General features: G+C 54.6%; 4 protein-coding genes and 1 pseudogene across 15 annotated transcripts; 4 read left to right on the plus strand and 1 right to left on the minus strand.

Moving 5' to 3' along the window:
* Positions 1–26,963: 26,963 nt before the first annotated feature.
* On the minus strand, positions 26,964–27,477 carry LOC113896263 (annotated as a pseudogene).
* A 38,136-nt stretch (positions 27,478–65,613) lies between these two features.
* TCF3 (transcription factor 3) lies at positions 65,614–98,917 on the plus strand. 11 transcript variants are annotated; one of them, XR_003511828.1, is made up of 20 exons: positions 65,614–66,140; positions 67,979–68,102; positions 71,238–71,310; positions 83,614–83,687; positions 83,903–83,981; positions 86,318–86,385; positions 87,489–87,618; positions 87,871–87,920; positions 89,132–89,234; positions 89,314–89,477; positions 89,559–89,688; positions 90,021–90,079; positions 90,180–90,258; positions 90,972–91,045; positions 91,400–91,561; positions 91,654–91,756; positions 93,939–94,068; positions 94,224–94,459; positions 96,281–96,507; positions 96,695–98,917. XR_003511828.1 is itself a non-coding variant. In XM_027546552.1 (19 exons), exons 2-19 carry the CDS (start codon positions 68,031–68,033, stop codon positions 96,704–96,706), a joined length of 1,791 nt encoding a protein of 596 aa, XP_027402353.1. In that variant the 5' UTR covers positions 65,614–66,140; positions 67,979–68,030; the 3' UTR covers positions 96,707–98,917. The 11 variants fall into 11 exon arrangements, 8 of the variants coding, with proteins under 8 accessions (XP_027402353.1, XP_027402348.1, XP_027402354.1 ...); XR_003511829.1 differs by having other exon boundaries at positions 96,284–96,507; XR_003511827.1 differs by having other exon boundaries at positions 94,224–94,452; positions 96,284–96,507.
* A 2,687-nt stretch (positions 98,918–101,604) lies between these two features.
* LOC113895397 (cytochrome b-c1 complex subunit 10) lies at positions 101,605–104,576 on the plus strand. Its single transcript, XM_027546556.1, has 3 exons — positions 101,605–101,715; positions 103,953–104,096; positions 104,423–104,576. The coding sequence occupies exons 1-2, from the start codon at positions 101,666–101,668 to the stop codon at positions 104,071–104,073; spliced, it is 171 nt and encodes a 56-aa protein (XP_027402357.1). The 5' UTR covers positions 101,605–101,665; the 3' UTR covers positions 104,074–104,096; positions 104,423–104,576.
* Positions 104,577–111,941: 7,365 nt separating this feature from the next.
* MBD3 (methyl-CpG binding domain protein 3) lies at positions 111,942–120,686 on the plus strand. Of its 2 annotated transcripts, none has more exons than XM_027546558.1 (7): positions 111,942–112,147; positions 116,365–116,524; positions 117,043–117,180; positions 118,019–118,109; positions 118,378–118,555; positions 119,188–119,385; positions 119,469–120,686. In XM_027546558.1, the coding sequence occupies exons 1-6, from the start codon at positions 112,134–112,136 to the stop codon at positions 119,378–119,380; spliced, it is 774 nt and encodes a 257-aa protein (XP_027402359.1). In that variant the 5' UTR covers positions 111,942–112,133; the 3' UTR covers positions 119,381–119,385; positions 119,469–120,686. The 2 variants fall into 2 exon arrangements, with proteins under 2 accessions (XP_027402359.1, XP_027402358.1); XM_027546557.1 differs by having other exon boundaries at positions 112,037–112,243.
* Positions 120,687–125,522: 4,836 nt separating this feature from the next.
* On the plus strand, positions 125,523–133,989 carry MEX3D (mex-3 RNA binding family member D). The gene is made up of 2 exons (XM_027546559.1): positions 125,523–126,144; positions 131,750–133,989. Exons 1-2 carry the CDS (start codon positions 125,538–125,540, stop codon positions 133,117–133,119), a joined length of 1,977 nt encoding a protein of 658 aa, XP_027402360.1. The 5' UTR covers positions 125,523–125,537; the 3' UTR covers positions 133,120–133,989.
* Positions 133,990–139,745: the final 5,756 nt, after the last annotated feature.

The following is a 139,745-nucleotide window of genomic DNA, read 5'->3' on the forward strand; positions in this document are numbered from 1 at the left end:
GATAGCAACTCATGTTCATCTAGTGCTTTCTGCTTGCTTGACCCTCCACTTAAAATCTCCCAACATCCTGGCTAAGGGAGCCAGTTGGTGCCCAGCTTCACCCCGGAGGTGCACTCAAGGGCCAGATTCTCCGAGGTAACATCGTGTCCCCACTACCCATAGCATCGTGTCTCCACTACCCTGAGTGGCCCGGGGGCAGATGGGCCACAGCCTCAGGGTCCCCACCTGTACCAAGGGGTGAAGTAGAACCTGCCTGGTCTGGCTCTGTGAGGTGTCCCACAAAGCTCTTTGTTTCGCAGCTGATATCAGCTGTGTTTTGTTCTCAGATGGGGACCCCAAGGCCCAGAAAGGGAAGGTCATTGGTAGCTGCTATAGAATCACGGCTGTCCCATTCCTCCTCCTTGCTTGTCCCTGCCTCAGTCATCTTTTTCACAGTATTTATTGAGTATTGACAGCCAGCTAGGCTGTGCTAAGTGCTCTGTACGTATAAGCACATTGGTTCTTCAAAATCCTGTGCGTTGTGTAACACATCCCTGTTTTACAGATGAGGAAGCAGGAAATAGGCCAGCATGTCTGGAGGAGAAAGGCCCTTCTCCCCTTTTGAGATCAAGGTGTCACAGAGCCGTGCTCACTCTTTTAGGAGGGTCCTTACAGGCCATTCCAGCTGCTGGTTGTTGTTTAGTGGCTCAGTTGTGTCCAACTCTTTGCGACCCCATGAACTGCACCACACCAGGCTTCCCTGTCCTTCATTATCTCCCAGAGTTTGCTCAAATTTATGTCCATTGAGTTGGCGATGCTATCTAACCATCTCATCGTCTGCTGCCACCTTCTCTTTTTGCCTTCAATCTTTCCCAGCATCAGGGTCTTTTCCAATGAGTCTGCTCTTCGCATTAGGTGACCAAACTATTGGAGTTTCAGCCTCAGCATTAGTCCTTTCAATGAATATTCAGGGTTGGTTTCTTTTAGGATTGACTAATTTGATCTCCTTGCAGTCCAAGGGACTCTGTTGTTGGCAATCTTGGCATCCTTTGGCTTGTAGTCACCCCACACACCCTGGCCAGGCTCTGCCTCTGTCTTCACAAGGCTGTCTTCTCTCTATGTCTCTGTGTGTCTCTCCTTTTTTTCATAAGGACCCCAGTGGATTTAAGGGCCACCCTAATTCAGGATAACCTCATCTTAACTAATTACATCTGCGAATATTGTATTTCCAAATAAGTCCACACTCTAAGGTTCCGGGTGGACATGACTATGGATGGACCTTATTTGATTCACTAGATGGGCATAGAGGCAAGTGGATATGAGGCGGTGACCTTCTCCATGGTCTCAAGACTTTGCTCCATGCAACTGGCTCTGGACTTGAACCCAGGGAAATGCTGACAGAGGCCCAGGGTTTTACCAAAATGGGCTCATGTGACCTCCAGCTGTCACATGGTCAGTGTCTTTCATTTCATCACTTGGCCATCTTCCCATGTCATTAAAATTTCTCCTCATAGAAAAACATGATCTGAAAGGATACATGCACCCCAATGTTCATTGCAGCACTGTTTAAAATAGCAAAGACATGGAAGCAACAGAGGACTGGGTAAAGAAAATGTGGTACATATATACAGTGGAATATTACTCAGCCATTAAAAAGCATGAAATAATGCCATTTGCAGCAACATGGATGGACCTAGAGAGTGTCATATTGGGTGAAATAAGTCAGACAAAGAAGGAGAAATATCATATGACATCTCTTTTATGTAGAATCTAAAAAGAAATGATAAAAGTAAACTTACTTACAAAACAGAGACTCACAGACTTAGAGAACAAACTTATGGTTGCTAGGGGAATGGGATAGTTAGGGAGTTTACGAAAGTCATGTACAGACTGCTATATTCAATATGGATAACCAACAAGACCTGTTGTGTAGCACATGAAACTCTACTCAATGTTATGTGCCAGCCCGAATGGGATGGGGGTTAGGGGGTGAATGAATACATTTATATGAACGGCTGAGTCCCTTTGCTGTTGGCACGAAGCCACCACAACATTATTAATCAGCTATACCCCAATACAAAATAAAAAGTTTGAAAAAAATTCCTCCTTCTCCATCACCTTTAGTATCCACCCAGCATTCCACCCAAGGAGGTGGCATCTCTTTATCAATACCCTTTCCTTGGGCAGCAAGTCTAGTCCCAGCATGTGTTCTTCTGGCAACATAGCACAGGGCAAGTGGAACAGGTTGAAATGAGTCTGGGATCAGAACATGGCTAATAGAGATTTCCCAGGCGCGCCAGTGGGTGAGACTCTGTGCTCTCAATGCAGGGGGCCCAGGTTCGATCCCTGGTGGGGAACTAGATCCCACATGCTGCAACCAAGAGTTCACATGCCACAACTAAAGATCCTGCATGCCACAACAAAGATGGAAGATATTACTTGAGACCCTGCACAGCCAAATAAACAAATATTTTTCAAAAAGGACAATAGGGACCCCACACAGACACACACTGCCACATGTCTAAAACTGAATAAAAAACATTTAAAGTTTGTTACTCCACCTCATGGGAGGGAGTCAATGTCATTAAAAGAGACAGATGCTCAGAGGTGGGCGTGGGCAGCCCTCACCATATATTTTTCTTTTCCGTTGAGGTGAAATTCTTATAACCTGAAATTAACCATATTGAAGTGTCTAACTCAGTGGTATTTAATTTGTACATACTGTTGTATAGTCATTACAATTTTGTTGCTCCAAAACATTTTCATCACCCCTAACTAAAACCCCATCCCCATTAGCCGCCACCCCTCCCTCTCCCGCTAGCCCTCCACCCCTCCACAGCCCCTGATCACCACTCATTTACTTTCTGTGTCTGTGAACTTGCCTACTGTAGATGTTCCATAGAAATGGAATCACACACTACGCGGCCCTTTGTGTCTGGCTTCTTTCTCTGAGCATCACAGTTTCAAGGTTCATCCATGTTGGAGTGTGTGTCAGCGCTTGGTTCCTTCTTCTAAGAAAAATTTTTAATTGTGGGTAAAATATACATAACAAAATTGACCAATTTAAGTACACAGTTCAGTGGCATTAAGTACATTCACACTGGTGTTCAACCATCCCCACCATCCAGCTCCAGAAATCTTTTCATCTTGTAAAACTGAAGCTCTGCCCACATGAAACACTGACTCCCCGTCTCCTCCCCCAGCCCCTGGCCCCACCATCTACTTCCTGTCTCTGTGGATCTGACTCCTCTAGGGACCTCCTGTGGGTGGAATCAGACAGTAGTTGTCTTCTGTGTCTGCTTCTCTCACCGAGCATCACGTCCGCAAGGTTCATCCATGTTGTAGTGCGTGTCAGTGTTTCATTTCTATTATGGCTGAGTAGCATTAATACACAGTAATTCTGCTGGATGGATGGGCCACGCTTGGTTTATCCATCATCCGTTGATGGACACTTGGGATGTTTCCACTTTTTGGCTGCTGTGAATCATGGTACTGTGAACATGGGTGCGCCTTGGTGACTTTGACCTCATCAGTCCCCACACGGCAGGTCCTGGGACAGTGAACAGACCCCATATGGAGTCAGGCCAACCCCACATGGGCCTGAGCCTCAGACTCCAGTTGAAGGGAAGATATCCTGTCTTGGACAGAGCACCAGGTGTGGCATAGGACCCACCTGAGTCTGAATCCCAAGCAGTGTGACTCTGGGCAAGACACATCCCTGGGACTTCCCTGGCGGTCCAGTGGTTTTAAGACTTCCCCTTCCAAAGCAGGGTGTGTGGGTTTGAGCCCTGGTTGGGGGGCTAAGATCCACATGCCTCATAACCTAAAAACCAGAACATAAACCACAGAGACAATACTGTAACAAATTCAATAAAGACTTTAAAATAGTCCACACCCCCCAAAAAGATCTTTTGAAAGATACACCCCTGTTTGGGTCTCCATTTCCTTGTCTGTAAAATGGGGTCAAGGAGCTTCTTTCCTTCACAAGCACACTGCCTCTGGATGCAGAGTTAGTTTTCCATGAATGGTTCTTGTTGATGCTGTTATGATGGTTTTGAGATGACTGTTGAGTATTCTCAGGGCTACTAGATCCTCAGAAGTCCACATCCCATCTCTCAGCTTTTCCTCCCCACCTCTTCCACCCCAGGGTGTCCCCAGCCCTCCAGTAGAATGTGAATGCTGGGCTTATTTCTGATTTATTCTGGGCCCCTGAAGAAATACATTTTCTTCAATTATTAATCATCGAGGTGTGAGAGATACACAGGAATGAAATTAGCTGCCTGACCTTTGGGGAGAAGGATGCAGGGGTGGGGAGAGGTCATATGGGGGTCCTGGGGGTGCTGAGACTTGGGGCAGATGAGGGGGGACCTCATGGAAGAGACCAGAAAACAGGGAGGCATATGGTGAAGGAGTGAGGGAAGGGAGCCACTTCACTTTTCTCTCCTCTATTTTTTTTTTTTTTCTCTTTTCTCTCTCCTTCTTGGGAACCAGTGGCATGCGCTCACCCTGTGGGTGGGCTGGGGACTAGGTTCAAAGGCAAGAGGAAGCTGAATGGGCAGGACGCCTAGGTGGGACTCAGTTTCCTTGGCTGTTGGAGGAAGATTCTGGCTTCATGTCCCCAAAGTCCCCAACCCAGTCTCTGCTACAAATGTCCCCAGCAACCCCCCACAATCATGGCCATGGGACACAGAACCAGACAGTCCAAAGGAGGCCCCAGGGTTGGCAGGGGGGATCTGCCTGGGAGAGCTGGGGTGAGGTCTTGGAGGGTAAGGAAAGGTTTAGCCGGTGCACTGGGTGGGGACACACCTCCAGGCAGGAGGACAAAGTCCAGGAGGGATGAGAGGGCATAAGTGACCCTAGCAATGCAGGCTGGCTGGCATGGGGCTAGACGAGGAGTGGGACAGGTCACAGACTGCCCTTTGGGATTATGTGAGTGCTGATGGGGAGGGGGGGGTTCGGAACTGAGCTTGAAAGGTCCCCAGGGAACCAGTGGGGGGGTCAAGAGAGGCAGTGGTGACCAATGGGCCCTGGGGGCGGGGCAGGGGAGGCCATGTCAGAACCGAGGCATAGCTTTGAGGGGGAAGATGCTGAACCATTCAGGCTACACCACATCCTCCAAGATTAAAGACCAAAGCTTCCACAAACACCCGTCACCCATCGTTCTTCCAGAGACAGGTCCCGGTCGCCTGTCCTTGCGTTCTCTGAATGCCCCACATGGCCTCCGGCCTCCAAGCCTTTGCACTCACTGTTTCCTCTCCCCTGAGCTCAGAAGGAATGGAGACGCACTACAAAGATGGGAAGAGATGCAGAACCCATAGATAGACGCGAGGAAGCCAGGAATTCCCGTCGGAGTAAGTGTGGCAAAACCCACTTTACGGAGACTGTATAACTGAGGCCCAGGGAGGCTGGTCAGAAAGGCAGGAGGGTCCCACAGCCCGGCAGTGGACCAGCCAGGTTTTCTGTCTTAATTCCGTGTCACCCACAACAGCCGGGGAAAGACTTGGCGGTGTGCATGTGCTCTGGGGGGCTGTTCTCCCCAGGCTGGGGGCAAGTGGGGGCGGTGTGCGGGGCTCTGAGCTGGGAGGCGGTGCGCGCCTTGCCCCTGTTCCCAGCCCACTGCAGCGGCCGCGCCGATCAGCCGAGAGAGATCGATGGCGTATTGAGCACTTTTCAAGCTTCGGTGATTTTCGTGGATTCAGTGTAAACCGTAGCCCGGGCCCCCCACTCCCATCGACCTCGGGCAGACGCGCCCCTCCCCACGATCCGGTGCCCACAGTTAGCTCCCGCTGCCACAGCTGTGCACCCCAACACCCCGCGCAGGACCGCCCCCTTTCTTGCCGCCATCCGCCTGGAGAAGATGAGGGCTGGAGGGGCACAAACAGGGCAAGGGAAAGTGCCCTGTGCAGAGTCGAGGAGGACCCCGGAAGGTGGGGGGCGGGGACTGCCAGCTGGTTGTCAGGGGGTCCCTCGGGTAGGAGGACTAGGCTGACCGGGCTGGAAGAGCAGAGGCTGGGTCTCAGGCTCCCCACCCCTCTGAGCATCCCTCCTTGTCTGGAGTCCTGCCTGCACTTCCCCTCCCAGGCCTGGCCTGCCGCCAGCTCCAAGTGCAGTGGCTACTTCTGCTGCTTGTTACTCTTCCCTGTAGGTCTCCCCAGCCCCGCAACCCCTGTGCCATCCTCTGCTGAGAACCGCTGGTTTCTCCTGAGCCCTCAAGGAGTTTCCTCCCACAGCACCTGTGCAGGTACAAGAAATACTCAGAAAGGAAGTAACCTGTGCAGAATAATCCCACCTAAGCATGTGGGTTCATCCACCCATGTGCCCACCCGTGTGTTCATCCATCCACCTGCCCATCGATTTACTCAAATCACCCACCCATCCATCTTTTTTACCAAGACAGTCATCCAACATCCATCCACTCAGACAGTCAAAAAGCCATATGTTCACCAACATATCCATTCATCCAGTGACTCTTCCATCTTTCTATCCATCCATCAGTCCGTCCACCCACATGGTCGTTGATTCACCCGCCCATCCTTGTACCCATCCATCCCTCCATTTATCTATTTTCTAGCCATCCATCCATCCATCCATCCACCTATTTGTCTATCCATTCTCCCACACATTACACCCCATTTGCTCTTCTACCCATCCATTCACCCACCTATCCATTCATCCATCCACACATTGACCAAACTTTTCACTCATCTTGCATGCATTCACCAACTCATCCAACCATAAATGCATCCATTTATTTGTCTCTTTATCCATCCACCCATATAGTCAATAATCCATACATTCACCAATATACCCAATGTCCCATCCATCCACCCATCCATTCATCCATCTATCCAACTATCTACTATTGATTCACCCATCTATCCCACCCATTCATCTACCCATCCATTCACCTACCCATTCATCCATCCACTGATCCATCAATCCCTCCACCCACCCACCTAGCAATTCACCCATGTATTCCCTCCATTCATCCAACCACTTACCTATCTTTCTGTCCATCCACCCATTTCTCTGTCCATTCTCCCACACATTACATGCATATTTATTCATCTGCCCATCCACTCACCCACCTAGCCAACCATCCATCCATCCATTCATCCACCAAACCATTCACCTGCCTACCCATGCATTTATCTATTCATCCATCTATTCATGCCACCATTTATCTATCCTTTGAGCTATCTACTCATCCTTCCTCCCATCCGTCCAACTTCCACCCAATTTACACATCCATCTACCCACCATCCATTTACACTCATTCATTCCTCAACCCTCCTACTCATCCCCCATCCACTCCTTCCTATTTATCCATTGATTCATCCACCCTTCCACTCACCTGTCCATCCACTCACCCACCCTTCTATTTATAAATTCACCCCTCTGTTCGTCTACCATGGGCATTTTCTGTGGTCACTTCTGGGCTATCTTGATGCTGCCTCTCAGGAATAAAGGTGAGCCTGACCTGGCCTCTGTCCCATGAGTTCCCAGACCCAGGATATCTTGCCCTGGTGTAACAATGGTTCAGCCCAGACAAAGGACTGATGCTTACTGCCCTCATCCGAACAGCCCTCTCTTTTCAGGCTCCACCTGCACTATCACTGAGCAAACCTCCATTGAAACAGGGCAGGGGCAAACCTGGTGATGTCCCTCACCAAGCTTACGTTCTAGTAGGGGAGACAAGGAGAACAAACAGCAAAGAAGCCAAGGAATAGAATAATTTGCTGCAAGGCTAATTCTCAAGCACTTGGTTTCTGGCTGGACCCGCAGGTGGGGTCAGGTGTTTGCCTTCCTCCTCTTTTCCCAGGACTAGGGGATGCAGTCAGGGGACCAGAGACCCCCAGGCCCAGAGCAGCCTTGAGGGGGAGGGGCAGCCACCGGAAGTGGGGATGGGGGGCCGCCATGTCACAGTCAGAGAAGGAGAAAGCGGCTCTGAAATCCCCCTTCATAATTAATAAATGAAGAATATGGTTGTTAATCGATGCAGCTGTGAAGAGGGTATTGATTCCAACCTCTCGCTATTTTGTGTGTGTGTGTGTGTGTGCCGCTTAGATTTTTACACCTCATTTAGAACAAGGCTTCCCTGGGGAACTCTTAAAACCAAAAGATATTTGCAAGGCGGTGGAGGGGGCACAAAGTTGGGGCTGAGCTGGAAAAGTGGGGGTCGAGGGGGTGGGAGTGGGTAGGAGACAAGTAGCAGTCGGCAGGATGGGAGAGCGGCCAAGGAAAAATTCTTTATCATCAAAGTTGCCGAATCACTGTGTCTTCCCTCCAAGCACCTATTTGAATATCTGATTGAGAATCAATTACTGCGGGTATTGGGAAAGGTCATTGGGAAAATTCACAGGAGACCATGGGGGAAGTTCGTGGGTAGAAAAATAAATCCCATTATTATTTTTTATTACACAAACACTGCAAGTCTGTGGTGGTGAAAATGTAGTCAAATAAAGATCATCCACCACCACTACCAAAAATATCCATCTCCCCATTCCAGAGAGAAACCTTTCCAGATTTCTCCCATACAGATGCATACATTCCTGGAAACTAATGATACATAAATATTAAAGAATTTTGTAAGAATGGCTTCGTACACTATGACCGGCACTAAAGATTAGGACCTCTTTCTGATTGAAAAATAATAATATGTTGCCAGGGTGGGAAATAATTAGAAAATATTGAAAAGAACAGAGAAAAGCTAATTATTGGTAATTTCATTCCTTAGAACTGAAACAACTGTTCTCTCCCTTTAAAAAATTTTCCCAGGTTTAAGCAAACACAAAGAATGAGATTTTGTATTGTAGGATCATTTTAGACATATAGAAAAGTTTGTTATAAATGAGAAATTAATGCTGATTTATACCTTATAGACTTGGTTTGGATTTCCCCAGTTTTCTTGTAATATCCTTTTTCTGTTTCAGAACCCTTTGCAGGAGTCCACATCAGGTGTAGACCTCTCTTATCCTGATCCATAATATAGTTCAGGGTTTTTCCATGCAGATATCCTTGTGGATATGAAGTACTCATTTTGTAACCAGGGAATCAAAATGCTGTTTTTTTTGTTCCCCTCCCCCACTTAATGGTAATATTGAGAATATTTTCAGGCCAGTAGATACCCATCTTTTCTATAAGTTTTGATAACTGTATTGTGCCTGCCAACATAACTGAATTTCTTATCCTTGTTTTAAAGATTGAGGTAAAATTCACATATCATAAAATTAAACGTTTTGAAGTGTGCAATCCAGTGGTTTCTAGCATATTCAGGAGCTGTGCAATTAAGTTCACTATCAAATTTCAGGAGAAACCCCTTTTCCATGAGTAGTCATTGCCCCAGCCCCTGACAGCCATGATCCCCAATCTCTGTCTGCGGATCGGCCTGTTCTGGACGTTTCCCATCAATGGAATCACATCCTGTGTATCCTTCTGTGTCTGTTTCTCTCACTGAGGATCGTGTTCTCAGGGTCCATCTTTGTTGTAGCGAATGTCAGTGCTTCTCTCTTTTTCATGGTCAAGTAATATTTGGGTATGTGGAGGGACAATATTGTTTATCTATCATCCATTGATGGGCACTTGTACTACTCCTACTTAAAAAAAAATTATGTTTGGCTGTGCTGGGTCTTTGTTGCTGCACACAGGCTTTCTTTAGTTGTGGCAAGTAGGGACTACTCTCTAATTGCTGTGCGTGGGCTTTTCATTGTGGTGATTCTCTTGTTGTGGAGCACAGGCTCTAGGGCATGTGGGCTTAAATACTTGCAACACACAGCCTCAGTGGATGGGGCTTAAGGGCTCAGTAGTTACAGCATACTAGCTTGGTTGTTCTGTGGCATGTGGAATCTTCCCAGACCAGGGATCAAACCCATGTGGCCTGCATTGCAAGGTGCATTCTTAACCACTGGACTAACAGGGAAGCCCTATTTCTGTTTTATAAATAAGTTCCTTTGTACCATGACTGAACAACAGCAACCATTTTTTAGATTCCACATTTAAGCAACATCACATGATATGTGTCATATTTTAGATTTACATGTAAGTGATAAATCATGTTTGTCTTTCTCTTTCTGCCTTTCATCACTTAGGGTGAACATCTCTAGGTCCATCCATGTTGTGGCAAGTGACATAATTCCATTCTTTCTTATAATTAAGTAATATTCCACTGTATAGATATACCACATTCTTTATCCATTCATGAAACATCACTCTTTATTAAGAATATTCCAGTTTCTCAGTCTGCCTGCTCCAGGCCTCTCCTGCAGAGAAGCTAATTAGTGAGGCTGTATCAGTCATCAAATGCTATGATGCTGCATAACAAACACTCACAATACCTCACTGGGATATAGCAGCAAGGATAATAGCAGTTGTTGCTATTGTTAGGTTGCTAAATTATGTCCAACTCTTTGCAACTCCATGGACTGCAGCATGCCAGGCTTCCCTGTCCTTCACTGTCTCCCAGAGTTTGCTCAAATTCATGTCCATTGAGTCAGTGATACTATCTAACCATCTTATCCTCTGCCACCCACTTTTCCTTTTGCCTTCAATCTTTCCCAGCATCAGGGTCTTTCCTAATGAGTCGGCTCTTCACATCAGGTGGCCAAACTATTGGAGCTTCAGCTTCAGCATCAGTCCTTCCAATGAATATCCAGGGTTGATTTCCTTTTGGACTGACTTGTTTGATCTTCTTCAGTCCAAGGGACTCTCAAGAGTCTTTTCTAGTACCACAATTCAAAAGCATCAATTCTTCAGTGCTCAGCCTTCTTTATGGTCCAACTCTTACATCTGTAGGTGACTACTAGGAAAACCATAGCTTTCACTATAAGGACTTTTGTTGGCAAAGTGATGTGTAGTATACTACAATATGCAACAGTGTATTCTGTGTGTGATTGGGGAGGTCACTTGCTGATCTTGTCTGGAGTTGGCTAGCTATCAGCGGATACAGGTGGGATAGTCTGAACAACTGGAGTGACTCATCCCCTCGCTCATCACACTTCCGGGACCAGAGTGTCACCTGGTGTTGCCAGTACACCTTAGGTCAGTCCCCAAGCGAGTCACACCCTGGGACAGTCCCCTCCCCTGAATGTGGGTTTGATCCTTAGTCAGGTAAACTCAGCAGCTGCCTGCTGCGAGGTGCAGCCAAACAAATAAATAAATATTTTTAAAAATTTAAAAATGGGTGTTGTTTTAAGTCCCTAAGTTTTGGGTCTTTGGTCACCCAGCAAGGGGTGACTCACACATCTGAGCACAGGATAGACATTGTCAAGGTGATTTCAAGTCTCTCCTTGGGTTGAAGTTGCTAATGGCCACTTCAAGTCAAAGGATTGAGCCCTGTGATGGAGGGGTGTATGTACCCCTCCACCATCACTACAAAGTTCCCACCAAGGAAGGACTCCAGATTGATCCAGACATTATTTCCAATTATAAAAAACAAGTCAAAGAGTGCTACAGTTAATATCTTACAACTATTTCTAGAGCTGTGAGCCATTTTAGACACCATCCCCTCTAACCCAGGAATGTGCTTCCTTTGGTGTAAGGAGAGAAATAGAAAACCCATATCATTGGACCTCCCTGGTGGTCCAGTGGCTAACTTCTGTACTCCCAAAGCAGGGGGCCTGGGTTTCATCCCTGGCCGGGGAACTAGATCTAACACGACACAATTAAAGACCCCACATATTACAACTAAGACCTGGTGCAGCCAGATGAATAAATACAGATTTAAAAAGAAAACCCATATCATTCTATCTGTAACTGTAACAGCTCTGCAACAGCAGCCTCTGTGGCTGAAAATGAAAAGGCACCTCAATTATGCACACGTGGGAGCTCTGTCATGTCTGGCTCTTTGCGACCCTATGAACTAGCCCTCCAGGCTCCTCTGTAATGCTGAAATGGGTTGCCATGTCCTGCTCCAGGGGATCTTCCCGACCCAAGTATCCAGCCCACGTCTCCTGTGTCTCCTGAATTGTAGGTGGATCCTTTACCAGTGTGCCACCTGGGAAGCCCAGTATATACTTTGATCAGCTTTTAGGCCAGTGATAGCATGACTTTGTAAGTATTGTCGTTTCACAATGCATTTCAATTTCTTGCAAAAATATGTAGTCCCCCGTCCCCGACTACTGGGCTCTTAAAACCCTGGCAACTCCCAAGCCAGCAGTGTATTCTGCCAAAAGAACTTTTGAATAATTTTATTCAGTTCTCCTTCACCCTGGGGAAAAGAATCTGATTGGAATTTTCATCTGTATTGAAATACCATTGTATGGATGGATATGGAGGAAATTGACATTTTTTTTATACTCTTGGGTCTTTTCCTTCAGAATTGGAGCATCTCTTCATATATTCCATGTTAATTGTCCTTCGATAGGTTTGTGTGTGTATTTTTAAGTCCCACATATGTCTGAAGTGTCTGTGAGTTTCTTGAGTTTTTGTTTTCATTGCTGTCGTGAATAGGGCTTCTCAAGTGGCACTAGTGGTAAAAAAAAAAACCTGCCTGCCAATGCAGGAGATATAAGAGACGTGGGTTCCATCCCTGGGTGGGGAAGATCCCCTGGAGGAGAGCATGACAATACACTCCACTATTCTTGCCTGGAGAATCCCATGGACAGAGGAGCCTGGCCGGCTACAGTCCATGGGGCCGCAAAGAGTGGAACATGACTGAAATGTCTTAGCATGCACACTGTTGTGAATGGATTCTTTTTTCCAAATCTGTGTTCTCAAGGGTTGTCACCCATCCACAGAAAGCTACTGTTGCTTTTGCATATTTACATTGTAACTGTTGTGAACACCTTGGTAACACTTCATAAACTCTCTTGGGGTTTCCATGATACAGTGACAACCTCTGAAAACAGCAACATGTGAATTCCTTTCCCATTTCAGCTTAAGAAATCATACTGGTTTTACAGCCCCAGTTGATGCTGAAAGCTCAGCCTTTCTGTACACCTGCACCAAATCAAATCTCAAAGACAGAATTTTGGGTGAAGTAGAAAAGGATAGCCTTATTACTTTGCCAGGCAAAGGGGGCCACAGTGGGCTAATGCCCTCAAAATCATGTGTCCCCACTTGGGGAAGGTAGTGAGAAGTTTTATAGTCATTGTTCAAAGCGGGCATGTTCAGCTTGTGGCCATTCTTCTCATGAGCGCCTGGTGAGTTAAGTAGGAGTCAGCATCATCAACCTTCAGGTCCAGCTAGTCTGGGGTCTACATGTTTGTGGGCTGCATATCACTGTTAATTATTAGCTTCTCTGATGGCTTAAATGGTAAAAAAATGTGCCTGCAATGCAGGAGACCCTGTTTGATTCCTGGGTTGGGAGGATCCCCTGGCGTAGGAAATGGCAACCCACTCCAGTATTCTTGCCTTGAGAATCCCATGGACAGAGAAGCCTGGCAAGCTACAGTCCATAGGTTGCCAAGAGTCGGACAGGACTGAATGAATAACGCTTCTACCTGGAGGGGTTTCAGTATCTGCAAAATAGCTCAAAGGTACTGTTGTGTGTATCCACTATTGGGGAACCAGGACCTTGCCCCAAGGCTGTTCCTGACTTTGGTTTTCCCTGGTCTTGTGTCCCCTCCCTTCCCTAATTAGCAACTGCTTGAATCTGCCATTAGAACTCAAGGAATTTCACGGAGGCTGAGTGAAGGCTGTTTCCTATAATCAAAGAAAGGGGGAAATCAAAGGCCTTGTGCCCAGGAGCCCCCTGGGCCCTGTGTGGTATCAGAGTGGGCATTGATTCAAGTGCTACCTGTCCTACCATTATGAACTGTTTTGTTATCCTGCCTTATGGAGCTTGCCAGCACCTCCACAGTGTGGTCAACCTGCCCCGGTGATGTTGGTGAATTACTGTCCATAGAAGGGATTTACTAGAAGGCTTCATGGAAAAGAGAAGGGGGCATGAGCCTTCTGAAGGTCCTCACCATTCCATTCAGCCCTCTTGAGGTGCAGGCTTCAGGGATTTTGGGGAGATGTTCCGGAGTTTAGTATGGACCTCTTGCCCATCTCCCTGTACCTCTGTGAACCCCTGCCCCTGGTCAAGGCACATGTGGGTCCCCAGTGAAAAAGGTAGAAGATGCTACTGGTACACTGTTTCTTGGAGACTTCTGTGAAGGTTTCAAGTGTTTAACAATGGTACCAGAAGTCCTGTCCATTTATTCATTCACGTTAAAGATAGAATCACCTTAAAACTAAAAATAGAGTTACCATATGACCCAGCAATCCCACTCCTGAGCCTATATCCAGAGAAAGTGAATGAGTGAGTGAAAGTCACACAGTCGTGTCGTCTGACTCTTTGCGACCCTGTGGACCATACAGTCCACAGAATTCTCCAGGCCAGAATACTGGAGTGGGTGGCCTTTCCCTTCTCCAGGGGATCTTCCCAACTCAGGGATCAAACTATAATTCAAAAAGACACATGCACCCTTATGTTCATAGCAGCACTGTTTACAATAGCTAAGACATGGAAACAACCTAAATGCCCATCAGCAGGTGAATGGGTAAAGAAGATGTGGTGCATATATTATAGTGGACTATTACTTAGCCATAAAAGGAACAAAACTGGGTCACTTGTAGAGATATGTTGATTGTGTTATTTGATCTTCATCTCTGTTTCTGATTCAGCGTTCATAAAATGTTGAAATTTCCTAAGATGATCTAGAAACTGTCATACAGAGTGAAGTTATGTCAGAAAGAGAAAAACAAATATCATATACTAACCCATATATGTGGAATCTAGAAAAATGATATAGACGAACTTATTTGCAAGGCAGAAATAGAGACACAGACACGGAGAACAAGCATATGGACACCAAGGGGAAAAGGGGGCTTGGTTGGAAGGGGAGCTTGGAGTTGACACATACACACTATGACATTACGAGAACCTACTGTATAGCCCAAGGAACTCTACTCAGTGCTCTGTGGTGAACTAAATGGGAAGGAAATCCAAAAACAGGGGATATATGTATACATACAGCTGATTCACTTTGGTGTACAACAGAAATTAACACATTGTAAAGCAACTATACACCAATAAAAATTTTAAAGTAAAAGAAATACCTAACTTCCATTAAAGCAAAAAATAAAAAGAGTGTTATTTTCCTGTTTTACCTAGAATCTCTGGTGAATATTAGTGGTGTCACGCGAGTGTATGTTCCTCGGTTCTTTGTCTCGTCACAACAAAGATTTGGAGCGACGGACATTAAAGCCTTTGGCGCGTCACAGCTCTCGGGTCTTGGACAAACCGTGCTACAGCTCTTAGGCAAATCAGTGTTACAGCTCTATTTTATTTAGAAGATAGCAGGAGAGTGAGAGAGAGAGAGAGAAAGAAAAAAGCGCACGCATGCGGGAGAGAGAGTCCGTGAGAAAGCGCTTTGGCTCCTCCTTTTATATGTTTTTCCTTCATCTGGGTCTGCCCTATGCAAATTGGGCTTAGCCAGGAGTGCTGTTTGTTCTGCCTGAAGTCTTCACTCTGGTCCTCGGACCTTCCTTTGACCTTCCTTGTCTTTTAGCCACCGCCATTTTGGACTCCTTTTCCCTATTCTGCCTACCGAACAGTGGCATCTCCTGATGAGCCTTTGGTTCATCTGCTCCAATCTATTAGGACAACGAAGTCTATTTTTATCTGAATAGATTTTCCAACACTGACTAGCTTCTGCCATCCTGGAACCTGTCTTAATTGATGATGGTAGGATTGTTTTATTCCAGTATCTCTAGATTTACCTGGATAAGACTTGATTTTGTTCTTTTTGCTTTCATGGAGATGGGGGGCAGTCTGTGGATTCCTTTTTCATTTTATCTTTGGAGGCTTAATATTGGGGCCTGCTGGTTGTTATTGTTCAGTCACTTGGTCATGTCTGACTCTTTGCAACCCCATGGACTGCAGCATACAGTCTATGCATGCTGTCCTTCACTATCTCCCAGAGTTTGCTCAAACTCATGTCCATTGAGTCAGTGATGCCATCCAACCATCTCATCCTCTGTCATCCCCTTCTCTTCCTGTCTTCAGTCTTTCCCAGCATCAGGGTCTTTTCTTTTCCATCAGGGGCCATAGTATTGGAGTTTCAGTATCAGTCCTTCCAATGAATATTTAGGGTTGATTTCCTTTAGGATTGACTGGTTCCTGGCTGTCCAAGGGACTCTCAAGTGTCTTCCCCAGCACCACAGTTTGAAGGTATCAATTCTTTGGTATTCAGCCTTCTTTATGGTCCAGGTCTGACATCCATACATGACTATTGGAAAAACCATAGCTTTGACTATATGGATGTTTGGTTGCAAAGTGATGTCTCTGCTTTTTGATGCAGTGTCTAGGTTTCTCATAGCTTTTCTTTCAAGGAGCAAGCATCTTTTAATTTCATGGCTGCAGTCACCATCCACAGTGATTTTGGAGCCCAAGAAAATAAAGTCTGTCACTGTGCTTGAAGGTACTTATATTGTGAATAACTAAAGACCCCTTTATAGCTTCCCTGGTGGCTCAGACGGTAAAGCATCTGCCTGCAATGCAGGAGACCTAGGTCCGATTCCTGGGTCAGGAAGATCCCCTGGAGAAGGAAATGGCAATCCACTCCAGCACTCTTGCCTGGAAAATCCCATGGACAGAGCCTGATAGGCTACAGTCCATGGGGTCGCAAAGAGTAGGACACGACTGAGCGACTTCACTTTCACTTTCCTTTATATCTCTTGTCACTTAGGAAATTCCAGCATTTGATGAGCTCTGAGCCGGGAACTGAGACAAAGACCAAATACATGTTTATTATTACTAATTTCAGTATCACCATACCTCAGTCAAAAACTCTGTCCCCGTCAGTAGTCACCCCATGCCCTCCCCAGCCCCTGACAACCAGGAACCCACTCTCTGTGTTTGTGAATCAGCCTGTTTTGAATGTTTCCCATCAGTGGAATCACACCCCGCGTGTCCTTCTGTGTCTGCTTATCTCACTGAGCATCGTGTTCTCAGGGTCCGTCCACGTGGTAGCAAGTGTCAGGGCTTCTCCCCTTTTCAGGGCTAAGGGATGCTCCCTTGTGTGGAGGAACTATGTAGCGTTTATCCATCATCTGTGGATGGACACTTGGTGTGAACTGTGCTGCTATAAATATTCATGAATGAGTATTTGTTTGAACATATCCTTTTCAACTATTTTTGGTAGAGACCCATGGCATCACCTTGAGGCAAAACTCTCTCATGTCTTTCCTTAAATATTCTGCTGCTCTTGGGGTCAATTTATGTAATTTGTGCTTTTTCTAGAAAATTATCCATTTTATCCCAGTTTTCAAGTTCATTAGCATAGAATCCTCCACTGTTTTATCTTTGTGCATCCAAATAGCCTCAGTATTTATGGTTTCATAGCCTTTCTCTCATTCCTAATTCTCATTTGTGTTTCTTCTGACTGTCTTGATTCTACCAGCTGGTTTGTCTATTTTAGAGCATTTTCTTTTCTTTTTTATTTTCAGGGAAGCAGCTACGGGGTTTATTTATTAATTCTGCTGTGTTCCCCTTTTCTAACTTGTTAATTTCAGCTTTTATCTTTATTAATTTGTTCCTCTGTTTTCATTAGCTCTGTTTTAGGGTTGTTGCCTTCTTGAGATGCTGGCTTTATTTACATTCACTGTCTTTTCCTTTAGCTACGGAAGCACTTAAGGCATTAGATTTGTACCTGGCCACCACCCATAGATTTTTGGTGAGGATAGTTTTGTTAGCATTGTTTCTCAAGGACTCAAATTGTTTTGATCACAAAATTACTACTTTTTCATGCTTTGGTACTGGTGGCTCAGGCTGTAAAGAATCTGCCTGAACCAAGTTCAGTCCCTGGGTCAGGAAGATCCCCTGGAGAAGGGCATGGCAACCCACTCCAGTTTTCTTGCCTGGAGAATCCCACGGACAGAGGAGCCTGGCGGGCTACAGTTCATGGGGTCACAGAGTCGGACACAACTGAGTGGCTAACAGTAATTGTGGTTGACAAATATGGCAGCATTCTTTCCACTGTAAGGAATGGATCAGGATTTCTTCAGGGCTCACGAGGTGCCTGGCTTTTTAAAAAAAAATACATGGATATATTTAATATTTTATACACCTACATACACATATATAGGTATATGTGTATGTATTCTTGCTTTATAGAATTTCGGATGAGCCTTGCATTCCTTCTAATAAGTTCAAGTTTGTGAAAATTTAAACTTTATATTTGCTGTAGAAGGTTATCAGGTGATAATTTCATGTCAGCTTCTAAGAGTTTCAATAAAGTCAAAAATAAACACGTCTAGAATGTTATCTCTAAGTCTTCCTCTTCTTGACAAGATCTACAGCCTTAATATAGTTTTATAAATGTATTTCTTTATATTTATTTTTGGCTGCTCTGAGTCTTCGATGCTACATGGGCTTTTCTCTAGTTGCAGTGCGCAGGCTTCTCATTGCGATGGCTTCTCTTGTCAAGCATGGGCTTAATTGCCTTATGGCATATAGGATCTTCCCAGACCAGGGATAGAACCCATGTCCCCTGCATTGGCAAGCAGATTCCTAACCAATGGACCATCAGGGAAGCCCAACATCCTTAGTATTTCTTAAAATTAGTTTTTTTCAGAGTATAGTTGCTTCACAATGTGTTAGTTTCTACTGTGTGTATGTTAGTTGCTCGGTCGTGTCTGACTCTTTGCAACCCCATGGACTGTAACCTGCCAGGCTCCTCCGTCCATAGTATTTTCCAGGCAAGAGCACTGGAGTGGGTTGCTATTTCCTTCTCCAGGGATTCTTCCCAACCCAGGGATCAAACCCAGGTCTCTCACATTGTAGGGCAGACCCCTTACCATCTGAGTCACCAGGGAAGCCTAGTTTCTACTGTTCAGTTCAGTTCAGCCACTCAGTTGTGTCTGACTCTGCAACCTCATGGACTTTAGCACGCCAGGCCTCCCTGTCCATCACCAACTGCCGGAGTTTACTCAAACCCATGTCCATTGAATCAGTGATGCTATCCAACCATCTCATTTTCTGTTGTCCCCTTCTCCTCCTGCCTTCAATCTTTCCCAGCATCAGGGTCTTTTCAAATGAGTCAGTTCTTTGCATCAGGTGGCCAAAGTATTCAACATCAGTCCTTCCAATGAACACCCAGGACTGATCTCCTTTAGGATGGACTGGTTGGATCTCCTTGCAGTCCAAGGGACTCTCAAGAGTCTTCTCCAACACCACAGTTCAAAAGCATCAATTCTTTGCACTCAGCTTTCTTTATAGTCCAACTCTCACATTCATACATGACTACTGGAAAAACCATAGCCTTGACTAGACGTACCTTTGTTGGCAAAGTAATGTCTCTGCTTTTTAACATGCTGTCTAGGTTGGTCATAACTTTCCTTCCAAAGAATAAGTGTCTTTTAATTTCATGGCTGCAGTCACCGTCTGCAGTGATTTTGGAATCCCCAAAAATAAAATCTGTCACTGTTTCCACTGTTTCCCCATCTATTTGCCATGAAGTGGTGGGACCGGATGCCATGATCCTAGTTTTCTGAATGTTGAGCTTGAAGTCAACTTTTTCACTCTCCTCTTTCACTGTACAGCAAAGTAAAGTCAGCTATATATAGACATATATCCCCTCTTTTTCGGATTTCCTTCCCATTTTTGGTCACTGCAGAGCATTGAGTAGAGCTTCCTGTGCTATGTAGTAGGTTCTCATTAGTTATCTATTGTATACATAGTATCAACAGTGTATACCTGTCAATCCCAACCTCCCAGTCCACCCCACCCTCCAGTAGGTGGCTGGCTTTTGATCCAGGGCCTTTAAAAGAATTCTGTTCTCTGTCCCAGGAGAGTCTGATATGTCTATTAGCTTGATCTCATCATTTAAACCATACTGATCCTTCCCTGCCTTATTTTTCTGTGTATCCTTTTCAACAAGTACTAGGAGAAATGGGTTAAAGCCTGTTATGAGGCATCTACCCATTATTTCCTTGTCTTTCTAACACTATTTCCTTTATGTGACAGCTTGGTGTCTTTAATATCCTTGGCACTTTTAAGTGCCTGACAGTTATCTTTCTGTGTGTTCCCTTTAAGCCTCTACATGCACATATATCCCCTGGAGAATTGTTGGGCTTGATTGTTTTACTTTAATTTTGCCTCAAAAATGGAAGCCCTTTTTGGGGGCTGTAGATTCAGACCTCTCTTCACCCGAGGAAAGTTTTCTTCTGTTACATTGTGGAATATGGTTCTGTTTGGGAACATCAGCCCTCTGTCTTATCTGTTTTTCCCCTCTGCCTTCTGGCATGATTGAGCAAACTAGTGGCCACTTTGAATCGCCGTAATGTTGATTCTGATCTGTACCACATATGATGATAGTTTTGCTGTCATTAATTGACAGGCTTTGCTCTGCCAGCCTTCTTTTGATCTGAGTCTCTCATCTTACTTAGCATTTCATCTTTCATCTTTTTTCTATAAAATCGTTGACTTCTTTCTTTTCTTTGAGATTATACAGAACGTTTGTCTTCTGTTTCCTGGAGTAGATCTCTGGGCCACATATGTCCCTGTCTTCTGTTCATGCCAACAACTTAAACAGTCCCTTAAGGGCTTCCCTGGTGGCTCAGTGGTTAAAAATCCACCTGCCAATGCAGGAGACATGGGTTTAGTCCCTGGTCCGGGAAGACCCCACATGCTTCGGAGCAACTAAGTCCATATGTCACAACTATTGAGCCTGTGCTCTAGAGCCTGTGTTCCACAGCAAGAGAAGCCACTCCAGTGAGAAGTCTGTGCACCACAGCTGAGCAGCACCCGCTCTCCACAACTAGAGAAAGCCTGCTCACAACAACAAAGACCCAGAACAACCGAAAGTAAATAAGTAAAATTATATATATTAGAAAAAACAAAACAGCCCCTTCAGGTATGGCTGTATCCAGCTTCTGACCAGAGCTCGGGCACTGCTTTGGGACACCTCCCTGTGGTCTACAGAATAATGGCCCCAAAGATGTTCCTGTCTGGTCCCAGGATCTGTGGATGTGTCACCTCACACAGAAGAGGGGACTTGGCAGGAAGGATTAAGTTAAGGCCTCTGAGATGGGGATGATCCTGGATTTTCTGGGGGCCCAGTGTCATCACAGGGTCCTTTTAAGAGGGAGGTGGGAGGGACAGAGGCAGAGAGAGATGGGAGATGCTGGGCTGCTGATTGTGATGGAGGGAGGGGCTGTGAGCCAAGGATGTGGACATCTCTAGAAGCTGGAAAAGGGGGTAGCTAGTGCTTCCCAGGAGCCTCTGGAGGGACCAGCCCTGCCCACACCTGGATTTAGTCCTGTAAGGCCTCTGACCTCCAGGGCTGTGTCGTGGGGAAAAAAAAAAAGTGAAAGTGAAGTCACTCAGTTGTGTCCGACTCTTTGCAATCCCGTGGACTGTAGCCTACCAGGCTCCTCCATCCATGAGATTTTCCAGGCAAGAATACTGGAGTGGGTTGCTATTTCTTTGTCCAGGAGATCTTCCCGACCCAGGGATTGAACCCAGGTCTCCTGCATTGTAGGCAGAGGCTTTAACCATCTGAGTGCATTGGAACAAGAAACTAAAGGCCTGGATTGCAGGAAGTGCCCCCATGCTTGGGGAAAGGTGAGTCTGGCTCTTGCCCTAAGCCGAGGCAGGGAGAAGCTTCCTTAGCTGCACATAGCTCCCTCACCCCCTGAATACGCCCTCTCATTGGGCGGTCCTCAGAGGCCAGGCCAGCTGAGGGGTCTCTCATCAGCCCTGGAAGTTGCCTCCAGCTCTGCACAATCATTGTTACAGGGCAACAGGCTCCCGGCTGTGCCCTCGCCCTATTCTGCAAATCCGGGTGTGTACTGGGCTGTGGGCTGGATGCTAGAGGCTGGTGTGGGGGTGGGGCAGCATTTGACCTTGCACACTGGACATTGAGGGACCGGCCAAGCGGCGGGGAGTGTGGGGAACCGGGGACCATGGGGGCCATGGGCCAGCCGGCAGCATCCATCTCCCAGGCCAATCAGCGCTCCCCGGCAGATCCATGTGGGTCGATGCAAAATTAATTAGAGTAATCAACTCTGCCGCAGCATGGAGAGCAGCCACACAGGTTTAGGCCACTAATTGGTGGGAGCTGACAGTGTGTCCCCTGTGTCGTCAAGGTATTAACACTCCTCCCCTCTCCATAGATTAATTACCTTTTTGCATCTTGTTCTTCATTCGTTGATCCTGAACCAGTCCTTCCTGGGGAGGAGGAATGGAGGTGGTGGGAGAGGGAGCAGCATAGTGGACTCTGGGCTCCCCCTGTCCCTTCCCCAAATGTGGGGAGAGACTGAGGCCCAGAGGGTAGCAGAAGGCTACATCCAAGACAGAAAGTGAAGCCCCTGAGAACCAACCAGGCCTGGAAGCGGTGGCCTGCAGCCCTATTGGATGTGGGACTCAATGGGGACAGTGTCCACATATCCATCTGTCCATCTGGTCATCCATCCATGCGTATGGTCATCCATCCATCCACCCCCAGCCCATCCATCCATCCACCATCCATCCATCCATCCATCCATCCACTATCTATCCATCCATCTACCATCTACCACCCATCCATCCATCATCCATCCATCCATCCATCCATCATCCATCCACCATCCACCCATCCACCATCCACCCATCCATTCACCCAGCCATCCACCCATCCATCCATCTATCATCCATTCATCCATCCACCCATCCGTCCATCTACCATCCATCCACCATCCATCCATCCATCCACCCATCCACCATCCATCCACCATCCATCCATCCATCTGTCCATCCATCCATCTATCATCCACCCATCCATCCATCTACCATCCATCCACCATCCATCCATCCACTGCTCATACATTAATCATCCCTCTATCCATTCTTTCATCCATCCACCCAACCATAGACTTATTCATTCCTTCATCCATCCACTCAATCACCTAGTTATCCATCCATCATTCATTCATTCATCCTCCCAAATATCCCTCATCCATCCACAGACGCACCCACCCATTCATTTATCTATCCATCCATTCATCCACCATTTATAATACGTTCTTGTATCCATCCATCCATCTACCCATCCATCCATTCATCTATTAATATATCATCCATCATCCATCCATAGGCCCATCCATTCTTCCATCTATCCATAGACTTATCCATCCATCCACTCATCCTTATATGCACCATCTATTATATGATTTTCTATCTATCCATCCATTCATCTACTAATATATCACTCATTATCCATCCATAGGCCTATCCATTCATTCATGCATCCATAGACTCATCAATCCATTCATTCATCTACCCAGCCAGCCAGTCAGGCTTACCTTCATCATCTATAATATGCTCTTATATCCATCCATCCATCCACCCATCTGTCCATTCATCCATTCATCTATTAATACATCACCAATCATCCATCCTTAGGCCCATAGATTTATCTGTCATCCATCATCCATCATCCCCCTATCTTTCCATCTGTCCAATCCTCCATCTACCCAACCATTTCTTGCCATATTGATGTCAGCACTTATTCACATAACCTAGTCTGCCTACCTCAGAGAAGGCAATGGCACTCCCCTCCAGTACTCTTGCCTGGAAAATCCCATGGACGGAGGAGCCTGGTGGGCTGCAGTCCATGGGATCGCTAAGAGTTGGACACGACTGAGTGACTTCACTTTCACTTTTCACTTTCATGCATTGGAGAAGGCAATGGCAACCCACTCCAGTGTTCTTGCCTGGAGAATCCCAGGGATGGGGGAGCCTGGTGGGCTGCCGTCTATGGGGTCGCACAGAGTCAGACACGACTGAAGCGACTTAGCAGCAGCAGCAGCATCAGTCTGCCTACATATTCACTTGCCGATCATGGCTTCATTCATTCCTTCATCCTCCTACCACCTAGACATTCATCCATTCCACTGTCTACCTGTGAACTCCCTTCCCCATCCCGTCACAAGGTCACATTTAATTGACTGCCTATGTGCCAGGCCCTGTTCTAAGACCTTCCCATGTTTTCTCTCATCTAGCCTTCACCACCCTTCTATGCTTTGAGCCGTCTATAGACGGCTGTCTATAGTCTACACTCACCTGTGTCCCCATCCATATGTCTGCCTCCCCATCTACCCATCAACTTTTAGCTGGCCCTTCAGTGCAGGGGTGACTCAGAGCTGGGAAGGGACCCTCAGTCCTCTGCCCAGGGAAGGATGAGACTCAAAGACCCGGAGATGGAATCTGAGTGGTGGATGTGAGGTAGGGGAGACGAGGTGGATGTTTCAACCAGAAAAGAGTCTTCAGATCTGGGCTCAGGAAGATGCTCTGGTCTTGGGGACAATGGCACACCAGCAGTACATTTTATTTCTTTTTTCTCCTTTTCTTTTTTTGTATGTGCCATGTGGCTTGTTGGACTTAGCTTCCCAACCAGGGATGGAACCCGTGCCTCTTGTGGTGAAAGCATGGATAACCACTGGACAGCCAGGGAAGTCCCAATACATTTTAAATTCTGAGCCTGTTTACTTTATTACATGTAGTGGCAAATGATATTTTCAGCCACGGCAGATAGAACAGAGCAAAAAGACCATCATCTCAGTCCCTTCCCAAGGGACATGCATTACTGGGGTCAGGGGTCTCTTTGCAGACACAGGCTGGGGTTGTGCAAGCGTGTGTCACCCACACATGTCTCGGCTGATGCTCTCTTACTGCACGATTTTCCCTGGACCCCTGGTTCACATGGGCACTTAGAGATGTGCAGTGTCTAGACTGAGAAGCCTCCTTTCTAAGGTTGTTCAGGTTTATTTTGGTTCTTGGCAGCATCCCACCCTGATGCAATGGGCAAAAACCACAGTGAGGAAATTCCCATAAGAGGAAATGCAAATAACCAATAACATGAAAAACCAGAATTCATGAATTAGAACCACAGCATTCCGATGTGGTAGGATTCTGTTCACATAACGAGCGGTCATTTGTTAAAATGCATCAAACTACAGACCAAGATCTGTGCATTTCACTGCAAATACATTTTACCTCGTTTTTTCCCCGTTAAAAATGTTTTTGTATTGTGGTAAAATCTACATGACATAAAACCCACCATCTCAACCATTTTTGAGCGCACAGCTCAGTGGCATTAAGCACATTCACATTGTCATGCAACCATCCCCACCATCATTGTCCCCCACCATCATCTTCCCAAACTGAAGCTCTGCTCCCATGAAACACTGACTCCTCCTATCCTCCCCCAGTCCCTGGCCCCACCATCTACTTCGGTCTCTGTGGATCTGACTCCTCCAGGGACCTCCTGTGAGTGGAATCAGCTTTCTATGTCTGCTTCTCTCACTGAGCATCACTTCATTGAGGTTCACCCAGGTTGTAGCAGGTGTCAGAATCTCTATCCTTTCTAAGGCTGAGTAATATTCCACTGCACAGTTGGACCACATTGTGTTTGTCCATTATCCATCAGCGGACACTTACATTGTTCCCACCTATGGCTCCTGTGAATCCTGCTGCTGTGAATATGTGTGTACTTGTTTCAGTTCCTGCTAAGTCACTTCAGTCGTGTCCGACTCTGTGCGACCCCAGAGACGGCAGCCCACCCGTCCCTGTGATTCTCCAGGCAAGAACACTGGAGTGGGTTGCCATTTCCTTCTCCAATGCATGAAAGTGAAAAGTGAAAGTGAAGTTGCTCAGTCATGTCCGACCCTCAGCGACCCCATGGACCGCAGCCCACCAGGCTCCTCCATCCATGGGATTTTCCAGGCAGGAGTACTGGAGTGGGGTGCCATTTCCCAGTAGCTCTTTCCAATTCTTTTGGGTGTATATCTAGAAGTGAAATTACTGATCAGTATACAAATAACTGAAAAGTATACCTCAACATTTCAAGGGTTAAAAAATAACAATTCCCATGGCTGGCATAGATGATGGCAAATGTACCTGCTGGGACACAACTAAAGGATGTGCACTTGGTAATGTTACTTTGGAGATGATTTGAGAAAATGAATCATCAGGGTCTTAATATTTGTCTCATGGTCTCTGACAAGTAACTCCTTTACACTGAGAGTGTCCTGAAGGAAAACTCCACAGTGTGTTCAAGTGTCTAAATTCAAGGATGCTCACAGCTGTCCTGTCTCCAACAGAAAAAAGATGGGAGCCATCTAAGTGTTCAAAACAAGACAATTTGCTCAACAAATGATGATAGGGCTGCCCTCGTGGTCCAGTGGTTAGGAATCCACCTGCCAATGCAGCGGACACAGGTTTGATCCCTGCTCCAGGGAGATTCCATATGCAGAGGCGCAATTAAGCCCATGCACCACAACAGGAGAAGCCACTGCGATGACAAGCCCAATCAGTGCAACCAGAGAGTAGCCCCAAGTTGCTGTAACTAGAGAAAACTCACCTGCAGCAACAAAGACCCAACACAGCCAAAAATAAATAAATCTTTAATGAATAAATATATGATGATATATCTGTGTCCCAGTATTTAAGATGACGACTGCTGAGTATTTACTTAGGAAAACATTCACATACTCTTGTAAACTGACAAGAGAGCAGTGTCTTGGATGAACTACACACAGGAAGAAAAGACTCCCATCAACATGAAAAAGGGTGAAAGGTCACACACAAATGTTTCAGGGCAGATGCTGTAACAGTAGGAAGAGGTGTGAGTGTTCTCCAGTCCATCCATGTAACAAAGTTGCACAAACTGAATGGCTTAAAGCAACAGTATTTATTCTCTCCGGGTTCTGGAGGTCTGACTCCAAGATCCTGGTGTCAGAGGGCTGATTCCTTTTGGAGGTTCTGCAGGAAAAACCCAGCCTCTTTCCCCAGCTCCTGGTGTTGCTGGCAGCCCTTGTCTTATGGCTGCATAACTCCAGTCTCTGCTCCTCCTCTTCACATCACCTTATTCCTTGTATGTTTCTCTGTCTTTTTCTGTCACACCCTAAATCCAGAATGATGTCATCTCAAGACTCTTTCTTTTTTTTTTTTAGCATCACAAATCTTTTCAATAACAAGGTAGAATCTGGGGTTAGTTTGTGTAGCCGAGACTGGCTCATCAGCCTCTGGTGTGCTCGAGCTTCTGGCCCTTGGAGTGTATAGAGGGTTTGGTGTGTCTATGCGGGGTTCCTAGGGCCTTGCTGAAATGCCTGTACACCTCTCAGCCCTGGGGAGGACCAGAGAGGAAGACGGGGCCACAGCCCATGGGGGAGTCCAGGGCCAGCTGGCCCAAGGTGAGGATCTTGCCCCGGCCTTGAGGATGCAACTCTGGGCACAGAGCACACACCTTCAGTTTGGGCACCTCCTAGACACACACATCATTGGCTGCAGCCCCCATGACCATAGCTATCTTGCCTGTCCAGCCTGAAAACTTCATCTTCTCTATCATCTGGAAAAGGGACCAAGGTGGACGGCTGGTGTAGCTCACAATCTCTTCAGTACAACTTGACTGAAAATGGAGGTGCTTGGTCTGGCCTGTTCAGCTTGACCAGCAGCCTTTGATAGGCGTCCTAGCTCTTGGGCTCCTTGCAACGAACCTTTTGGTCCTTGTTATGGTGGATGTCAACCCCCATTATGGCACTTCCTCAGTCAGGTCTGGAAAGCATCTCAATACCCTAACTCATTACATCCGCAAAGACCCTATTTCCAAAGAAGGTCCCATTCTGAGGTTGCGGTGAACATGAATTTGGGTGGGGGGCGACAATGCTATATTCAATTTGTGACAGATGGATGGGACAACTTTTCTTTCATTTTCTCTCCCTTTTATCATGATTGTCTTAAATGCCTAAGCGCCGAAAAATTGATGCTTTTGAACTGTGGTGCTAGAGAAGACTCTTGAGAGTCCCTTGGACTGCAAGGAGATCAAACCAGTCAATCCTAAAGGAAATCAATCCTGAATATTCACTGGAAGGACTGATGCTGAAGCTGAAGCTCCAATAATTCGGCCACCTGATGCAAAGAGCTGACTCACTGGAAAAGACCCTGATGCTGGGAAACTTTGAAGGCAGGAGGAGAACGGGACAACAGAGGATAAGCTGGTTGGATGGCATCACCGACTCAATGGACGTGAGTTTGAGCAAACTCCAGGAGATAGTGAAGGACAGAGAAGCCTGGCATGCTGCAGTCCCTGGGGTCACAAAGAGTTGAACAGGACTGAATGACTGAACAACAAATGAAAATAAAGCCTACATTATTTTAATAGTATGAAATGATATCTCAGGGAGTTCCCTAGTGGCCAGTGGTTAGGATTCAGAGCTTTCACTGCCAGGGCCCAGGTTCCATCCCCGGTCAGTGAACTGAAATCCTGCAAGCCATGCAGTGTGGCCAAAAAAAAAAAAGAAAAAAAAAACCTATATCACAGATTTGATGTTCTATTGAAACAGAGTTGAGGAATGGATTGTGACTTCTGGGCAAATGGGGGTCCAGATGAAGATTGGTTTTCTGGGGTGATGGCTGGTCTTTGTAGTACTTTTGATTTCTGCACTTAATAAGCCCCTAAGTATGGAACCTCACTGGAGAAGGCGATGGCACCCCACTCCAGTGTTCTTGCCTGGAGAATCCCAGGGACGGGGGAGCCTGGTGAGCTGCTGTCTATGGGGCCGCACAGAGTCGGACACGACAAGTGACTTAGCAGCAGCATGGAACCTCACTTCTGACTGTGGGTCTACACTGTTTGCCGCTTCCCTCACTGTCACTTCTCAGCACTTGCAGATACATCTCCCCTTGAACTCACAGCCTGGAAGCAGGAACTGAAATTTTGTCATAATTGTTGGTGACTAAGAGTCACTAGGACCTGAGTGAGTCTCTTTTGGACAAACATGCCTGTGTGTTCATGTTGGGATATTATGGGTACCGCATTTGTGTTCTGGAGACTGAGCAGGTCCTTCCCCATTTTGGGCTCCTGTCTCGTGTCCAACCTCCCTCTCGTACCATTTCAGGCCCAGCCACTGCTTCTGTTCCTCTCCCAGCTGAGCCAGAACTCAGAAGTTTGGCTGAGTCCCTTTTCCATTCCAAGCCTCAGCATTTATCTCTCTGAAATGGGGATGGACAGCAGGACCCACCTCTGACATGGCCACCTCGAGGAGTCGGCATCTGATCATAAGAGCAATAGGGAGTCAGTGAGGGTCTTAGCAGGAGAGTGGCACAAGCTCATTGGCATGTTAGTCCCTCCAGCTGCTGTGAGCAGAAGGGTGTAGGTAGAGGGAACTGCTGGGCAGAGTGCCCATGGTGGGGTCCATCCACCAGCTATGGGGACGTTGACCCCCCAGCTCCGCAGGCCAGCATGCCAGCCGGGGCCTCTGAGGGAAGGAGCAAGCTCTGCCCTTCAGGTCACCCCAGGAGCGAGTGCCCCAGGGGGCTTCTTCATTTAGTCCTGTTTCTGTGTAAGGATTTGTTATCCTGCGGGCCTGAGGGAGTCAAGTTGACAGAGAGAGAGACATGTGAACTGCCACTCTCTGGGTGTCTCTCAGCGCCTTTCTGTCCCCCACCCCTCCCCCTTCTCTCTGTTTCTGTCGCTGTCTCTGGATCCCCCTAGACCCTCCGGCCCTCCCACACTGGGAATTTATGAAATGGCTTTAGCGGGACGGTGGCCAAGTGTCTGCCCGGAGGACCCAGTGGTCTCATCCGCTCCTGTCCAGCTGGAAAGGGGAGGTGGACACCTGGAACCACCATCCTGGTATCTACGTGTGGGCAGCCAAGGCAGGAAGCCCTGGGAGAGCCCCCAACACAGGACACTCGACACCCTTGACTCTGGCTTCCTGAGGCCTCCTGCTGACCCTCACCACCCGTGGCTCTGGGCGACCTCTTCAACACGGGCAGGCCACCAGCACAGAAGACAAGGTCAGAGGGTCCACCGCACTCATGCAAGTGTTCACACGTGTCTACATAGACCACACCAACATCCACACCGGGACACAGGCTGGCTGGATGTCTACACAAGCTACTGGCCAGCAGACACACTGATGCTCCCACACAGATGTGGGCACACGTGCACCCTCAGCTGCGCACATGTAACGGGCACACACACACATGCGCACGCGCTCAGTCCATCCCCCATCCCACTCCACTGCCTCCCGCCCTCCCCGTCCCCTTCCCTGCCCGCTTCGATCAGGGCTACAGCTCCTGCAAACACCACACCATGAGGGAAGGCATCGATCTGTGCGATCGAGCTTTGGGAGGGATGCAGTGGCCAGGCCTGGCTGGGCTGGGGGCTTCCAGAAGCCCGGTCACACTATCCCCAAGGAACTGGTTACTTGGGTCTCCCCAAGTAACCTCTGAGGAGAGTGTCTAAGCCCCATATTAGGTGCTTAATAAATGCTCCAGAGATCAGCCAGGCCCTGCAGAGCCTGTCTCCCCAACTAGGGTCCCCAGATAAAATCAGGAGACCCAGTCACATGTGAGTTCTGCTGAACAGTGACTATTTAGTATAAGTGGGTCCTGGGTGCAGAGTGCTGATGACGACTGCAGGGATCCAGGCCCCCATCCTCAGATGCCCTGGGGGGGCCTCCCCGCACCCACCCCAGCGTGTGGGGAGCTAGAAGGCACAGCCCCTGTGGTCCCCTGCAGCCAGGACATGCCTGCAAGCAAGAGTATATTAAAACTTGCACGAAAAATGCATTTGTTGCTTCTCTGAAATTCAAATCTCACCAGAGATTTGTGTTTTTTTTCCCTCTCTAGCTGAGATGCTGGCTGACAGACTCCTGTTCCACTTCCCAGATCCTCCCCTGACCAAGATACTTCTCTGTGCTGTGCTGTGCTAAGTTGCTTCAGTTGTGTCCGACTCTTTGCGACCCTGTGGACTGTAGCCCATCAGGTCCTCTGTCCATGGGACTCTCCAGGCAAGAATACTGGAGTGGGTTGCTATACCCTCCTCCAGGGGATCTTCCCAACCCAGGGATCAAACCCATATCTCTTATGTCTCCTGCATTGGCAGGTGGGTTCTTTACCACTAGCACCACCTGAAAAGCCCCAAGATACTCCTACAGGAGGAGAAACTGAGGTTGGGCAGGGGCAGCAGAGGGAGGAAGGATTTATTAGAATGACATGTAGACAATATGGGCAGAGGGGCAGAGAGGCCATGAGACCCATGGCCTTAAGGGGCAAGGACAGAGCTGGACAAGCACAGCCCAGGGCCAGGCCAGAAGCAGGGTTTCAATCGGGAAATTCAGAGAGGGGCAGTCAAGGAAGGCTGCCTGGAGGAGGGAGCACTGGAGCTGGAGGTGGAAAGAAGTTGGAGTTGACCACTGGTGGGTTGGACCTGTGGGCTGGATTAACCCCAGCTGCATAAGCATCTGCTGCACCTTCCTCGACTCCCCCACCCTCTCCCAGAGGAAGGAGAAGTTCTATGCACCAGCGTTGGCTGCTCACATCCATATCATCCTTCTCCCTTTTCAGTGGCCCCTATTTCCATCCCCAGGGATTAAGGCTGGGTGGTCCTGTGACTTAAATGATTCAATCCAAGCCTTGAAATGCTTCAGGGACCATGAGGGATGTGCCTCCTTCCCTCTCCCTCTCTCTCCTTTCCTTTTTCTCTGTCTCTCTCCCACTGAGCTTGAAGGAGGGACGAGGCTTCTGGCCATCATCTTTGGGATTTTGGTAACCAAGCTGTACTGCTGGATCAAGCCTTACCTGCAACTGCCGTCTTTGACTTTCAGCTCGTAGATCCACTCTACAGTTCTATTATTGGTGCCCCTGGAATCCAGCTTCCTGTTCCTCACACCCACAAGCATCTGCCTGCTGAGGGAACCCTGCTCATCACAGGGAATGGGAGTCATTTTCTGAAATTCACTTCCACATTGCAGACAGAGCCCTGAGGTTCCAAAGGGTTGAGAACTCAGTCAGGGCCCCACTAAGAGGAAGACTCAAACATGCACAAGGCAGGGAAAGGACGGGGAGCTGATGGGTCTGCTCATTTGTAGCACAGACCCCCACCCTGTAAAAGACAAGGGTCCAAACAGATGGGGCATGATGTACCAGGCCCCATGATGATCTCCAGGAATGCAGATCACGGCCAGAATGGGATTTTCCCATGGAGATCTCATGGCTTTTACAGGAGGGGAACTTGTTCAAACTTGAACAAACCCTCTGCAGATGAAGGACATTCAACCAGGGCCAGAGTAGGGGGCCCAGGTCCATGAGGAGGTGAGCCCAACTCACCCCAACCTGGACTAGGGCTCCTGAGTGTGATTTCTGGGAGAGATTTCAGATTCTAGTTTAGATTCTGAGAGGGGGGAAAAAAGAGAGAGATACAAAGAAGGACAGAGATTGAGAGACAGAGAGGGACAAGGAGCGATAGACACTGAGAGAGACAGAGACTGATGGAGAAATGAAGATTAAAAGAGAGACGAGAAGGACCTCCCTGGTGGCAGGTGGCTAAGACTCTGCACTTTCAATTCAGGGGGGGCGGGTTTAGTCCCTGGTCGGGGAACTAAGGTCCCACATGCTATATAGCCAACAAATAAAAATAAATACATAAATATTTAAAAATAAAAGAGACAGAGACCCACAAAGACTTACGCAGAGAAGCAGAGACCAACAGGAAAGGAGAGATAAAGAGATGCAAAGACACAGAAGACAAAGAAATGCAGAGACACGGGGAGAGAAACAGAGATAGACTCACGAATGAGAGAGCTGCTGAGCGGGGCTAAGACCCTGAGCGCTGGCCACAGAGGGGCCAGCCACACCTGCACATCTGGGCACTGCCCCCTCTCCCCCCGCTGACACCTCCCAATTAGAGGAGAGAAATCCCCAGTCTGTCTGCCTCGCCAGTTATTGATCTGCCTTCGTGGCTGCGGCTGCGAGCAGGCAGGCCCCGGGCGGCCGCCTCCATGCTGGGCCCCAGCCTCCCTCCACGTATCAATATCGTTATGATGTACACGGTGCACCCCCTAGACTGATGGGCTCAGCCCAGATGCCCCAAATACCACTGGGCAGGTGGGCAGGGGGTCAAAGGGGATCCACCTGGTCCCTGTCCCTCAGGAAGAGAGGCCCCAAGATTCTCGGTCCCCCAACCGCAAGCCACTGGGCTGCTTTAGGCAGCCATTTCAGCCTCTCTGATCACCTGAGGGGTGTCCGTAGGGCTCCTTCCTGCCCAGATTCCAGAGACGCGGAGCCCAGGCCTCCTGCAGGTGGCCTCTCTGCTCTGGAAAGGGAGGCTCTCCTTCTGAGCCCTCCCAGGTGGTCTCCACGTGGCTCAGCAGATCCAAGCTCAGGCGTCGAAGCCAGGAATCACTGGATCTGACTTCTGGGTCACATGGGGCTGGGTCAGCCTGGGTCTCCAGGCCAGTCCATTGGGGCAGCATTCTGGCCACATGGGTTGGAGCCACAGTAGCAGCAGAATCTGAGAAGCTCCTGACAAGCGAGGCCTTCGGCTCTGGCTGGCTCTGATCCCCCATCTCCGTCTCTGGGGAGCAAGACTGGGCAGACCAAGGAGAGTCTCAGGGCACAAAGGTGAAGAAGACCACCAACCCCTCTCAACACCCAAGGCTCCGAGACTGGAAGTGGGTCCCAGATCCCAACCTAGACCTGCCAACCACTTTGCAATCACCACATATTCTTATTCTCAGAAAGTTGCTGTGGGGGAGAGGGTGAGGGAAGAGGGGACCCCTTCACAGAGAGAGCACTGGGGCTGGACCACAGCCTGCACTCCACGCCCTGCCAGGCTGGTCCCGGGACCTTCAGGAGCCCTGCCCACAGGCTCCAGTCTATACCCCTGCACGGTGCCATCAACCACTTGGCTCTCTGGAATTTCTCCCTGCTTCTCAAACGTGATGCTCAAGCAGACAAACTCTGGGACTGGGCAAGGTGCTGGGCCTAGCCTGGGGCCCGTATGGCCTCTGGGTGAAGGGTGACAGTCCCACCCAGCCCCTTCCCAGCAGCCGGATCCAGATGATCTCACCTTGAACCCTGGCTCCTTCCAAGCCTGACGCGCCTCTGTGGACACCTCCCGCCCCTGTGGAAGGCAGGCACTGCCAGCATCCTGCAGTAAGCCCACGCACTTGATGCGGAGGGTGGGTGTCCATACCTGCAGGGGACTGGCCTGATAGGCTGAGAGGTGAGCCAGTGACCACGGACCTCCCCTGTCCACCGTCCTGTGTATGTGGTCCACGAGGAGAGGATGACCGGCCACCGGCCCAAGAAGGGGTCAGGAGGAGGGCCTCCATGGTGGGGGTGGGGGTTTTCACCACCCAGGAAGCCCCGGGGTCACGGGACTCGGCTCTAAGATACCCATAAAGGCTTCTTAAACAGTCTGGTCTTAGCCAACTCTCATCTCCACTAATGCGTAAAAATCATTAGGTACGGGTCCCCAGACCCCGGTCGTAAACCGGCAGGTCCCTGGGGCCTGCGCCTGGTCGGGTGAAAGGCATCAGTCCGGAGGCTCGCCCACAGCCCCCCGCGCCCCCGCCCCGCCCGGCCCGTGCACTCGGAGCCTCTTCTCAATCGATTTTATGAAAGCAGTTAGGGGTTCACAGTGTTTCCGCCAGCGCTTTTATGCCCCTGTTTAAAAATTCTTAATTAAGCAGGTTTTTTCTGTTTACACTTGAACTAATTACACTTTTAAAACCAACAATAAAACATTAGGCCCAGGCTATTAAAGGCTTCGGTGGAGGCCTGCGATGCGGCCCATCCAAGCAATTCAGGAACTGGGTCCTTCCGCGGCAGATAGGGGTGCCGGGTGGCAGGCGGGTGCCCGGCTTCGCTCAAGAGGGTCCCTGAGTCTTATCCGCCTTCCTGGAGGGTGGGGTGGGGGACAGCAGGCAGCCGCCTGGGGCCTGGCTTCCTCCCGCCCTCACCACTGACGGAGCTATCGATCGCCTGGCCTTCCCCACGGCCCATCCTTCCGGAGATCCTCGGCACACCAGGGGCTGTGCCAGGCGGGGGCCTGTGGAGCACGGGAGGCCACAGGGGCCCAGCCCAGAGCCAGAGTCATAGCTTGCACAGGGAGCTGTCCTGGCCAACGGGCCTTTTGTGCAGGCTCAAGGGCCCCATTCTGTGTGGGATGAAGCCCTCAGGCCTCTGGTTGTCCTCTGTAGCTCTGTCTGAGCTCGACTCAGTCACCAGGCCACCCTTGCCCCTCACATCGTGGACAGCTCTCCCCTGATTGCTTATAGCGTCTCCACACACCCCAGAAATGCCCTGGATGGCGGCTCCGGGGCTTCCTCTCAGAGAAAACTTTCCCGACTCTGCAGTTCCCTCTAGACTAGCCAGGCGGCCACCAGGAGGACTTCTGCACGTGATGGATGACTGCCCTGTGGGCAGCACAGCTCCGGACCCTCAGGCCTTCCGGCTGGGGGGCGCTTCTTCTGTTCTTCAGTCACCAGGTGACCTCTGGCAACACAGGGGCCCCTTTGAAGGCGGCCCGCAGGGCCACAGGGCCCATTGGGGAACTTGGCCCAAGCCTTCTGGGACCCATGGAAGGTTCTAGGCCCATGGGCCACTGCATTCCTCCCCTGGGAGCCAACTCCACTGCCCCAGGCCCCCAATTCAGCCAGCTTCACTGGCCTCAGGGTCCTTCTTGTGTCCCCATCACCAATGGCCTAGCAGGCCACCCACCTCCAAGCTAAAGACGCTGTCTACTCAGCCTCTTCCACCTCCACGTTCAGGCCTTCCCACATCCTCCGTCCTGCCTCCTGATCTCCCTGGGAAGGGCCCCCTCTTCAGTTTCCCCACAGCCTCACCTGTTCCTGGGCCCCCAACTCTGCTCTCACTCCTCTGCACCAGGCTCCAAAGGGCCAAGAGTAAAGAAGTTCAGCTTTCTGGGTCAGCCGGTCTCTGTTAGGACAGCTCAGCTGTACTCTGGTAGTGAAAGCACCATAGGTGATGTAGAAATGAGTGGGCATAGCTGTCTGCCCACAAAACTTTATTGAAACAAGCCAAGGCCCACATTTGGCACTCAGGCCATAGTTTGCTGATTTTTGGTCTAGACCACCCCCAACACTGACCTCAGGGGGCTCTTTCTCACTCGCAGATCCAGTTTAGACCCTGGATCTAAACATTTTCTTTGCCTCTTCATTGGTGGGGCAAAGGTCCCACTCTTCTGACTTGGCTTGGAAGGCTCTTCAGCCCACCTCCATCACTGCCGCCTTTTATAGCCATGCTTTGTTTCTCACTGATGGTGTTTTCTCTGCCCTCCACTTTCATGGCCAGGCAAATCCCAACACTTTCCTCAAAGCCCCACCTTCAATGTGCCGTCATTTGTGAATCCTCATCTGGGTCCCCAGCATAGCTTTTGATCATACCTTCTTCTCTGGCCTCCCTCACTCCAGCCCTTACCACCTGGGCCTAAAAATATCTGTGTCCAGGCTTGTCTCCTCCCAATCTCACAGAACCTTCTAAAACCAAGTCTTGACTAGTGGGAGTACTTCATTGGAGCCAGCCAATTGTGTAGTGTCTCCTCCTCATGACTGTGCTGATTGGTCCAGAAATGGGCATGTGACCCAGACTGGCCAATAGAAGTCCTTCCCTGGGATTTTTCAGTTAGAGGTAGTAAGGAGGAATCCTTTCCTCTGTTGCTGAGAAAATAGAAGGCTGTGTGCTTGGCACCATGGAGACACTTGCAGGGCAGCTGGGCTGGGAGAATGAAGTGGGATCCTCTCTTAATCAGACAACTTGACATTAAATTACCATCGCCACTAATACACAGTAGGTATTTCACAGATGTAACAAATACATAACCAAAGTTCCCTTTCCTCCCCAATTCCTATCACTATCTTGTCTACCTTACATTCTAAACGTTCACTTATTCCTTGAGTGTCTCTCCCACTAGACGCCTGTCTGTTCACAGCCGTCTCCAGGGCCCAGAATGCAGGACCCAAAGCATAGGGGGTGGGGCTTTGCTGCAAAATGAAAATGCAAGACAACTCGTTCTGAAAGCAAGAAATCAAGTGTTGCTCAAGGTGCTAAAACGCATAGCTTTCTCCTTTCTCCCTCGGTGTCTCTCTCTCTCTCTCTACCTGTCATAGCTTTTTCCACTTGCGATTCAGTGTCTTTTTAAAAAATATATCAATAATTACTTAATTTTTGTTTTTTCTTAATATATATGTTTTATTCAAGTATAATTGACTTACAGTATTTCAGGTGCACAGCCAGGTAGTTCAGTTATACATATATGCATATTATTTTTGAAATTATTTTCCATTATAGGTTATTACAAGATATTGACTATATAGTTCCCTGTACTATACAGTAAATCTTGGTGGCTTGTCGGTGTCTTTTAAGTAAAAAAATATTACAAGTTTGAATGGTGAACAGGAACATGACCATTTATTGTGTGCAACACAGATCGTACACACAGATACCAGATTGTGTGTCCTGTAGGTGCAGAATCACACCTACAGATACCACACTGACTGGATTTCACACCAGAATCACACCAAAGACATGCTGGATTTCATAGACTGTGCATGCATGTTTTGTTCTCATCAGAACAGATGAAACAGCCCCAAACCTGGGTGTTTTCATCTCACACTGGGTATTTTCTTCTGGACATGGAAATATTCTGCCAATGCTGCAGAGGCTGGTGGTGCAAGCGGGGCAGCAGGAACTTGGGGGCTAGTGATCCGTGTGTGTGTCCTGAGCTCATGCCTTGCTCCATGGTCCTTATGGATGCCACTTACCAAACACAAGGTCAGAGATCAAATGATCAAGAATCTCAAGATGGTGGCAGCAGAGTGTTAAACCAAGCGTGGAGGCCTGGGAGACTGCATAGGTCCCCTGCCTCCAAAGCTGGCCCTGCTGGAGAGCCCTGGTACACAGCCAGTACTCGATAAATGCTTTTTGAGTAAGTGAGTGATGGGAGGAAGTTGGAGATCATCTAATCCCAGGGGCACAAAATGTTCCTGCAGTCTCAGAGGCTATGAATGGTGTCCTGATTGCAAGGTAGGCACGGGATGAGGGAGGTTGAATGCAGGTTGGGGGGTGTCCTCTGTGATGGTCTGAATAGTGGCCCCCAAAGACATCCACCCCTAACTGCCAGGCCCCAAGGACACGTCACCTCATGGGGCAGAGGGGACTTTGAATGAGAGATTAAATTAAGGCCCCTGAGATGGGGATGACCCCAGATTCCGGGGGACCTAGTGTCATCACAGGATCCTTATAAGAGGGAGGGGGGAGGGTCAGAGGCAGAGAGAGATGCTGGGCTGCTGGCTGTGAGGATGGAGGGAGGCGCTGCGAGCCAGGCATGTGGCACCTCTAGAAGCTGGAAAAGGCCGGAGCCGGTGCTCCCTTGGAGTCTCCAGAGGGAGCAGCCCTGCCCATGCCTGTGAGACCCATGTCAGAGTTCTGACCTCCAGGACTGGATCAATGCATGTGGTTTAAAGTGCTAAGTTTGTGGTGTTTATGACAGCAACAACAGGAAACTCATATGTCCTCAAGCAGCACCCCCACCTGGAGTAGATGACCCCACTTTCATCCATCCAAACTAATGAAAGTGTGAAAGTCTTAGTCGCTCTATCGTGTCCTACTCCTTGTGAGCCCATGGACTGTAGCTCGCCAGGCTCCTCTGTCCATGAGATTCTCCAGGCAAGGATACTGAAGTGGGTTGCCATTTCCTTCTCCAGGGGATCTTTCCGGCCCAGGGATTGAACCCAGGTCTTCTGCATTGGAGGCAGATGTTTTTACCATCTGAGCTACCAGGTAGCCTTGTGCAAAGCGATTGTCTGAAAAAACATTGTTCTGCTGCGGCATGTAAAGATTTGAAGCCCCAGTCTGACCCCATCTGCCCACTTGTCAGATGGGGAAGCTGAGGTCAAAGGGGGAGTGAGAAGGTCTGAAGAATGGTCTGGCTGAGCTGGGCTGGGCATCCACCTCCTCACGCCTCTTGGTTTCACAGCCCCACTTTCTCAGGTGGCCATTGCTCCCCAGAGGATGAAGGTGAAATTCAGGAGCTGTGATGGGGCAGCCCCTGTGTAAAACAACTTGGTGGTTCCTGAAAAGAAACAGAATTGCCATGAGATCCAGCAGCCCCGCTGCCAGGGGTCACCCAGAGGAATGAAAGGCTGGGCTCAAACAGAAATCTGGGCACCTTTGTTCGTAGCAGCCAAAGGTGAAAGCAACAGAAGTGATCACCAGCAGGTGACAGATAAACAGTTGTGGTCCCTCCACATATGGGAGCGTCCCTCAGCTGTCAGAAGGAGAGAAGCCCTGACACTAGCTACCGCGTTGACAGACCCTGAGAACACAAGGCTCAGTTAGAGAAGCAGACACAGGAGGACACACAGGGTGTGGTTCCACTGATGGGAAACGTCCAGAACAGGCCGATCCACAGACACAGGGGAGGAGTGGTTGTCAGAGGCTAGGATGGCAGCAGGTAGGGGTGGCTGCTGATGGGAACGGCCTTCTTTTGGGGTTGTGCGATATTCTGGAGCCAGAGGTGGTGTTTGCACACCACTGTGAATGTACTGAAAACTAGAGAATTGTTCACTGCAAAATAGTTAGCATTACCTGAAGTCAATTTTACCTTGACTTTAAAAAATCCAGAATGGCAACCTGAGGCTGTGGCTGCCCTGGGGGTGGGACTGCAGAGCCAGGGGGCGACGATTGTGTAACTTCCCAGGGATCCGGGGACGATCCCAGCTCAACTACCCTGTCTCACCTCCTCTCCCACCATGCCTGAGGACTCCAGTTCCTCTGCCTCCAAAACTTATTTCTCATTTTTTTTTTCCTGCCTGCTTCTTAGAACCATTCTGATCTATGTGAAACCTTTGATATCTGTGGCAGAAATTGGGGGCTGGGGATTTCGAAAGCTAAAGGGAACTATCAGTGATTTCCAAGGGGGTGCTGGCATGCCCAGAAGTTAGGGATGGACATCCTGAGGGGAGAGGAGGCAGAGCCTTAATGGAGAGGGTTGCCCCACAGAGACCCCTCCAGTGGGCCTCAGGGACACCCGTGGGGGGCTGCGGGCCTGAGTCTAATCCCCTCTCCCAACCCCCACCCACGTGCTCTGGATCCTGGGAGAACTGGTTTTCAGGTGGGGGTGGGGATGGGAGGATTGGGGGGCTCTCCAACCAAGGAATATTTCTCCTTTTCTGCCCAGTTTCTCCCAACACCGGGGCAAGGCCCCCCTTGTATCTCAGCCCACCACTACTGCCCACCAGAGCCCCACTTCCTTCTGGGCCACCTGGGACACGTAAGGACTCAGGTGTGAGCACTTGGGCAAGGATCAGCATCTCACCTCCCAGGGGGCCATGGGAGGGGCCCCAGCTGTGCACAATAAACAAGCTGGTCAGCCTGGAGCCTATGGCGTTCACTCCCAGCCTGACATCAGAGTGGCCCAGCCACCCTAGGGCTGCCAACGAGACACCAAGGTGGAGGGGTGGCCCAGGATTGAGTCTGCTTCCTGGGGGTGGCACGCAGAGAGGTCAAACTTTGGAAGGTCACCTGTGTCTACCATGACCCTGGGCCAGGGCAGCCGGGGAACATTGGGGGGGAGGGGCTGTAGGTCAGTGTGCCGCCCCCTCTGCAGGATGGGGAGGGGACAGCAGGCAGGGCAGGCAGGGCGGAAGCAGTCCCAGATTTGTGCTGAGTGGATGTGAATTCTGGGCTCACGGGGGTGTCAGCCCAAAGCAGTGAGTGGACCCAGGGAGGGAGGGGCTGAGGGCAGGGCAGAGAGCCATCGGCTCAGAACATTGAGGGACTGGGCCGGGGGAGGTGGGCCCAGGGCCTGGAGGTGAAGGATGGCAGCCCCCTGGGGATAGGCAGGAGGTGGGGGACACTGGCCTGGGTGGAGGACTATGACTGGAGACGGGGAAGACGGGGAGTGGAAGGGGAGAGGGGGGACTGTCAGGGGCCGGCATCCGCAGTGGTCCAAGCCCCCTGCCCGTGTCTGGCTGCCAGCATCTCCTGTTCAGGCATCTTCCCGCGTGGTGGGGGAGCGTTTCTGAGAAGGGGAAGGAGTCCCTCAGGGTCTCGGAGTTTCTCAGAACTGTCTCCACCTTTTCTCAGAATTGCCTCCCCCAGACCTATCCCCGGGCCCCAGCCTGATGCACATCAAACTTCCACTGCAGGCTCTGGGGAGGAGGTGAGCTCCCTGTCCTTCTGGGGATGCAAACAGCACAGAGCCAGGGACCCAGCTCAAACGTGGCAGGCCAGTCAGCATGACCATTTCAGAGCTGGGAAGACCGAGGCTCACAGGTACACAGACCTACTGTACATTCAGGGAGTTTAGAGAGATACTGGTCCCCTAAAGGGAAAGAGCAGCCCCTCCCTTCAGCCCCTCCCTGCCTGCCTGCCTAACAGCTCTGGGGACACACCCAGGGGAGGGAACCTGACCTCCCCTCCAGGAGGCGAAGTTCTAATGGAGGTGGAGCTCATTTCACAAGGGTCACCTCTTCCCTCATACCCAGTCCAGGGCTCCAACCTTCAGAAGCCAGCCTCTTGGCACAAACCATGCCCATTTCACAGGGGGAGAAACTGAGGCTCAGAGAGCCCAGTGGCTGGCCTCAGGCCCCTGGCAGACCAGTCGGGTGGGACGTGGATGCAGGGCTGGCTGTCACTGGGTGTGTCTGCCCGGGACCCCACTCAGCCAGCTGCACCTTAACCATCATTTTCCAAAGGCGTCGTTTTTCTCTTTCTGCCAAGATTCTTCCCGCCAGGCCCAGAGAGGAAGGTCAGTTGGCCCAAGTAACAGGGTTTGCTGGGAAGCCCCTCTTGGTTGCACTGGACATGTATTATTATTATTGGTATTGTTTGTTTGGTGACTTTGGCCACCTGATGCAAAGAGCCAACTCATTGGAAAAGACTAATGCTAGAAAAGGTTGAAGGCAGGAGAGGGGGGCAACAGAGGATGAGATGGTTGAATAGCATCACCAGCTCAATGGACATGAGTTTGAGCAAACTCAGGAGTTGGTGGACAGGGAAGCCTGGCGTGCTGCAGTCCATGGGGTCACAAAGAGTCAGACGTGACTGAGTGACTGAACGACAACAACCAGATCCAGATGGGGAATCTGAAGCTTGAAGGAGGCGCCCTATGCGGACCCTTCCCCTGGCTGGGACTTTGTCTGCAGTCTCCCCAGGGTGGAGCTCATGCCAGGGGTGGGGGGGGGGGTCACTCCCAGCCTCCCTCCCCTGCCGCAGAGCCCCTATTAACAACCTCTTTTCCAGGCCAGTCCACATGAAGCCCCATTGTACAGAAGGATGGATTGAGGCCACCAAGGTGCAGGATCCGTCTGCCCTGAGTGGCTGTTTGGTGCTGAGCCAGGAGAAGCAGCTTGCTTCCAGACCTGGCCGAGCTCACAGCACAGCAGACACGGCCGGCAGACACACAGGGCTGGGATCTCAGCTCAGTGGCTGGGCCTGAAATATGTTTATGAATAATAATTCCAGGCAGCCCCCAGCCACTGAGATCGAAGCCTTCTGTCTGGGCTCTGGCAGCTGTGAGGGGTAGGGACAAGGAGCCGCCCCTCAAGTCATGCCTCTCCCCTGGGGGGTGGTCCTCGGGGATTCTCCAACCCCCTCTTAGAACAAACCCTAATCTGGCCACCTCTAGGCCATGGCACCCCTGTTTCCTGCCTGGACCTCAGTCCCTCACCTCCACCCTTCTTTCCTCCTTCCTGGGACAACTTCCACGGGGAACTAGAAGGATTTCCAAAAAGACAACTGCATTGTAGCCCCTCACCTCTGAAAGCTCCCCCCACTGCCCCCGAGCTCCTCGTGGTTCCCTCCCTTCTCAGTAAAACCCATATCCTTGACTGCCCTGCCCACTTTCCACCGGGGTTTTAGGGGTCTTCAGCTCCCCACCCCCAACTCTGCCTCCACACAGCAAGCTTCTTTGCTGTACCCCACTCAGGGCCTTATGCACACATGCAGAACCGAATCTTCTTGTCACCCAGCTAGTCCCTTCTCTTTCCTCAAAGTCCTCCCCTTCCCTAGTGGTCCAGTAGTTAGGAGTCTGCGCTTCCACTGCAGGGCGCATGGGTTCAATCCCTGGTCGGGGAATTAAGATTCCACATGCGCTGGCCTCACCACCAAAAAAAAAAGTCCTCTCCTTGCGGAGCCCTCCCTGCCCCCCAGGCAGAGCCTCCAATACCCCTTAGGCTCCAACCCCTCCCCATCCCGTTCCTCCCTCGGGCCCCACTCTACCCCACAGGCCTAGCAGCCCGTGTCCAGCTGTCTGCCACGAGCCTCCCCGACTTCTAGACAAGTCTCCGGGATCTCAGTTTAGTCCGTATTCTTCCCCTGTCAGGAAATACTGCTCTGGGCTCAGAGAGGGGTGACCCTGCCAGGCCACGCCCCATAGCGGTCACGCCCACAGAGGCCACGCCCCGCGTAAATTCGCTGTGCTGCAAAGTCAAGTGAAAAGTGAAGTCTCAGTCGTGTCCGACTCTTTGCGACCCCATGGACTGTAGCCTACCAGGATCCTCCGTCCATGGGATTTTCCAGGCAAGAGTACTGGAGTGGATTGCTATTTCCTTCTCCAGGGGAATCTTCCCGACCCAGGGACCGAACCGGAGTCTCCAGCTAACCTGGAGTCTCCCGCTAACCTGGGTCTCCTGCACTGTAGGCAGACGCTTTACCACTTTACCGTCTGAGCCCCCAGGGAAGTTTCCAGCTGCAACTCCAGGCCCTCACCAAATGCCCCACCTCACTGTCTTCCTCCCAACTCCAGAATGGCTCCAGGTTTAGGGTTTTTCTTGAACCTCTTCACACCTCCCACAGTCTCCACCTGCGATCTGCCCTCAGCCACCCCTCCTCCTTAGCCCTTCCGCCAGGTCTCAGCCCAATACCCCCATTTCCAGGAAGCCCTTCCTGAACCCTCCATGGTTTTCTAAGTAGACATTCATTTGTTTGTCTCTACCTCGGAAAGAGGCCACTTCCCACATTCTCACCATAATGTTCCCACTGCCCAGACCCGGGGTAGTGGGGGGGGGGGGGCGCGGGGAGTGGGGTGGGGTTGGTGCCCAGGAAGTTTTCATGATACCTTTGTGTAGACATGCAGGAATGTAGGGCCTCAGTCCCCACTCAGAGGGCTCCTGGGGACCCCTGCCTGGCTGTTTGGCCTTGGCAGGGCAAAGGAGCTGCCAGCACCCTTCACGTCCTAGGATCCCTCCACCCTGTTCAAGAGCACTGACTCCAGAAGACTTGGGGTGCCCTCTTTCTTCATCTGAGTTTGGGATACAGGGTCTCCTGGGGGATTATCCAACCCTCCCTGCCCCTCTCCCAATACAAATGGTGCATAACCAATGCCTCAGGTTATCACCCCCAAAGTCCCAGCCCTTGGAGCAGGAGACACCTTGAGACATGGTTAAACTACATCCTGGAGCTTGATGCCCAGTTTACATGGCCTCTTCTGCCCTCAGCTGACACATTCAAAAACTGGAGTCTTGTAGCCCTTCACCAGGATTAAATTAAGTGATACTTAGCCCCAGGATCGGAGAAGACAATGGCACGCCACTCCAGTACTCTTGCCTGGAAAATCCCATGGACGGAGGAGCCTGGTGGGCTGCAGTCCATGGGGTCGCACAGAGTCAGACACGACTGAAGCGACTTAGCAGCAGCAGCCCCAGGATGGCCCCATGGCCCACTGGAGCATTACTATTACCTTACTCCTTCCTTTGCAGGCTCCTTGCCTGCCTCCCCTCATCTGAGCATCACCCCATTTCACAGATGTGGAAATGGAGACCCAGAGAAGGGCCGCCCCTGCCCAGACTTCCCTGGCCGCCTGGGCCTGGTTGGAGAAGATAAAGCCGTGAGCCGTTATCAGCCAGAGCGACTTGACGGATGAGCCAGAGGATTCCTCGCTGCCGTCCAGCGGCCCATCGATCGGGTGCTCCAGCCTCCGTGGCCAGCCACGATTAATTTATGTGGGACTGGAGAACACTAATTAAGTCTGTTTAAAAGGAAGTTAACTTTAATGCCCTGACGGCCCACCCTGTGCACTGTCCGAGTGGCCAGGAGTTTCCTCGGGCGTCGTGGAGACCCCAGACGTGGACCAGCACTGGTCTGCCACACACGACCGGTCCACTCCTGGCCCTGCAAGCCCCAGCCGTTCCAGCTGTTCACCAAGGTAGTGAAGGCCCTCCTGGGTGCACCATGGGAGCCTCTGCTGGCCTGGGAGGCGGGCCCAGCCTTCTGGACGTGATGTGGGCAGAACCACCGCCCCTCGCATGCCAGCTCCAGCCCTGTGCTGTCACCTCTGAGCATGAAGCCAAAGGCTGGTACACAGTAGGTGCTCAATTAATGCTCACAATGTCGCTGATTCTCAGTGGAGCTTCTAGTTCCCACTTGCACCCAGAGTGGAGTTATAAATCTGGGAGGCAAATCAGGGGCCGTGCCCTCCCTGGCTTGAGCGTCCCCCACCCCACTGCAAGCCCTCCTCCTGCAAGAGAGCAGAGCCCTCAACGGGTCCTGGAACCTCGGCTGCAATCTGAGCCTCGCTGTTAGGAAGATGCCCTGGAGGAGGGCATGGCAACCCACTCCAGTGTTCTTGCCTGGAGAAGCCCATGGACAGAGGAGTCTGGCAGGCTACAGTCCACAGGGTCACAAAGAGTCAGACACGACTGAAGAGACTGAGCACAAGCACACATTTCGCCACAGCCAGGCAAGATTTCTAAGAAAAGAAGGGCTTTCCAGACTTCTGCACCTTTGCAAGTGCTGGTCTTCCTACCAAGAATTCCCTTCCTCTTCACTTCCTCATCCTTCAAGTCCTCACCCAGGTCTGGCTTTCAGCCCCTCCCTGACCCCCTGCCCTACCCCCAGATCTTTCTCCCACCCTGACCTCCATGGGGCTGGGAATGACTGTGTCTAGCTCTCTCTCCACCCCATCTGGACTCACCAGCTGGGGCCCCAGGTCACCCAGCGATCAGAGAGGTGCACCCTGGGGGCTGTGAGTGAATGAATGAACTGACCAGTTCTCACCACACCCTCGCAGTGAGATATTCTCATTGTTATTGTCATGTGTGCCTGCCAGGGAGGCCTGCTGCTTTGGCTGAACCTTAGTTTCCCCATCTGTATAATGGGCACTGCAGCCATCAGAGGCCAGACCAGAATCAAGATAGAGGCCACAGCTGGGAGAGTGGAGGGAGCTGCAGGCTGGCCTCCCCAGGGCCCCTTGGACAGGCCCACTGAGGGGACCAGCTGAAATCTCACACAGTCCTGGGCTTGGCGGTGGGGGTGGGGGGGGTGGGGGGTGCTGGGCTGGAACTCAGCCTTCAGAGCGAGCAACAGACAGGGAGGGTCTGGGGCTGCCAAGACAGGGAGGGTGTAGGCCTCAAGACATGGCCCCGTGGGCAGCAGGGAGGTTGTAGAGCAGGAGCGGGCCCTGGATGAATGACTGTTAGAAAAGTCTTGAGTGGGAGGTTTCCTTGGTGGTCCAGTGGCTAAGACTCCATGCTCCCAATGCAGGGGGCCTGGGTTTAATCCCTGGTTAGGGAACTAGATCTTGCATGCTGCAGCAAAGAGGCCACATGCCACAACTATGGCCCAGTACAGTCAAATACATAAATATAAGTCTTTTAAGAAAAAGAAGTATCTTAGGTGAGACAGATGGAGACCGGGATTTCAAATCCTGGCTTTGACACTCACCTGCTGTGTAACCTAGCCACACGGTGCCTCAGTGTCCCCTTCTGGAGAAAGGAGACATGATCATGTCCATGACACACTCAGGTCCCTGTGGCCAAATAGGTCAGCCGGGTGAGTTTGGCAAGCTTCCCAGATGGCTCAGTGGTAAAGAATCTGCCTGCAATGCAGGAGACCCAAATTCAATCCCCTGTAGGGAAGATCCCCTATAGGAGGAAGTGGCAACCCACTCCAATATTTTTGCCAGGGAAATCCCATGGACAGAGGAGCCTGGTAGGCTGCAGTCCATGAGGTCACTAAAGAGTCTGACACGACTAAGCACACACACACACCACCAGGCTCTTGGTGGAAGAAGAGGGAATAAAATCTGCCCCAGGCCAGCAGGGACCTAGAAATTCCTCAGGGGCGAGTTGCCACACCTCCCTGGAAGAGAATAAAGCAGCAAACCCTGAAAATCACAGAATACCAAGATCCTGATATCCCCAAATCCCCGCATTCCAGAGTTCTGAGATCCCAGAATGCCAGAGAATGGGATGAGCAATAAGATGGGTACCCTGGAGTCTGTACACCTTCTACACCCTCATTCTTGTGTCTTTGCCATCTCTGTGCAGATTTCAATAATTACTTTCTTTTTCTTTTTTTTTAACAATGGCAGAGTCCGGAGCAAGGGGATTGGAGAGCTTTGTGATGTGGATTTCCTGTCCCTGGACCTGTTTCAGAGACTCAAATCACAGTGTCTCAGAGTTGGGGGCCCCAGAAGCTGAGCCCAAGACCAGCTGAGTGAGGGCGGGTTATGCAGGAGGTCTCCTGGGAGGGAGCTGGAGGGACACGCCCCAGAGTGGTCACTACCAAGGACAAAAGACAGGACTTATCCCTCAGGGTGTGGAGGGACATCGCCCCTCACCTCTGGTCCCTCCAGAGCACAGAGGGGCCCCCAGGCTCACTGGGGACAGACAGCTGCAGCTGTGTTGAAGTGACAGGGGCCCCAACTCTACAACCTGAGCCCCCAAAGTGTCTGCTGTTGGGGGGAGGGTGGCATTTGCTGCCTGTCACCCACACTCTGGGACAGACAAGGTCCCTTCCTTCAGTGAGGTGAGGTTGGCAGGGGAAATAGAGGACAAACAGATAAACAAATCACCAGGACAGGGTCATGGGTGCTAGAGATGTGACGGAGACGCCTTTGGGTGGGGAGGGTCGGCAGGGGTCAGCGGAGACAGATGCATCTGAATTTCCTCTGCAGGGCACTGGAGAGCCATAGACTGCTCTTGAGCAGAGAGAAGAGGAGTGTGATCTGATTTTTGTTCTTGAATGTTCCCCCAACAAGTCCAAGTCTGCAGGCAGGCCAGGAGTGAGGGAACGATGCACCAGGCAGAGGGCACAGAACACATAGGGAGCAAGCCAGCCCTGAGCATTTTAGCCCGTGGCTGGCTGGTGGGGCTGCACATGGAGGGCCGGAGAGCAGGAGCGTGTCCTGAGGGGTCAGCATGTCCTGAGGGGTCAGCCTGAGTTCTCCCCACGCTCCCCAATCGCTACAGGGCCTCCAGACAGCTCCCCTCCTGCTTCAGCCTTGCTCTCCTCATGGGCACAGGCATGTTGGTGTAACCCTGAGCTGCTGGGACATGTCACCTGTACATCAGCTCCCGGGGCCCCGGAGACCCCTAGACCTAGGCCCGAGCCCCTTGCCTGCAACCCCGGCCCCACCACCCACCGGCGTCCCCTCTCAAGCAACATCTTCATTACGGAGCCGAGTTGTTTAAATAAATGAATTAATATTGACGAACCATCAGTGACCTAATAAATGATTAGTTAAGGCGCACATACATCACGCCGCGGGGACGCCGGGAGCCCTTAATTACTGCTTCTGAGGGGCCAGCAGGGCCATGGCCACTGCCCTGCACCCCTTCCTGGCCCTGGGCTCCTTCCTGGCACCCCATTCCTCTGCATGTCAGGGACTGGGCAGGAAGGCAGATTGTGCTGTCTCTCCATCCTTCTCCAGTTCAGATATTCACATGGCCTCAGAACAGCCTCATCGCAGCCACCTGGCCTCCTCCTATCCCCAGGGTTCCTTCCCTCCCTGCGCCCAGACAGCCTCACCCCTCCATCACTCTAATGCCTCCTGGGGTTCCCCAGTGAAGTCAACAAAAAGACTGCAGATCTCCCCACGGTCCACGGGTCCCCGCAGCCCAGCCCGGATGGTGTCGGTCTCCCTCCTTTTCCCACCTCCTACCTCACTGCTGCCCCCTCTGGACCCAGGCCACCCTGCTCACCTCAGCCTGCAGCACCTGGGATGGATCTCGAAGGATATGTGGGGTAGGACCACCCCAAGCCCAGGCCCAGAGGCAGCGAGGGGGACACCCAGCCCCAGGGGTGCTAGCCCTCCTCTGGTACAGCACCCCTGACTGCCACTGCCCCAGCAGGATGTGAGTGGAGGGCCTGAGGGAGGCATCATACCTGAGGGACTGGTGGATTCATTCATTCTCTCCTCTCCCACCATCTGGTGTCTGCTTACCATGGTTGCCTGGGACCCCAGACTGAAGAACACAGCCAGACAACAGACTCTCCCAGCCTGCATTCAAGTAAGGGCTAAGCCAGTCTCTGGCTTCCCAGAAACCCAGCCCTTTGGGAGTTTACAGCCGGGTAACACTGTCCAGAGAGGGCAGGGGCTGGGCCAAGGCCACAAGGCCCAGCAGCCTCAGACCCCGCTCTGGGAGGGGCGGCGGGTGTCTGCGGAGCTTCTCAAGTCATTGTGGCTGGGAGGTTGTGGGCTGTCCTCTCCTGCCCCCAGGGGTTCTTCATGTCCCAGAGGCTCTTCATGGCTGGGGGCTGGGCACCTGGAAAGGCCACGGCACAAGCACCTGGGAGGGCCTGGGGAGGGGGTGAGCCGGACCTGAGAGGTAGGGAGATGTGACTGCAGCCAAGCCCAGAGACAGGGAAGCAGAGACAGGGGCAGAGAGACAGAGGAACAGGGAAAGACAGATGCAGAGAGACACAGGTTTACGAAAGGGCACAGGGAAGGCAGCTGGGAGAGGCCCACACTGCACTTTGCAGGGGTGACTCCAGGAGGACAAGTGGGCCCCTCACCCCTCCTGTGGCCCAGCCCCCAGGCAGTCCTTCCCATGGTCACCCCTGGGCCTTGACCCTACATTTCTAATTTATTAAAAAACAATAAATTTTAAATATTTGTTTATTTAAATTTTTAAATATTCATTTTAATTTATTTGGCTGCACTGGGTCTTAGTTAGGGATCTAGTTCCCTCACCAGGGATGGAACTGGGCCCCCTGCCTCCGGAGCTTGGAGTCTTAGCCATGGGACCACCAGGGAAGTCCCCCATCTGCATCTATTAAGTGCCTGCTGTGTGTGTCCGTGTGTGTGTATATATATATATATATGTGTGTAGAGCCCTTCTGGTTGGCTGGTCTGAGGTCCCCTCCCTGTGAGAGGGCAGGGGCATGCTCCCTTCCCTGGACCTTCTTCTCCTGAGACCCTTCCCACAAGGATCAGGCCCCTTCCCTGTGGGTGGTCCCAAGGTCACACTGTCTGGTTGTAGCCCTCACCTGGCTTGTCCCACTTTTGCCTGAACTGTCTCCTGGCTCCTCCTGAAAACTCTGGGAGACACCTGGGCCCCTCCCTGGCTCTGGGCCTTAGTGTCTCCACATTCAGAACCTCAGGACAAGAGTTCAACCCCTTTCCTCAGAGACAAGCTGAGGGTCAGACACAGATGGATCTGGGTTTAGAATCTCATCTTCTCAGCTCTAAGAGAAAGCCCCCCACCTCCGTGACCCCATTTCCTAGTTTGTAGACCAGGTTGGTCATATTTCCAGCCTCACGGGGATGTTGAGGGGATGAAGGGGGTAGCTGGGGCATACAGTTAGCACTCAATAAATGCTGGGAATGATTGGATAATAGAGGTTTGCAGAATGATGAGGCTGGGAGGGTAATCAAGAAATGACATCCAAGGACTTTCCAGTGGTCCAGCGGCTAAGACTCCACACTCCCAATGCAGGGGGCCTGGGAACCAGATCCCGCAGGCTGCAACAAAGACCCAACTCAGCCAAATAATTAAATACAATTTTTAAAAAAGAAGCTGCTGCTGCTGCTAAGTCGCTTCAGTCGTGTCCGACTCTTTGCGACCCCATGGACTGCAGCCTACCAGGCTCCTCCATCCATGGGATTTTCCAGGCAAGAGTACTGGAGTGGGGTTCCATTGCCTTCTCCATAAAAAGAAGCTACATCCTGTCTAAACTGTTATTTAATTTGCTGCTTGATCCCCCGGGTGGGAAGATCCCCTGGAGGAGGGTATGGCAACCCACTCCAGTATTTGTGCCTGGAGAAGCCCCATGGACAGAGGATCCTGACGGGCTACAGTTGGACATGACTGGGTGACTAAGCACAAGCACGGTTACCATTATTGCTAAGTACTATTATTTAGTCAATTGACAAACGTTCACTCTAGGAGCATTTGGAACTGGGCTTCAGGGAGCCTCCAGTGTGAACGTGGGTGGACACAGGGATCCACTTTTACTGCAAGTCCTGCAGCTGCGCTCAGGTGCGGGCGGTGAGGGTTGCGCCTGTGCACACAGTAGGTGGTCAAGGAAGTCACTCGTGGTCTCACGCAAGTGGGCAGGCTCGGATGAGTGGAGCTTTCTCCCCAGGCTTCAGAATTTGGTAATGGCGGTGGCGCCCCAGCCACAAACTTGGTAGCCCATCAATCCTTCCCACTCTTTCCTCCCTGCTCACCACCTGCTCAGCCCCCATTTGGGGAGGGGGTTGTAAATCTGCCTCAGACCAACCCACCAAGCTCAAATGCCTCCCAGAGGCCTTTGGGGTTGCATACAAAGTAGGGTTGGTGGAAGGGCTTGTCCCCACAAACTAGTCTCTTCCCTTTATAAGTGACTCACCTGGGAGGTGCCCCAGGAATCAGAGGGGGAGGGGGGCGATTCGCGGGGAGGGAGGAAGCTGAGTGTTCTAGCTCAGCCCCTGAGGCTTGCAAAAGCTCAGGCCTCAGTTTCCCCATCTGCAAGATGGGATCATAGAGTCCCCCACCCCATACCAGTTGTCACAGTGATCAGAGTGGACTCTGATAAAGGCTTCGTAGGACAGCGGGGTTGATTATTTATGATAATAATACTATTAAATGACGTTTTTCTATATAGTGACTGTTGAATTCACACTCCTCGCATACATGAGGCGCTCAATAAATGTGCTGGACAAAAGCGCACCCCTCTGTGAGCGCCAGTTTCCTACTCACAAAACGGAGGAATCGATTATCCACCCCTAGTATCTGGAGCACAGGGCCGCCGGCACCCGCGAAGCCCCCAGCATCGAGCCCCGGAGACCCAGCCCCAACGTCCTATGGGGAGCCGTTTACAAGAAGCCTGCTTCCCCCAACGCGGCCCCCGCCTGGCTGCCGTTCCCAGCCGGGATAATCTAATCGTGTTTCCAAGGCTGCAATCGATAACCCCGAGGCCGCGCCAAAACGAGTCTCTTAAAGGGCCAGCAGCCCCGGCCGGCGGGGAGGGGGTCCCCAGCTGCCCCCTAGTGCCTGCCGCAGGGTGGGAAGGCCTTGGGTAAAGAAAGTCTTTTGCATCAACAGAGCGCGTCGCAGAGCCCCCACCCCTGAGGCTGTGTGGTTCTGGGCCAGCAGCCTGACCTCTCTGAGATGGAGGTGGTTCCTTTGGATAGAGGGGCCCAGGAGGCCCACCGCAAAGCCCCTCCACATCTTCACCTCCCGGATGGGGAAAGTGAGGCTCGAAAAGAGGAGAACACGAATGAGGTTATCTTCTGTGCTGTACTGCACCCCTAGCGTCCCCAGTCAGCCTGCGGAGGGCTCCCCGACCCCTCACGGCTCCCTTGGCCCTGCCTCGCTTCCCCCGGGGGCCAGGGCTACCTGTGCCAGGATCTATACAAACGCATTTAGTGATCAATGTTCTCACAGGCCAGGTCCATCGACCTGTGCCCAGGGCCCCCTGTGGCCCTCACCCCTGTGGCTGCTCTGCTAAGCTGTCCCCACGGCCGCTGAGGAAGGGAGAGAGCCCATTCCTTCTGTCGTGTTTGGGAAACTTCCATGGCCTGATCCCAAAGGGGAAAAACCTAAAGGCCCCTGGGGGTAGACTCTTCAGAGCAGTGATGGTAGAATGTTCTAGAAGTGGTGATGAGAGGGGTATATTCTAGAAGCATTGATGGTGGGCTATTCTAGAAGCTGTGACAGTGCGCTATTCTAGAAGTGGTGATGGAGGAATATTCTAGAAACAGTAATGGTGGGATATTCTAGAAGCTGTGACAGGGGGGTATTCTAGAAGTGGTGATGGGGGGAATATTCTAGAAGCAGTGATGGCAGACTGCTCAGTAGCAGTAATGGAATCTTCCAGAAGCTGTGATGGCAGCCAACTCAGGAATGTGGACTTGCCCGGCGTGCTGTGGACACAGCCCTGGTTTTCAGGGCCAGCTGTGACCAGGGCCCAGTCAGGTGTCCTTGTTATTAGCTGCAAACTGGGACAATGACTGAGCCTTCCTCCAGGTCCTCGCACGTAGTGACTAGTGCTGGGAAGAACAGGCCTGGGAAAATCTTGGAGTCAGTATGTGCCCAGGGCTCACTTGACCTCTTACTCTGCTGACCACACCACCAGAGACCCTCTCTCCCTCTCCACGCCTCGCCACCGCTGCCCTGGCTGAGGGACCCCTGTCCTAACCCCACAACATCCCTCCAGCCCAGACCCCAGGCCTGACCCCACTTCCTTGTCACCTTCCGTGTCCAGGGTCGGGGCTACCCGGGTGAGAGGAGATTGATCCAGCTACTGACCCCATGGCCACTGTTGCCAAGGAGATGGCCCCCTGTGGCTGGGGGTATGGCCAGGCCAGGGGTGACCAAGGGAAGAGGGAGGGAGGAGAGGGAGCTAGGGATAGAGGGAGGGGATAGACAGGCAGAGGGAAGGACAGGCACAGGGGAGAAGCACAGTAGAGGGATACACTGCTCATATCAGAACCTCCTGGGCAGCTTGTCAGCTCTGCCAGCCGCTGCAGGGCACCCAGGAACTGGCATTCACCCCTCCCTGGAGTCCACTTTTTCTGCACCACCAGTGGGCTTTTGTCTGTACACTTGGCCTGGACCACCCACGATCACCCTGCCTCCATGGGAGCCTCTTGTTCATTCACCCCCAGGAGACCAGGTGAGGCATCCTAGAAGAGGGACCAATGGAATAGGGCCCTACAGGATGAACAGAAGTTTGATGAGTGGAGAGGGAACCATTAGGGAGAGTGATGGGAGTGGAGAGGACGCGGGGGAGGCCAGATATCAGGCAGCCTCTGCCATGGTGGAGCTTCTCCAGGGCTGGCTGACAGTGGCTGGGTTGTAAGAGCATGGCATAGATTCCCATAATCAAGGGGACCATGGGTTGTGTCCTTCTGCCAGTTTCTCAGGTAGGTGTCCCTGGGATGCCAGAAATCAGGGGTGACATCACAGAGTATGACTCCTCATGGGGGACAGGCAATAGCCAAGACCCAGATTAGGACAAGAAAGGAAAAAAACAAGCTTTCCTTGTTCTTGGACGTGGTGGAGGGCAGCACTGGCTGGAGGTGACATTGAGCTGGGGACATGTCAGCAGGGTCCTGGGAAAGTTGGGCCAGGAAGAAAGGCCACAGCAAAGGCCCAGATGTCAACACAACCAGACACTCCCTGTCTCCTTGTAGGTGACATGTGACACTTGCAGGTGACACGGAGCCTGTTGACCACCAGCGGGAGGAGATTGGGTGGAGGCCAGAGAGGCAAGAACGGGAGAGCAGGGAGGGGGCAAAATGCACATCAGGATCTCAGGGAGGACCTGTTAGAGATGTTCTGACAGCTGACTGGTGGGAAGGCATCCTGCTGGGAGCAGTGTCTCTGAAGGGGGACTTGAGTGTGGGCTGTGGCTGTAAGCACAGGTACATGCATGTGTGTGTTAGTCGCTCAGTTGTGTCTGACTCTGTGACCCCATGGACTGTAGCCCACCAGGCTCCTCTGTCCATGGGATTCTCCATGGGGGTTCTCCTCCAGCGGATATTCCCTACCCGGGAATCCGGGTCTCCTGCATTGCGGGCACATTTTTTACTGTCTGAGCCAGCCACCAGGGAAGCTCTAACATGGAGATAAACATTAACATCCCTGAGCACACGTGTGTATGTGTGTGCCCCATCACAGTGCACACATGAGCATGCACATGTGTAAACACGCAATAAACATGCCAGAATATGTGGACACGTGTTTGCCAGGACTTGCGCATCTGCAGAAATGCCGGGCAGTACGTGGAGACGTACAGATAGGACTCCGCTCGAGGGCAGGCAGACAGATCGATGCACAAAGGAAATGTGGACGTCTGGTTATGGCTATCCCATGTGCACACGCGTGGATAAACAGGCCTCACAAGTGCAAACAAAATTATGCCCGCCTGTGCCCGGACGCACCAGGTCTTGAGCACACGGTACCCAACCAAGCTGTTGCAGGGCAATGTAAACACGTTCGAGCACATGAACAACTCCAGCGTGCTGGTAGAATCGAGCGCGTGAGCACAGCTGAGAGCTGCGTACACGCGAGCACAGTGCGCTCACACGTGCTAGATCCCAACCGGGCACGCGTGGACATCGCAAGCGCAGCGAGCACTCAGAGCCCACCGGCACCGGGCACGCGCGTGCGCAGACGGCCACCGCGCACAGCAGGCCTCCGCTGGTTTCTGGGCAGCGGGCGCCCCCTGGTGGACACTGGCCCCGGGGCCCCCCAGTGCGTTTGTCCCGGGCAGCGTAGGGGAGTCTCCCCAGTCCCGCGCTCACACCTCGCATCGGGTCAGGCCAGGGGTCTGTGTGGACATAAAATGTTCAGATTAGGGTGACAATGGAACGAGAAGGTTTGGAGCAGTCACAGGCCTGACGGGAGGGGTCTGGAGAGGGTCAGGACAGGGCAGCCGGGTCGGGCCTCCATTTCCTTCCTCATCATTGAAGCGTCTCCATCCTGCCCATTGCTGCCCGCGCCCTCAGGCCCGGAGACTCTGGCCCGCCTCCGTATCCCTGCAACCGGGGACTTCCTGGGTCCCCCAGCGCGCGATGTGCTCCTTGGAGTGGGGGCTCCGAGGCGGGAGGAAAACCTCAGACCCACCTCAGGGCACCACCAGGTGGCAGCACGCGCCCAAATGCGCACCTCTGGCCTGAACCGCCGCAAGGACCCCAAGCCCCCATGGTCCAGCCCCCATCCCCGCGGCCAGTGGGAGGGGAGTGGTCTGAGGGGGGACCCTGTGTGACCCCGAGCACGCGGCCTCTCCAGCCTGTCCCTCGGTTTCCCAGTTTCGGGATGGGGACCTGGAGGTGACAGGGCTAAACAGGCGCGTGGGCAGGGTGGCCTGGAGGGCCACAGCAGAGGTGAACTTGTAGGGAAAGCAGGAGCACCTGGAGCATGTGCAAGGGGGAGCTGGAAGGAGTCCTGAGGCTGGGCTGAGACAGCCTAGGGCCACAAGTGGGGTCAGAACGCTCGCCCCCCCACCGGGGCTGCGGGGAGTCGGGGAAGGGGGCGGGGGGCGGAGTGGGGTTTCCAGCCTGAACTCAGGAGATGGAGATGATGCTGGATCCAGAGTCTATGACGGAATCCAAAGATTTTATGGCAGAGTCTGATCCTCAGTTCTCGACTTTCCCACCATGGGATGCTCAGGATAGAGCTCCCGACAGAAAATTCCAGACTCCCCATTGCCCTGCTGCCCCCAAGGTTGATGCCCCAATTTCAAGAGCAAAGACACAGAGACTGGGGGACCCCACCCCTGTGACCCAAGGGGCAACGGTTGAGACGGAGGGACCGGGATCCTGTATCTGGGGACCCAGGACCCCCTCCTCACTCCTGGTAAGGAGTGCCCCCTCCTCACTCCTCAGCAGTTCCAGCGTTTCTGCACCTTTAAAACAATGTGGCAGAATTAGCAGCTCTACCCTCATTAATATGCAAAAATGCAAATCAAGGGGTGAACAAGCCACAGCCCCCCTGGGGATATTTCCCTGGTGTTGGAGTCTATTGTCAGGGAGGTTTCAGGGGATGGCTGTACTGGCAGACGTTGGGGAATGTAGAGACTGGGCAGTCAGGGCCCTGGGGAGGCAGTCACCCTGCTTCCTGCTCACCCCTAGTGCCCTCCTGGCTGCCAGCACAATTCCGGGGTGGGGGAGGGGTCTTCACGTGGGGCGGTGGGCAGATCAGTCTGCTTTTTGACCTGGGGTTGAGGACCCAGGAATTTGGCTGAGGGTTGCCCCAGGCATCAGGGCCTTTGCATTGGCTGGGCCTCTCCCCACCCCACCCCACCCCCCTGCAGGATCACTTCTGGCCTATGTATCCCCTCCCTGGGACTCTCTAGTGTCACTAAGGTAAGGGAACTCCCCCTCAAGGACAGGTTCAGATGCCTGTAAAGTGGCTCCTTAGTGACTGTTTCTTCCCAGACTGGCTGTGGCCCACCCCACCCCTGGCCCAGAGAGGGTGCCCACAGACTTTGCATCTGGGAAACTTGCCCAGGGTCCCCCAGCCCACAAGAGGGGTGTCCCAGGCTCCCCATCTTGGGAGGGATAGAGACCACAGCGGGGGTGCTGAGGTGGGGGTCCTTCAATTCACGTGATCACAGCCAGCAGGTGGAGGTAAAGGGGAGATCCTAATGACCTGAAATGGGGCTAGTCCCCCAGCTCCGATGAGAGACAGATAGACAAAGAAACACAGAGAGGCAGAGACCGAGAAAGACAGAGACACACACAGAGGGAGATGGAGAGACAGAGGCAAAGAGAGAAACAGAAAGAGAAGAGACAGAGGCAGATAGGCAGAGGGAGATATAGAGACAGAGGCCAAAAGAGAGAGACAGAGAGACAGTCCCAGGGCAGCCCCACCCCGCAGAGGTTCCTAACTGGCACAGGGCCAGGCGCCAGCTGCTGCTCCCCCTCCCCCACCTCCCACTCACACTCCGAGTGGGGGTTGGGCTCCAGGAGCCCCAGCTGCCGCTGCCACACACACAGGCCCCAAGACCCGTTAGGCGCCCCACCAGCTGCCCTAGGACCCCACAGCCCCCTGAGCAGAAGGAAATGCCTTTGCCCTGGTGGAGAGGGGCTGGGCAGAGGTGGGGGGGGCGCTTCTAAGTGCCTCTCCCTGTCTGACCTCTGGCCTCTCCCTCTGAGTCTCGATTTTCTCACCTGTGAAATAGGGACCACTGTCTTCCCCAGCCTCTCCACTGGGTGGGCTGGACTCTGGGGACAGCCTGGGGGATGGGGGGCATTTGCCCTGCAGGAACTGGGAGGGGGACATTGAGCAAGCAAAGCTGACAGTCTTGGGGATGGATGGGCTGAGGAGAGAATGAGGGAGAGAGGTGCTCTGGGCCAAGAGGCCAGCCATGCAAAGGCCCTGAGGTCAGCATGAGTCATGATGTCCAAGGAGCAGGGAGGGGGACGCCAGCATGGCTGGAGGGTCACGCCAGCATGACTGGAGGGTCTAGGGGGGAGCTGGCTGGAGCACACCCTGTAAGTGACCTCAGTTTGCTCCTGCTCTGGATTCCTCCTGTACCCCCACCCCAGGGCCTGCCTGGACCCCAGCCCTGACTGCAAGTGTTGCTGCCAGCCTGACACAGCCAGACCCCCAGGCAGGGAAGGAATTAGGAGCTGGGGAGTGAATTTCTTATTCTTTGTGCCTGTGCGCAGGCCTTATAGGTGATGCACCGAGGGGTTAGGAGCCACTTAGGCTGGCAGGGGGTGGAAGGAAGCCTAGGAGCACTGTGGGGCCAGGCTCTGCCCACACATCAGGGTCAAGGGAAGGCCAAACATGAGAAACCAAGAACCTGGTGGTTCTGAGTCCAAGGCATGCCCTCCACACTTCTCCAGGTTCCCTGCAAAGTGGGGGAATTGATACCTTTAAAGGGGCAGTTCTGTGACCCGCATGACCCAGTTCCCCTGTGCAGTGCCCGGGGCCGTCCCTGCCCCTGGGGAAGGGGCCGTCCCTCAGCGCTCCCCCAGCACCTGCCAGGAGACCAGGCAGCCCAACCTGGCCCCTGGTGGGTGGTGAGATCTCCAGTCCCCTTGAACTGATGAGAACTTGGGCTCTGAGTGAGGAAGTACCCATGCCAGACTCTCTTTGCAGTGCTCCCTGTACTTGGCTCAGGCTCAAGGTCACCCAGGGGGGCCCTCCCCAGAGCACCAGGGGTTTTCCCCAGAGGACCCAAGGGGCATCTGGAAGCCTGCCCCCTCCAGGGAACTCCCAGTGAACCCAGTTCCTGAAAGGAATCTCGATCTCCCCAGTGGAAACCCACCCCACCCCCTCCCATGGCTCTTCAGAGACCCAACCTCAATCAGGGATTGACAAACTAAACTTTCTTTTAATTAAAAAAATGCCAGAATGTACACACTCACACTGAAAACACAATCCAACCTCTAAGTTCATCCCACCTCATGAATATAAATATAAAATAAGAACTGAAAGTTCCCCCCCTCCAACTCCGCACCCAGAGTAACCGCTGAACCCTTGGGGCATTTCCTCCTCCTGTGTTTTTTCGATACACACATTTTTGCTTCACACAAACTGTGCTCCCAAAATGGTGCTGTGGGTCTCGAACTTGTATTTAATCTGAACAGTCCACCTCAGATGTCCTTGGCTCAGAACATGCATGCAACACTCCCCTGCCCCATCAAGCAGTTCAGTGATCCCTGTTCAGCCACGGATGGGATCTTCTCTCTCATCCCTGGTAGTTGGTATGTGCTGTTTCCGAGTAATAGCTGCCACAAACCACATTCTAATGAACATCCCTGCTTGCCCTATCATTTTTAATAGATTTCTGAGTGTTAGGGCTGGAATTAGAGAGGGAGTCCAAAGGGATGTAGAGCTTCTTCATTAATAAGCACCCCCTCAGAGGACCTCCACACTTAGCTTCACTATTGCAGGATGTGACCAATCTTTTATCATTTTGCCAACTATCAGAACAAAATGTGGTTTCTTATTTGCATATTTGTTTACATTTCTTTCGTCATGAGTGACTTTAAGCTTCCTTTTCTGTCTCTCCAGCAGCCATTTGTGTGGCTTCACATGTGAACTAATTGTTCCTTTCTTTGTCCAGTTTTCCATTTTGGTGGGTGTTTTTTTTATTGATTTGTAGCAACTCTTTGTATATGAAGGGACATAAATCCTTATTCTGTTACTAGGTTGAAAATAGTTTCTTTCCATATGTCACATCTCATCAGTGCGTGTGTGTGCGCTAAGTCACTTGGTCGTGTCTGACTCTCTGTGACCCTATGGACTGTGGCCTGCCTGGCTCCCCTGTCCATGGGATTTTCCAGGCAAGAAAACTGGAGCAGGTTGTCACTTCTTACTCCAGGGGATCTTCCCAACCCCAGGATCGAATCCTCATTTCCTGTGTCTCCCATATTGGCAGGTAGGTTCTTTACCACTGCACTACCTGGGAATTCCCATCTTGTCTGTCGGTTTGTTACCTGTCAGAAGCATATCTACAGAGTCACATTTGAAGATTTTTGTCCTTTTGTAGCTGTGGCCTTTGTGCCTTTTCCACCCCTAAGGAAGGCAAGGAGGTGGGGGGAAATGGGCAGCCAAACTTTTCAGTTTCCTCCCATCCCTGGAGCACAGAGAGCTCAGCTGATTAACAGATCCCCCTCCCCCCAACATCTCTGCTACCTGTGCAGCACCAGTAGGGATCCCAGGAGATGCCCAGCAGAAAAACTGCATCATGTTAATGGGTGACCCCATTGACCTGCCCCTTGTAAACACCCACCTAGGGACTCAGCCCTCAGAGGGTTCTGGGGTGCAGAGCTCCAAGATGACACATCCAGCCATGCACCCTGGGGTCTTACAGCCAAGGCTCATGGTGGGGAGTGGGAGATGGGACTTGAATCTGTTGGCAAGTTGGGCCAAGGGGCTGGGAGCAGAGCTCATGGGCTGTGTGCTCCCCTAGACATCCACCTGCCTGGCTCCACATCTATCCCCAAGAACCAGGAGCCCCACTGGACCTAAGCTGCCTCTCTGCCACTCCCCGGGCCTGCGCTGTCTCCAGGATGCTCTGAGCCTCATGGGGCAACAATAAGCAAGAAAGCCTGGGCCTCGCCCTTGGGGGCCCTTGATCTGGTTCAAGTGATAGGGTGACAGAAATGGCAAAAAAATGAATGGTGACAGGAGTTATAAGAGGGGAAGAGGGCCTGGCCTGCTATGCAGGCCAAGGAGGCTTCCTGGAGGAGGCAACACAGAAACTGGGGCCCGAAGGATGAGAAGGAGAGAGCCAGGCACAAGTGAGAGAAAGGATGACCCAGAAGGAGGGCACAGCCAGGGCAAAGGCTTGGTAACTTCTGGTGGAAAAGGGGGAAGGAGAGACCGGTGTGCGGTCCTGGCCCCACACAGGGTGGCCAGGACTGGGGTGGATGCCGTTCACTGCCAAGTGCTCTCCAGGGCCCCCAGCACACACTATGGAATGGGTTTGATACCCCAGGCCACTCCCAGCCCCAGCCCCATGCCCTCTTCCTGAGCACCCTCGCCAGCCTGGGACCAACTCAGCATTTCAGGTTCAGCTCCCCTGTCTCCAAGGAGACCACACTGCCCCCATGACTTTCCCCAGAATCCTTGAGTAAAACCCACACACCTTAGTGTGGCAAGGTGCTAATCGCCAGGACGCTCTCGATTCCGAAAGGCGCCAAGGAACAGGTGAGAGCTTCCCTGGTGGCTCAGATGGTGAAGAATCTGCCTGCAGTGTGGGAGAATTGGGTTTGATCTCTGGGTCGGGAAGATCTTCTGTAGAAGGGAATGGCAACCCACTCCAGTATTCTTGCCTGGAGAATTCCACGGACAGAGGAGCCTGGCAGGCTACAGTCAATGGGGTCGCAAAGAGTTGGACATGACTGAGTGACTAACACACACACGCACTCGAACAGGTGAAGGAGCATGGGCAGGCATGTGAGCCAGGTGTAGGATGCTGGCCCCCCTCAAGCAGGGGCTGAAGCCTTAGTTTCCCTGTCTGAACAATGGGTGGTTCCCGCTGCCTCCCGCAGAAAGCTCAGGAACCCCCATGCCTCCAAGGCAGAGGTCAGTGGGGCACCCCCATGCCTCCAAGGCAGAGGTCAGTGGGGCCACAGGCGTGGGCAGTGGGAATCTGGCAAGGTTTCTTGTCCCCTGCCCTGCCCCCCTCACCCCATCCATCCCCGGGGGAACTGGGCTGGATAATGCCTAGGGGCTGGTTGGGAGGTGCCCCATGTTTGCACAAGCTGCCCCGGAATGTGGTGGGACAGGCCCCTGGGGGCCCTGAGTCAGGAGCTGTGGGCACCCGGCCAGGAAGGGGAAGGGCTGCCCTGGACAGGTGGCACCAGCCCTGGGGGTGGACGGGTACAGGGCAGGGAGAGAGGGTAGTGGGGGGCCCGGGTGGGAGAGGTGCAGGGCAGTCAGGCTTGGTCCAGGGTTGGGGGCTCAGCCTGGGCCCAGGGTTCAGTCTAGAATAGAGGCTCAGAGCAGAATTGGGGCTCAGCTTGGGGCTGGGGTTTAGATTAGGGTGGACACTCATTCATTCACTCATGAAGTCCCTCGTGGTCAAGCCAAGGCTCTGTCCCTGGGGCCTGGGCAAGGCGGGAATGTGGACTTCCTGTGCCCCATTCATCTGGTCCCTGGCCCTAAGATATCCTTGCTCCAAAAAGGGCACCACTATTCACAAACCCAGGTCCCCAGCCCACACCCAGCGCCCATGGATGGCTGCCTTCTCACCCCCACCCCCAGGTAAGCCTTCCATCACCCCTCAAACCTACCCCCAGTCCACCCAGCTCACTACCCCCAGGACCAACCCTTTGAATCCACCTCCAAATGTAGCCATGGGACCACATCCCTCTCCTGCTCAGACCCCCACCATGACTCCATAGTGCGCCTGCCATGCAGACCCAGTGCCCCTGACTTTGGCTCCTCTCTGCTCCAATTCTCTGGACTCCAGCCTCATGGAGTCCTAAAGTACACCACACAGTCCCTTGCCCCCTAGGCTCCTTGTTCTTTGCCCACTGACCATTCATCCTTCTGGTCACACCCAAGTGTCGTTGCCCCAGGGAACCCACCCCAGAGAAGGGAACTCACCCCAAACTCTTCCGATAACCCGACAATGGAAAGCATGAAGCTGGGGCTCCAAGCACCCTCCTGGCCCACTGACTCCCCAGGACAAACCAGGTCCAATCACTGGGTCCCCTCCCCTCCTTACGCCCATGGCTCTGAGCACCAGGGAAGGCAGGCTGGGGGGTGGGAGCACGGCCAGCAGAGCTGCTGCTTCGTCCATCATCCGCTTTTTGCCCTCCATGGCCAGCACTTCCTCTTCTGCAGAGGCTAAAAAGCCCCTCACCCCATATCCAGGTAGAGGCCCTGGCCCCAGGCCCAAGCAGCACACCCTGCAGAGACCTCCCTCCCAGAAGCCGGGGAGAATGAATGAATGAATGAGTAAGGGAACCCCAATCAGATCTGTGTGGGAGGAGTCACGGAGAGCATGGACAAGCCAGGGCCAGGCCCCACGGGGGTCCAATGGCCCATCAAGACCCCAGCTCTAGGCAGTTGTCCCCCACCCTGTGCCCCCCCAATTAGGGACCATGAACCGAGGTTTGTGTACGGGGTCTGGCTTGACTGATAAGGGCCCCTCCCTTCCTCCTGGGCTAAGGAACAGCAGGGCGGGGCTGGGTGGGGTGGGAGTGGGAGAGTGCGTTTGGGGGGTCCGTTCACACCCAGGAGAAGGTGCCCACTCTGAAGACAAATGAAAATGATGTCAGAAGAGTGGCCCTCAAGTCCTAAATCCATGGTTAACTGCGGTGTGCCCATCTACTGTCTTCTGGAAGTTTCCATCACCATTCCTGTGTTCTGCCCCAGCGACCCCACTCACTAGTGGGATTCTGTCCTCGGCATGGGTTTTCCCAACCAGAGTTGGGGTTGTCTTCCTCTCAAGGTTCCCAGCCTGGGACAGCACACAGTAGGTGTGACTTGGGTGGAGGAAGGAAGCCCCCACTGGGGGAGGCAGGTCCGTGGCTCCTGCCTGGCCCCAGGCCCCTGGCGGGCACCAGAGGAAAACAAAGGCCGCAGTCAGACAGGCGGGGGTGGGTGGGCTGTGGGCTGCCCTCGAGGGGCCCCTGGCACCAGCTGCTGGCTGCCTGTCCCTGTGCCAGTGCCCTGTAGGGCACACCCGGGCCTCAGGGCTGGGCAGAGGCGGCAGCCAAGGCGGGGTGGTGGTCCCCCTTGGGCTGCTCCACCCGGTGACTCAGCCCCAGGCTGGGCCTCCCCAGGGAAGACAATGGTGGCCTGTGGGTGCTGGGAGAGCCTCCTGGCAGGTGTGAGCCCCAGGTGGACTGGACCCCAGGGAGGAGCTCTCTGAACCTCAGTTTCCTCATCTGTATAATGGGTTTATGGGTTTAATCACTCAGGATTGAGGACCTGACAGCTGAACATATGGATAGAAGAAGCACATTTGGGACTAAAACAGCGGGCCTCTGACAGTTCATCTTGCCTTGGAGGAAAGGGACTAGACAAGTCATAATCACCACAGTGATCCAACACCCAGCACCAAGCTTGGCATACTGTTGGTGCTCAATAATTGCATGGCCTATGAATGGATCATTTACCCCCTTCAGGGGGTGTGTCAACTCCAGGAATACTGGCCCCAGCTGTGTCTGTACAGGTTAGACCCTTAGCACTGTCAGGGGAAAGCGTGCTGGCCCACCTTGAGTCGGCTGGGGGTCCAGAGGGACTGCACCCCCAGCCTGGTCCTCAAGAAAGCCTCCCAGGATAGAGGCAAGCCAGAGCAGACCCTGGACTTGTGGGATCAGGTTTGGTGTGGGGAAAGGCTGTGGTCTGGGAGCCCTCACTCCAGAGATTTGGGTATTCCAGTGGGGAGAGGCCACAGGATGGAGGCACATACCCTTGGCACCTACACAGTGACCATCACTACACTCTCCCATTTTCCTGATGGGAAAACCGAGGCCCAGAGAGCGGCAAGAGCTTGCCCAAGTGATCCCAGGAGGGATGAGGGATTTGAACCCAGACCCCCCCAAACCCTCAGTCCCTTCCTGAGGCCTGTGGCACATGGCAGCATTTTGGCGCTGAGGGTCAAGGTGAGGGTCAGCCCGGTCCCCATGTAGCAGGAAGAGGCTTTATTAGGAGCCGGCTGAGCTTCCCTCCTGCTCTGGAGTCGTCTCCCCTTCCCCTTCCCCCTGGGCTCCCACTTTTCTCCCTTGCTTTCAGTCCTGCTCTCTGGATCTAGGGCCTCCCTGACCACCCTGAACTGTGGGGAACTGGGGCTCCAGATGGGGTGGAAAAGCCTTCCAGGCAGACGGCATAGCCATGGCAATGGCCTGGAGGTAAGAGTGAGCCTGGAAGGTTCTGAAGGCCACTGTGGCTGGAGCCACTTGGGCCAGGGGGACATTGTCTTCTTCTCAGCCTGGAAAGGACTCTGATTTTATCTCTGCGGACACAGGGGTGGGGGTGGGGGCATAAATCGTGTTAGAGTGTGTTCATTTTCCTTTATAATAATTATTATTTCCATTCTGTAGGGTCTACGGTTCCCAAAAGCTCAAGAGCTCCTGGCTGTGGGGTGAACTTGGGATCTAAGTGAACTCACAGAGAGTCAGAAAGCTTTGTGAGGTCTCAGCTCAGTTCAATTCAGTCGCTCAGTTGTATCCGACTCTTTTCGACCCCAGAACTGCAGCTGAGACTGTGAGGTCTCAGTCCAGCTCAAACTCAGGCCCAAATCCTATTTAACAGATGAGTAAATTGAGTCTCAGGCAGCCAAAGGCAACCAGCAAGTCAGAAGCACAGAGCGGGTTCCACGCGGAACTCTCAGAACCTGAAACGGAGCTAACAGCCATGGCCGCGAGAGAAAAATAGGTCTGATTCATTCTCTCCGGGCATAGGATGCCCGCTCGCAAAACCCAGCACTAGGGAGCAGACCTAGAAACTCAGATACGACCAAGACGAAGAGACTGTGCGGGCGGCCACGCAAACCCGAGAATAAAACACCAGCTGTTCCCCGCCCCCCACAGCTTCTCGCGGCCTTCAGCTCGGAGAGTCCCGCCTCTTCGCTAGGCCGAGCGAAGTGGGCGGGGCGGGGGCGGGGCCTAGCCACGAACGGCAGGTAGCCTTGCCAATCATGCTTTCGCTACCTCCGATTGGCCCCGGCCTCTCCGCCTTATCTTTCCATCTCACGGCCCTTCCCACTTGCGTCACAAGTATAGCCTAGCTCTCGTGCGCCTCCGCGCTGAAAGATAGTTCCTGCCCCCGCGCTCCCGCCGTTGGTCGACAGATCCCCGGCGCTCCCGTTCCAGGCGCCGGGCTCCGCGGGTCCGCAGCAGCGTCTAGCGTGCGCGTATGGGCGGCCGGCGGCGGCCTGGCGAGCAGGCGGTGGCGGAGGGCTCCGCGAGAAGCGACGGGGCGGGGCTTTTGGGGCGGGGCCTGGCGTGGACGGGGCGGGGCGCGGGGCAAGGGGCGGAACATGTCTCCCGCCGCAGGAAGATGAGGCAGCGGCCGCGGGCGTAGCGGGCCGGACCGAGCCCAGCGACGCGGCAGGAGGGCACCGCGGACTCCTCGCACGCCGTCTCCGTCAACTCCAGGGCCGCGCGCAGGGCCCGTGGGGCGGACACGCGGGGAGCCGGGCCACGCGCCGCCGCCCACGCGCGCCCCTCGGGGCCGCGACGCCTCTTTGTCCGGGGGGGCCGTTCATGCCACCGCCCCCCGCGCGTTGCGGGCCGGGCCGCACCGAGCAGGTGAGCGCGCTGGGACCCTCCGCTGTTTGGTGCCCAGCGGACCGGGCCCCTCCGCGCGGCGCCGGGACGCCGGGATCCGGGGACGCCGGGCGGGGGCGGGCTGGGCTGGGGGCGGCGCGGCCGGAGTCATTGTTCTCCAACTTTGCGCGCCGGAGGGGGCCGACGACGTGGAGAGCGCGCTCGGGCCCGCGCGTCCCCGCCGACCGGCACTTCGGGAAAGTTTGCGGAGCTGGGCGGGGGTGACGCGGAGCCGCCCAACTTTGCGGCGGGGCAGTGGCGCGGAGGCCGCGGGCGTCCCCTTCCCCGGGGGCCCGGCCGGCGGCGGAGTTTGGAGGGGAGCGAGCGAGGGAGAAGGAGCGTCCTTTTGTCTGCGGGGAAGGTGCGCCGCGCGCCTGCGGGCTCGGGCCGGGGCCGGGCTGGGGGACACATCTGCTCTGCGCTCCGCGGGCGCGGGCGGCGGGTGCGCCCCGAGCTTCAAAGGGCTCCTGGGCCGCGCCGCGCCGCCCGCACCGGCTGCGGGGGGTGGGGTGGGGATTGGTTTCCCGGGCCCCCTTCCCCCCCCAGCCCCGAGGACGACGGTCCTTCCCCTCTCTTCCCAAAGTGGCTTCGAGCCCCCAAAAGTCCTCGTGACACCCTGGAAGTATCTCAGCTCCCCCAGAGAAGCATGTTTCAGCCCCCCCTCAGGTCTGCTTTTAAATCGGTTTCAACCACCCCACGAAGAAGTGCGGTTTCGTACTCCTCAAAAAAAAAGTCAGTTTCACACGCCCTCCAAAAAAGAAAAAGCTTCGCGGGGGAGGGGGTGCGCCGGGGCATCCGTTTCACACCCGTCTCCAGTTGGCAAACAAAGCGGGGGTTTCTCCGCTTCTGAAGTCGGGTCTCCCTCGACCTCGGAACCCTAGCTTCCCTCGTGGCCCCCACGGTTTCTGCTTGCCGCCCCCGCCCCCCTGGGGGCCCGGGAGGAGGCCCTGGAGGGGCTTCCCTGTGTGACTGTGGGACGGGGACCTGCTCTCCTCTCTCTTCTGGGTGTGGGATGGTGCCTGGCAGGTGGATTCCCCCTTATTCTAGAATGGAGCCCCTAGGGACCTTGTAGGGTGGGGGAGACTCGGGTCTTGGGACCCCCTTCCCCCAGGGCAAGAGATATTTTCAAAGTTGCTTAAAAATAATTGCTGGATACATCGTAACAATAAAACAATCTAGGGTGGTGTTTCTCTTTTCAGAGTTCGGTTGTTTTTCGTGGTGGGAAGCTTTGTGGGTCGGTCCCTGCTCGCGGCACCCCCGCTGCCAGTGTAGTCGTGGGACAGGAAGGGGGCTTCGCAGTCTTACTTGTGGATTTATTTTGCTTTGAATTTGGGGGTGACCAGGCCTTCAACGTGTTCTGACAGCTGTTGGGGGGGGGTCACCAAGTTTCCCTTGGGGCGGGGCCGGGTCGCCCCTCCTCCTTCGCGGGGGCGGGGCCGGGGCTGGTGGGAAGCGTGCGGGTGGGAGGAAATAGGAGAGGTGGCGGGGAAAGGGGCGGGTTCTGACCGATCTGGGAAGGGACCACTCCTCCTCGCCTTCAGTGTAACATTTGCAACTTGATTCCTTGGTGGTCGCTGAGGGAGTTCAGGGGATCTGCTCTGTGCTGCCCGAACCCCGTTGTTCAAACTCCCCCATGGCCCTGGGGAGGAGTCTCTAGGGGCCCCAATCCCGGAATCCTGGCTGCAAAGGACCCAGACCCTGGAAGCATTTAGAGGGGCTCTTAAACAGCCTCCCCATCTGTCCACCTCGGCCGTCCTCACTCATGCCTCTTCTCTCCTTCCTCCTCCCCTCTGCCTGCACTTGTGGTGGCCACCACGCAGGGCTGTGTCTAGGCCTAAGGACCTGACCCCGGCCCCTCGTTGCCACTGGAGAATGAACCAGTCGCAAAGGATGGCGCCTGTAGGCACGGACAAGGAGCTCAGTGACCTCCTGGACTTTAGCATGGTGAGCGACCCTACCCACCCTTCCTCTCCACCCAGCTCTCCACGGCCCCAGGACCATGGGAAGAAGCCACTACCAAAAACATCTCCAGTATCTGGACCTCAAACTTGTTTGGGTCAAAGGACCCCAGGTGGGGCTGGGGAGATTTGGGGAGCTGCCAATGGATGGGTTGACACCCCTACAACAGGGTGCAGCTTCAGGGCACCTGTCACCCAACTGTATGCTTTGGCACAGAGTGGGTCCAGCCCACTCCTTTACAGCTGGGGAAACTAAGGCCCAGAGTAAGGGTGGGGCTGCCCAGGGCCCTCAGTTCCTCCTTGTGGAGGCTCGGCCCTGAGACCCCAGCTTGCTTTAGGCATGCAGTGATCTTGACAGTGATCTTGCTTCTAACCTATAGGATGGTGTGATCAGGGTTATTCACAGCACTGTCGGTGCATAAAATGGGAGTGCCCAATGCTTCAGTGCCCCGTGTGGAGGCCTTCTGTGAGTGGTTAGAGGAGACACACAGTGGACGTGTAATTGTTCATTTATTTACTCACATGAAAGCCAGTGCGCAGTGTCACCAGGAGCTGGGGTCATAAGTGACCGGAGACCTTGAGAGCAATGCACAGGAATTTGGGGGGATGGGAGTGTGGGGTGTGGCAGAGGATGTCCCTACACTTCCTAGGCAGTGTGCTGCACCAGCCACAGCCTTTTCCCTGGCCAGGTGGATGGAGCTTCAGAGAGGGTGCTGGCTTCCAGAGGTCACATAGCTCAGACAGGCCTGCGGGTGGGGGCTGGAAGCTAGAGCTTCCCTTGGAGGAGTGGGGGCCTTGGTTTGCCCATCTGTAAGGTGGGCTGCCTGTGACAGAAGTAAACCTGGGGACTGTGTGTGGACTTCCTAAATCCTGCCCCTCTCCCTGCCCCACTGAGCACCATTTTGGTTTGATTCTTTCGGTCTGAATTTGATCATCTGCCGGTACAAGGCCTAGGCCACTGAGGTCTGTCAAAAACAAAAGTCCCTAAGCTGAAGCCACCCTGCGGAAAAACAGCCCCCGGGACAGAGCGGCCGCGGCTCCGGAAGGGCCAGGCTGGTATTTTTAAGCCCCGTTTTATTTTTTCCTCCGCGGGTGAGTAACCAGGGGTGCTACTCAGTTGTTTTTTTGTTAAACTGACAAGTCACAGACTATTGGGCTGGAACAGACCAGCTTACGGGTCAGGGGAGGGGGTGGCCCCTTCCCCCTGCCACCCGACAGCCCTAACCACTTGCCCACCTCCCCTTTCTGTCCGGAGGATCCAGACCGCCCCCTCCCCCACCAGCTCAGAGCCAGCAACCCACTTCTTAGATAAGGAGACTGAGGTGGAGTGGGAAAGGTGCCCAGTGTCTATCCTCCGGGGAAACCCAGAACTGGATCTTTTTCACCCTCCTTGTCATCATGGGGGGAGAGGCCCAGAGACAGCCCCGGTTGCGGCTCACAGCTCTGCCTCCCACCTGCCCCATAGAAGTTGACTTAATTTGTTTTCTTAAAACAACCTAATTTCGACTAAAACAAAAGATTTCAAAGGGAAGCATATCTTTGGGGCAGGTCCATGTGAAGGAAATGAGGTAACTGTCACTTAAACACCAGAGAAGAAAGCTGCCCCCAGCTGTTAGGATCCATGTCCTCCTGGTCAGGGGCTTCCTGTTAGATGGGTGGTCCTGAGTGCATGTGGGCTCTGAGCGCTGTCCCCTAGGTGGGCCTGAGGTTGTCCCCAGCCTGATGATGGTCTGGAACGACTGGGGGCTGGGGAGGGTGCTGTGGGCAGGCGCTGGCACAGTGGTTCGACTGTATTCCTCTGAGCCCTGTGCATGCCCACGTGCGCTTGGGTTTCACAACAGCCCACGCGTCCTGAGCCCTGAGTCCCATTTCACCGAAGGAAACACTGAGGCTCTGAGCAGTGTGGGGGCCTGTCTGGGCTGATCACAAGACATGAAGCGCCTACAAGACACGGCCCAGTGCCCCCTGTGGCAAGTGCCACGTCAGCGGCCCCCCGGCACCCTGGAGGATGAAACAGAAATAGAATTGAGCCCCTGCTCCTCCGGAGGGGCTTGACTGATGACCCCCAGACCTGCCCCTCCCCCAGCGCAGGCCTAGGGTCCCCAGCGGGAAAGGAGCCCACCTTAAGGACAAGGCCCTGGGTCCAGTGAACACCGTACTGCCCCCAGAGGGGACACAAACCCGAAGAACCCACATCCAGCCTGGGTGCTCACCTGCCATGAGCCTCTGCACTCACCCTGCCAGCTTAGCCTGTGGCCTCAGTTTCCCGTTCTATAGAATAGGGTGTGCAGGCAGAGACCCCCTTCCTGGTCCTTCCCCAGGCTCATGATGCTACCCCCAACAGTCACACCCACAGATCCCACACCCTCACCACCTGGTTGGCCAGGGAGGGTTTGGGGGGCCACAAGCCGCTCTGCAGTTAAGTCCTAATCCCTGATTCAGGCCAGTCTGAGTCACTTGGGGCACAAAAAGAACCTCTGAACTCAGACCCTTGGGGCAGGGCAGAACTGTTTTGTTTTTTTCTATGGCACAAGGGTTTGTTGATGTTGGGTTTTCCCAGTTAATGCTGCTAAGCTGTTTAATCTTGAGGGACTTAACACTGTGGGTTTGGGTGAGTGAGTGGGGAGGCTGGTGGGGGTTGGGGGTGATGTTCCCACACTGGGTGCCCCCACCCTCAGGAGAACTGCCCAGTCACTGGCAGGGAGGGGTACAACCTCGGAGCACAGCCCAGAATGTGGGGCTCCTCCCCGTCCCGGCAGTGGAGCCTGGGTGTCCTTCCCTCACCCTGCCACTCGTGGGGTCAGACACAAGGAGAGATGGAGCCAGGCTGGTCAGGGAAGGTCAGGGTCAGAGGCTGGAATAACAATGCCTGGGGATCCACCTGAGGTATAAATGATCACTTTTATTTAAAGCTGGAACTTAAAAGTGTATCCTTTCTAAGAGTAGGGATTATATCAAGTGCCCCATAGGTTAATTCATCTCTGGAAAGTGGTAAACAGGAGTTTTCGAATCCCATTGGTGACCGTGATCTGGGATGTGCTCCCTGGGGGTGGGGGTCCCAGTGGGACAGGACCCCGGCAGAGCTGTGATCCCCACTTACCTTCTCCCTCCCTCCCTGCAGATGTTCCCGCTGCCTGTGGCCAACGGTAAGAGCCGGCCGGCCTCCCTGGCCGGGACGCAGTTTGGAAGCTCAGGTAGGAGGACCCCACTGCCTCCCGGCTTTGTGTTTGAGGGAGGAGATCGCCTCTTGGAGGGTGGGCCAGGCAGCCCGGGACCGCTACTGTGGGGGGCTGGTGGACCAGGTACCAAGGGAGGAGGTGTTCGGGGGCAGTGCTCAGGCCCACCAGGTGGTGTGGAGATGAGGGGCCTGGGGCAGTGTTTCCAGGCTCCCAGGTAGGCGTGGGATGGGGCAACAGTGAGCCTGAGGGAAGCTGGAGAACCAGCCGTTGTCATGGTCTTGTGATCTGCCATGGGGCTAGGGGAGGGAGTCCAGTGGTTAGCGCAGAGTTGCTGTCCGGGCTAAAGTGGGCACTTGGGCCTCCAAGGTCTCCCTGGCCCCAGTGGGTTCTGGGTCTCCAGTCCCTCCCCAGGGGGTAACCCGAGGCCAGAAGGGGTGTGGTGTGGAACCCCAGCTCTCCGCATCCTGCCCAGCTCCTGGCCGTTCTTGGTCAAGTGTGTATTTGGCACTTTCTGTATACGAGACCAGGCTCTGGGGTGAGCGACTGGCCTGGTGTGCTCTAGATCTGGGGGTTTGAGTGTGCACACGGGATTGTCCCTGCCACTCCTGGATGAGATGGTCACCCCTGTGGCACCAAGTACAGAGGGTGGACAGGGAGGACAGACAGGCCGCAAGTAGCTTACAGCAGGGGTTAGGCAGCAGAGTGCTGGGGGAAAGCTACTCTGTAGCCGGGCAGAAGGGCCGTCTCCAGGGAGATGTCTGAACTGAGGCTTGTGAATGCCGAGCCCCCGGGCAGGACAGTTCCTGGGGTGCTGGAAGAGCAGAGGGAGGAAGGGTGGGCAAGTCGTGGAGGGCCTAGTGGGCTCAGGGGAGGACTCAGGCTTTTCCCCTAGGGAGATGGGAGCCCTGGAGGGCTGTGGGCAGAGAGACGGTTGGGGAGAAGGGCTGAGGGTCGTCTCCTTGGCGCTCTGTGTGGACTTTAGTCTCTTTCTATGGCCCTGGGATGGAGGCTGTGTCCTTTCACGTCTCTGGGGTCACGATAGAAGTTTCTGTCTTCTCCAGATTCCACTGAGGTGGCTGAGGGGAGCCAGCTGGAGGTGGAGGGGTTTCAAGGCTGGTTTGTGCTCACTTACCCCCACTCCCTAAAGGTGGGGGTGGTATTGTCTGCTGCTGCCCGGCACTGGCCTTCCTCTCCGCCGGAGGAAGTGGCCTCAGGGCTGGCTGGCGTCCTCCTGAAGTGTGGAAATCCCCACCGGCCACCCTGCCCCCCAAACAACCCTCAGGAGCTGGGGGTGCTGCTGCTTTCCTGCTTCAAGCAGAAGGCCAAGCCCTGGGAGGCTTCCTGGAGGAGGTGGCGCTGTCCTTCCTCCTCAGGAAGGTGAGGTGGCTCCCTCACCTTCCCCCAGGCCTCTTGCTGACTCTCTTCCCTTTTCCAGGGTTCACTTGGGGCCAGGAGCCCCCAAGGAAAGTCCTCCAAGACACCCCACACCTGGCCCAGCCTGGGGACCCCCCTGTGGGTTTTTCAGAGTGATTTTCCGTGGTTCCTGCAGGCCCATTTCACTTACAGCCCCACCTGACCGTGTTGGATGGGAAAGGTCTGGTCTTGACCCCTTGTATGTCAGGGCTAAGCTTTCTTGCCCACGAGGGTGTGGTGTGGCTGTACCAGCCCCAGAGGTCCCCAGTTTGTTTCAACCCATTAGTGCTGCCAGGAGTGGGGGAGGGGACATGGGGCCGGGAGCCCTAAGACCTGAACTCAGGGGCCCCCTCCTTGCTGTCCTGTCAGACACAGGGCAGGCCGTGTCACCTGACCCAGGTGACGTGCCTGCATGCCTCAGTTTCCTCATCTATAAGATGAGTCTCCCTGTCAGCTGATTCGATGAGTCCTTGGGCATGAAAGTGCTTTAAGACCTGAGGCATGGGGCTGTCTCCATGTCTGCCTTGAGCTCACGGTGAAAGGGGGGTCCTGCTCCATACACGAGAGCCCCAGGAACAGAGACTGGCCCCTTTGAGGGGCTCTCCCCTGCTCCTTCCCTGGTGGAGTTGGAGACCCCAGGAAGATGCCAGGGATGAATGTTGGTGGTCAAACTGCAGGATAGGCCTTGGGGAAGCCCCCTGCTTTCTGAGCCTGGGTCACCGCCCTCCAGACAGGCAGGGTGACCTTCAGGGGATGAGAGCTCCAGGGGGTCCTGCCAGCCCGGTTCTCCCCTCCCGCTCTGTACATCCTGGCTCAGTGTTTGCTTAGAATTCATTCAAGTCCACTTGCATTTTCCTAGACCTGCTCCGAAAAAGCATTTTGCACCAGGAGAGCAGCTGCCCAGGCCATGGGGAGGGGTCTCCAGCGAAGGGGTCTCTGGGCGTGTGGGCTGAGCAGCCGCCCTGCAGTCTGTGCTATCTCTGTCTAGACTGTCGGCAGCATTGAAGCCACGCTGACCTGACGCGGAGGCTTACTTGTGTTAGATCAGAAGGCTGTAGAATAAGAATAGTTTTTCCACCCCCTCCCTTTTGGGAAACCCCGAGGCACAGCTGTCTCAGTGGCAGCACCTCCTGTGCCAAAAACTATAGGGTCAAGGGCCCCCTAACCAGAAACATCAGGAGGCGCTGGCTGACCCCAGAGGAAGGGCTTCTCTGTTGTCATGTCTCTGCAGCTCTCCTGGTTTGTGTTTCTAATGTTTATAACACAGTCTTGGTACAAACCTCACAGGCAGGCAAGGCGGCGTCCACGCTGGGTCAGCACGGATGTGTGGTTACAGCCTCAGCCTAAGCTCCAGACCAGAACCGCTGGCTGTGGACCTGTGTCCATGGTGAGGATGTCCTTCTGGCATCCCAGGGTCGGCTCTTCCCCACCTCTTCCAAATCTGCCTCTGTAGCGGGCGTTAACTTGTTAATGAGCAATCGCTCATTTCCAAAAGCATTATTTTTCCAAAAGCATATTGGTCAGATGGGTTATTTTTTTATGAATTTCTGATCACTGTCTTGAGCCCTCCTCCCTTTTTACTTGGATTTAGTCAGCTTTTTATTTTGAAATTACAATATATTCACAGGAAGTTGTAAAGAAATGTGCAGGGCAGCTCCAAGCCCCTCCCTAGCCTACCCCCTCCCAGCCTCCTCTCATATGACAAGGAATCAGGAGACTGACCATGGTACAAGCCACAGAGTTTATTCAGTATTTTAGTTTATTAATGAGTCCTGCGTGCACCATTTGTGTGTCTGTGGCTCTGTGCAGTTGTTTCCCACGTGTAGCACCATGAAGCCACCCCCACGGTCTCTTCAGGACTGTTCCATTGCCCTACGACCTCCCACCTGCAGCCACTCCCCCCTCGCCCCCACCTCACCCTGGCAACCCTTGATTTCCTCTTCTCCATCTTCCCAACTTCGCTGTGTTGAGGAGGTTGCATACATGGAACCACACAGCACGGAGCCTTCTGGGGTCAGCTTTTTCCACTGATCACACTTCCTTGGAGACCTATCCAAGTTGTTGGATCAACAGTTTGTTCCTTTTTATGGCTGCCTGATGAATTTTTGAACAACAGCAATAGTAACACTTACCAGCAACTTATATCAGCATTTCTCAAGCACTGTACTCCAGGAACCAACCCTAGATCCTTCATTCTGAGTCCTCAGTCCTCCCGGGGTGGTGAGACAGGTGCAGTCATCTCCCCCATTATACTTAGGATAAAGCTGAAACTTTGAGAGTTTAGTAAGCATCCCAGCTAACCACCCAATGCTGTATTCTCTTTGTAGTGTCCTGTGCCCCTGCCCTATACGGGTCTTACTGATTTGCAAGAGCTTTTTATAGGAAGGGTATTAGTCTTTTGTGATCTGTGTTGCAGCCTTTTTCATAAGTTTTCATTTATAACTGTTGCTGATGTAGATTTTCAATTCCTCTCAGTGGTTTACAGGTTTCATTTTTATGTTGTCAAGTCTTTCCACTTGTTCTAGCCTTGGTGCCATTTCTGAGAAATTTTTAAGAATTAGATGACAGTCCATTCTGCAGGGCAGATGTGACGGTCATGAATGTACCTGTTCCTCATTCCATCAGACTGAGGAATATACAGGAAAAGACGCTGGAGGGCAGAAAAGGATGCCTTTACAGCTTTTGTGAGAGCAAAGAAATGAAAAATAAGTGGGAGGTAGAGAACCTCAATAATGGAGTGATCAAGATTGAACTTACATAGCAGTTCCTGGCCAGTGGCACACATGGCCAACCTAACCTGCTAACCTGTGGGACTGCTCAGAACAGACACTCTTGGGCCCTGGACCCAGAGATACTGATGAAAAGCCTGGAATGAGGCCTGAAAGGCACCTTCAGTTAGAAGAACTATCCTTCAAAGGCCATGCCCTGTAAATAGGGATCACACTTCTTATAAAAATTGATCACATACCAAGCATAATAAAAGGAGGTAACCAAAAAAAGTGACCAAAATATAATTCCTCATATTCCTTGAGAAGAATGCAGTAAAACTACAAATAAAAGACCAAAAAATGCAGAAATAAACAAAAAGCCTAACTACTTGGAAATAACAAAATTCCTTTTTGTCTGCCTCTTGAGTTAAAGAGGAAAGTAAAACACAGCTAGGCTAGACAGAAATCAGCAATAACGTAAACATAAGAAACAGGTGCAGCCAAAGCTGCACTTGAAGAGGAATCATAGTCTTTGACAGTCTTCAGATACAATGGAAAGAAGTGGAGTAAGCCTTTAATTTAGGAAGTTCTAGAACAGAATAAGGAGAAGGCCATGGCACCCCACTCCAGTACTCTTGCCTGGAAAATCCCATGGACAGAGGAGCCTGGTGAGCTGCAGTCCATGGGGTCACTAAGAGTCGGACACGACTGAGCAACTTCACTTTCACTTTTCACTTTCATACGTTGGAGAAGGAAATGGCAACCCACTCCAGTGTTCTTGCTTGGAGAATCCCAGGGACCGGGAAGCTTGGTGGGCTGCCTTCTATGGGGTCGCACAGAGTTGGACATGACTGAAGCGACTTAGCAGCAGCAGCAGAACAGAATAAACTCAAGAAAATCTTTCTTGGTGGTTTGATATGCCTCAGAGCATTTCCTAAATTGCCATTTAGCCATGAATTTTTGCTTTGTATTTTTACTTTGCTATAAAAATATAAATATTTTACTTCTGTACTACCCAGTGTTAGTTACTATAGCTTTGTGGTGTTTTTTTATAGTCTTACGTCAATTTTTGTTTTCCAGGTCTCCCACCCACATATTTTGAGATATGCTGATTCTTTTTTTGATCTTTAGAATAATTATATCTCCTCCCATCCCACATCCCTTCAAAAACAAAAAACCTTTCAGGATTTTGATTTTATGTTAAATTCATAGATAAGTTTAGGAAGAACTGTTTGTCTTTATGGTATTGCATTTTTACATTGTAAGAACCTGGTGTCTTCTCCCTTAAGTTGCAACCCTTAATATTAAGTTTTTAAGATCAACTTTGAAAACTATTAATTATAAGGCACTTAATCACTTTATAGTTTTTGTTTTTTTCTTAATTTGGTCACATAATTCTGCAGTGAGGGTTGTTTCTAGATGTTTTAGGACTTTGTATACTGTGGTTGGAGAGCCGACTTACTGGAAAAGGCCCTGATGCTGGGAAAGAGTGAGGGCAGGAGGAGAAGGGGACGATGGGATGAGATGGTTGGATGGCATCACCGACTCAATGGATATGAGTTTGAGCAAACTCTGGGAGATAGTAATGACCGGGACTCCTGGCTTGCTTTAGTTCATGGGGTCACAGAGAGTCAAACATGACTTGCAATTGAACAAATGTTGTTTGGGGATCTTTTTTATCATATTTTCTACCTGGTTGCCTCCTGACATCCCCTAATTAGGTTCTTCGCTTGGCTTGGTTTTCCAAGTACACCACCTGCAGGCACCCGGCTTCCTCCATCCTGGTGAGGATGCCATGTGCCTTTTCCCATCAGCCAGTGTTTCTGGAACCACACAGGCGTGTGCTGTTGTGCTGTTTGGCTGTTGTCAGCAGGACCGGGCCTGATTCTGGCTGTTGATTCGAGATAGATCTCTCTGACTCTGTTTATCACGTTCTGGGCGTTTCCTTCTGGTCCTATACAACTATCCACATGAGTGATTGGCATCATCGTGGTGTGTTGGGCATCTCAGGATGGCCCCTGCTGTCCTCCTTCCCCACCTCCTGACTCTGTCCAGAAATTAATGGTGTTTTCTACTCCAAAGCACCCTGAATTTCGCGTTTGGTCTATATCCTTGTTTAACTGCCAGACCAGATCTGCCAGCCTCAGGTTTGCATTTTGCAGGTCATGTGGGGTTCAGCCTTTTTTTTCTTTTTTTTTTTTTTAATATTTGTTTATTTGTCTGCAGTACAGGTCTTAGTTGCAGCACATGGGATCTTTCGTTGTGGCACGTGGGCTCAGTGGTTGGGGCACATAGGCTCTCTAGTTGAGGTGCATGAGCTCAGTAGTTGTGGCACGTGGGCCTAGTTGCCCTGAAGCATACGGGGTCTTTGTTCCCTGACCAGGGATTAAGCCCACCTTCCCTTTGGTGGCAGTCTTGCCAAATTGGAAGGCATAGTCTTGACCACTGGACCACCAAGGAAGTCTCCTTGTGTCTGTTTATTGATTTTTCTTCCAAGGAGTCTACTTCATTGTGGAATTGATGTTTATCAGTTGACTGCTTTTCTCTGCCCTATTTCTGTATTGTTTTATTTTACTTTCTCACTTTCTTTATTTTTTGGCCATGCCACGTCGTTTGTGGGATCTTAGTTCCCCAACCAGGGATCGAGCCCAGGTCCTTGGCAATGAAAGTGTGGAGTCCTAACCAGACCATCAGGGAATTCCCCACTACTTCTGTGTTAAGTCGTCCTTTTTTGTTAAGTTTTTCTTTTGAATTGAAGTCTCATTTGTTTACCTCTGTTCTCTTGAGGGTTATAAATTTCCCTCTGAGGACCACTTTGGCCATATCTTGTTGGTTTCAAAAATGTGTGTTTTCATTATTTTTAAATGTAGATTCTTGATAATATTAAAAAAAAATTTCCCTTTTGGTCAAGTTCTTTCAGAGATTTCCAGTTTTCCAGGTTGGGGGGGTGGAGGGTTTGTTCCTCGACTGGCTCATTTCTGGGTCAGTGACGCAACAAGTAACCACGGCTTGGGCTGTTACCACTTTTGGGGAGGTGCAGGGTCTCCCTGCTTTCCTGAAATGGCCCCCTGTCATTCTTCCTGAGAATGGGCACTTGGACCCAGAGCTGTGAGATCTTCGTCTCCTGCTCATCGCAGTCAGGCTTTTCATTTGTCCAATGTCAAGGACACAGGACAGTGGGGTATTCTCTGTGGGTCCTGCCCACTGTCAGCAAAAACCCACCTTCCATTCCAGTGAGAGTTTGCGCCTTGAATTCAGACTTGTGTGTAAATGTTTTGGCCTCTCCGTTTCACTGGTGTTATTTGGTATGTCTGTGTACATCTGATCATCTTCCCGAGTCACTTGTTCCAGAGCGCTTTTCAGGTTTCAGAAAAGTCGAGTCTGCGTCCCTCTCACTTTTCACACACTGATGGTAGTTTTTCTTCCTTGCACCCGGGTCTGGTGTACTTTGTTGGGTTGAGTTTGGCAGCCTGTGCTGGTGTGCAACTCTGCTGGTGGGGTTCCTCCTGGATCAGGCTGTTTCCTCCCCAGAAGTGAAATTACATCTTTGTGCTCTGCAGGAAAGTGACCTTCCCCTGGCCTCCTGTTTGGTTTGAATATATTGCCACTTTTTAAAAACGTCATTTCTCCTTTCAAGTCCTGTCCTGTGTGTTTGTATCCAGCTGGGAAACATGTGTTCTTGTTATATTAATTCTGCCACTTAGGAGACCTCAGTCTCCTCATCTTTGAAGTGGGGATGATGGCAGCTGCTCAAGGGTTCCTTGGGAGAAACCGTGGGGAGTCCCCCAGGCAGTGCAGCACCTGTGCACTCTGGTGCCCACTCTTGGTGGGATAGTGTCTTAAATTCTGTTTAACGTGTGGGTCAAAGGTGCTCGTTCATCACTTCCTCCTGACTGGAGTGGCCTGTGCTGGGATTACCCTCCTGCCGGGAGTGCTTCCTTCTGGATGATCTACAGGGAGGGGCTGCAGCTGATGTCACCTTGGTCCTGCTTTTCTGGTGAGCGGCACCTGGGCACCTGCCTCCTGTGAGTGGCAGTGGGCTGGGTATGGGATTGGTGCTGGTACTCCCCAGGGAGGCCACTATATACCTCCCTGAGCTTCAGTTCTATGGATTGTGTTATTGCATGGGGATGCGAGTCCGTGGTGTCCAAGAGATGTGCGCATTCCTCCAGCTCCTCACTTTCGCTTTGAGCACCTAGGTTGTTTTTGACTCAGTGTTTTTGAGTTTGGGTGATTTTTCCCTTGTTCTCCCTGGATGCCTGGGGTCTCAGAATGTCCCCTTCCCTGGTGTCTGGGGGCATCCCCAGAGCCCACTCTTGTGTTGATCACCTCTTCTGCATTGTCACTTCTGCCTCCCCACCTCTGATGCTGCTTTTGCGAATTTGCTGCAAAATTATTAGTTTCTCCTGTTTCCTGTCTCCCAGAAGCCTTATCTTCCATCCATTCCAGGGAACCCACAAGCTCTGCAGTTTCCTTGGGAACGCACATGCGACAGTGGTAGTCTTAGGTACCCTTCTGTTTCCTGGGATCGATCCTAAATCCGTGAACATGGCTGTCTTCCGTATTCTGGTTTTGTTTTGCCCTGTGCCTGTTTTTGCAGGGAATTCCTGACTGGGGTTCTGAGCTTAGGTTTGGTGGTGGGGTGGAGTCGAGACCCTCCCACCCGGTCCGTGATAGACTGGAACAGAAGAGGGTCTTTCTGCTGTCGCTTTGTCAGGAATCTGAAATTCATAGGAGGAGCTGGGCAACTTCTGCACCTGAGAGACCCTGTTTCTCTGCATTACCATCTGTTTGTGGGACCCCCTCCTCCACCTGAGGGCCAGCTCCTTCCAGTGGGGAAGCCCCTGGGGTTAGGGGTTTCCACTCCAGGGGTTCATGAGAGGTTGGGTTGGAGTGAAGCCTTGGTTTGGAAATGGTGGGGTGTTACTTCCACTGACTTTCTCTTTAGCCTCAAATCTCCTTGCTTGGGGGCAGTGCGGGAGCCCTTTAGGTGCTGTTAATTTTTTCTCAGGTGTGATCATGGTGTGTGTTGTGGTTTATACCGTTATTATTTAGTTTTTATTTCGGTGGTTCACATGTCCAATGCAGCAGTCGCTAGCCACTTACGTCCATCTGAGTGTGTGTTAATTAGCCCCTGGTGGCGGTGGGAGCTCTTCCCCAGTCCTGGAGGCCACATTGCAGGCAAGTAGTCACCACACGTGACCGCAGGAGGATGGCACAGCAGATGACGTTTTGATGGGTTCAGTAGCTATCGGATCAGTGGAGAGGGCCACGGTGTCTGGAGGTTGTTTGGGGGCTAGCCCTGTGCAGGCATCGCTGGGGACAGAGGGGGCTGGCATGGCGACCTCCCTATTGGGAGACAAAGGGTCATCAGGTGTGGGGACCACCCAGGCAGACCTTGGGTGGGGTCGAGATCTGCTCACCTGCTGGGGGTCAGGTAGGAGTGAGCTGGGAGAGAACTGTGGTCAGGGAGGAGTCTGGTCTCTACCCTGAGGGCAGTGGGGAGCCCTGGGAGAGGCTGGAGGGAGGGAAGAGAGCTAGCCTGGCCAGGGTAGTGGGTGCACAGGGAACCTGGGCAGACCCTGGGGCAGGGTGGTGGCTTGACCCAGGGACACACCCTGGCTGAGCCAAAGTCGGATTGCAGAGCGAGTGTTGGAGTGAGGTGGGGAGAGGATAGCTCCTTGGATTTAGCCTGGGACCCGAGGCCTGGGGCTGCAGGATAGAACTCCCAACAGCCACCATGGCTATACAGCTGCAGGTTTGCGGTGGGGGCACTGCAGGGCCCTGCTCAGGTGCCGTGACCATCTTCCCCACACTCCAAGTACCAAAGTCCACTGGTCTGGCTGCTTTATACAGGGGGACTGGCTCTAGGAATCTCCATGCTCGGGTCAGCTGACCTTTCTGATAAAGAGCCAGACAGTATGTGCAACTAATCTACAATGGCAAACACCGTGGTAGACAGTGCGGGAACAAATTCCTGTGACCTTGTACTAATAAAGCTTTATTGACAAAAGGAGGCAGGGGCTGGACTTGGTCCAAGGTCCTAGTCCTCAGACTTGCTGTGGAGGAATCACCTGGTACCAAGGCCCCATGTCACCTGGCCAAGGAGGCAGCCAGCTGGGGTGCGGGCTGGGCAAGTCCCTCTGTGCCGCACCTAACCCCCCCAGCCTTCTGCTCGGTCCATCTCTGGTCTGTTGCTGGGGTGGGGCCAGGACTGAGCAGAGAGGTGATTTTTCTGGGTACGGCCCCACCACCACTTCATCTCCAGCTTTATTAAAATAAAAGAGTGTGATTGTTTAAAAAAAAAAATACACTCAGACTGTGAAGTCTTATTCTATTAGTACATATTAATTGGAACATGAACAAGGGATGTGTTATGAATATTCATGATGGGTTATTAAAATGTGTAATTAACCAGTAGTGGGGGGAATAACTTAATGGGAGTAGTAGGGGAGGGGTCATCCCTATTTTTGTCGTTTGTAGGAGAGGGGAGGCTGGGACTGGGGGAGGAGATTTTTACCCAAAAGGGAAGAGCAGGGCCTGATTGCCTCTGCCTGAATCTTGTGGGGCCTGTGTTGGCTGGGTCCCTGGGTGTCAGGCCCCAGGAGTGCCCCTCAGCCCTGCCAGGCCTTGGGGTGCAGGGAGGCTTGGCTGTGGCCTTGGACCTGGCCTCCTGCTCTTGCTCGAAGTTCCTGAGGCCTGTTGCGAATGCCCACGGGAATGGGGGACCTAGAACAGAATGAGTTCATCTAGGAGAGGGGCTGTGCCAGAGGGCAAGGGGACAACAGGTAAGCGGGTGTGGAGGGAAACGGGCTCAAGTGCTGGCCCTGTGCCCGAGGTCACTCCCCACCACCAGCTGCTCCAGTTCCCGTAGTCCAAGTGAAGGCCCAGAGCCTTGGGGAACAGACACCCCAAATCTGGTGGCAAATGCTGGATGGATTCACGGAGACCATGGGACCTCCCTGTATGACCCCCTGCTCACCATGGCAGGTCTCAGCCCCCCATCATAATCACACTGGAAATTTTTGATTAGAAAACAAAATCTTAAGTGATCTATATGAATATTCATCAGACCAGAAGATTAATATGCACAATTTTGCAAATTAGATAGCAATTAAACACCGATTCTCTAGGGGAGATGATTAACACAAAGGCACCAAAATAGGAGGCTGCAGTTTGAAGTAAGTTTCTGGTACAGATGAGCAAAGGAAGGCTGGGTGAAGGTTCCCAGCTAGGGTGTTCTTGATGTCCACCATGCAGGGTCAGGGCAGGGGGAGGGGTTGTCCCTTGGCACAGCCTGCAGTGCTGGGCACAGCCCTCCCCCCATCTCTCGCCCAGCCTAGCTTGGGGAGCTTTGACTCAGTGTCAGATGTGGATACCCCCAGTCCTGCAAAGTGGGATGTGTTCATGACCCCACTTACTGAGGAGAGAAACTGAGACACAGGTGGGAGGGGCCCCAGGACTGCTCATTTTTGCTCTTCCGGGTCCTGAGCCCTGTGGCCCCCGATGGGCTGTGTTGGAGACAACCCACCCCTCCCCCATGAAAAGCACGAGCACATGCTGTCTGCCCCTGAACGAGGTGGGGAGAGTCCTGGGCCGTGCCTGGCGCGTGTTCAGGGAGATAAGGGCCCCACCCTGCTCACCCCTCCATCCACGGTCCTTGTCCCCAGTCCCAACTGTGGTTAACCCCTGCCACACCTTGGGCTGGGTGAGCGGGGTAGGCTCCCGTCTTCCAGATTGGATTCCACTTCCCCAGGCGCCAGCCTGTGTGCTTGGTGGGGAGTCAGTGGTGGCTGCTGCTGCTCCTCCTTACAACAAAGGCATGGCCCCACCTTTTGAGTTGGCAGCTACGGGAAAGGGGAGATGAGAGCTCATCCCTTGTTTCCCGCCCCCGTCCCCTAAGAGGCCCAGAGACCGGTCAAGGGCTCCATCTTTCCTGGCAGGATGGGGGCCAGTCCTGGGTGGGTGGAATTGGTCTTCTTGGTACCCGCATATCCAGGGTGCTTGTCACTGGTGGTGGTGTCACTGTGGGCAGAGTTGGGTGGGTGCATCTGGATAGGCTCCAGGGTGGGTCAGAACGGCCTGGAAAGCATCCCAGGTTGAGTAAGGGCCACCCCACCCCTCACCTCTGGCCAAGGGTGGGGGCTGGTGTGGAGTGGGCAGGTGAGGCCCCTGACCCTGCCTTCCTGCCCTACAGGTCTCGAGGACCGGCCAAGTTCGGGCTCATGGGGCACCAGTGAGCAAGACAGTTCCTCCTTCGACCCCGGCCGGGTGAGGGGCCGCTAGAGGCCGAGACCCTTGGTTTCCCTCCCTGGGGTCGTGTTGCATGGGGAAATGGGCCCAGAGCAGTGAGGCTGGAGCCAGCCTGGTCTGCAGGGACTCTGGGCTCTGCATTGTAGGGTCGTGTCCTGACCCAGGTGCCTCCCAAGCCTCTCTCCCAGCCCTGAAGTGGGGGTGCCTCCCTCACCCCTGCTGTCTCCCCGCAGACCTATAGTGACGGTGCCCACTTCGGTGAGTCCCACAGCAGCCTCCCTTCTTCCACATTCCTGGGCCCCGGGCTTGGAGGTGAGTGTCTACATGTGTGGCACCCGTGCCCCTCGCACTTCCCCGCACGCCCACTTGGTCTGGGAGGTTGGCAGTGTACTTGAGTGCCAAGGCTTCCAGAATATCCATCCAGAGAGAGGACATGGGTGGGGACCCTCCAAGTGCACCTGGGAAGTGAAATCCTGACCACTTCAGGACCCGGCTGAGGCCCGTTCGCCCTCCCTGGAGGGCCCACGTCCTGACTGTGGGGATCAGGATCTGGACGAGGGTCCCCCACCCTGAGTCCTGGCTTCCTGACCCTCCGGATAGGGTTGTCACAGAGCCTTCCAAGAACTGGCAGTAATTACTTTTCAGCTACCCAGACCCGAAGGCCCACCCCCATCTTGCTCACCAAGAAGGGACCTGGCCCCCAGGACCCTTGTTCCCATGAGCCCTGGTCTCCCTGTTCTGAGGGAAGCATTGGGGCTGATGGTGGAGTTGGGGTGTCTGGGGGTTGAGAGGGGCTGGGGGGTGGGTGGTGGTTCCCAAGCCAAGGGTCATGGCAGGATTCGCAGTCACTGGGAAGGTGGGTGAACTGGGGGTCCTCAGCCAATCAGCCAGGGTGGGGGGGGCTTTGGGGTCAAGCCCTGTGTGGCTGAATACACTTAAGGAGCCAGATAGATGAGTGTGGCCTGGGTGCGGCCCTGGGAAGAGGGTTGGGGAGAGCAGCGTCCAGCACCTGCTGTATCCAGCGGGCATCTGTGTGCATCTCCCAGCCTGGGAGGTGGGGCCTGATCCAGGGGCCTGGGGTCACCTCTGCACCTGCCATGACAGAGGGTCCCCCTCAGGGTTCTTCTCTCAGCCTCTTCCAACATGGGCAGTTCCCACGGCCTAGCCTGGTCAGCAGGGCCCAGAGCCCAGCTGTGTCCGCGCCCGCCACACGCTCCTGTGGCCAAGGAGCTCAGGGCAGCAGGGAGCCCAGGACACGCCCAGGGAACTAGTGGCGATGTGGGCGAGGTCTCACCTCCTGGGGCCCCTGGTTGTTGACCGGGGCTGGTGCGGCCATGGTGGGGCGTGGTCAGTGAGTGCCAGGGCCCAAGGGTGGGGTCAGTCTTCCAGTGTGGCCCCCAACCTGGTCCGGCTCCTTGACGCGCCCTGCTGGTCCTTCCCTGATGCAGGGGCCTGGTGCATGGCTTAGGCACCTGCTGTATATCCACAGGGCTCTGGTCACTGCGGGTCCCATCCCAGAACCTCTGCTTCCTCTCCTCGTCTCCTCATCTTTGCTTTCAGGATACCCCCTATTTAGTGCCTGCCCCATACTCAGTGTGGGGTGGAAGGGCGGGTGCCCAGAGCCCTGGCTGGGCTGGCCAGCTCTGCTTCCCACAGCCACCCGCCCTGGGAGGAAGGAAGTTCACTCTCTGGACTGTAGGGCAAGTCCCTCTGGCCTCTAGGCCTTAGTTTGTTCATCCCTACTTGGGCCCATTGTTGCCTGCCTGGAGGGGTCATGGGAGGTTGAGCTGTTGGGTGCGGCCTGTGGGGTATCTGCATATTGGTAGGAGCATGGTCCATCTGCCTGCTCCCTAAACTGCGTTTGTTCCAGAAGTCTACTTGGAATTGTCCTTTAAAATAAAAGGGAAAAAATAAAATAAAAGGGAGATTTCCCCCCGCAGTTTGAGAATAAATCATGTTAGTCAGTCAGACATTCTGAGTCCTTACTCACAGTAGGGCTGAGTACGGTCCACCCTCAGTCAAAGTTGGTGGTCAGCAGAAGCCAGAAACAGACTTGCATGGCTCAGGTACTGATTGGTCCCGGGACCTGCTTCAGACGAGGCTGGATCCAGGTGTTTGTGTACCGCAGCAGGCCGTTCACACCAGCAGTTCTCTCTGACAGGTTGTCCCCCCACAGTGGGGGCCTGCCCACCCACGTAGAGGGAGGGCCCCTTCACCGAGTCACCTGACTTAGCGTCCCCAGGGACATCACTTGCTCACTCATTAGCTAACCCTGGCTGGAGGCTGGTGAAGGAGCCCGGGCCCCGGGTGCTGAACTAAGGCAGTAGCGGGGACCCCAGCCTGTCCCCTGAGACCCAGCACTCTGGGGAGTTGACACCTCATGACCTTGAACAGAGGAAACCGAAGCTCGGAGGGGTGGGGCAAATTGGTGCTGTCCCAACTCGGGGGTGAGACGAGGGGGGCCTGGCATGTCTGCAGGATACTCTGCAGGTTATCTGGGGGCAGCATCTGGCTGGACCCCCACTTGTCCCTTGGGCCCTCGCTACCCTGCAGGGAGAGCAGTGTCCCACCACGTTTCTCAGTGTTGTGCACTGTGGAGTCCCTACTGTGTGCAGGCAGCTCCGGGTGACCCTCCTTCCTTTCCCCAGGCAAGGGCAGTGAGCGGGGCGCATACGCTGCCTTCGGGAGAGACGCTGGCGTCAGCAGCCTGACTCAGGTGAGGCAGTGTCTGCGGGGAGGGCATGGGACTGCAGAGCCTGGAGAACCCCGCTCTCCAGACTGGGGGGTGGTGCAGGTGGATGGCGACGGCGGGGGGAGCTCCTGATCTCTCGTCAGCACCTCATATTCTCTAGTTTTAATTTTAAACAAACTCATCCTGAATTCCTCCTGATCTGTGAAGCTGCTTTGGCTGAGCCAAGTGCTGGTCACTCACCAGCAGCAGCTAAAACAGGCCGGGCCCTGGACCAAGCCAGGTGCCTGTGGAGGAGAGGCTGGGTCCAGCCTGCGGGCCCCCTACATAGCTGAAGGGGCTTCAGGAGACACCCGCCCACCCAGCCTCAAGTGGCAGACAGGGAACCTGAGGCCAGCTCAGCCTTGTGGTCCATCCCACAGCTTCCAGCCTGGGCAAGGTTATCACCCCTGCTGCAAGGCTGATGAGGCAGTGACCCACCATAGCGGTCCCCTGTGGCCTCCTGTCCTGGTCACACCTCTAGGCCCTCTCCCCCACCCCTTGGGGGCTTTAGTCTTAGGCCCTGCTGCAGACAGCACCACCCATGTGCACACTAGGCTGCAGCCAGCGTGGCAGCTATCACAGCCACAGGACGCCTGCTGGGCACTAGGACCCCTGCCTGGGGAGACCTTGCCTGGCCCCGTCAGTCCCCACAATGACCCCTGAGCCGTGTAGCGGCTGGCGTGCCCATTTTACAGATGGGAAGGCTGAGGCTGCAGCTGTGGGCCTTCAGCCCCAGTCACGCCTGCTCTCCAGGGAAGAGTCCCATTTTATACCAGTGTCTGCGAGTTTAAACTGTTTGCCTTAAAGCAAAGTGGAGGGATACATACAAAGTAAACCAAGCTGATTCCCTAGGTGCAATTGTGCGTGTTAGCGCCCAGACCGCACGGCATCTTCAGGTTTGACAGTGTTTCTCTGCCTTTTGCATTCACGCCTTGATCAGAGACACTCCACAGGTGCTGGCCAGAAGGGAGCTCCTCCCCGGGTCGCCCACCCCAGGACCTGGCCTCGGCCTTTGCACTTACTGTTTTAACTGGAATTGGCTGAGGGGGGTGGGGGTTGACTGATGACACCTCCCCTCCCTCCCTCAGGTGGGCTTCCTCCCCAGTGAGCTGGCCCTCAGCAGCCCAGGGCCTCTGTCCCCCTCGGGCATCAAGGGCGGGTCACAGTATTATTCCTACTCTGGGCACCCTCGGCGGAGAGCAACGGACAGCAGCCTGGGTGAGTGGGCCAGGGCGGCAGTCCCCTTGAGGCCCAGCAGTCACATCCTATGAAGTCTACATGCCTGCCCCCCAGGTTCTGTGCATGGACAGAGGCTTGAGTTGTTCTATTAGTAGAGCCCCCAGGTCCCCTCTCTGAGCTGTGGGTGGTGGGAAGGCTGTCTGCCACCTCTGGTGACAGGCATGTCTGGTGGGAAGGGCCAGGGTGAGGTGGGATCCGGGCCGGGGTTTCTCACTCCTCCTATCCCGACAGACTCGCAGCCCAAGAAGGTCCGGAAGGTGCCGCCTGGCCTCCCGTCTTCAGTGAGTCATGGGACAGATGGGCCCTATGGGTTGAGTGCCTCTGTGACACCCCCCAGGCTGGGCCAGCCCCACGTGGGTTCTGGTGAAAGCCCCAGGGGCTCGGAGGACTTCTGCCCTGAGGCCCCAGCTCTGAGGGAGTCGGGAAGGCCTTTTTTGGGTCTAGCCTGGGTCCCTTATGTTTTAAGATAAGTGGTCTCCTGTGGCTGAGGCTCCTCAGAAAGGGCTTGAACAGGGGTCCAGGAGCGGGAGCTGATAGGCATCATGGGGGCAGTTCAGAGGGTTTCCTGCTCCCTGTGCCTGGCTTGGAGCCACCCTGCATCCTTGCCCCTCTGCCTGTGGTTGGCAGGGAGCCAGGCCCAGCAGATGGTGCCGAGCCGTCAGTGGCTCCCAGTGCCGAGCTCCCGCGACTTAATCACGCTGAGAGAAAAGGCAATTTGCCGGATTCCCTGGATCGGTCACTGCCCTCTCTGCCTGCCTCCCTCACTGGCCACCAGCACAGCCCCCGAGGCTGACCCAGCCCACTCCAGGCTCAGGGTTACCATCCAAGGTTGAAGTCCTGCAGCCTAGGGGTGGGGAGCAGGCAAGTGGAGGTTGTTTTAAGCCTCATCTCATGATGTCACATCTGAAACATCAGAGTGAGAGGCCCCTGAGCCCACTCCATCCCCCCTGACTCATCACTTGCTCCCCGCTTTCTGCTCCACTGTCGGGGCAGATGTTGCCAGTCGATCCCAGCACTCTCCAGACAGTGCCAGCTGATCAGGGTTGGTGCTGATCCTAGAAGGCCTTTGCCATCTTACTTCTTTGGAGCAGCTGGGGCAGAAGGTGTACCCAGGGCCCTGCCTCTGAGGCTCCCAGGTCTCCTGTGGTCCGGGCTGGTCTGAGGGAGGTTCCAGCACTGGGGACGACACTGCTGGGCTTTGATGGATCAGTAGGAGTTTGTTGGATTAAGGAGGGAAAAGGTAGTCTGGGTCGGGGTGAGGCGTCTAATCTACAAAGGCCTCAGGTCTGAATCTGGGGCTCTGCAGAGTGGGCAGGAGGTGGGGTGAAGAAGGAACTGCAGATAGGTGATGACACTGGCAAGCCACAGACACTGGCCACCACAGTTTTGGAGAGAGGGGTTGGAGCTGTACAGTGTACAGGGGGGTGGGGTGGAGGGGAGACAGAGTTAAGCCCCAGTCCTTCCTGTTTGACCATGCCCGCGGCCCCTGCAGGTGTACCCCCCCAGCTCAGGGGACGACTACGGCAGGGACCCCACGACCTACCCATCCGCCAAGACGCCCAGCAGCTCCTACCCCACCCCCTTCTACATGGCAGGTATGGGGGCTCACCCAGGCTGCCTGGAGCAGGCCGGGGGTCCCTGTGCCCACCCACCTTACCATCCCCCTCTCCGCAGATGGCAGCCTCCACCCCTCTGCTGAACTCTGGAGCGCCCCAGGCCAGGCAGGCTTTGGGCCCATGCTGGGCGGGGGCTCGTCCCCCCTGCCCCTCCCGGCAGGTGGCGGCAGCTCTGTGGGGGGCAGCGGCGGGTTTGGCAGCCTGCACCAGCATGAGCGCATGGTAAGCTATGTGGGTGGCTCTTGGCAGGTGGGGGGCAGTGCCCTGATGTGACCCCTCTGACCCATCCTTCCCACCCTGCAGGGCTACCAGCTGCACGGAGCAGAGGTGAACGGCGGGCTTCCAGCCGCATCTACCTTCTCGGGCCCTGCAGGCACCTACAGCAGCATCTCCAGCCACACGCCCCCCGTCAGCGGGGCAGACAGCCTCCTGGGTATAGCCCTTTGTCCCCCACCCCCATGGGCTCAAGATTAGCATTGTTGGTATCATTATCAGTGTGGTCCTGGTTATCATTGTTATTATCGGCTCCTCAGCCCTCCTCAGCTGTTTCAAAGTGGCTCTTTCATTAGGGGGCCCCACTGGGGAAACTGAGGCCCCCAAAGTGTGCTGTTCGCGCAGAGCCCTACAGCCCACCTGGCCCCAGAGCCCTGCGGAGGCAGGTGCTGGACGGCAGCAGACCCCGACTGGCTGGGCCGCCCAGGGCCAGGCTGGGGCATCCGTGTGGTAGCCTCTGTCGGCTAGGGCCTCACATCTCTCCACTCACAGGCTCCCGTGGGACCACATCCAGCAGCTCCGGAGATGCCCTTGGCAAGGCCCTGGCCTCGGTGAGGCGTGGGATGTGGTGGGTGGCTGAGCCAGTGACCCCGAGAAGCTGGCCCTGACAGGCCACCTGGTGGCTCTTTGTTTCTTCTTGTCCCATCACAGATCTACTCCCCGGATCACTCAAGCAATAACTTCTCCTCCAGCCCCTCCACCCCCGTGGGCTCCCCACAGGGCCTGGCAGGTCTGTGCAGGGTGTTGGGGGAGGGGGTCAGGGCTGGTGACTGCAACCCCAGTTGGGTGGGGAGCTAGACCGACCACCTGCCTCAGCTCATGTTCCTACGATTGTCTCCCAGGCTGTCGAGGAGGGCAGCCTGGAGGAGCGGGATCTCACAAAGTAGGCTAAAGCTGGGAGGGAGTGCTCCATGCACTGCAGAGGCAGAGGGATCCAGCAGAGGCCTGGGGTACCCAAGAGCCAGAGCAGACATGGGTGTGTTGGCGTTTATTCACCCCTACGGTTGTTAGTTAGACACACACTGTATGCCTCGTGCTGTGTTATGCAACGGGACTCAAGTCCGAGGACAGAGGACCAAGGGCTCTGGGGTGTGTGGGCAGTTTTAACAGTACCCATAGGCCTGTACGGTGTTCTCAGGGCTTAGGTGCAGCGGGACTGGGAGGAGCCTCCTTCCCCATGGGTTTCATAGAAGTGGTAACTGAGGTGCAAAGATGTGACCTACCCACTGGGTCCACACCCTAGACAGGAGCTGCCTGGTCAGCTGGGCCCAGATCCAGGCTCAGGCCTTTAGACCGACCTGCGGGCGTGGGAGCCCCCATGTGGCCAGTCTGAGCATTGTAGCCTGGGACTCTCAGTCCAGCCCTGCTTCTTCCTGTGTCAGGCTGCGTGGCACACACCTCAAACCTGTGCCCATTCACGTGCATGTCTCCTGCCCCTTCCAGGGACATCGCAGTGGCCCCGACCAGGAGCCCCCGGTGCCTTATCGCCCAGCTACGATGGGGGTCTCCATGGCCTGGTGAGCGTCCTGGGGGCTGGGGAGGGTGTGCCATGGTGGGAGTGTGGGGTAGGTGCACAGGGACAGACAGGAACACCTGTTCCAAGGACGGTGGGTGCCTGTGGAGGTCCACTGATGGCGGGGCAGGTTGGCTCAGCGTTTCGTTTCTGCCATGGTCACGTGACGTCTCACAGGGCGTGGAAACCATGTCCTGTAAGAGCCCCAGGTGTGGTGTAAATAACAGAATGTGTGACAGGACGGGTGCCCCTTGACCAGAATGGATGTCTCAACTAATTTATTGGGGATGAGGTCCAAGGCAGTGGTCAGCAAGGTTGCTGGCGGCTGTTCCCAGCCCTTCACCCACCCTTCTTGCAGCAGAGCAAGGTGGAGGATCACCTGGATGAGGCCATCCACGTGCTCCGCAGCCATGCTGTGGGCACCGCAGGCGACGTGCACGGGCTGCTACCTGGCCATGGGGCACTGACCTCGGGCTTCGCTGGCCCTGTCATGCCACTGGGTGGGCGGCATGCAGGCCTGGTAAGTGCTGGTGAGGGCAGACCTGGGAGGAGGGTGGGTGGTGAATGGGCTACACAGGCCAGGCCAGCGCCGATGACCCCCCTCATCCACAGGTGGGAAGCGGCCATTCGGAGGACGGCCTTTCTGGCAGCAGTGGCCTCGTGCACAACCATGTGGCCCTCCCCGACCTCTCCCGGCAGCCTGATTCCTACGGCGGTGAGTCCAGCAGTGTTGCCTGTGCTGAGGGCCCACTAGTGGGCTGACCCCTTGTTCCTCCTCTGGAAAAGGGGGCTCAGGACTGTCTACCCCCATTTCCAGTTGAGGAAACTGAGGCCCCAGGGTACTAAAGAGGAGGCAGAGGAATGTACTCTCCACATCAGTGCCACCTTCAGCCTCGCCAGAGAAGCCCTACTGGGCCTGGCCCTGGGGTCCCACAAGGCTGGGGTTGGGGCACTGCTGCTTTTGGAGCTGGGGAACAAAACGGATTGAGCAGAGAAAGGGGGTGATGTCAGAAGGTGAAGTGAGCATGTCGGGACACATGTTGGAGGGAAAGTTGGTGGGCGGGGAGAGGGGCGCTGCAGAGTCTGCAGTTTTAAAGTTAGGAATGAGCAGGCAGGTGCCAGGGTGAGTACATGCAAAGGCCCTGGGGCAGGACCGTGTCTGGCATGTTGGAGGAACAGCTGGAGCCAGATGAGGAGAGGGAGGAGGGAAAGGCAGGTGGTTCAGGGCCTTGTGGGCCATGGGAGAACTTGGGCTTTTATCTCGGAGCAGGTGGGGAGCCTGGAGGGCTGTGGACAGGAGGGCCTGGGATTTTGCTCAGGTGTTCACAGGCGCCCTCTGGTGGCTGCTTCTGGGAGGACAGACTGGGGGCAGAAGAGACTGCCCCTCCAAGAAGGAGGGTGTGGGTGGCCGCTGGGGACCAGCCTGGGCAGAGGCCATGAGGGGCAATTTCCAGGGGCTCTGAAGGATGTGAAGACATGGAAGATGAGGTGGGGTTCCAGTCTGGAGGTGGCATCTAGGCGTCCTTGGCACATGTTGGAGTTGGAGGGTCCCAGGTGGAGTGTAGACGGGGCAGATCCTGGATCTGTGCATCGGGGTGGGTACTGAGGCTTGGGGAGGAGGGCGCACTGTGTCAGATGCTGAGCTGAGGACCCCGCCAGGGCAGGGGGGACAAGGTCAGTGGATTTCTGGGGTGTTAATTGTCTGGGAAGCAGAGAAGTCAGCAGTAGTGAGAGGGGGCAAGGTCAAGAGGGTTTCTTTGAAGACTGAGGGAGTGGCAGCATGCTGCATGTCCCGCAGCAGCCAGGGGAAAGCCGTCTACTTTGCAGATCCTCAGCAGAAAGGGGTAACTGGCAGGCTGCCCACTGGGGTCTGGGGTCCTGGATTTCATGGGGGCTGCTCCATCCACCCCGCCCTCAGCAACCTTGTGAAAACCAGGTTGTCAGGTGACATAGTGTGCTATGCAGACTTGAAAAGGCCCCCACCACACAACCTTCATGCCTGCCTGCACACCCTACCCCTAGAACCAGCCAGGCTCTGATTTGTGCTTCCTGGATGTCTAGATGGCATCCCTCCACACCCAGGGTCTCACCCTGGTCATCACCCAGGGTGGGGATGCTACCCAGCCCCCACAGGGCCCAGGACACCCAGCCTGATGCCAGCAGTGCCAAGAGGCCTGAGTTAGTCTCTTCTCAGGGGGTCACCCCTTCTACAGCACAGGCCAGACCTTCCTGGGATCCACAGTGGCTTCAAGCAGCTGTATACCCTCAGCCACAGGTTGGTTTATGTCGCCATCCTGCTGGGTGGCCTTCCCACCTATGCAGGGACCACCCTGGCCTCACAGGACACTAGGCCCCTCTCCACCCTGGGCCCTTGTGCTGGCACTTTCCAGAATCTACTGAGCAGTGTCCCCTGGTGTGGGTTGGGATTTCCGGGTCTGTGTGTCACCGCCTTTTCCAGGTCAGGCCAGAGGGTTTTCCCAAGAGGTCACACTCAGGACTGGTGCTAAGACCCATGGCGTTTCCTCCATTCAGGGTGATGGAGCAGCTGCAGTGCCCAGGTGCCCTGCCTGCTCCCTAGACGCTCTGCCCTCCCCTCACTGAGACTCCTCCCTTTCTCCGCTTGTGGGTGAGGAGTCTCTGTTCTGTGGCTCAGCTGCTTATTTTCTTGGTGATGAGATGTTCTCAAGTTGGATATATTCAAGTCTATTGATTTCTGTTTCAAGGACAGCACTCAGTGTTTTAGGAGACTTCTCCGGCCCTGAGTAGCCATAACCTTTTTGTGCACTTTATTTCCAAGGCCTTTCAGTCCTTGGGGTCTGGGAACGGACGCCTGTGTGGGGCTGGGGACCAGCTCTCCGAGAGCTTCCACATGGCCTGCTGACCCCCGCCTCTTGCAGATCTCGGGCACGGCACTGCCCCAGGCACCACCGACATCAAGCGGGAAGAGCAAGAGGACGAAGAGAACGTGGCAGCTGATACAGCCGAAGATGAGAAGAAGGACCTCAAGGCTCCACGCACCCGGTCCAGGTGCCGCTCTCCCCCACTCCCGCGGGCCCGCCACACACGTGCACAGGGCCTCCTGGGGGTGCACGTGCACATGCCTGGGATGCCCACTCCCGTGGCAGCGGCGGGTCCACGCCCAGCCCTGCCTCACTGTCTTCCTCTGGCCCCCGGCCCCATAGCCCAGACGAGGACGAGGACGACCTTCTCCCCCCAGAGCAGAAGGCTGAGCGGGAGAAGGAGCGCCGGGTGGCCAATAACGCACGGGAGCGGCTGCGGGTCCGAGACATCAATGAGGCTTTTAAGGAGCTGGGGCGCATGTGCCAGCTGCACCTCAACAGTGAGAAGCCCCAGACCAAACTGCTCATCCTGCACCAGGCCGTGTCGGTCATCCTGAACCTGGAGCAGCAGGTGCGAGGTCAGTGGGGGCGCGCTCCCTCCCCTCCGCTGCCCTCGCTCGCCCCCCTTTCCTGGAGCCCACCTCCCCTGCCTTGATCTTCCCTGCTATGACCTCCCCCTGCAGTGATGTCAACCCTTGCTATGAGCGCCCCCCTGCAGTGATGTCATCCCGTGACTTCCCTGCAGAGACCTGTCTGCTGCTGTGACATCACCCCCCCGCTGACTTTACTTTTCCTGCAGTGACCATCCCTCCCTCCGTGACCACTTCCCTGCTGTGACCATCGCCCCAGTGACCTTCCCCTGACAGTGACCACCCTCCCTGAAAGTGACTGTCACTGCAGTGACCACTCCCCCAGTGACCATACCCCACTCCTGATCTTGGCCCTCTGCCTGGCTTGGCCTCATTGTCCCCTCTGAGATGGGAAGAACAGACTCCAGATCCCTAGCCCTCTAGACCTGGGCACTTGGATGCAGAACTGTGTCCCCAGACCCCAGAGAACCCCCCACCTGCCCAGCCCTTCCTTCTCACGAAGCCCAGAGCTGGGCTGGCAGCAACTAGCGTCCCCTGGGTCCCACAGGCTTCTCTGTCGCTCTGAGCAGGCACTCTGTGGCCATGAGAGCCCATCAGCCCCACCTGCAGGGGGGTTCACCCCCATCCCAAAGGCTGAGCGAGGATCTCAGGAAGGGACCACCTGTGACTCCCCGTCACAGCTGCCTCCTTAACTCCCCCACCCAACTCTTGCTGCCCTGTTAACCCTTTCTTTCCTGCAGTGCTGTCGCTTGGACTGGAGCTAGGGCCCTGGCCTGTTGCCCTCTGTCCCCTCAGCTCTGAGGTTTCCACGTCTCCATGGCGATGTGGGTGTCACGCTGTGTGTGTGTGTGTGTCCTCCCCCCAACCCCCCGCGCCTGCCTCTTTGCTCTCTGCCTCCCGTGCTCCCCCTCCCCCAGCCGCCCTCCTCACCTCGCACTTGCGCCCAAGCACTGGAGCACTGGATGCCAGGGCTATGGCCCAGGCCTTTCTTCCCCCATGGCCCCTGCCCGCCAGGACCTGAGGGAAGAAAGGGGACCTGAGGCCTGACTGTCAGTTTGGTCTGCGCGCTTGTCCTGGGCTCCGGCCGCTGCCGCCACCCACAGGGGTCACTTAGGCCTGAGGGGGCAGGGTGGGCAGGTAGAACAGGACCCCAAGCCACAAGGCGGGTGTTCTGAGTGAGACTGGCCTTGTGCCGGGAAGCAGGCAGCAATGGCTTGTGCAGCGCTCCCTGCTGCACAGCGGGGGCCTGAGCTGGGTGTGGACCACGTGGTCTCCAGGTGGCGAACTGAGCCCCTGTTACAGACTGGGAGGGCTCGACACTGCATCCACCACACAGCTTTCACAGTGCAAGTACCTGGCTCCAGGGGCCTGCGGGCAGGACTCAGGGTGGCTGTCAGGCAGCCAGAGTCCAACATGGGGAGAGACATTTCTTGGGGCCCAGGGTGAGAGGTCTTGATGCTGTGAACCCCCCTTCTTCCAAGGGTCCCAGGCCCCTTGTGCTTGAGGTGGTCCAGCTAGGCCCAGCTCCATCATTCAGCAAACAACTGCTCTGAAGGGGAAGGTCGTCATCCCAGGAGGGGTTACGGGGCCTCCCCTGCTTCCTGGGCCATCCTGGGCACGGGGAGCAGGCAGGGGGCAAAGACTGCGCTCCAGCTCCCTGTCTACCCTGGGGTGGGGGTCGAGGCCCAGCCTGCAGCCAGGCACAGGGCGCCCTTGGAGCTTGGCCCAGAGCGTGTGCCCACACAGCCAGCGGGTGCCCTCCCCACGACCCAACCCGGGACTAATGGGGCCCCCGGTGCTGTGACTCAGCAGTACGGAGGAGGTGCTGTCCCTGGAGGAGAAAGACCTGAGGGACCGGGAGAGGCGCATGGCCAATAACGCGCGGGAGCGGGTGCGCGTGCGGGACATTAACGAGGCCTTCCGGGAGCTGGGGCGCATGTGCCAGCTGCACCTCAAGTCGGACAAGGCGCAGACCAAGCTGCTCATCCTGCAACAGGCCGTGCAGGTCATTCTGGGCCTGGAGCAGCAGGTGCGAGGTAGGCGCCCGGCCGCCCCGCCCCGCCCTCCCCACGGGTGGCGCTCCGCCCACTTTGCGGATCCCACCCCCCGCCCTGCCCACCGTGCGCCCCCCGCGGCCTTATGCGGATGGGCGGAGAAACGGAGGTGCACTTGTTCCTCGCTCCCTGGGGGACCCTCTCCCACAGTGCTCTCCCTTCCCCTTAGAGCGTAACCTGAACCCTAAAGCGGCCTGCTTGAAGCGCCGGGAAGAGGAGAAGGTATCGGGTGTGGTTGGAGACCCCCAGATGGTGCTGTCGGCTGCCCACCCCGGCCTGGGCGAGGCCCACAACCCTGCCGGGCACCTGTGACAGGAATGTCGCCCGGACAAGTGACCCCACCTCGGTCTTACCTGAGACGGTCACGCCGGACGCCAGATCCCCACCCCACGTCGCCCGAGGTCAACCTCGAGCCAGCATCGCCCCGGGCCCGGCCACCAGGTCTCCTACCGGATGGATCCTGAAACTGCGTCTAGGCCCTGCCGCTCGGGCCGGGCCCAAAGGAGCATTTTTGTTTGTTTGTTTTTGGCAATAGAACCTGAAACCAGGCAAGAAAGCAAGCCAGAAATACATACTTTGTCAGAAAAGATAAAAAAAGATGCCTTAAGTTAAATGTGAGGTCAAACGTGTTGCTCGCGGGAGGGAGAAGCTGAGCGGAGCCAGCAGCGAGTCGTGCCTAAGCCTGATCGTTTTTTGGTTTTGTTTTTAAGGAACATAAAAGGAACCTTAGTTACGAGATTTTTTTATATATATATAACGTAGAAGAAAATTAGGATGCCTTTTTTTTTTTTAGCTTTTTTGCATATGTTTTGTAAGCAAATTTTTTTGTATAAAAGTCTCTTGTCTCTTGCTATTTCTGCTGCTGTTTCTAGAAATTAGCATTGCATTTCATTATCAACAAGGTTATTAAAAATTGTATTAACAAGACCCCAGGACTTCCCTGGCGGTCCAGTGGTTAAAATTCCATGCTCCCAATTCAGGGACATAGGTTCCATCCCTGGTCTGGTAACTGAGATCCCACGTGCAGTGGAGCATGGCAAAAAAAAAGACCTCATGTAGACCTGAGGTCTCCCATCCTCTCTGGGAGCTGCTGGTCCCAGGGGTGGTTGCTGCCATCTTGTTCCGGTTCTAACGTGGAGGGGGCTGTTCTCTAATATCTGCTGTCTGTGAAATGGTGGGTGGGCCTCACCCTGATGGGGAATCTCAGTGGAGACAGGGATGATCCCCGCTCAGAAGGTCAAGGTTCCTCCCCTGTAAGCAGCTCTGTCCCTCCCTCCCAAGGCCAGCCCTACACTGAGCCCCCAGCCTGTGGACCTTTCCAAGATAGGACTTTGTGAGAACCAGCATTCCTGGGCTCAGGGCCTGAACATTTTCATCTATTTGGCCAGGGGACCTGAGGCCCTGCTTCGAACTCTAGCACAAAAACCCCTGCTCCCCAAGTGGTTGTCCTGATGTGTGTGTGGGGGTGGGGTGGGGTGGTGAACAGGGTCCCTGCCTAGAAAGGCCCCTGGTCTGTGTGTCTGCAACCCTGGAGGGTGGGCTGCCCTCAGGCTCTTAAGTGCCAGCTCCCAAGCCTCCCCAGGTACCCTTCTCACCTGTGTTCAAGGGAGCTGATTGAACCTGGACTGCTGGGACCATCCCAGGCTTAAACTGAAAGTCCAAGATGGTCACTCTGTGTCACCTAGGCATGGAGTCAGGCCCAGTGGGATCTCACCTGCCCTCCCTTCTCTCCTGCACAGAGGCCTTATGGACCCCCAGGCTGGCTGTGGGCACCCCACACCACCAGCATCCCAGGCATCTACCCTAAGACTCTCACCCTCATTCCCCAAGCACTGGGGCTGCCTGGCCCCCAAGACTGGAATGCCCCTGTGGCTGGGTGTCCCATGAGAAGCTTGAGGAAACTCCAAGACCAGGATGGGTGGGATATCCCAGCTTGGGGGGCCCCACCTCGACTCCTGGGGTTCCTCTGGGCTCTCCTACCAAGACCAAGTCACACTCCTTGGTGACCCCCCTGGTCTGTGGGTCTTATCTATGGGGAAGCTGCCTCAGTTTCCCTCTGCAGCTCCCTGAGGCCCACAGATTTCTGAACTCTATCACATATATAATTTAAGTTTTATATGTTATATATATATATATAAAATGAGATTAACCCAGCCCTGGGAAAAAGCCTTGAGGGAGGGGGAAGAATCACAGTTACAGGAAAATTGTGCTCTGAGTGCCTCAGGATAACTTGACTTTTTTTAAAATGGAAAAAAAATTTAAGTAAAATAATTTTATACAACTCAACACAGCTGGCTGGATTCTTTTACTAGTGATCCTCTTTAAGAGTCGATTTGGCAACCTGTCCTGTACATAACAGCACTGTAGCAATAAATGACATTTTATGACAATACTTGGCTCTCCCTTGATCTTTCAGCTGTTGTGTGCTTACGGATGAAAAGGGGGGTGAGGAAGGTGATGCCCACTGGGATGCCTGAGCACACCCTGCCAAGGATGGCACCGGGCATACGTGCTCCAGGGATGGTGCCACTTCCTGTGTGTGCATGCATGGCTCCCAGAGCAGCTGAAACAGCTCCGCGCGGGTCGGTGGGGGGTGGGGGGGGGGGTGGGGGGGGTGGGGGACAGGAACAGGGGACTTCAGGTGTGGCAGTCATGTTCCCTCCTGGCCCTTGCAGGAGGGTCCTTCTTGCCTCTTATCAGCTTCCAGGGGCCCGGGGTGTGCCTTGGTTTGCAGCCTCATCACCCTGATCACCACCTCTATTTCCAGGTGGCCTCTCCTTGTGGGTCTGTGTCCAGGTACCCCTCTTACCTGCCATTGCATTAGGGCTATAAAATTTCCAGCATGACCTCATCTTAATTAATCACATCTGCAGACCCCTTATTTCCACATAAGGTCCTGTTCACAGGTGGAGGGGGGTGGTGTCAAGACTTGAACAAGTCCTCAGGAGCACAATTCCACCCTCAACCCGTTTGACAGGGGGGTGGTGAGTAAGGTCAGTAAAAACACAGGCTGACCTGGACCTCAATGGGTAAATACACAGGTCCAAGTTGTATGTTTTAAGTGTATCTGTGACCCAAACCTCAGTAAAGTTGTAAAAAAGATGGATACACACGATGTGGTCCCTCCACACGTGGGAGCATCACTCAGTCCTGAAAAGGGCTGAAGCCCTGACACTTGCTACTACATGGACAGACCCTGAGAACACGATGCTCAGAGAAGACACAGGACACACAGGATGTGATTCCATTGATGGGAAATGTCCCAAACAGACAGATCTACAGACAGAGAGTGGGGTCCTGGTTGTCAGGGCTGGGGGCAGGAGGATGGGGGGGATACTGATGGAGATGGGATTGCTTTGGGGGTGATGACAATGTTACAGAATTAGAGGTGATGGATACATAATCATATACTAAAGGCCACTGAATTCTACACTTTAAAATGGTTAAATGTATGTAATGTGAATTTAACATGAGAAAAGAGTTTGGTTTCCTGAGAGCCAAACGGGGATCCTAGATGGAACCCAGGGGCGGCTGGGAGTGGGGGTGGGGGGGCAACCATTCTTGGTTATTCACCATCTCTCTAGTCACAGAATCCTGGTATTCTATTTTGGGGATCCTCCTCCAATTTTAGCCCACATCCACAAATGAGAAGGGCCGGCTCTTGTTTCCACAACATGCTAGTAAGGACCAGCTTTGGGGCATTTTCTGAGATTATTGGGAAAGAGGTGCTATCTTCCTACAAGGACTGCTGGAATGTCAACCCAGAGTTTCTATGTCAACCAGGAGTTTCTGAGTGCCTCTGCTCAGAGAGAGTTCACCAGAGAGTAACACAGAGGAAAGCTGGGGTTGAGAGATGGAGAGCAAACATGTAATGATTTTGCTAGACTCGATGCAGCTGAGCCTGAAGCCACCCAACATGCCTTTTATTTCCTCTTAATCTGATTTTGTTTGTTTATCACTTGAAATAAAAAAGCATTCTGCCCCCTGAGCTGAAGAGCATTAAGCACAAGGAGCAACATGGCAGAGCTTCAGAAACTGCTGGATTCAGGACCTGCAGCCCCAAGTCCTCTATGGCCATGTCTGCTCATCTTTTCTAATCTGTCTCAGATTCTACAATCTTCAGGGTGGCCCCTCCATCCCACTTTTTAGGTTTTCCATCAAGGACAGAACTTATTTCAGGTCCTCTCTGATCCCAACGTAAGAAATCCTAGGGCCTCTGGAAAGGCAGAGAAACTATGTTCAACTCAGTAGCAACGAGCATCAGTCGTGCCCAGACCGTGGTCTCTAACCAACCCTTTGGTCAGCGGCCAGGGGCCGGTTTGAGGCTAAAGTCTCAGGAGGTGCCCAGGGCGGATCCCAGGAGGATGGGCTGGGCTGGCCAGACAAACTCCACGGTGTCCAGTCCGCATCTCCAAGCGTACATTCGCTGCTGGAGCCCCAGAATGACGAGGACTCACCTGTCCTGGGTCCACCAGCTAAAAGGTGGTATTAATGCACACAGAGCGAGGAGCCAGGCCTCCCTCTGCTGCTGGAATGAGGAATATCTCCCAAACGAAACGTGCAAACAATTTTGGACAAGTCTCCGAGCAACACACAACTTAGTGCCTGCAAACCGAGGCTACAGGAAGCACTATCATCTAGCCAAGGTGTCACACGCAGCGAGTCCAGTGACAACGCCCAATTCCTTCAAAAGAGAGTTCAAATCGCCACCCTTCCCCTCTGTGCGACTCTGGACGAGTCCCTTCCCCGTCAGGTCTCAGTTTCTTTAACTAAAAGTAAAGTTCTAGCACCTAACTGGGACACAAACCCACAAGACGCCGCGGATTGCGGGTTGTGCACTTTCCGGACGCTCTGCCAGCCAGAGGCTGAGCCAGCTTTGCGCATCACGTGATCACAAGGCCCGGCCTCCAGGGCCCGCCCATTCCAGTCTGAGTTCGTCAGACCGTTCCCGGAAGTTAGTGTAAATAGCTTGCGAATCTGCGTGCGCCGCGGCGGCAGTCTCAAGGTCTCCCACTGCCGGCCCTCTCTGGAGGGGACGGGGCGGGGCCTCTCTGCGGGCCTGCGCGCTGCGGCTAGCGCGCTTGCGCAGTGAGCCCGAATCGTCAGGGCCAGGGTCACCCTGAGCAGGGAAAGCACCGCGATGCTGACCAGGTTCCTGGGCCCGCGCTATCGCCAGCTGGCCAGAAACTGGTGAGGACGTAGCCCCCGCCCCAGAGCCCCTTGTCCTTTCGGGTCCCAGATGGGGAAACTGAGGCACGGAACGGCTGCGTGACCTCCCCGCGCACATTCGTGTGGCCGGCGCCCGACCCGCTCCACCTGGGGGCCGCGATGGTGCCCACCCAGTCCGCGCCCAGCGCCCCCGCTCAGCTCCTGGAGCCTGAAACTGACCCTGTGCGCTCTTGGCTTTGCTTCTGCCTGACGTTGCTGTGAAGCCGACATTTGTATCTGTCCCTGCTCCCCGTGGGAGACGGGTGGAATGGGTGTGGCCCCACGTGGCAGCGGGATCGAGGAACCCACAACGTGGGGCGCTGAGAAACAGGGGCCTGTACTCGGCAGTCGTGTCCTCGAGCCCTGGCAAGGAGAGTGACAAGTGGGGAATGTCCCTGGACGGCGGCGCTGCTAGGGACCTTCGGGTGGACAGTGACAGTGGCGCTTTATAATTGAGGCAACTCAGGCCGAAAGGCGGTCCCTGGCGTTGGGTGGGACCACCAGAGACCCCTACCGCCCCTCCCCCGGGGCAGCTTGAGCCCTCGAGCACCGTCTGTCTGTCCCTGTCTGCCTTGATCAGAGCAGCGACACCCTCATCCAGGGTTTCATTCAGTTGGCAGCACCCACTGAGCACCAACCAGTGTGTGGGCTCACCTAGCACTGCGTTGGGTGCTAGAGACAGAGATAAACAGAACCTTCCAGACTGACGCTGTAGTCCTTGGGCAAGGAAAAACTAAAATGGTATGATACGCGACATGAGATTGATGTAAAATATTAAAGGGGATGGGTGCAGCCTTGCACTCTACACTGGCTTCCGGAGGCAGGGAAGCAGGACTCACCGCCAGGAGGCACTGTGCCGTTGTGTCTCAGATTCGGAGCATCCATGCTCACCAGCTGGAGACCCTGCACTTAGCCCCTCTCAGAGCCCTGGTGTCTTCCGGTGAGAAAGTGGAGAGGTGGTGAGGGTGTAAGGAAGGCCCACGAGGGACTCTCAGCAGCATCACCTTGGGTGCCCTTTGGAGGTCAGGTGCGTTGCCACCTCCCTCTGTGAGCATCCACAGGCCCCAAGGCCAATGCCCAGGACAGTGGGGTCGAGGGCAGGTGGCTCTGATTCTGTTGTTCAGTTGCTAAGTCGTGAACTCTTTGCAACCCCATGGGCTGCAGCACACCCAGGCTCCTCTGTTCTCCACTGTCTTCTGGCGTTTGATCAAACTCATGTCCATTGAGGTGGTGATGAAACCATCTCATCCTTGGCTGCCCCCTTCTCCTTTTGCCTTCAACCTTTCCCAGCATCAGGGTCTCTTCCAGTGAGTCAAGTCTTCACATCAAATGGCCAGAGTCAGTCCTTCCAATGAATGCTCAGGGTTGATTTCCTTTAGAATTGACTGGTTTGATCTCCTTGCATTCCAAAGGACTCTCAAGAGTCTTCTCCAGCACCACAGTTCAAAAGCATCAGTTCTTCAGCACTCAGCCTTCTTTATGGTCCAACGCTCACATCCATACATGACTACTGGAAAAACCATAGGTTTGATTATATGGACCTTTGTTGGCAAAGCGAGGGCTCTGCTTTTTAATATGCTATCTAGGCTTGTCATAGCTTTCCTTCCAAGGATCATGTGTCTTAAATTTCATGCCTGCAGTCACCATCCGCAGTGATTTACCCCTCTCCATATTTTATTAGGGGTGTGACTGGGTCCTGCTGACACTCAAAGGAAGGGGTATACAAGCCAGGAGGTGGGACTCTTGGGGACGTCCTTGACCATGCCCATTGCTGGATGTAAATGTGGGGTGTGGTAGTCTTGGAGCCCCTGCTGTGGCTCTGAACCCAGCGGAGTGCAGAGTGTGTGTGTCTCAGGGACGTGGCTTGCCATCTCTGTGCCATGGTCTCATCAGTAGGACAGGTCCCTGACAACTCTCACCTCAGTCCGTTGGCTGTCTCGGGGATGGACCTGCTGTAAACTGCATTCGTTAATGTGTCTACCTGCAAGCTTTTTCTATCCTTATGGTTATAAGCTTGGGCTTGGGCTTTTCTTAGCAGAATTCCTCAAATAAAACCTTAAGCAGATCTTGATATGAAAGCAGATGGGAATAGCCTTGCCTCGGGGTCATCAGCAGGATGTGTCCTGCCCACACTTGGGGCAGGGCCAGGTGCAAGGCAGACACCTGATGAACAGCTGTGTGGGAGGGGCGCTGAGGCCTGACCCCTGCTGTCCTTGTAGGGTCCCCACGGCGAGCCTGTGGGGCGCTGTGGGTGCCGTGGGGCTGGTATGGGCCACTGACTGGCGGCTGATTCTGGACTGGGTGCCCTACATCAACGGCAAGTTCAAGAAGGATGACTAGACTCACAACCTCAGGCCCCTCTGGTGAGTTTCAGCAGCAGTCAGTGGGGGTAGCCTGGGATCCCTGAGCGGCAGAACAGAACTGCCTGCAGGTCCAGGGCTGGGGCGGCAGGTGTGGGGGGGCTCACCTGAACAACCCTGCCTAAGGGCAGGGCCCTGCGCAAGCCTCCTGCCTGGTAGTACAGAGCTACAGATGGCAACCTGGGTCTATGGGGTGGGCGTGGCCCCTTGGGGCTCCATCCTGGAGCCTCAGCCTGCCTGGGTCTGGTCGGGGTGGAGGGATGACCATCTCACAGATGGGAAAGCGCCTGGCAGTGGCGTCTGCTCACCCTGCTCTGTCCCTCCTCCAGATGTCTGCTGTGCTGCCTCCTGCCATCTGCATCTGGAACTGCCCAGGCTCTCTGGATGGACTCTAGGAAGTCCCTGGCACGAGTTCATTTCCTCTTTTGGTGGAAATAACTTTTGTGTGTGGACACACAGCATTAAACCTCACTCTGAAACCTGCCCGCCTGCACGTGCTCATGCTGGGGTGTGGTGACCTGGGGATCCCTTCAGCGCCAGAACTGCACAGGTCTGGGGTTCCCAGGGGCTGGCAGACATGGTTTGATCATTTCAGATGTGTGGTGGGTGATACTTGCATGGTGTTTTTAATCTCTTGCTGCCTAAACATTACTCATGACTTGGTGCCTTAGGACAAATGTTACCTCACAGTGAGAGTTTGAGAGTGATCTGTCTGAGGGGTGCTGGCTGAGGGTCCCTCACGAAGTTGCAACAGAGGCATCGGCTTCATGGTGGGGGTGGGGGTGGGCAGGTGTTGGGGCTTCCGCAAGGCCCCCTCAGATGGCTACTCCCCATGTGGGCCTCTCAGGTGAGACTTGAGCCTCCTTACTATATGGTGGGCAAGGTTGGGGGAGTTGCCTTTTACAAGCCTCTCAGAAGTCTCAGGCCATCTCCTCCACATCTCATTCAGGGGGAGACTCTGTCTTGAAGGGAGGCACCTGAGAACCTATCTGTATAGGCACAGATACAAACATGAGCAGGTGCAGGAGGATGGACTGTTTAACACCTGCCAAGTCCCGGAGGAGGCTAGAAACATCCTCTCTGTGAAAACAGCCATCTCATGACTCTGCCTGCGCTGCCACCACAGAACAGAGGCCCAGCCGCCGAGGCTGCAGTGAACCTCTCCTGGTTCTGGAGGCTGCAGCCTGAGCTCACTTCTGGAGGCTTGGTTCCTGGTTCAGCCGCCTCCTCACCACGTCCTCATGTGGCCTTTCCTTGATCTGAGAGCGGGGAGCTCTCTGGGGACTCTGGACACACTGCCTCTAGGAGATCAGGGCTGCACCCTTTTGACCTCATTTAACCTTGACGGTGTTCTTGGGGGCCCGTCGGCAGATGCAGCCACACTGGGGGGTTGGGGTGTCAATACACACACACATTTCAGGGAGACATGCTGACACATACTTTGAGTCCAGAGCAGCTTCACACATTTTAACACAAGGAGTGGCGTGTGCTACATACTTTGTGCACCAGCCTTTTTCACCTACTGTTTATTTCCTGGAGGCCAGGGCGGTTCAGAAGGAACCCAGCTTCATCATGAAAAAGTCTACAGATAATAACTGCTGGAGAGGTGTAGAGAAAAGGCAACCTTCCCATACTGACAGTGGGAATGTGAACTGGTTCAGCCATGGTGGAGAGTGGTTACGGAGGTTCCTTAAGAAACCAAAAGTGGAACTACCATGGGATCCTGCAGTCCCACTCCTGGGCATATATCTGGAAAAGATGAAAACACTCATTTGAAAAGATGCATGGATCCCAATGTTCACAGCAGCACTATTCACAATAGCCAAGACATGGAAGCAACCTACATGTCCATCAACAGATGAATGGGTAATGTGGTGTATATACAATGGGATATTATTCAGCCATTAAAAGGATGAAGTATTGCAGCAACGTGGATGGGCCTAGAGATTTTCATAAGTAAAATAAAACATAAAAATACAAATCTATAGTATTGCTTATATGTGGAATCTTTAAAAAATGATACAAAAAAACTTATTATGAAATCGGCTCACAGACATAGGAAACAAACTTTATGGTTACCAAAAGAGAAGGGCGGGAGGGAGGAATAAATTAAGAGTTTGGGATTAACATACACACACTGCTGCTGCTGCTGCTGCTGCTAAGTCGCTTCAGTCATGTCCAACTCTGCGACCCCATAGACGGCAGCCCACCAGGCTCCCCCGTCCCTGGGATTCTCCAGGCAAGAATACTGGAGTGGGTTGCCATTTGCTTCTGCAATGCATGAAAGTGAAGCTACTCAGTTGTGTCCAACTCCTAGCGACCCCATGGAGTGCAGCCTACCAGGCTCCTCCATCCATGGGATTTTCCAGGCAAGAGTACTGGAGTGGGGTGCCATTGCCTTCTTCAATACACACACTGCTATATATGAAAGAAACAAGGACCTACTGTATAGCACAGGGAACTACATTCAACACTTTATAATAAACCATAATGAAAAAGAATATATACGTGCATGTGTATAACTGAATCACTTTGCTATACACCGGAAACTACCACAACATTATAAATCAACTATACTTCAATTAAAACCCACACTGCATCCACAGTTTTTAAACAGCTGCCTGGTACCAACGTTTATTAATGAGTCTACTGCATGCACCCTCAGTTGCTTTTGTGGTGTCCCACTCTTTGTGATCCCAGGGGCTGTAGCCCACCAGGCTCCTTGTCCATGAGGATTTTCCAGACAATACTGGAGTGGGTTGCCATGCACTCCTCCAGGAGATCTTCCCAACCCAGGGATCAAACCTGCATCTCTTATGTCTCCTGCATTGGCAGGTGCGTTCTTTACCACTAGCGCCACCTAGGAAGCTCAACCAGTCTGCTGCTGCTAAGTCGCTTCAGTCCTGTCCGACTCTTTGAGACCCCATGGACTATACAGTCCGTGGAATTCTCCAGAATACTGGAGTGGGTAGCCTTTCCCTTCTCCAGGGGATCTTCCCAACCCAGGGATCGAACCCAGGTCTCCCACATTGCAGGCAGATTCTTTACCAGCTGAGCCACAAGAGAAGCCCAAGAATACGGGAGTGGGTAGCCTATCCCTTCTCCAAAGGATCTTCCTGACCCAGGAATCAAACCGGGATCTCCTGATTGCAGATGGATTCTTTACCAACTGAGCTGTGAGGGAAGAGTGAGACATTCTGTTCCTGTCATCTACCATTATAACTATCTGTGGAGTGATGTGATTTCAGACATCACCTAAATCTCTGTATTTAATAGATATCACTTGAGTACCTATAAGTGATGGATTATGAGACAAGTTACACTTCATTTTAACAATTTCTAACTTGCAGGTGTGGACAGTCCCATAGGCCCCATCAAAGCCTGAGACAAAAGGAAATGTGAATGTGCCATACATGAGTTTTTATGTATTTTCATGATGGTTAATAGTTTTAATGAAAATATCAGAGTTTCCTCCTGTGAAAGCCAAAAAAGTAAAATTCTAATAAATGCAGGTTTGGATTAAGTACAACATTTAGGCTAACTTTTTCAACCACTTTAATATTCCAGGAGAGGAAAATAAACCATCAAAAACTATATAAAAACATATAAAGGGCATATCTTCCTCATTTTGTCTCAGACTTTAAAATAGCACTGTTCAATCTGTATTTAAAATTTTGACATTTTGTATATAAACATTTCCTACAATTCAATAACAACAGAAACAATCCAATTGAAAAATAGGCAGAAGTCCTAAATAGGTATTTCTCCAAAGATGGCCAATAAGCACATGAAAAGATGTTCAACATCACTAATTATTAGAGAAATGAAAATCACAACAATAGTGAGGTACCACTTCACACCAGTCAGAATGGCCATCATTAGAAAACTCTACAGCTAATAAATGCTGGAGAGGGTGTGGAAACAGGAACCCTCCTACGCTGTTGGTGGGACTGTAAATGGGTGCAGCCACTATGGAAAACAGTATGGAGGTTCCTTATAAAACCAAAAATAGGGACTTCCCTGGTGGTCCAGTGGTCAGGACTCTTGTGTTTTCACTACCAAGTGCCCAGATCTGATCCTTGGTTGGGGATCTAAAATCCCCAAGCCCATGGTGTGGCCAAAAAAAAAAAAAGAGTTGTCATATGATCCAGTAATCCCACTCCTGGGCATATACCAAAAACTATAATTCGAAAAGATACATCCATCCTATGTTCAAAGCAGCACTATTTACAACAGCCAAGACATGGAAGCAACCTAGGTGTCCATCAGCAGAGGAATGGATAAAGAAGATGTGATACACACACACACATACACACATACACAAAGGAACATCAGCCATCAAAAAGAAATAATACCACTTGCAGCTACATGGATGCAACCAGAGATGAGCATAATAAGCAAAATAAGTCAGAAAGAGAAAGACAAATACCATATGATGTCACTTAATATGTGGAATCTAAAATATGACACAAAGGAACATATCTTTGAAACAGAAACAGACTCCAAGACATAGAGAACAGAACTGTGGTTGCCAGGGCGAGAGGGAGTGGGGAGGGAAGGACTGGGAGTTTTTGGGACAAGCAGACGCAAACTATTATATATAGGATGGATAAACAACAAGATCCTACTGTATAGCAGAGAGAACTCTATTCAACATCCCATGATAAACCATCATGGAAAAGAATATGAAAAAGAATATATCTACATATAACTGAGTGTGCAGTATAACTACATGTAACTGTGCTGTGCAGCATAAACACACTATAAATCAACTATACTTCAGTAAAAAATCTTGACATTTTGTTCATCAAGGATTTTTTCATTTTGAAATGTTAAAATAGTACATTAAGTGCCATTAATCTTGACGTTTTTGGTGCTCACTAAATTTTCTCCCTGAGGTGAGTGCCACGCATACCTTGTATCAGCTTGCAGGAACCCCTGGCTGGGGATGTCTGTAGTCATCATGACTGGGGGGTCCTCCTGGCATGAGTCAGGACAGTGGGGGCAGGGATGCTGCTCCATACCCCACAGTGCCTGGGACAGCCCCTCCATGGTAGCAGATGCAGGGGAGTGAGACCCTGCCTCTGAAAGGCTTTCCAAGGTCCTCATGTGGTTTAAGCCTCCTGGTTTGATTTCTACCTTTCACCTTGTGGAAATGGGCAGAAGAGGGTGTCTGCTCAGGGACTGGGCCAGTAGGCCAAGGCAAACAGAGTTTATTTCAGAGAGCCAGCGCCCACCCAACAGAAGAGTTGGCCAGCCCCTTTCCCTCTCATGCAGTGTTCCTGGCCTTTCCCCTCGGCATCTGCCACCAGCACCCTGGGTCAGCCACCCTCCTGATCAGGCCTCTGGGGCAGTCCCTCAAGGACAATCCCAGGGGCCTGGCTCAGGCCAAGTAGCACCCACAGGCCCACTATCTATGCTCTGGGGTCAGCTTCCCTGAGAGGCAAGAGACTGGCGGGGGCTGGTTCTTGATGTCAGATGCTGTGATCTGACACTACACACCTGTTGTGTGCGACTGGCAAAACCCACAGACTAACACTGGAAGGTGTGGAAAGATCAGAGCCTTTGTTCACTCCCGGTGGGAAACAGAAAGGGCACAGCCACAGTGAACAAGAGCCTGGCTGCTCCTCCAAAAATTAAACAAAGGGCCAGTAGGCACATGAAAAATGCTCAGCATGATCAATCATCAGAGAAACACCAATCAAAACCACAATGAGGTATCACCTCACCACTGTCCCAATGGCTATCATCAAAAAGTCTGCCAATAATAACATGCTGGTGAGGATGTGGAGAAAAGGAACTCTACTGCCTTGTTGGTAGGGATGTAAATTGGTGCGGCCACTGTGGAGAACAGCAGGGAGGTTCCTCTGAAAACTAAAAATAGTACTACCATAAGATCCAGCAATTCCACTCCTGGGTATATATCAAAAAACAAAACAAAAATAAAAATAGTAATTCAAAAATATACAAGCACCCCAGTGTTCAGAGCAGCACTATTTACTGCTCTGGCTGTTTACAACAGCCAAGGCATGGAAACAACCTAAATGTCCATTGACAGATGAATGGATAATAAAGATGTGGTATATATGGATGTCTGTGTGTGTGTGTGTGTGTATCAATACAATGGAATACTACTCAGCCATAAAAAATAACAAAATTCAGTCAGATGAAGAAAGTAACTGTATGCTATCTCACATCGGAGGAATCTAAAAATACTAGCAAACTAGTGAATATAACTAAAAAGAAGAAAACTCACATATATAGAGAGAGAACAAACTAGTGGTTGCCAGAGGGAGCAGGAGCAATATACAGGCAGGGGAGTGGGAGGTACAAACTGTTGGGTATAGATGTACCAACATCTATACCCAAAGATGTAAGGCTCAAAGATGTACTGCACAAAAGGGGAATACACCCGATATTTGGTAATAACTGCAAAAGCAAAGTAACCTTTGAAAACTGTATACAAATACAAAGTTTAAAACAATGTTTTGCCCTTCTCAAAAAATAAAAACAAAAAATTAAGAACACAGGATCACCAGATGACCTAGTAATTCCAGCTGATGTGCACCCAAGAGAAGTAAAAGCAGGGCTGGGGCCTCCTGCAGCAAGAAGGATGACAACTTTTTCCTTTAAGCATCTTCACCCGTGCTTTCACTGATTACAATGCACGTGTCTATCTTTGCAACTAAGATTTAAAAAAGAAAAACGAAGTCACACACGCTGGGAGAAAATACAACAGTGACCAGGACTGCCCTCCCTGCAAGGCCAGGGTCCTCGAGGCCTGGGTTTGGGCCTGAACTGCACACGAGCATCCAGTGCTGTAAACCAGCTTTGTAACGGGATGACCGCTCACCCATCAGGGTGCCTGCCCGGCCACTCTGCCCTTCGTTTGTAGGAGAACAGCCCAGTTACCCGCCTTGGGGAACCCAGAAGAGAAAGGTACGTAATGAATAAGTTGCACTTACCAGGGACTTTAAATAAACAAGTGGCACCTGTCCGCCGCGATCTTTGGGGGTTCCGCCCAGGCACCGCCTCCAACCAGAGCAGGGACCGGGAGACCCAGGGCTGCACTTGCAGGGAGTTGAGGGCGTGCGGACCCAGCTGGTTGCCCTCGGGGGAGCCCAGACCCTTCCCACCCGCATCCTCCCATCCCCCAGGGGCCGGAAGCCCGGAAAAGCCTGACGGGAGGCCCAGCTCACCCCTGGCACTGACCATAGCTTCGGCCACTCACTCAGAAGTCTTTTCTGAAATACCTGCCCTGGACCGCCCCGGCTCAGCCCTGGGGGAGCAGCGGAGCCAGGGGAGCGCCCAGGGGAGTGTGAAGGGACATAAGAGGGACGGGAAATTTCCGAGGAAGGTCCTAGAGCCCACGGAAACAGAAGGCGGTGGACCAAGGAGGAGGCGGAAGAAGGGGCTGGCGCCTGGGTTCTGAGGTGTCATTAAAGCGTCGGGTGGGCCTTGGGGTGTGGAGGTGGGTGGTCACCTACAATGCGCCTAGACGTGCATGCCAATGACGAGACTAGGGGAGCAGCAGGATGGCAATCCGGCACTGGACTGGCATCCCGAAACACCAGAGGGACCGCGGAGGAGGTTCGGGGAAAAGACCACTCAAGGAGGGCAGCGGAGACCCAGCGCTAAGAGGAACGCGTGGACCGCCCAAAGCGCACGCGCATAGCAGACAAGCCGCGCGCCGCCGCAGGCCCCGCCTCCAGGAAGCACGCTGATTGGCGCCGCCGTTAAGGGGGCGGGGCCGGAGGCCGCGGTCCGGGCGGGGCCTCCGCGGCGCCTGCGCAGCACGGGGCCCCGCGCGCGGGCGGGTGGGCGGAGCGGGCCCCCCGAGCGGGGGCTGGCGAGCGCGGGGAGGGGGCCGAGAGGGCGGCAAAGCCGGCGCGCGCCCGGCTGGGGGCGGAGGGTGGGGGCCTGCGGGCCGGAACAGCCGCGGCAAGTGGCGGCGGCAGCGGCGGAGGCAGCTAAGGCGGCGGCGAGCGGGGGTCCGGGCGGCAGCGGCGGCGCCGGCGGCGGGCCGAGGACCCGGGCGCGATGGAGCGGAAGAGGTGGGAGTGCCCGGCGCTCCCGCAGGGCTGGGAGAGGGAAGAAGTGCCCAGAAGGTCGGGGCTGTCGGCCGGCCACAGGGATGTCTTTTACTATAGGTGAATGAACGTGCCGGCCGGGCAGGGCCCCAACGGGCGCCTCCCAGCGGCCTCTGCGGCGGCCTGGGCTCCCGGACCGGGGCCGCGGCCTGGGCCCCGCGCGTGCGTTGTGCGTGCGTGCGTGCGTGCGTGCCGGCGTGCGGCGGGCGCTTTGCCCATTGCGCGTGCGTGCCCGGCTGGGCCGAGCCCGGTGCGCGTGCGTGCCCGGCGAGGCCCTGTCTCAGTGCGCTTGCGCTTCCCACGCGGCCGCATGGCCCTGGAACCGGTCCCGGGCGCGCGGAGGCTTTTGTTCGGCTGCCGCAGCGAAGCGGCCGGCTGGGCAAGGGGCACCCCGGCTCGAGCCAGATGCCGCTGGGAGGCGGGGGTGGGGGCTGGGGTGTCCCTTTGATCCGCGTGGGGCTCTCCCGGGCCAGGCGCAGCCTGGGCGGATGGGGAGCCAGGGTTTCCGGAAGCAGTATTGGTTCTGGGGAACTAGGGAAGGCTGCCTAGGGATGCAGGTTCCTGGCTCCTTACCAGGGCTACTGGGCTCCAGAGCTGCGTGTCTTTTAAGGTCCGCCCTTCTGTCCTTCGGACCGTGGGTAGTGGCCCTTGTAGTCCCCAGACCGGGGACGCGGTCTTTGTGAACCCCCCCATACCCAAACTGGAGGGAGACCTGCCCTTGGGCTGGGTGAGGTAGCACGGACCCACACCTCTGTGACACAATAAGAGGCTGGAACCCCAGCCTCAGACCGTCAACCACCTGCGGTTTGCTTTTCTGTTCCTTTTTTTTTTCTGATTGGTGAAGATGCTTTGTTTCTGAGCCGGCTTTGATGGCTCCCTCCCCTTTGCTTCAGGACCCTGGCTAAAGGGAGGCAGGCAGGCAGGACACCTGCCACGTGTTGAATGCCTGCCAGGTGGTGAGGTGTGTGCAGCAGGTCCAGGGCCTTTGCTAGCCGCCTTTTGGGAGGAGTGAGGGAAGTGAGCAGGAAAGGGATGGCAGTTCGCCCAGGACAAGCTCAGGTTCTCACGTCGGAAAAGCGCTGGTAGCCCTCCAGTGTACACTGTGATTGGCTGTAGTCTGGAAAGGTCAAGCAGGAGATAGTGGGGTTACAATCAGCATCTCTTAAGGGCCTGTATGTATATTCCCCTTCATTGTATCTGACTGCATGGCTGGCTCTTTAGAAAACTTGAATCCTAGTTCTGTCCTCCTAGGTGCCTGAAGTGGCCTCTGGCTAAGAACCACGTGCCCTCATTTAATTCCAAGCACACTTGTGTACTTACTTCTTCCTTTTAGATCCAAAGACTGAGGCAGGTCTCTGTGCCTTTAATCCATTGTTAATTTAGTAGATGCCTCTGTAGCAACTGCTGACCATTCAGCTGGGAACAAGAACTGGGTCTCCTCTCCTGGGTGACAGCTGGTGCCCCAGTCATCAAGTGCCCCATTGCTTTCATAGTTACAGGTGGTGACATATGCAGAGATGCAGGGGTCTGTGAGGGGTGAATGACAGGGTGCCTAGCTGAGCTGGGGGTGGGTCAGCGAGGGTTTGTCTGAATAGGTGGTCTAGAGCTGAGCCGGGCCTTGGAGCCAGGAGGAGTGTCCAGGCGGTGGGAGGAGCCTGTGAGGAGGCTCAGGAGCTGAACCATGGCCAGAGTGGCTGAAAGGCCCCGTACTGCCATCATCTGAGGTCTCGTCCCCACCTGCTCCCTACCTGGGAGCCTCTCAGGGCCTCTGACAGTGGCACCCCACGCCAAGGCCCTGGTCCTGAGCACTGGGATCTGGTGGTAGGGAAAGCCTCCAGAGTGGGACTGGATAGCTCCCATGAGAGGTGAGGGCCTCAGACAGAATGGGGGTGTGGGGTCCAGTGCCTCTCCCAGGCCTCTGGTCTGGGTGACCTGCCTGGTCTCAGGAAGTGGGAGGTCCGGGGGCTGTGATAGGAAACCCTCAGTGTTCTCTGGGATATGGGTCCTTGGCCCTCTCAGCCCCCGATGTGGAGCCAGGTGCCGGGGCAGGAACATGTGGATTTCCCTGGTACTCTTCTTGCTGAGGGAAGGCAGCTGTCTGGACTGTTGAGTCGGACATAGCTGCCCTTGGATCCTAGCCCGGCCCCTGGGCACATGGAACCGTGGTGTCCTGGTCCACAGAGTGGTGGGGAGACAGTGTTCTTTGCAGGAGAAGTGGTGTCACCTCACATACTTGGGGAGGGATTATACACACACACCCGCCTCCAGCTTGGCAACTGGGCCCTGAGGACTGGGAGATGAGGATGAAGCAGCTGACTCCAGCTGTGGCTGTCATTTACAGTCCAGGCAGGAAGTTGAGGACTTGGCAGTTAGCGTCACTCTTTAGGGTGAGTGGAACACAGAGGACTTTTTGGAGCCCATTTTAAAGGTGGGAATACACTTAGGAAAGTAGGTGGTGCTCAGCAGGTCGGCCCCCTTCCCTGAACAGCAGGCTCGGCTTGGCTGGAACCAGCTGTGTCTTGCTCTTAAGACCTCACAAGACCTTACAAGCTCCCTTATAGGCCTGGGGTTGCTGCCTACTCCTTACCCCTCCCACAGCCCTGTGTCCATGCTGGGCACTGGCTCCCACCCCCACAATACCCCAGTGCTTCAGGGGGCCCTCCATCTGGCTTCTGGCTGTCCATCTGCTCCCCGGGGTGGCCCTTGTTCTGTAGAAAGGCCACTCTTGTTCTGTATGTCAGGTTTTACCAAATCTAGATTTTTGTTTCATTGGATAAAACACCTTGGACATTTTTATGTCCCAATACAAGTCTGCAAAAACTGTTTTTAAAAAGGATATATAGTTCATGTTTTGCACAATTCAGTTTTTAAAAGTGTCCAGCTCAGCAGTTTTTAGGACATTCACACACATGGTGCAGCCGTCACCACTATAGTTCTGGAATGTTCTTGTCACCCAGAAGAGACCCACATCCATTAGCTCTCCAGCTGCTGGCAGCCCCCACCTACTTGGCCTCACTTTCACTATTGTGAGAGCTTTACTGAGGTAGGAGCCATCTGTACTGTCACCTGTGTAAAGCATACAGGTCACACAGTGCACCTGTCACCATGGTCAGAGTTAGACCCTTCTGTTATTCCAAAAACAGCCCTAGACCTCAACTACCTCTGACCCATACCCCTGCTCCCCAGCCCTAGATCTGAAGCCTGGGTTTCTGTTTCCCTGGCCTTGTGTGAGCAGGACAGCAGTGGGTGGGGGCAAGGGCTTGTCGAGGTCCTGCCTCTGCCCATGAAGCTGGAGTCAGGACGTGAACTCTGTTCACGTCAGCCAGCACAGGGAGTAAGGGAAAAGTGGATCTTCCAGAAGAGTCCCCGGCAGCCTTGGAACTCTGGGGTGGGAGGTGTGGAGGGGAGAGCTGGCATTGCCCAGCTGATAGTCAGCATGGGTTCCATGCTGCCCGCTTTTGTTGCTGATCTGCAGTACTCAGGGACACCTGGAGGGGGCAGGTGTGCGCTGGCATGAGCTCAGACTAAAGGCCTTCAGGGGAGGTCTACAAAATGCAGCCCTCATCAGCCTCAGATGGAGAGTGACAGGGACAGAGAGCAACAAGATGTTCTGGATGGGTGCCAGGCCTGCTGGAGGCTTCATGTGTACAACTCACTAGTTCTTGGGATTTTCGTGGCTGAGTGAGGTTCCCTGGTCGAGGGACATCCAGGACATTTCCCTTGGCCAGTGTAAGTCAGCTTCCGTGAGTGACGAGGCATCTGTTTTTGTGGACGTGTGTCGTGGTTCCTCTTGGATACTTAGAGGTGGACTTGCTCTGTAACCATTAGAGGAACTGCTGGATTGTTTCTCAAAGTGGCCACACCGGTCTTTGTCCCCAGTGACCAGTCCTTACTGCTGGTGCAGGGTCCCATGCTGGTCACCTGCAGTGTGAGCTCTGAGAGGCCAGGCGAGGCGAGGCCTGGCCCCGTCCATGGGCTGTGCAGGTTGCAGAGCCTCATAGCCAGGGCTCAGGCTTCCTAACACATGGTCTGCTTCCGGAATGTTCCAAAAATGTCAGCCAGGCTCCCAGGGCTGGCCCCATCCTGCCATAGGCGGGGGCGTTTGTCCCTGCTCTTGGCCTTGGCATCTGCTGTGCTGGGGGAGTGGGTACCTGGCCTCCGCTGACCCTCTGTGTCCGCAGCCCAAGCGGGAAGAAGTTCCGAAGCAAGCCTCAGCTGGCACGCTACCTGGGCGGCTCCATGGACTTGAGCACCTTTGACTTCCGCACGGGCAAGATGCTAATGAGCAAGGTGAACAAGGGCCGGCAGCGGGTGCGCTACGACTCCCCAAGCCAGGTCAAGGTGAGCCCGTGGGAGCTGCTGCTGGGGGCGGGAGGGAGGGACTCACCCCCCCCCCACCATCCCTCACCCCCCATCCTGGAGTTAGATGCCTGGCTGCTCCTTGGGGGAGACTCGGCGGCTATGGAAAAGCAGAAGGAAGATCGGGACCTGCCCGTCACCTGCCCAGGAGAGGCCCAGCTGCGGTCTGTGCTTGGGCACCTGGCGCCTGTAGTGTCTACAAGTCTCCAATAAACAAGTGTTCAGGGACTTTGTCCCCTGCCCTGATTGCAGGACAGAGGTGGCTAAGGGCACCTGGCCCATGCTCTGCAGAGGACGGGGCCACGAGGCAGGAGGGGGCAGGTGTGTGTCCACAGCCCCTGGCCAAGTTCACCGAGGGCAGCACGTCAGCCCAGGCCTGGGCATAGCACTGCCTCTGGTCCAGGGGTGCTGGGGTGTGCTGGGGACCCTGAAGCCCTGGAGCACAGCTTCCTCACTGACAGGGATGCACTCTGAGGACCTGCCCCATCCCGTCTCCACAGGGCAAGCCTGACCTGAACACGGCCCTCCCGGTCAGGCAAACAGCATCCATCTTTAAGCAGCCAGTGACCAAGATCACCAACCACCCCAGCAACAAGGTGAAGAGCGACCCCCAGAAGGCTGTGGAGCAGCCCCGGCAGGTGAGCCCACACACACACCTTGATTGCTTGCGGTGGCAGGCCTGGCTCTGGGTCAGGTGGGCTCTGGAGTTCAGTCCACTCTTCAGAGCCCAGTTGGTGGGCCCAGGGCCCCCAGCACTGTGATCAGGAGCCGTCATCCTGGAGTGCAGTCCCACGGGAAGCAGTCTCCCCACCCCCCCCACCCACACACACAAGGGGCCACCTGGGCCGCCACTGTCACGAGCAGGTCAATGATGTTTCACATATGCAGTGTTGTGAACTGTTTTCCAAAAACCAAGACTTACCACGTTTTCACATGTGTTTACAAACACCCAGTAGATAGCTGGGTGTGGGGGTACTGGCCTGGGTCGGGAGGCCATGGCTGGCACAGGAGGGACACTTGGGAGACCCGCAGGGCAGGGATCCCACTATGGGCTGTGCCCTCGGTGCCATGTGGGCTGCAGCTGTCCGGTTAACAGGTCAGAAACCTCTGTGTTCCCACTCTCCCATTTAGGTCTTTACCCCTTAGACACCCTTCCCAGGTCTCAAGGTAAAGCCTGAGGGTGCAAGCTCACTGTATGCCCAGGGCCTCAGGCCCGGGCTCAGCTCAGGTGGAGACTGGGCCTCCTGACCCCCAACCCCGGGGTGAAGGGACCACAGACCATCCAGCAGCAAGTCAGATGTCTGGGGTGTTTATCCTGCTGGAAACGGGGTTGGGGTTTCTCTGCCCTGGGGTGCAAACAGCCCCATCAAGTGTGGGGTTAGAGGTCAGGCTGAGACCCCAGCCCAGCCCCCGTGTTGCCTGCTGTGGGGGCGAGTGGCCTGGGAATCCCCTCGCCTGATATGTGTCTGGTGGCAGCTTTTCTGGGAGAAGAAGCTGAGCGGCCTGAATGCCTTTGACATCGCAGAGGAGCTGGTGAAGACCATGGACCTCCCCAAGGGTCTGCAAGGTGACCTGCCACAGGGGGAGCAAGGGGACAGAGGAGGGACAAGGCTCTGGGTCCCCCAGCCTGGGGCCAGCCAGGGTGCACTTGACCCTCGGGACGGGACAGTCACTGGTCCTGAGAAGCCTTGGGGGTCTGGTTTCCCTGCTGTCGCTGCGAGGGCAGCTCGTGCTCCTGTGTCACCACGGGCTGCCCACCCGCAGAGAGAGGTTCAGGACGAACCTGTAGAAGGGCTGAGGGGACAAGGCTGGTGACCGTCCCCCATGCCCAGCAGGAGTGGGTCCTGGCTGCACAGACGAGACACTGCTGTCGGCCATCGCCAGCGCCCTGCACACCAGCACCACGCCCATCACCGGGCAGCTCTCAGCCGCTGTGGAGAAGAACCCTGGGGTGTGGCTCAACACGGCCCAGCCGCTCTGCAAGGCCTTTATGGTGACTGATGAGGACATCAGGTAGTTGCCCCTTGCTCCTCCCTCCCCACAGGCTATGTGCTCCAGAGAGGCCAGGTCTCTTGGCCATGCAGCAGCTTCTCTGTGCTGGGCTCTGAGCCCCTCAAGGGGCTCTGGGTGGGGGGTGCACAGAAGACTGCAAGGCAGAGCAGCCACACCTGGCTGGAGTGCTGGGGGTTGGCGAGAGGGGAGCCCCATGAGAGGTGAGGACCCCTGCTTAGACCACACACACACAGGCCTCACATGGAGGGAATGGGCAGGAGGTGACAGAAGTGATAGGTCAAGACAACTGTGTAAGAGTCTGGGCGACGTTTAAAGCACCACTTGGAGAAATAGAGTCAGCAAGGTGGGGACCACGTGGGACTGTGGCCTTGGTCCTGCCTGCAGGGGGCACTCTTGGCCATCAGTGTGGGGGCACCAAGGATGGGTTGGTGATGGTAGGAAGTCTCGTCCACATAGAGGGGGCAGGCGTGGAGGAGGCAGGGAGGGCCCAGGGGTCGTGGGCCCAGGTTGACAGTGGCCCTCTTGGCAGAGCTGGTTTGGGGAGGGGCAGCAGCAAACGCAGGTGGGACAGCGTGGGGCTGGGGTCTGTCTGAGACTGGGAAACCCTGGCCACTGGGTCCCTGTGTCCCCAGGAAGCAGGAAGAGCTGGTGCAGCAAGTCCGCAAGCGGCTGGAGGAGGCGCTGATGGCCGACATGCTGGCTCACGTGGAGGAGCTGGCCCGGGACGGTGAGGCACCATTGGACAGGGCGGGCGCTGACGACGAGGAGGACGAGGACGAGGAGGAGGAGGAGCCCGACCAGGACCCAGAGATGGAGCACGTCTAGAGCAGGTGCCACCAGGCCTGGCCTTTTGTGCCTGCGGCAGCAGCTCTGGGCTGGCCAGGCACTCACGCCACCCAATCTATTTCTGCAGGGGCCCCGCCTGCCAGCCCGCCCACATGGGGCCACCTCAGACTCGGCCCTCACCCTGCCCTGGTGTGCCCCCTCCCCTGGGCCGCAGGAGCTTGGCTGAAGGACAGCCCCTCGCCTGACGGACCCCCCACATCTGCTTCTCTGAAGGGCCCAGCCCGTCCACAGGAGGCCCCCTGCTCAGGTGGTTGCTCCATGCTGCACTCAGGCCAGCCTGGTCCCCACGGCCACTGCCCTGAGCTCCTCACACAGGACAACTGCCACCAGGCTGCCTGCGAGGCTCCCCAGGACTGGAGAAATGTGTGTGGAACAGTCTCGCCTCTGACTTGTGCCCTTGAGGGGTGATGTCCCAGGCTACATGTCAGCGCTCCCAGAAGCAGTACAGGATGGCTCCCCAGGCCCACCAGCCGGGCGCAGCACACCCACAATAAACTCACGGTCCCCCAGGGGCCAAACGTCTCCGTTGCTGCGAACCTTGTGTTGGCCACACACGGACGGGAACTCGGGCCTCGGCACCTGAAGATCTCGCTGTCTCCGACTTGGCCTAGCCTGATGGTCAGCACCATGGACGGAGAACTAACTGCTCACAGCCAGACTCAGGCCAGGCTCCAGGGTAGCGCCACCCTTGGGCCTGGGTCTCACCAGGTGCATTTCCTGCTGGCCTGGGCAGCGGCCTCCACAGAACAAGGCGAGCAGAGTCGCATTGCCCCAGTCCCAGCAGCCCAAGGGCCTGGGCGAAGGGAGACCCTGCTGCCTGAGTGGATCCCGGCCAGCACCCTCGCTGCAGCCCATCCATCAGCCTGGAGGCTTGAGCCATGGCCAGTGTGGCCTGTGAATGCCAGACCTGTCCCATGCCTGCCGCACCTGCAGCCACGACTGTCAGGAGAGGCCCGGGTCACTGCCTCGTTTGTCCGGACTCCCTGGGCTGTGGTGGCCTGCTGGCGGGGTGGTAGTGGCCTTGGGACCCTCCAGGGGCCGGGTCACACTGCCGGCTCCCTCTTGAGGACACCAGCCCGGGAGGCTGGCTGACCCCGTCCTCCCAAGTTCAGTCAAAGCACAAAGCCTTGAGGACTGGGCACTGCCCCGTGCAGGCTGCAGTACCACTGCCCAGGTAGCCACAGGCCCCAGGAAAGCCCCTCCGCTGCAACCCTGAGGGGAGGAGCTAGGAGGCTGCGGGAGGCTTCTGTGGGTGGCATCGAATAAAGCGTGTCAGGCAAGTATGGCTAGGGCTTTGTGTCAGTCCAAATCCGGGGGTTTTGTGTCCGTGTGCTGGGAGCCTCCCTCAAATTCATCGTCTCCCGGGGCCAGAAAGTGAGAATGATGCTGGGTGGCTTCCCTGTGGCCCTTAGCGGGGTCTCCTGAGGATCAGGCCCCAGCAGTGTGAGCGAGAGCGCTGGTCCCACCCACCCCACTCCAGCAGCCCCTCCACCCCTGGTGGAGTGGTCATGGCTGGCTTTTCTCCTGATCCAAAGCCAGGCTCAGGAGCCGGGAGAACCCTGGCTCCTCCACTGCCCAGCCACCTAGCCTGGACCCTCAGAGCTTCTGTCTGAATCCACAACTGGTCAGGGCTTTGGTGGCCTGGGCCCTCCTCACTCCTACTCTGTGGCTCTTATAGGCATGGGCAGGGCCAGTCCCACCAGAGACTCCAGGGGAGCACTGGCTCCTGCCTTTTTCAGCTCCTAGAGGTGCCGCATCCCCAGTTTGTGGCCCCTCCCTCCCTCCATCCTCACAGCAGGGCAGCATCTCCTGCCTCCTCTTATAAGGACCTTGTGTTGACACGGACCCCCCAGGGAATCCAGGGTCATCCCCATCTCAGGGGCGTTAGCTTAATCCCTTCTGCGAAGTTTTCTCTACCCTGTGAGGTGATGTGTCCACAGGCCCCAGGGTGACTCTGGGGGACGTTACCCTGAAGATAAGTTTCCTGTTCAGTGGAGGCAGCTCCTACCTGGCCATGTGGCCAGGCCCCTGCAACCTCAGCTTCCCCCAGCTCACTGTAGCCTCTTGGGCCTTGTCGCTGCTGTCCCTTCAGGGGATAAAGAGTTGTTACAGAAGCCCTGGAACCTATCATTTCAGGATCCCCCAGGTTCATGGGCCGGGGGTGACAGGACAGTGATGCCTGGCAACAGGGACTTTCTGGTCAGAGGAAGCAGCGGGACTCCCACCAGTCACATGTGGCCATGGATATAGAAATCAGTGACAACTTAGGCACTGCATTCCTCAGCTGCCCTGACCACATGGGGCTGGGGGCCATGACTGGACAGAGTAACAGAGAACATCACACTGTCCAGAACAAGGATGCTGATCCTCGGTGGGGTCGGAGGGATCAGGGGATGACACCCACTGTATAAGATCAGGTGAGGCTTCTCAAAAAGTGACTGCCAGGGCTTTCCTGATCGCTCGTGGTAAAGAATTCCTCTGCCAATGCGTGAGACATGGGTTTGATCCCTGATCCAGGAAGATGCCACATGTCCCAGCAACTAAGCTCCTGTGTCAGAACTGATGCTGGCGTGTTCTGGAGCCCATGCTCCACTCTGCAACTAGAGAAAAGCCTTTGTAGCAATGAAAAGCCACCATGGCCATAAATAATTTTTTTTTAAAATGATGTCCAAAGTGTCTATCCACTGGTGAATACAAAAATCCAGCTCCTCCAGACACAGGAGCATCACTTGGCCACAAAAAGCAGAGAAGCCCTGACACTTGCTACCGTGGGTGTGGATGGGCCCTGAGAACATGCTGGTCAGTGAGAAGCCAGACTTAACCACGCCATGATGTTAGTTTTAGGGGTCAACTTGACCAGGCTGAGGGGCACCCAGATAGCTGGTTCCCTAAATCTGTGAGCAGGACCTTGTGTGGAAATAGGATCTTTGCAGACGTCACTATTAAGATGAGGTCACATAGTAGAGTGACCCTGAACCCAATGCCTGGTGCCCTTATAAAAAATCAGGACATAGCTACACAGGGAGATGAACACCTTGCGATTCAGTGGTGGAGGCTGGACAGATGGTGCCACAGAAAACTACTCCAGGGACTAGAGGAGAGGTGACTCCAGGCATAAAGTGGGTAGGGCCAGGAATGCCACTCCATACCCCACAGCGGCCCCCCATTCCCTGAGGATGTTGTTGGTTAGTTGTTCAGTCATGTTCAACTCTTTGCGACCCCATAGACTGTAGCCCCCCAGGATGCTCTGTCCATGCAATTTCCCAGGCAAAAATAATGGGGTGAAAAAAAATAATGGGGTGGGTTGCTATCTCCTCCAGGAGATCTTCCCCACCCACAGATAGAACCCACATCTCCTGCATTGGCAGGTGGGATTCTTTACCTCTGAGCCATCAAGAAAGACCCAGCCACAAATGTCCACAGTGCCAAGGGGAGTACCCTGCCCAGGGGTCCAGGACTGCCATTTCATCTGTAGCTTCCCCCAACCCCCATCCACCTTTCTGTCCATCCCTCCCTTCGTCTTATTTCTGGTATATTTCGAAGGAGACACCACCCCCTGCCCCTAAATACTTCAGCATGAAAATCACTAAAGAGATTGGTGGTTTGCAGTTCTAAAAGGACTTTTATTTTTTATTAAAAGGACTTTTAAATCACATCACCACAGGGCCATCGTGAACAAATCCACATGTACATACAACAGGTCATTGTTCAGGTGTCTCCAACTGCATGTTGAAATCAAGGCCCCAGAGTCCCCGTTCCCCCTTCTCTCTCCATTCTTGTCCATTTCTTGCCTGACAGCCTTCTTTTAAAATCATAGTCTGCTTCTGATGATCGGTTCCCCTCACACCCTGATCAGTGGCCTCGATTAAACCCCTCAGATGATCATCCAGCCCCACATAACTCACCTTCCTAGCGCAGCACCTGTTTCTTCATTTACTTACTCCCTTTTTTTGCTGGAGTGCATCCTGCAGTATATTAATCTAATCTGTGACGATCTGCCGGCCTGAAACATCTTGATTTCTCCTCGCTCTTGATATGGACCTTGGGGTCAGCCATCACTTCTCCTAGGAAGCTCGGCTTTCTTCCTGATCCTTTGGAATGTGACCTGAAAGCCCTTAGTGGTCCCAGGACACCTAAGTCCCTGAACAAGTTGTGGGGTCCTAGCTGTTTGGAGGCTCTGGCTCCACTATCCCATTATTTCCTGGACAACTTCCATCCATTTTCCTTTCCTTTATTTTCTCTTCCCCCACCTTTTGTCTCTTTGGTTGACTTTCTGGGAGAGTTCCTGCTGATGTTGAACTCCTGCTACTGTGCTGTTAACTCTCACCAGTCCGAGCTTGTCTGAAGAACACGTGTGTGCATGCATGACCACCCACAGGGGTGCACCCAGGACAAGACACACTGGCCTGTTCCCCATCTGTTACCAGTAAGGGCTGGATACCACTCTTTGCCCCAGCTCAAACACTGTCTCCTCCATTCCTGGCCTCTCCTCTCCCCACCCAAGCCCCTTTCTCAGCATCCAACATGCCACCCTGGGTGGGGTTCCAGGAAGGGGAAAGGATGAGCAGGCACCAAGGCCCCTCCCCACACCGTGCCCCCAGGGGGACTTGAGGCTGGCCAGGTGGGCCAGGGCAGGTCCCCCTGTGCTCTGAACACCAGCTACAGCCAGCAGAACTTTGGGTGAGGAGACAGGACAAAGCCTGTGGCTGGAACAGAGGGGGCATGGGAGGGAGTGCCGGGGTCACACACTGAATGCTTCCTGGGAGCCCAGCAGTTCTGTAGCTCCAGTGCCTGCCTCCAGGAGCCCAGTCCTGGTGGGGAGGGGACACACATAAGTCAGGATGAAGTAATCAATACTTGAGAGCATTCAAACACAGAAAAGGAAAAAAGTTCCTCTCGGATCCTGAGAGAGAAACTGGGTGGAATGCAGCCTGGGGTCGGGAAAGGCATGAGGAGGAGGCAAGGAGTTGAGGGCTTCAAGGGCAGGGGGCACCTGCCAGGAGAGACAAGAGTCCAGGAAGAGAAGAGACTAGGTGAAGGACCATCTAGTCATGGGAGCAGCTATGGCTGAGGGACTCCACAGAATTCGGGGCAGGAACCCAAGCCCGGTGAGGATGGCAGCAGACCCAAGGGAGAGACCAGTGTTGGGCAAAGGGGCAGGCCGTCCCCTTTCGCACCCAAAGAGCACATGCAACTGTCCTGAGGTTCCACGGCATCCAGCCAGGGACTGGGGCCAAGGTCCCCTTGGCGACTCGGCGGGCCAATCCTCCTTCCAGCCCATCTATTTACCTGTAAAGGGAAACCGGAAGGCTCTTTCGCCCCAAAGGCAAAAAGAAGGCCCCGAAGGGCCGCTGGAGGCCACTAGGACAGGATGGCTTTAGGCGTGGGCACACGGGGCCGCTCTCGGGAATTTTACCCAGCGACGCTCACGTCCGAGGGCTCTGGCCTGTGGAAACCAGCCCAAGCCCGGAAACACCACCACTTAGGGGATGTGGGTGCCCGTGACCTCCCGGGGGTGCCCAGAGGCCAGGTGTGCACGGGGACCGCGGAGAGGAAGGGGACTTGAGTACAGAGCCCGGCAGGGGCGCTAGGGGTCTCGGAGTGGGGAGCCCGGGACTCCGGCGCAGAGGCGAGGTTGGGGCCGTACGCCCTCGCGCACCCTGCGCCCGGGCCGCCGCGGGCACCTACCTGCGGCCCCGGCCGCACGTGCCAGGGCGCCCGGCCCGCCCGAGCGCCCGCGGCAGCGGTGTCCACGCCACGTGACCGCCCCGCCCGCCCCGCGCGTGCGCCCTGCCCGGCGCCCCATTGTTGGCGGTGGCCGCGTCACGGGGGCGGGGCCGGGGCGGGGCGGCCGGCGGCCCGAGGGAGGCGGCGGGAGGGCGGAGGGAAGGAGCGTCCGCGCCGCCGCCGCCGCCGCCGCCGCCGACTAGCCGCCGCCGCCGAGAAGCAAGCAGAGCCGCGCCGCGCCGCCGCCGCCCGCGCCCGAGCAGCCCCGCCGCCGCCCCGCCCCGCTGCTGGATGCCGGCGGCCGGCGGCCGAGCTCCCAGAGGCGGAGGGCGGCGGCGCGGGCGGCGGCGGCGGCGGGGGCGGCCGGCGGCCGGGAGGCGGGAGCGCGGGCCCGAGCGCTAGCGCCGCCATGCCTAGCTCCACCGGACAGCCCGACGGCGGCGGGGGCGCGCGCGGCAGCGGACCCGGGGCGCCGGTCTGTGGGGACCCTAGCCCGGGTCCCCCGCCGCCGCCGCCGCCGCCGCCCCCGCCCGAGGGCGCCGATGAGGCCGCGCCCGCGCCCCGGCCGCCGCCCGAGCCCGACGACGCGGCCGCCGCGCTGCGCCTGGCCTTGGACCAGCTCTCGGGTCTGGGGCTGGGGGGCGCGGGCGACCAGGACGAGGAGGGGGCGACCGCGGGCGGCGGAGACGGAGCGGGTGCAGCGACTGGGGGCGCAGACGGCGGGGCCGCGGCGGAGCCGGCGCCCCCCGACGGGCCTGAGACGGGGGCGCCCGGGGTGGCCGTGGCCCCCGGCCCGCTGCCGCTGCTGGAGCCGGACGTGAGCCCCCCGCCGCCGCCTCGGCCGTCGCCGCCCGACGTGTTCGCAGGCTTCGCGCCCCACCCCGCGGCGCTGGGCCCCCCGACGCTGCTGGCCGAGCAGATGAGCGTGATCGGCAGCCGCAAGAAGAGCGTGAACATGACCGAGTGCGTGCCCGTGCCCAGCTCCGAGCACGTCGCCGAGATCGTGGGTCGCCAGGGTGAGTGGCCGCCGTCGGGGGCGCCGCCCCAGGGGTTCCTGCGCGACTCGCCCCCAGAGGGGCCGCCCAGCCCAGCCCACGGCTGGACACCAGACCCCGGCCACGCCCCGCGTGGGCTCGGGCCTCGGTGGCCGCCTGTGCGCCTTTGTCCTGCCGCTGGCCGCGGGAGAAAGTTGGGCGCGGCCCGCGCTCCTCCCCTCGGCGCTCCGGCCCCGCTGCCGCCTTTGTCTGGGCGCCTCCAGCCTGGAGAGCGCCCTGCGTGCAGCTCACTGCCTGGGCCCTGGGCTCCCGGAGGTTCCATCCCAGGGATAAGGAGGTTGGGCCGGGCAGTGCCCTCTCCACACCCAGAAATGGCCCGGGGCGGTTCGCTCGCGTGTGAGGGGGGCTAGGGGCCAGGGCATTCTGGCAGGGTCAGGAGAGAGATTTGGTGGCACAAAGAGGGTACACCTTAAGACTTGCCAGCCTGGGCACCCTGCTGGGGTGAGGGGGAGCAGGACAGGGTGAGCGAATATCCCTCCCGCTGTCAGCCCCGTCAGGGATCTAGGGTGTGCACAAGGACCCCCTGTGAAAGCCACTTGGGGGGATCCAGCCCGACAGCCCTTCTCTGGCCAGGGTGTGGGGGTCCCGAAGCGGCATTGTCGGAGGTCTTTGCAGCCGCCCCATTGTTCTCTTTGTTAGAGAGCCAGGCTGGGTGACATCAGGCCGGCGGCCGCTCATTGGCCCTGGAGCTGCGGGGCGGGCGGGCCGGAGGTGGTGGGCAGTGCCCGGCCCAGCACACACCCACCCACCCTGTTAGCTGCTTGCCCACCAGCCTCAACTTTCTCTTGCCCACACCTCTGGGCTCCGGCCTCTCTGTTGGTCAGCCAGGTTCTAGAACTTGGGGTGGGGCCTGGGCGGAGCTTGAGATGGGGCTGGGGGACCCTGCCTCTGGGACCTCGGTCACGGGAGCTAGAGAAAGGTGTGGGGGGCTTGAATTGCAAGATGACCTGTCACCCTAACTGCCACGGGCAGAGGACCACAGGGATACCTCAACACCACCCTCTACTAGTTCCTGGTGGGTGGGGCCTTGGGGCCAGCAAGCCTGCTGCCTCGGCCACAGGTACATTCAGTCATTCATTTGTCCATCCTTCATGTGGACACAAGGAGGGCCAGGTGTGGTGCTAGGTCGGGGGACTGCCATAAAGGGGTCCTTGGCTATGGGCAAGCACCAAGAGACCCCAATTGAACACTTCCCCTCCCTGCCTTGTCCCCTCCCAGCGCTGTCCCCTCCCTGCCCTGTCCCCGGTAACCGCACTGGGACCTGGAAGAAGACAGCTGCCCCACACCAAATGTTCAGAAGCCCGTTGGGGGCAGATGTGGAGACTGAGGCCGGGGATGCCACCCAAGGTCACTAGGCTGGTGGATGGTGGAGCATGAGGGCAAGCCCCCTGTGGATGCACGTGGCAGCACCTGGGGGTGTGGGCAGTAGGCAGAGGGCCCCAAGCCCTGGTCTCTTCTGAGCCATCTGGTGGCTGAGTCGTCAGGCTCCGCCCTGTCTCTTACTTGTGCCTCTGGTACCCGTTTACCAGGTGTCCGCCTGGGTTCCCACTGATGGCAGGCAGCAAGGCAGGGACCCCCAGAGCTCTCCCCACATCTAGGGTGGTTCCTCTCTGTGACGGGGGTTGGGGGAGAGCACCTCAATGGAGGTTTTTGTGAAAATTCTCAAGCAAGATGCTGGTTCTCCACCCAGTCCCAGCCGGCACACAGTTGCCGTCCCATAATTAGTCAGGTGCAGGGCCTCAGGGGGTGGAGCACACGTGCCAGGACAGGTCAGCAGCTTCAGCAGCCCTTGCTCCCCACTCTTGAAGTATCTGTGGCTCCCATCTTCCCTCACCAGTCCTCAGGCACAGCCTGGAAGACACACTATGCCCTTCTTCCAGTCACAGTCCCCCACCCCTCCCCATCTACCCTGTGGGTCCCTGAACATGGAGCCTGTCCCTTTTTCCTGCTCTGCTGGCCCAAGTGCAGGGGTCGTGGCCTGCCCTGAACTTACTCTTCTGTCTGACCCCTGGTCTAAGGCCACCCCTTCCCTGGAGTTCATGGAGGGGGTGTGCATCTGTCCAGCCTCCTCTGGCAACCAGAGCCACAAACCTGGGCTCTCCCTTTCCTGGACAACCCCATGTTGCTCCGTGAGCCTCAGTCTCCTCCCCACTAGGTCTATGCAACTTCTGGGCAAGGGGTAGGGACCATGACCCCTGTGGTGCTCCCTGGTCCCTGAGGCTGAGAGGCCTGAGGGACTGAGAGGACCACTGAGTGGGGGCCTCAGCCTGCCCCACGGTATCCCCTAGAGAGGACCTGTCACCTCCAGGCCAGGAGGGTAAAGCGGCTGAGGTGGAAGTGCAGCCATAGCCAGCTGGTAGGGCCGGAATTTGCACTCTAGTCTCTCAGACTTGTTTTGCACTGCGGGGGAGAAAAGGTGAGCTGGGAGAGAACTGGCTCCAGGGTTGGGTGTGTCAGGAGCTGACCCCTTTCCACAAACAAGAAAGTGGAAACTCAGAAGGACCAGTTTGGGGGGTGTCACCCCAGCCCGTAAGTGGGCAGGGCTGGCACACATCTGCTACCATTGACCTTGGCCCTGTTCCTTCTGAGACCCGCCCCCGTCCACCCCAGTGCCCTCCTGCCTGGCTCCCCTTGCCAGAGTTTGCAGTGTGGCCCTGACTGGGGTGTTGGGGTTGGGTCTTCAGCACCAAGCCTGGCCTGCAGCACACTAGGTCACGGTCAGGAACAAGTGACCTGCCAGCCACCTAGTGTCCCCTTCATTGTCCCTCAGTGAGAGGGACCTCTGCTTGGTATTCTCTGCCTGTGTGTGGCCCCATCCCTGTGGGATGATCCTAGGGTGATGGGGGGCCATGCCTTGAAATTCTTATCTACCCACCCAGAGTGGGGAGTATAGGAAGAGAGCCAGGCCCAGGTTGGGGGTCGCAGCCTTCCCTGCTTGCACAATGGCTCCCTATTTCACATGGGAGCCAGCTTTGTCCCCAGACATCCGACTGTGACTCAGCCTTGCTCTGGGACAGCACCCCACTGGGTTGTCCCAGCACCCGCCTGCTTGTGGAACGCTGTCCCCACTGTCCCCTTAGCCAGGAGCGCTCCCCCAGCATGCAGCCTTCTTCCCAGGGTGGTGCCCTTGGCTCCCCCACGTGACCTTGAGGTTCCCTGGATAAGTGTGGTCTGTGGTCACCTGCATGAGCTCCCTTGGGGCCTGGTTCCTTGAATGCCTAGTGCACTCAGTGCAGGGGTGGCCTGGATCCTGGTCCAGGCTCATGTGAGCAGCAGGAAGCAGGACTGCCTGCAACTAGGCTGCCTGTGGGGACCCGAGGCCCTGCCTCTCTGAGGGCAGGTCCGGCAGCTATGGGGCCCGCTGGGGCCGGGGGAAGTCACCCGCCCTCCCCGGTTCTCTGAGTTGGAATCCTGGTAGGGGCAGGGCCCAGGAATCTGCATTTCTGCTGTACCCACCAATTGGCAGTAGCCCCCAGGGTCACTCCTGGAGCCCCAGTTTCCTGTCTTGTGCAGTTCCATGCCCCCAAGCTCTGCCACCTCTAGGGGTCTTAGTGGTGGGGGGGGCAGTGACTATCACAGCTGAAGTGGGGGTGGTGAGCAGGGTTCTGTTTGGCCACTGAGGGCTCCACCCGAGGCTGCTCTCAGGTCAGGGCAGGATGGGGTCCCGTGAACAGAAAGCTGCAGGGTTCCACCCGCTTTGAGGCTCCCCCATGAGGGCAGGTTCCAGTCCCTGGCCCATCAGATCCTGCCCCAAACCTGTGAGTCTGGGTCTGTTTCTGCTCTCTTTTGACAGATGAGGAAATTGAGGCATGGAACGGTCCCTCAGATGCCCAGAGTATCCCCAGTGCACCAGCCTTACATCACAGTCCCCCAGTCTCAGAGAGTTCAGAAAGTTAGACATAAGGTCTGAGAAGTGTGTACTGGGGCCTGGTCCAGTATAGTCAGGGTGGGCTTCCCTGGAGGAAGGCATGCCAGGCTCTGATGTCATGCAAAGAAGGAAGAGGATATGAAAGTAAAGTTGCAGATGGGAAAGGTTAGGTGCGAGGGGACTGCAGGAGAGGCCCTTCCCAGCAGCCAAGTAGGGAGGAGACCAGGGCAGGCATGGACGCAGCCACAGGTCGGGGGGGCCTTTGGAGTTGCCAGAAAGGCCGGGCAGCCACCAAGGGGAGGACCCCGGGTGGGCATGGAGGAAATGGCCAGGGACCAAGAGGTGAGGCTGAGAGATGGCAGACCCCTGCTCACCTGCCCTGCTTTTATTCAGCTATGGGTGAGGGGCACCTGCCTGGGACCCAGGCTCCATCACTCTGACTTCATCAGCACAGAAGGCTTGCTGGCTAACTTTGTATCTTTTCTTGTTGAGAACTTAGCCACACTGTTAACTCCACTCAGAGCTGCCTGCCTGCCACAGGGAAACAGTATTCCTGTGTCCTCCTGGCTTCCCAGTGCTTAGAGGGTGGGGGGACTCCCAGTCTCCTGGGCCCCAGTTCAAAATGTCTCAGAAGGCCCTGGGGTGGGGGTGGGGTGTCAGGGGCCTGGTGAAACCACACCTGGCATTTAGGTTTCTCATGTGTAGCTTCCCCTTAGCCCTGGAAGGGCTGCCAGATGCTGGGTGAGGTGCCAAGTCAAGGACCCTGCATGACTGACCCTCTCCTCAACAGATGTCCCGGCCCTTTTCTGCAGGGTCAACCCTCAGACTGCGGCCCAGGGTCACCTGGGCAGCAGTGATGAACCCCCAAGGCATGTCCCCAGCTTCCCCTCAGTGTCTGGGACCACTGGGGGGCCTGTGGAGGTGTTTTGACCTGGGGCACAGGATCTGCTGTTGGGGGAGGGTCATGTGATGAGAAGTTCCCACCACCCAGGCCTCGGGTTCCCCTCCAGGCAGTCTGGGAGTTGGTGTCAAAGAGTCTGCGTTAGTGTCCTCTGTCTGGTACAGTGGACCAAATGGCTTGAAACTAGAACTGAATGCTCACAGTTCTGCAGGGTGGGAATCTGAAATCGGGGTGTTGGCGGGGGACATGCTCCTTCCAGAGGTTCCAGTGGAGGGTCTTCTCCAGCCTCCGGGCTTCCAGTGGTGCTCACGAGCTTTGGCGTCCTGGGGCTTGTGGCCACCTCCCTCCAGCCCTAGGCTCCGTCTTCACATGACTGTAATCTCAGGGACACTCTGTGTCCCTCCCTCCATCCTTGGGCCTCAGTGTCCCCTCTGGTCCTACAAACCCCTGCTGCATAGCAGGGGGATTGTCAAAAAGGCAAAGAGAGGCCCTGTTGTAGGTTGAAAGGTGTCCCCCCAAATCCATGTCCACCTGGAATGTCAGAATGTGACCTTACCGGGCAAGAGTCTTGGCAGATGTAGTTAGAATGTGGTCATGATGGGTTGGGGTGGCCCTGAATCCAGTGACCAGTGTCTCTATAGAGGAGGAAGGACATGTAGAGTGGCAGTCTGATGTTACAGCTGGAAGGTGGGGGCACCCACCCAGGTCACCAGCTGTCCCATGCAGCTGCGGCCCTGGAGGGGCTGTCCTGAGGAGGGGTCCCCGCCCTCACCATGTCTCCCCCTCCCCCACCCCAGGGTGCAAGATAAAGGCTCTGCGAGCCAAGACGAATACGTACATCAAGACTCCGGTGCGAGGGGAGGAGCCGGTCTTTATCGTGACCGGCCGCAAGGAGGACGTGGAGATGGCCAAGCGTGAGATCCTGTCGGCCGCCGAGCACTTCTCCGTGATCCGGGCCACGCGGAGCAAGGCGGGCGGGCTGCCGGGTACCGCACAGGGCCCACCCAACCTACCCGGACAGACCACGATTCAGGTGCGCGTGCCCTACCGCGTGGTGGGGCTGGTGGTGGGGCCCAAGGGCGCCACCATCAAGCGCATCCAGCAACGGACGCATACATACATCGTGACGCCTGGGCGTGACAAGGAGCCGGTGTTTGCCGTGACGGGCATGCCCGAGAACGTGGACCGGGCACGCGAGGAGATCGAGGCCCATATCACACTGCGCACGGGGGCCTTCACCGACGCCAGCCCTGACAGCGACTTCCACTCCAACGGCACAGATGTCTGCTTGGACCTGCTCGGGGCGGCCGCAGGCCTCTGGGCTAAGGCCCCCAACCCGGGCCGCCGGCCCCCAGCGCCCACAGCCAGCCTCCGTGGGGACACTGCGCTGGGCGCTCCGGGAGGTCCTGAGTCCTTCTACGCGGCCAGCCGTGGGGGGCCGCCGGTGCCTGTGCAGGTACCGGACGCCGGCCCCGCCAGCCCCTACAGCACTTCTGGCAATGGGGGCTTCACCTTCGGCGGGGACGGTCCTGGGGCCCCCACAGGGCCACCCGCCCTCGAGGACTGCGACTTTGGCTTCGACTTCCTGGCGCTGGACCTGACCGTGCCCACCGCGGCCACCATCTGGGCGCCTTTCGAGCGGGCCACCCCGCTGCCGGCCTTCGGTGGCTGCTCAGCGGTCAATGGGGCCCCCGCCCCGCCAGCCCCGGGTGCCCGACGCAGCAGCGGGACCGGCACACCACGCCACTCGCCCACACTGCCCGAGCCCGGTGGCCTGGGCCTGGAGCTCCCGCTGGCCCGCCGGCCTACACCAGACCCAGTGGGCGCCCTGCCCTGGCGGCCCCCACAGGGTTCCCTGACGTCCTTCTCAAGCAGCGCCAGCTTCTCCACAGCCACCTCGCTGCCCAGCAGCTCCTCGGCCTCCTCGTGCTCGGCGCTGGACTCCAGCGCCCCCGAGAACGGTCGTAAGCCCCCAGCGGCCCCAGCGCCTGCGGCCCTGGCGCGGGAGTGCGTAGTGTGTGCTGAGGGTGAGGTGATGGCCGCGCTGGTGCCCTGCGGCCACAACCTCTTCTGCATGGACTGCGCCGTCCGCATCTGCGGCAAGAGCGAGCCGGAGTGCCCGGCCTGCCGCACACCCGCCACCCAGGCCATTCATATCTTTTCCTAGCTGGGCCCCTGGTGCGCCCGCGGTCCCACCCCCACCCCCGGGGCCATCAGTGGGCGCAGGGTGGGTGCACAGGGCCTGGAGGGGAGGAAGCGGGCGGGGCGGCGGCCAGTGTTTACAGACGAGCTTTAACTCTTCCGGTCCCAGGCGTGGAGACGACGCGGCCAAGCGGCACCTCAGTTCTTAACAAATGACAGTATTGAGTCGACAGGTTAAAATAAACCAGAGAGAAAAGGCCTGCTTGCCTGCTTGCACTTTTTATTTAAGACACTCCCTACCCCCTATCCCCCGCCCCAGCCCCCAGCCCAAGGTGATCTTTTTAAGAAGAAAAAACACGATTTTTACAACTCTGGGTTGTACTTCTTTTGTATGTAGCGGATATCAATTTGACAGTGTTTGTTTTCCCATGGTCTCAACCTCTGTAGCAACTTCCAGGAGGAGGATGGCTCCCTTTGGGGGGATCATATGGTTACCCTGTAGTATGTAAGCCGCGCGCAGGCCGGAGGGGGGTGGGGGGGAGGGGGCGAGGGGCGTCCGGAACTTTCTAACTTTTTTTTAATTATTAATCCCTTTCTGCTGTGGTTTCTTTTGACAGTTTTTAATTTTTGTTGTTGTTTTTTAAAAAAAAAAAAACTTTTACTTTTTACCTCTTGTGTATATGTAGGGAATTTATAGGGAAATATGTACTTTATGGAATAAATTTTAAGACTAAAATATATTTTATTTTAAATAAAGTAACGGACCTTTAATCTTACACAGCTAAATTACTGATTATATATTTGCTGAGCTGACCTAAGGGTTCAGAAAATTGTATCAAGAGTTTTATTTTTTGACTTCAAAGCCTTCTTAATAAAGTCTTTTTACTACATGTGAGACCTTGGCCTGGTGTGGGGTGGGTGGGCATGGGGGAGGGATTGGGATAGGGGCTCAGTTCCAGCCCCACCCACCTAGTCTTCCAGGTCAAAGCGTTAGGGCTCAGGATATCCTGCTTCTAGGCTTTTCCACAAGCCAGGTGCTGTTGGCATCTTATTGGGGTTCTACAGAGAGGTGGTCCAGCCAGGTCTTCTTATTCTCAGGACCCCACATCCTAGGGGACAACCAACCATGGGGACAGCTGTGAGCTATGTGGGGGAGTGGTGATATTGGTTGCTTCCTGGGGCACCTGCCTGCTGCCATGACACTCCCATGGCCAGCAGGATGACATTGTATAGAGGAGGGGCAGGTCTTCCTCCCAGGAGGGGTCCTGAGGTCTCCTGGGCCCAAGGAACATCTGAGTGATAAGCCTCAGGTGTTGTCCCCCAGGCATCTAGTTGGGAGCAGAGAACTCTGGGGTGTGGGGCTGCCAGACATGGTTCTTTAGGACTGGGACTGGCCCAGAGGCAAGAACTCGGGGGTCACAGATTGGACTGTGGGCTGCTGACAGGGGCCAGCAGAGCTCCAGAGATGGGAGGAAGCTGAGTGGAGTGAGTTGAGGATGGGATGTGCTGACAGGGAGGGGCCCAGGACTGCTCCAGGGACAAGCAAGCCCAGGGGCCAGGTGACCACAGGCTGCTGGCTCTGGAAACAGGCACTGAGGGACCCGGAGAACACAGCCCGCTAGGGAAACTAGGAAGACAGAGCAGAGCAGCCTGGAGGGCTTTCAGGAGAAGGCCAAGAGTTTGGGATAACAGGAGCATTTGAAGGGGCAACAGGGACAGAGAGGAAGCAGCCAGAGATGGAGAGGACATGCCCAAGAGCAAATGGAGGTCACCTCGGACCCTCTGGTTGAGAGTAGTCACCCCAGACTGTGGAACCCAGTTGGGTCTCAGGACAGACCCTGTGCACCCAGGGTTCCAGTCTAGTCCTGCTGGAATGTCCCCATCTGTAAATGGGGAAACACCTAGGTCCACACTCCCAGCACTGGTGAGGCTCCAGCCTTGGAGTGCATTGGTACATGGCCCCCAAAAGATACAGCCCTGGAACCTATGGGTGGGAACTTACAGACCGGGCTTTGCAGCTATAGTCAAGAATCTTGAGATCATCCTGCATCAGGGTGACCCTGTAAGACAGTGTCCTTATAAAAGAGCAGGAGTCACAGACGTGCGGGCAGAAGCTGTGTGACCCTGGAGGCGTCTCTGTCCATGGGATTCTCCAGGCAAGAATACTGGAGTGGGTTGCCATTTCCTCCTCCAGGGGATCTTCCCAACCCAGGGATTGAACCTGTGTCTCCTGTGTCTCCTGCATCACAGATGGATTCTTTACCCTCTGAGCTATCAGAAAAACCTTCATCTGTGTTAGGGTGGCCCTAAATCTAATGTCTTTGTAAGAGACACAGCAGGATCACAGACATGTGGGGAGAAGTTATGTGACACTGGAGGCGAGACTGGGGTTGATGCAGCCACAAGCCCAGGATGCCTGGAGTCCCCAGAAGCTGGAAGAGGCAGGAAGGACCACCCACCACCTGCCCTGGAGTCTTCAGAGGAATCACGGTCCTGCCACACCTTGATCCCTGACTTCTGGCCTCCAGAACAGGAAGAACATATACCTATTGTCTTAACCCGCCCACTTTAAGGTAATTTTTTAAAGCCGCTCTGGGAAACTGATATGGTAGGTGGGCTAGACTGAGGGTTGACTGGATGGCATAGTCAGGTGCAGATAGCATGGCAAAGACTTGGAGGTGATGAGATCCCAGGACACATCCAGGGAACACAGAATGGCTGCTCAGAGGGACAGGTGAGAATAATGGGGAGATGAGTTGAAAAGGTGGATTGGAGCCAGGCCTTGGAATTTCTCCTTTAATCTCTCCCACCTGTGTCAGGACTTTTATTGGGTCCCCATTTTTGCCAAGGTCTTCCTCACCCTTGGACCTTCCCCTTTACAAAAAGAAAGACACACCAGCCCATACTGAACTTTGGCCAAGAGAATTCAAATGTAAATAGCCCCAGGTGGCTGGAGGTTCCTCTGTGGGCCACGTCTCTCTGGAACGTTCCAGTTCAGGATTGTCCCATAGGGCATCTTGTTATGATGGGACTGTTGTAGACCTGTACTGACCTGTACAGGAGCCATCAGCCACATGGGTGACCCAGCATCTGAAATGTGACTTGTGCAACCAAGAGATTGAATCTTAAATGTTGTTTGGCTTTACTTTAAATTGAGATAGCATCTAGGGAAGCTGTTTACCATGTAGACTCTTTTAAAGCAGAGAAACAGGAAGGCCAGTGTGCCCAGAGATTGTGGTGAGAGTAACAGGGAGTGGAGGTCCTGAACAGAGTGGCCTGAAGGTGACAAAGCCACGGGGGAGGGAAAACCTGTGGGCTGCTGTGGTCGGCAGTATAATGATCCCAAAGACATCACCTCCTGATCCCAGGGCCTGTGGACATGTCGCCTCATGTGGCAGAGGGGACTCTGCAGGTGGGGTTAAGGCCCCTGAGATGCGGACAACCCTCGATTCCCCAGGGGGAGCCCAGTGTCATCACAGGGTCCTTATAAGAGGGAGGGGGAGGGTCAGAGGCAGAGAGACGGGAGATTTGCACTGTTGGCTGTGAGGATGGAGGGAGGGGCCGCAAGCCAGGGATGCGGTGCCTCTAGAAGCTGGAAAAGTGGGGAGCCAGTGTTCCCCGGGAGCCTCCAGAGGGGACAGCCCTGCCCACGTGTGAATCTGAGGACTTTTGCCCTCCAGGACTGTTAGGGAGAATAAATTTGTGTTGCTTTAAGCCCCCACATGTGTGGTGCTTCGTTTCAATATGGGAAACTCACACAGCTGTGTTAAAAGCTGCCCCAGCACCTTGGAGAAATGGCTGATTCTATGCCCTGTGCAGGGAAACTACAAAATGAGCCTAGACATCTTGCGGTGCCAGAAAGTAAGGACATCCTCAAAACACCCCATGAGAATGAGGGCATGTCCAAGAGACACCGAAGCCAGAGGCCAGAGCTGAAATAATGCATCCTAGAAGACAGAGGACACCCAGTGAACTTGAATTTCTAATACACAGTGGATCATGCTTTTAGTCAAAATCTGTCTCCAATATTGCCTGGGACACCCCTCTACCTGATGATCATTCGGTTATTTACCTGAAATTCAGATTTAACAGAACATATTATGTTTTTATTTGCTTCATTGGTAACTCTATGAGGCATGGAGGGGGATGAGAAGCCACTGATTTGCAGGGAGACACATATTTGCTGGAGAGGTCCCTCCTGTGGTTCCTAAATTCCACCCTGACTTTAAAGGTGCAGAGCAGCCTAACAGGATGTGGACAACATATTAAAAAGCAGAGACCTCACGTTGTTAACAAAGGTCTGTAGAGTCAACACTATGGTTTGGCCACTTGATGTGAAGAGCCAGCTCATTGGAAAAGACCCTGATGCTGGGAAAGATTGAGGACAGGAGGAGTAGGGGGCAGCAGAGGATAAGATGGTTGGATGGCATCACCACTCAACTGGACATGAATTTGAGCAAACTCAGGGAGATAGCCGGGGACAGTGGAGCCTGGTGTGCTGCAGTCCATGGGTTCCGAGAGGCTGGGACAAGACTTATGGACTGAACAACACCAGGATGTGGGGTGGGGACTGGCAGGTTCGTGAACCTGGAGCAGAATTAATTCCACACACATTTATGGATATGGACTGAGCGCCTTGATCCTTGCTATTCCAGGAGCGGGTTTGCTCCGGGGCGGAAGCTGGAGGAAGCCAGAAAGCCCCAAGTGCTTTTGCTGCTACTAACCCCTTGCGCCATCCCCAGCCGGGCCCCTCCAGCGGCCGGGAGGGACCAGAACTGCCCGTCCTCTGTCGCCACCGTGTGGCCGAAGCCGCGCACGACACTCTGCCCGATACAGCCGCAGAGCCCGCTCCTTATTATTTATGTAAAGTGGGCGTAACTGCCCTTAGCCCAGGCCTGTGGGCTCCTCAGGACATAAGCCGGTCCCCTTCCACAGCCCACAATCCATCGCTCAGCAACTCAGCGCTGGCACGCGGTGGGCCCTCCCTAAACGTTTGCTGACTGAATACACGACAGGGACCGCTCCCTGCTACCCAAATGAAACTGAGGGTTTTTTCTTTAGCCTAACCAGATCCCTAACCGCCTGACCTCCTGAGGTCCTGAGACACTGCGCACATTTAAATACACACCTGAGTGGGAGAGGAGGTGACACAAACGCTGGAAGCCACCTGGTTTACACCATCTGACCGTTGGGAATTTACCCTGGTGTCCAGTGTGAGTAGGGCTTGGAGTTTATTTTTCTAGATAATTAATGTAAGTTCTCCCCCTAGGCACTGTGGTCATTTGGGGTCTGGATCATGGATCATCCTCTGAGGGGCATCCTGGACACTACGGGGGTTGACCAGCATCCCTGCCCACCCCCCATTCGATGTCAGGAGCCCCCCTTTCCCAGTTCTGACGATGAAAATGTTCTAAAGTCTCCCCTGGTGGCAGGAACCTCCCCTCCCCCAGTGAGAACTGTTCATCCCATTTCTCGGGGATTGGACCAAATTGGCCCTGAACAGGCTGTGTCCCGGAATCTCCCCACATACCCACCCACATGGAGGGTTCCGCTTGCAGAGTTGGAACATCTGATTTTCGTTTATTTCAAGCAACCCTTAAGATGGATTCATGTCCCAGCTAAAATGACTTATGCTTGACTCGTAGAACTTTTTAGTGTTGGAAACATCACATGTAAATCCAAGCAGAGAGGGTCAATCCAAAGGACCCAGCTTCAGCAAATAACCAATTCTCAAATTCCCCAGCAATTCTTGGCTGTTTCTCTCCAATTGCCCCACCCTCACCAGGCTCTGTAGCAAACTGCATTTGTCCACAAAGCCAGAATGCTTACTGAGTAACACACGTAGCCACAATGTCACCATCAGAACTTAAAATTGTTAACAATAACTTTAAAAAAAAAAAAGTTAAGACATGTAGGATCTAGTTACCTGACCAGGGATCAAACCTGGGCCCCCTCCATTGGAAGTGCAGAGTCTTAGTCACTGGATCACCAGGGGAGTCCTCATGGTAAGGCTGATTTCTTAACAGTAACTCTCTGGGCAGCATTTCCGTTTCCTCGAGTGTATTGTTATTGTTTACAAGTCAGTTGGTTTCAATCTACATCAGGCGCATATTCCCTGGAGATCTGGCTCTCATGTCTTGTTCACGTACTCTAACCAGTGGTTCCCAACACAGATCCTCAGTGTGGATGAGGAGGTTTAAAAAATATCAAAGCCTGAGTCCCCATAATTAGTCTGGGTGCCATGTGGGAAGCAGGATTTTTTTTTCAATTGTAGTAAACATAACAAAATTTACCACTTTGACGTGTACATTGAGTATATTCACAATTTGGCCCATCCATCACCCCTGTCTCATTCCAGCATATTCTCATCACTCCAAAAAGAAATCCCACCTCCATTAGCAGTCACTCCCCACCCCCAGCCCCTGACAACCAGGATCTGTGTCTATGGATCGGCCTGTTCTGGACATCTGCCATCAGTGGAATCACACCCTGTGTGTCTTCGTGTGTCTGCTTCCCTCACTGAGCATTGTGTTCTCAAGTTTCATCCACAGTGTAGGGAGGGTCAGGGCTTCTCTCCTCTTATGATTGAAGAATACTCTAGTGTATATATGGACCACCTTTTGTTATCCATTCATCCTTGAGGAATGAATT

This window comes from Bos indicus x Bos taurus, chromosome 7 (genome assembly GCF_003369695.1).
Source record: "Bos indicus x Bos taurus breed Angus x Brahman F1 hybrid chromosome 7, Bos_hybrid_MaternalHap_v2.0, whole genome shotgun sequence".
Lineage (NCBI taxonomy): Eukaryota > Metazoa > Chordata > Mammalia > Artiodactyla > Bovidae > Bos > Bos indicus x Bos taurus.

Excerpts from the sequence above, each read along its gene's own strand:
- TCF3 (XM_027546547.1), top strand. The coding sequence starts at position 68,031 with ATGAACCAGTCGCAAAGGATGGCGCCTGTAGGCACGGACAAGGAGCTC. Across the intron at positions 86,386-87,488 it reads GCGTCAGCAGCCTGACTCAG|GTGGGCTTCCTCCCCAGTGA; the intron begins GTGAGGCAGTGT and ends TCCCTCCCTCAG. Across the intron at positions 91,562-91,653 it reads GTGGGCGGCATGCAGGCCTG|GTGGGAAGCGGCCATTCGGA; the intron begins GTAAGTGCTGGT and ends CCTCATCCACAG.
- MBD3 (XM_027546557.1), top strand. The coding sequence starts at position 112,134 with ATGGAGCGGAAGAGGTGGGAGTGCCCGGCGCTCCCGCAGGGCTGGGAG. Across the intron at positions 112,244-116,364 it reads AGGGATGTCTTTTACTATAG|CCCAAGCGGGAAGAAGTTCC; the intron begins GTGAATGAACGT and ends CTGTGTCCGCAG. Across the intron at positions 117,181-118,018 it reads CTGTGGAGCAGCCCCGGCAG|CTTTTCTGGGAGAAGAAGCT; the intron begins GTGAGCCCACAC and ends GTCTGGTGGCAG.
- LOC113895397 (XM_027546556.1), top strand. The coding sequence starts at position 101,666 with ATGCTGACCAGGTTCCTGGGCCCGCGCTATCGCCAGCTGGCCAGAAAC. Across the intron at positions 101,716-103,952 it reads CGCCAGCTGGCCAGAAACTG|GGTCCCCACGGCGAGCCTGT; the intron begins GTGAGGACGTAG and ends CTGTCCTTGTAG.
- MEX3D (XM_027546559.1), top strand. The coding sequence starts at position 125,538 with ATGCCTAGCTCCACCGGACAGCCCGACGGCGGCGGGGGCGCGCGCGGC. Across the intron at positions 126,145-131,749 it reads CGAGATCGTGGGTCGCCAGG|GGTGCAAGATAAAGGCTCTG; the intron begins GTGAGTGGCCGC and ends CCCCCACCCCAG.